This window comes from Caloenas nicobarica, chromosome 6 (assembly GCF_036013445.1).
Source record: "Caloenas nicobarica isolate bCalNic1 chromosome 6, bCalNic1.hap1, whole genome shotgun sequence".
In the NCBI taxonomy this organism is placed as follows: Eukaryota; Metazoa; Chordata; class Aves; order Columbiformes; family Columbidae; genus Caloenas; species Caloenas nicobarica.
This window is the reverse complement of record NC_088250.1, coordinates 26421602-26543497: the sequence shown is the minus strand read 5'-3', so window position 1 is coordinate 26543497 and position 121896 is coordinate 26421602. Positions and strand designations below refer to the sequence as shown.

The following is a 121896-nucleotide window of genomic DNA, read 5'->3' as shown; positions in this document are numbered from 1 at the left end:
AGGTTGGCTCCCGTCTCTGCCACACCGAGGTGGGTTTTCCAGTGAATTCCCAGCAGTGGGGGATCTGCGAGGTGTCCTGAGAAAGACTCTGCCTTTCTGGGAGAATGAGGCAAAAGAGCGGATAGCATGGTGCCCTGTGGGTCATGCTGAGCTTGCTATCAAACCTCTCCCGGTGCTTACCGCTAGTGTTGATATTGTTGATGTGTAGAGCTTGTCTAGAGCTGACATTTTCCCACAGACCGTGATTTAAACCTCATGCGAGCTCAGGTGCGGGCTGCTTGTGGTGTGTGTGTATGCAGGAATCCCGGCTGGCTCCCATGCAGCTCCATGCCCTGACCTGTCCCACGAAATTAAGAGATGTAGAAGCTAGGAGATCTTTTGTGTTTATGCTGTGCTGGGTAGGGCTAGTCCACAAAAGCCATTGGGCTGGGGATTATTTCCACAGTGGCTAAGCGGCTGGAAGAGTTTGAAAGCTGAACATCTTCCCATAGTGCCAGCCATGCCCGTCTCCTCTCTGTGGGGCAGGGCAGTCGTGCTTCAACAGAAGAATGGCAGCACCCTCCTGACATCTACCTCTTGCTCTTCCAGGCATGTTAACAGCACTACAAAGCAGTGTTGATCTCCTTCAGGAAGACAGACACCCAAATCTTGAGAACTTGAGCTAGAAAAAGCTTGTTTTGTTGAAACATTGGACAATGCAGAGAGATACAAGTAACAAGGGGAAGATGTTTTGTTTTGTTTTTTTAACTCACCCTCCACCACTTTCTATACCTATTGCAGTTTCTGTCTCTGCCACATCTTACATGTTCAGCTTTCCCTTACCCCCTCCCCTGCAGTTCCCAGTGCATCCAGCCCTGCAGAAATGCAGCACTGGCCTGTCAAAGATCTGCCTTGAGCCCAGGTGCTCTGCATGTCGGGCTGCGCTCGCCGAGATCCTGGCACCCGGCAGAGGGCAAGCGAGCCGAGAGAGAGCGACCCTGTCCCTGCGGGCCCTCCTGCGCTGCTCACGCCAGAGCAGCACATCCAGCAAATCGCTCAGGAGCGATCCTTTGGGATTATTTTGGGCTCTCAGCAGACAAGTTCACATTGTCCAACCCCTTCTTCCCCCTCTTCACCTGGGTGCATCTTGCCATTTCCCTGGGCCAGTAACACCGTATTCTTTGCTACATTGGTGTCCTGATTGGTATCTTGTATTCAAAAGTTTTAGTTATTTTCCAGTCTTACTAACGTGGCCAGATACAAGAAGTATTTTTTTTGGTCTGCTTTTTGTTTCCAGTGTCTGTTTTCCTGCTGTTTTGGAAGACATCTTCCTCTTCTTCTTGGTCTACTTTGGAGCACAAGCACTTAAGCCTTGAAAGCTGATTCCCTGGAAGAGGTGCTATTTCCTCAGCCTGCCTGCTGCAAACAAGGAGCGTTTCTGCCCAAGGTGTGCACAAACGTTGCTCACATGGTGCTTGCTGCTTCTTTACAGCTAGAGTGCATTCATACATTCACAGTATCACCTTTACTGTTCCACTGGCAGGTATACAGTCCTACATGCCACAGGACAGGAGAATTTTCTTAATTGAGTTCCCTTCTTTCTGGAGATGTGCACTGTTCACCCTTAGACCTGGCTGAGGCTTAAGATTTAAGATTTAATCAGCTAATTCAAAAAAAAAAAAGCAAGTTTGAAGTGAAGCAGACATTTCTGTCTTTTTTGAGGGGATTCTCTCTTTTTGTTCTCAGGAAAAATTAGTGTGTGTGCATCATCAAAGTGATTTAAATTGTGGTTCAACTCTCAAAAGACACTGCATAAAAACAGCACTAGTTGTGCGCTTGCTTCCTTTCAAAGGTCAGAATTGGACTGTACTTGCTGCAGTCTGGGAAAGTAAAAAATGCTGAAGGAAATAATGTACTCATTTGCCTTTGAATGCCCATAGTGCACAGGCTCCTGGTTCTCTTAGGCTTCTCTGAAAAATCCCAGCAATGAAGGTAAGTAGGCTTTACTCCATCTTACAGCTGTTCTGGTAGATAAAAAAAGCGAGTAACTGGTTTATTGCCTAAGATAAGGGCTGTGTTTGCTCTCGACTGCTCCCTATACTCCCCCTACAGCCACACCACCAGTGCCTGCAGGACAGAGTGACCCATGGGAGAGGTGGATGCTGGAGGAGAAGGATGGATCCAGCACAGAGCATGCAAGTGGATTAGCAGGTTCAGGCTGGGTGCATATCCCCAAAGCCAGGGTGTTGCATAGGGTTTGGGGAGGTAGATTTGCACCCTTCGTTTTAGAGCTGGTGGGTGAGGGGGCAGAACCTGCATTTGCAGAAGGCTCGTTAGAAAACATCTCTTTGTGGTAGGATGGGTTTCATCTGTAGTCTGCGAGAAACAATAAACAGGAATCCCCATAATGACATTTTTATAGAGCTGCTTTGAAGAGTGGGGCTGCACTTAAAATCCAAATTTAGTTTATTTGAGTGGGAGTGTCCTCAGCTTTAACATCTACTTACTTTCAAAGTGATGTGGTAGAGCTTGGCGCATGCAGGTCTGATGTCCAGGCAAACCCACGATCTGGATCCCTCCTGTTATCTTTCTAAAAGCTCTCTGCCCTTTCATTAAGCTACATTGCTGCTCATGCTTTGAGACCTTAGCTGTAGGGTTTTTTGTCAAAGGTTAATTAGCAAGCTGTGCTCTGCAGCAGAGATGACTTCATTTCAAGGTTTAAGTAGCTTTGTGCAACAGGCCAGTAAAATATCCTTGGAAATAGACACAGAGCTATAAAGGTAAAATCATGCTTTACTGCTGATACACCAGCATCTTTAATAAAAGGTCTGGTTAATAATTGGCATGCGATGATAGAAATTGATGAGGAGAGGCTGTGGGCTGAGCTTGTTCAACCTGGAGAAGACATGGCAAGAGCTAATTGCTGTATTTGGCTCTCCAAATATAGGATTCAGAGAGGATGGATCAAGTCTGTTCTCAGAGGGGCACCACAAAAGGGCAAGAAGCAAAAGGCACAAGTTGCTGCAAGGGAAGTTCTGTCTTGACCAAAAAAAAAAAAAAAAGAATTCATAGGGAGAGTGGTTTAGCCTGTGGGATATTCATCCCAAGAGGTATTCAAAACTGGATGGGGACAAACCCTGAGCAACTTTTTCCAGCTCCGAACGGGACCTCTGGAGGTCTCTAGCCCAACCCTCTGCTTTGCATAGCATTGGTTGGCTTGTGGTGTGGGGCCCCAGGAGGTACTGGTTTGTGGGGCCACCAGGGGACGTTTTCTTGGGGTGGAAGGAATATGCAGCCTTGGGCAGTGGTGGCCTATCCTTGTTACTTTCATAATGCGTTTTCTTTGGCAGGGTGTTTGTGTCAGCAAGGAAGGGGAGAGCTTGTTAGTCCAGCTCCTTCTGTGTTACAGGCATCAGTGAGGGGCAAGCCAGAAACAGGCAGTGATGCTCAGGAGGAAAGTTCCAGAAGAGGTATTGCTTCTGGGCTGCATGTCATGTCACTGCTTGTGTTCACAGGCTGGTATGTAAGGAAGAAATGCAGAAACTCACTGCTGTGGGAGTGCAAGGAGAAATCCACTGCAACCTCTCCTGCAAGGAGAAGCCTGCTCGCCAGGCTGCCTGGCTGTCTCAGCAGTGGCACAGGGGGGCTCACCACATTACCCTGGAGACAGATCATCCAGATCACGTCCTCCCACACCTTCCTCAACACAGGTAGCATGCTTTAAACCATATGATTAAATATTCTGAGTTGAGGCCCTGTGTTTTTCTGCTGTACCGTTATTGGCCAAATGGCTGTGATTGTCAACGGAGACGTTCATCTGTAGCCACTTTTATACAGGGTTGGTTCCTCAGTGTTTCTCCTCTGCTGTTGTGGAGGAGGGCAAGGGGCTGTGTCTGCAGGCAGAAAGGCAGAGCTGGTGTTGCCCCAGGATGCCCTATGAGGTGGAACAGAGCTTGTCTGAGGCCGGGGGAGATGTGGGGTGAGGACCTGTTTCTGCAAGATCCTCTGTCCCCTCAGCTCTTGGGTCTATCTCCCTCTCTTTGGCCACATCTCCAGAAATGAGTCAGACTCAAGAGAGGTGCAGACACAGGACCAGAGGAATGGGACTGGGGAAGTTATTGTTTTAGGGGTTGGTAGGGGTCAAAGGCAGCACAGCCCTGTGTGCTCCCTAGTCCTGGAGTAGCTCCTGTTCCTAAGCAGCCAGGAGATTGCAGAGGCCTGGGGTTTCCTTTGTGTTGGGGTAAATATTGATGCACCTTCAAATACTTCTCTTGTCCTAACAGAGCTCTGTGGTCTGAGTTAAGATCTGAATGGTCTCTCTTGTCCCCTGCCAACACAAGACTGTTCCCTGTATTTTTTTCCAGTACTTGTTTTATTTGTCCCATGAGACAAATAAAGTTACTTCCTCTAGGAGGCTTTGACACAGGCAGCTAGAGACCGGCAGCTGGAGTCTGTTCTTGATGTGTAGTCGCACCACACTTTCCTTCATCCTGTTCCATCCAAGCACTTTCCATGGACTCATGTAAGCAATCCCTGCTCCTCCTGGGGCTGCAGCCCCTTTCCACTCCATTCCTGCATGCGATGTTGTTACTCAAAGCAGTATCACAGTGTGGTGCCTCAGAAAGTGCTGTTTTCTCTCCTGAGTAGGTTCTCCAAAGCTGTTATTACTTTTCCAACAGCAAATACAAAGCAAGTGGAAATGTTGGCTGATGCTGCTAATAAAATTCTTAAGCATCTACGTGTGCTTTGAAATGCTTTCATCCCACTGCCCTGCTCAAGGGGTACCAGATACTGAGAGAAAGCCTGTCAATGTAAAGGTCAAAGGTTTAGATTCTCATATTTGTCAGAGGGATCCTACCTGGTTCCTATTCTCAGTGTGTCACTGGGCTGGGAGGCTGCTTCAGCCCTCTCCAAGGAGCTGGACCCTCTAGCATCTGGGCTTGCTGAAACAAAGGAATTTTCAGTTTAACTTTTATCTGGGAATCTAAATCCCCATGGAAACGAAGGAGCATATCAGGAGCCTCAGTAGGTGTAAGCAAAGTGGTGGCTTTCATGCCCAGGCTTGAGAGCTTGTGGCAGTGCTCCTGCCACTGAAGGGAAACTATGGGTGAGTGTCCCAGAGAGGGAAGGTCTTGGCCAGGGGAGCAGGTCCTCGACTAAGAAGCTAGGGCTGTTGGCCACCAAACCAAGAGAGTATTAATCCCTGCTCTTGACAGGTTAGGGCTGGGACTCTGTGAGGTCTGAGAAGGTGCTGAATTTTTAGGGTCTTTGCAAAGAGGTCACCTTCTGCTCATATCCTGAAGACTGCAACTGGGAAACTGTAATACAGAAGCTGTGGATAGTACCAGGTCCTTTAGTCACCCAAGGCCCACTTCAAACAGAGATTTGTTTAAAGTACAAATATCTCTGCAAAGATCCGCTGCTACCTTGGATTGAAATGAAGGCTCTTCCTTCTCTTTCCTCAGCTACATCTCCTTTGTCCTCGCTGGGTCCTCTTCCAAGAGCAATTAACCCCGGTACCTGCTGAAGTCAAGGACATTCTCCACACAAATCCTCTCTGGTCTTGTTTTATCATCCCTATAAGCTGTCACTGTGCCTGGCTGGCCTAGGTCAATATTTAACACTTTTTGCGCCACTTCCTCCAGGTCAGCTGCTTGGTTTCAAACTGCTTTGTACACTTGAGACTAATGAAGGCATTTTTGAGGGCTGCTTAGGGATGAGTGAGGAGTTTGGCTACTGTGATGTCCAAATCCACAAGTCTCTGCTATGTATGGCAACTGCAGACCAGACAAATTGGTGGAACCGTGCCTCCTTTCCCTGCACCCTGACCAGAGAGCATCAGTGCCTGGGAGGTGGGCAGGCATGTGAAGCACCTGGCCCTTGAGCCCGAAAACCACCACTGCTTCATGCCTTCCAGCTAATGGGTGGTTTTAGCACTGCTAATCTCTAATCAGTGCTGCAGAAACCTAAACAAAGCAGCCTGGACTCCACTCCAAAGCATTTGCAATTACTGGATCAGGCTCATAGATAATGTATTTAGGGCTGCTCTAAAAACATCTCAGATAGGGTAAATGTAAAGAAAGCGGCCTATAATTGGCCCTTCTGTTGACATCTGAACTCTGGCCAGGATGATGCACCTGGGGAAAACAATTTGAGGATGCAGAGAGGGGTCTGGGGTGTCAGGCAGGTTCAGACCTACCTCTGCCTGTGGGGCAGCAGAACTGAGGGAGGGGATCGGGGCCACAGGACCTCGGGGGTTCCTGAGCCACTCGCACTGGAGCTGGCCAAGCTCCAGAGAGCAAGTGCTGAGGGAAGCATGACGTGTTTGGGTGGGGGGAGAAGAACAGGAGGCTGAGGTGTAACTGCAGGGCAAATAAAAGGCAGTCACTGTGAGGAGCGAAGGCTGGAGGGCAGGGACAGGCAGCGGCTGTGCTGGGGAGAGCCTGCAGCAACCCAGAGCTGCAGCTCTGCCCCTGCCTCCTGCGGGAGCACAGCGAGTGCTCGGAGTCTGCCGATTCCTCCCTGTGTGAAAACCCGAGCTTTATTTCAGAGAACTGTTCCCACTTCCACATTCAACCCTTTCTGCTGACCAAGCCTGGTGGATGGGCAAAATCTGATCTTGCACCACTTGAAACTTTGCTCCCTCCTGCCTGCCCTGGCAGCACAGGTAAGGTTTGCCCTAAGCCCCTGGGCACCTAGCCCTGAGGAGGAAGAAGAGGTGATGCTGGCATAGCGTCAACAGAAACAACAACTTACTTCTGGGCCATTCTTTTATTTCCTTGAAAGCTTGCTATTTTTGGTGTGATTGCCTTGGGGAGCAGCTGGCACTGTGGGCAGGCTGGATCAAGAGGGTCTCACAGTGCCTCCCTCCCTGCTGTGCCCTGCTCAGCTCACTCCTGCCACCCCCATTCAGTGGGCAAAGCTGCTGAATTGGGGTGTCTGAAGGCAGGTGAAGTTTCACTCTCACTTCTCCTGTGGCCAGGGAGTAAGGCAGCGTGGGGCTGGAGTTTTGGGGACCTACTGTCCTAGGGGGTGTGTGTAGTGAGGGGACAGGGAGCCATTTCCCAAATGTCAGCATAGGGAAAGGGAGCTGGGTTTGTGTATGAGGTGGGATTTCCCCCCAAGCTCCAGCAGCGTGCTTGATCTGCTGCTGAGGGGAAAAACTTGCTGGCCACAAGGACAGGGCATCGCCCGAGACCATGAACGCACACATGTCTTGTGAAGAGACTTGGCATCTCCATAATTTGGTTTTAAGGCTATTTTGTTGCTTTTAAAGGGAAACTGGCATCCCTCTTACAGAGGACAGGGCTCAGGGCAGAGCTCCTTCTGCTCCCCTAACTGACTCACCCTGACCTTGGGCACGTCCCCCTGCCACCCCCAGGGGGACGGATGGGGGTGAGGGAGGGCAGACCCCTTGCTGTCCCACCCCGATGCACTTTGCTGTGAGTTGGTGATGATTCCCAGGTCTCAGAAACTTTGCAAACCTTTACTATGGCCAAAGTTTGCCAAATCTGCAGTGAGAAAGCAGGATGCTGCCCACCAAATGCTCACATCAGGCCCAGCACGCATCCTCGTAGCCTTCCTCCTTGCAGCCTTCCCTTCCTCGTCACCTGCCCCTCACCATCCCAGCTTTGGGACACAGTAGGCTTTCTCCAGCACTCATCATAAAACACTTGGTGTCAGTCTATTGAAAAGGAGGCCTTTAAAAGTAAGATGGTTGTTTTATTCTTCTCCCCCCCTCCCCCCCTTTTTTTTCTTTCCCCCACCTCCCTATTACCCACTGAGCTAAAAATGACGGAAAGAAAAACGCAGGAGGACACGTTGTTTTCTCTCCCTCACACCCAGAGCTGTAAAATACTTCTTAATCATTGGGAGCAAGAGGATCTCTGTGCTGGGCCTCCACTTTTTGTTTGCGAGTTTATTTTTCCTAATTCATCCTTGACAAAGGACAGAGCCATAAAAGAATCAAGCAGCACGTCTGTGGGAAAAAACTGCCCTGAAAAGGGTCAGAGCAATACTGTAGCATTTCCAAACAATTCCAAGAGCTAAAGCCTCTGTGAGATGCAGCTTCAGCTATAACTTGCCTTTCTAGGAACAAGCCTACATCTGTTTGGCAATGCCATATTTTGTAGGGTAAAATAAACCCTTGAGAACAAACAGACCAGCTTATCCAGAGGGGTAAATGCTTGGGAACAGAGCTCACTTGTTAATCCTAAAACTGTCAGCAAAGACCCACTGGAGAAATTATGGCTGGCCACGGGCACTCAAGCTGTTTTCCCTTTGACTCCCCGCCTCCCCCCATCCCCACAACAGCTGTAAAATCTTCTTTATTGTTCTGCTGGAGTTGGAGAGCAGACCGAGGGTTGCAGCAGCCAGGGCAGGGGGAACATCTGATCCTTTGTATCTGCACCGGCGTTATTGCTTCGGTGGCAGACAAAGAAATGACGGCGATAAAAGAAGAACTGCCCGAGCACCTACTAAAGAGGCATATGCACAGGAAATCCTGGCTTGTTCCCACATCTGAGCTGCGTACGTTTCTTTCCCTCCAGGATCATTATGTTTAATGTCCTCTTGCAATTCAGGCAGCTAAGCCGACAGAGCCCCTTCCCTCCCCCTCTTCTCTCCCTTCTCTCATCAGGTTTCGAACCCTCCCTGTGGAAAAATGATTTGTGCACAAGCAGCCTACACAATGGTGCTCATAAGGAATTTGCCCCTGCCAGGAGTTATTAATGGCACCTCAGTAAATGCCCCCAGCAAAATGGGCCACTGCAAGCATTAAGTGCGTGTTGAAAAATCGGGTTTAAATCGTCCCTTGGGGAATGACCTATTGGCCACCTAAAAAATGCAGGATTGGTTTGCTGTATAATTAAGTTCAGGCCATCTCTTGTGCTTACACACGCAAAAACCCAGATGTCAGCTTGGTACGAGACAAAGTGCTGGGCTGCTTTTAAAGCACCATCAGAAGACAGACCATGGGGGCATAACATTTGCCACTGGAAGAAAAACTACTTTGAATACTTAGAATATTTAACTGACTGCAACAGATAATTAGCCAAACCCTCTTACGCCTCCAAATATAGATTCATTAGTCATATGAAAATATCTCATTGGAACCAAATGTGAGTCATTAGTGAAGTCAACGGCAGATCATAAAAAAGGTACCAAGAGCCTCCTTCCCTCCATCTCCGAGAAGCTGTGAGTGTGCAGTGAAAATAATTTGCTCCATTTTCTATTGAACATCTGCTGGCAAATCTGTTTTAAAGGGAGGCTTTTAAGGGGCTGCTTGTGTGCAGAGCTGTGCATCCCGTTTTTCCCACTCTGTGATTTGTGGGAGTAACAAATGCAAAGTCTGTGCTGGGCTTTTTTCTGCATGTATTTTTTTTGGTCTTCTTGAGGGGACTTTCTTAAGTCACTCAGGCTAAAATTCTGTAATACAAAAAAGGATTTTATAACGTGAAGTGGAATAAAAATACCTTCGTTATTTGCTCCTAATTTCAGGGGCACATTTTGTTGGCTTGGAGTTTTGGAGTCACCTACACTCAGAGCAATGAGTGCTGCAAGCAGCAGTGAGTGCTGCTCCCAAAAGGACCCTAAAACTAGCTAGATTCCTCCAGGAGTGAAATAAGGATGGGTAAAATCACCGCCCAGCTTGAGCAAGGTGCAAACAAACAATGGTAAATGGTAAAGCAAATGGGCAGCTCTTCCACTATGAGGTATCTGCAGCATGAGAGGCAGCCAGAGAAAGTGACTATGCTTGATTAAACCCCTGTAAAACCCAAGTTATTGCCTGGGAAGACACAGGAACCAAGATGGGACCACGTGCTTGGTGGGATTTCACAGATCATGCTGAACACTGCAGACCATCATCCCACCTTATGCTCATTGATCCCACAAACATATTGTTGTATAACTCCAGGGCCATGAATAATCATGAGCTTAAAGTTGTGCTGCATGAGATATCAACAGCAGCATTTTGCATTTTTCTTCATTTGAAAAAAAAAATTAAACGCAAACCAAAACAACAAAAAACTACAGCAGCAAATGATATAGTGCCCCAAAGCTGATATTCCTGTGGGTGAGGGAACTTAGACTGCCTCAGTGCTTGACTTTAACCATACAATCCTACGACGATACTAATCAAGTTTTCCAGCTTCATTAGCTTGGTTACATTCCCTTGGCTTTGTTGTTTTTATTTTTTATTAGTGAAAAAAAAATCACCTCTGTGTACAAGTACCCCTTGTGCTTAAAATCCTCTGTGTAGCCTGTGACAGTCAGGCAGCGGGGAGGGGAGTGTGATTTCACATGAAAACCCCAAAGCCCAGAGACCTCTGCCTCTGCACCCCAGGTTCTACCCTGGCTTTCGGGCACCCTCGCGAGGCAGTGCCGCAGGAGAGGCACTGAGCCTGCTGCACATGGCTTCAGTCTGGGGGTGTAAATGCCCTGTGGGGAACCAGGCTGGAGATGCGGGCAGCCCTATGGGCATGAAGGCCTGCATCTCCAAGGGGGCTCACCTGACCTCAGGGTCCCGTTCCCATGGAGGCAGGGTGGTCCCAGGCCCAGCGTTTGGTGGGGGGCTGGATGGTGGGACTGTCCCTGAGCCCAGGTTTTGCCTGCTCATCCCCATGGTGGGACATGACCTGGAACCTCTGGGGCAGCTGGGTAAGGGTGGGTGGGGGTTTCTTGGCTCTCTATGGGGCTGTGGAGATCACCCAGTGTGGAGATCACTTCCAGCACTGGGTGTCCCTGTGGGGCAGGACCCTAACCTTCCTGTGGGGCAGCATCTCCATCCTTCCCTGTATTAGGTGCCTCTGTGGGGCAGGCCCCAATTCCCCCTGCGGGGCAGACCTCGCTTCCCTCTGGGTTTGGCCCCACTTCCCCGAGCGGGGCAGCCCCTGACTCCCATTGCGGCAGGCTCTCACTCCGTGTTGGTCAGACCACCCATCTCCCCTTTGGGCCATCCCCAACCTCCTCCGGGGCAGCCTCTGACCCCCTCGGGGGCTGAACCCCTCTTCCCTTTGGGGCAGCCCCACCTCCCCCCTCCGGGGCAGCCCCGACCACAACGGGGGGGCGGGCGTGGGGGCGGCTCTAGGACCCGGCGGCGCCGCGGCGCGCCCGGCCCCGCTCCGCGCCGCGCCGCGCCGTGCCGTGCCGCGCCGCTCGGCTCCGCTCCTCTCCGCACCGCGCCGCGCCGCCGGGGGGCCGAGCGGCGTGTCCACCTGCCGGCCCCGCCGCCCGTCAGTCCCGCCATGGCGCTCGGCGGGGTCGGTCGCGGCGGCGCGGCGCGGGCCGCCTTGCCGCGGCTGCTGGTGGCGGCGGCGGCGGCGGCGCTGGCGCTGGCGGGGCCGGCGCTGCCCGAGGTGCTGTTCCGCTGCCCTCCGTGCACGGCGGAGCGCCTGGCCGCCTGCCCCCCGGCCGCCCGCCCGCCCTGCCCCGAGCTGGTGCGGGAGCCGGGCTGCGGCTGCTGCCCGGTGTGCGCCCGCCTGGAGGCCGAGGCGTGCGGAGTCTACACGCCGCGCTGCGCCGCCGGCTTGCGCTGCTACCCCGACCCCGGCGCCGAGCTGCCCCTCCAAGCCCTGGTGCAGGGGCAGGGCACCTGTGCCCGCCGCCGCGACACGGCCGAGTACGGCGCCAGCGCCGAGCGCCCGGCAGGTGAGCAGCGCCCGGCACCGCGCACCCCGCGCAGCCGGCACCGTGGACCGCGGGTCGGGCACGGCGCACGGAGAGCCGCGCACCGAGGACGGGGCACCGAGCGCCCTGCGCTGCATGCTAGAGACCGGGCGCCGCGCACCGGGACCGGGCGTCTGCTACCAGGTGCTGGGGACGGGGCACTGTGCGCCGGACGTCGGATGCTGGGGACAGTGCATTGTGCGCTGCGCACCGGGCACTACGGACCCGAGCGCCGGACACGGGATACCGGGCACCGGGCGGGCTCGGAGGGCAGTGGCGGGGCAGCGGGGCACCGGCACGTCCAGGGGACAAAGGGATCCTAGAGGGTGTCCTAAAGTGGATTCTCCCGGGGCAGAGGGACCCCTCGGGAGGGCAGGGAAGGGGGATCTCTGCGGGAGAGAGTGCAGCGAAGGACAAATGGGGCAGAAAGGAGTGGCGAGGGGAGGAAGGAGAGGATTGCATCCCTGGGAGTATGGGGAAAAAGGAGTATGTGAAGGTGCTGCTGTCCCCGGGGGTAAAGTATGAGCTCTCCTTGGCATGGGGCAGGAACCCCAAGGGTGGGGTCTAGCGTGGGGGCGTGGGGGGGGATGTGGGGACTGCCTTCCGGAGTCAGGGTGGAGGTTGGGATCCTCTAGAGAAGAGAACCCATGGGGGCAGATAAGGGTGAAGTTTGGGGAGATACAGCTGAGGAGAAGTCCTTCGAGGAGCAGAAGGAGGTGGAAGTGCAGGTTTGGGTTTGGTGGGGGAGTAAAAGCACCCTGGAGGGTGATGGCTGCCCCAAAGATATGAGAGAGGCCTTGTGGGAGGACCATGTACTGCCTGGGAAGGTGGGAAGGGGGGTGACTGGCGGGCTGCGGGGGGCCCTGCTATGTGGAGACCCCCTTCCCTACAGCCGCTTTCCCAGCAGAGCCCATCTTGGAGCTGGGGTAGCAGCTACTGTGGGGGTCCTGGCCCCCTCTGACTCCCCCTGGCTCAGGGACTGGTTGCCAGGGAAAAAGGAGCGTCCCCCAAGGGCACAGCCACGAGTACAGGGACGCCAACAGGCTCCTGACCTGTTGCTGCGATTGCTGTGGGAGGCTCCTGGGGATGCCGATACAGCAGAGCTTGGTTTTAATAATGCCTGCTGTCCTTTGTGATCAGCTGCAAGCTCTTTCCTTTCCGTGGGATGTTGAAAATTTCCATATCGAGTCTGGGAGTAGAAACCAGCATTTTCTCCTTTGAAATTGCCCCTCCTTGACTTATGCCTCCTTGCTGGTTTTGCCCCCCTGTCTGTGACTGGGGCTCTGACCCTGTTTGCCTAACTAGTTCAGCAGCACGACTTAGAATTCCCTCCCTTTCCTCTTGCTGAGGCTTTATTTAAAAGTGCTCCTGACCTGGGCTGTACCTCTCAGCTTTGCTCCCCCCAAGGATGGGCATGCAGCCAGGTACCTGCCCACGCTGCTCTAGGTACCGGCACACGCTGCTCCGGGTACTGGAAGATGCTGCTCCAGGTACCAGCAGATGCTGCTGCAGGTACCAGTGGACATTGCTCTGCTCAGGGGGAGAGATGGAGAGAGGGGGGCGAAGAAGAACAGGCAGCAGGGAAAACTTTTGCACCTTGCAGGCTGCTGCTTCCCTGTAGCCAGGCTGTGACTCCTGCGGTCCCTGCTCCTGTCCCCCCTCTTTTGCCCAGCTGTGAAAGGCTGTAGAGAGCCGGGAGTCTGGAGAACACGTTGATGTGAAATCTTGCGTGACTACAGAATATGAGTGTCAAGGGAGTGAGTTTTACACTCTCCAGAAGAAGCCAAGGGCATTTAGATTTAAGGAATCTGGTGCTGACTTCCAGGCTTATGCTTTTACAAGAAGCTGGGGGGGCAGGGGGGAGACTATTGCAGTGATGGGTTAAGCAGTGATTTTCTGAGTTAATGCTGAAATTTTTTTGCTTTTATGAACTTTATTTCAGAATTTTTATGTTACTTCACTGGGTTATTTTGCTTGATTTTATGATCCTTATTCCTTTACAATGCATGTGATTTACTTGACTCTATCTCTGTGTAATACAAACACACATATATAGCACAGTTTAAGAACACTTCATGTGGTGCTCTGTAATGTCCATAGGGGGTGAATAATAAAATAACTGGCACATCCTTAACCAGCGTTATGTGAAACATGCAGCTGGAATATTCACAGTCAAGCATATCTTGGCAGAGGAGCTTGGACATCCAGAAAAGGGTTTGCTCTCTTCAGATTACAAAACTTTTAACAGGTTGTTGTAGCCATTAGGAAAAACAAACAAACAAAGAAAACAAAACAAAAAACCCCAAACAAACAAAAAAACCCCACCAAAACCAGCCCAAACAAAAAGCAAAACAAACCTACAACCAAAAACAAGACGTGAATTTGCCAGCTTCATTTGATACTCCTCTGCTCAGACTCACATCCTTGCTTCCCTTTGCAGCATGCCTGCAAAACATATACGAGGGTTTGCTTTTCTTTTAAAGCAGTGACAAGGAAAGCAGTCTGGCACTCGAAGAGCAGGGATTGGAATTCCCTTTCAAATGCTGATGTCAAGCTAGTTTCATGAGTACCCTGAGAGCAGGTTTTTGCCTGCAAAAGGCAGGTGTTGAGGCCTTTTTTTTTTTTTTTTAAGTGCTTAAAGGTATTTGCCCTTTTTCCCCATTCCAGTATGAAAAGGCTCCTTTGGCTGATTCAGGGCTGGAATGCAGAGCTTGTGCTATTCCTAAATTAAGAGGCTGGCAAGTTTTTTTGTCCCTGATGAGAGGCAGAAGGATTGCCCAAATGAAACAAGGAATAAAACTCTGCAAATTCTCCTGCTGTGGCTCCAGCATTGTTTAGTCTTCTACTTAGGTCTGTAAAGCCAATCCTGAAATGGTTGTAGGCGGAAAGTAACATAAACCACCACGTAGCTAGGAAGCAAGGGATGTTGCTCATTGCACAAGAGGCTTTGGGTATTTTGAAGATGTTGGGAATGTTGGAACAAAACAGCAGCAGTCTGTGGAAATCAGGCTGAGAACTTCTGCCCCCCCAGGGGGGCGAGTGCACGAACTCCCACCAATGGTGGGAGCGAGACGAAGGTTCAGCACCTCCAGGGATCAGGGCCTCTGAAATAGTTTCAGTGCCACTGGACCACACTCTTTTACAGTTTATTTCAGGTCATTGCATAATAAACTTTACGTACTGCTGACTGGAACCGCCTGAACTGGGGACAGAAGGTTGTTATTGTGTGTGTGAAGCTCGCACAGAGTTCATGCCAGCCTGGAGTGTGTTTATTCTCTCAGCACCTCAGCGACATCGGCACGCTGTTTTGCAGATGGACTAAATGATGTGCCTGAGGTCCACTGGGACACACAGAGCAGCAAGGTCTGTCTGTACATCATGTTAGCAGTTTGTGTCCTGGCAGATAATGTCCCACTCCCTGATAGCCATCTTCTCATCAAGCAGATCTGGGGTGGCCCAGGATCAAATGAGTCCTGGAGATGCAATGTACTTTGAGAGGCATTTCAGGTACCATTGGGGTCTCGTAACCTCTCCAAGTCTCAGCTGGAGGGTGGAGATGCTGCCTTCTGCTTTGGCCATCATGAGCTGCAATCAGGGGCTTGTATGGTCTTGTCCAGCTCTCAGCGCACCATCCCTCTCCCTTCCTTCTGCTGGGTTTAGCTGTCATCTTGTGTCAAGAGTAGGCTGGTTCAGGAGCTAATCCATCAGAAAGCTAGCCCCAGGAAACAAGGCAGTGGTTTTCTGTCAGACCAAGGTGCAGCAGGGTGACAGTGCTGCTCCAAGGTGGGAACCTGTGCTAGGAGGTGGAGCAGGGCAAATCTGAGTGATGCCAGCAACGGTCCTAAACTGTCTTGCCTGAGGTATGAGAATAGCTGAAGAACATTTATTTACTCCTAATGGAGAGAAGGTCCTAGGAATGAAACTTGTTTCACTCTGAAAAAATGCTTTTGAGCCATTGTTCAAAGCTGAACAGTTAAGGGATTTTTTTTTTCCCCTTTTGCCAGTGCAATTCAGTGGGGTTTGTAGTATTGTTTTATTTTGTAGTGGGGTATTTGCACTAATGCAGTGGGATGTGCCTCTGAACCCATTCCTAAATATTGAGTTCTGCTTTGGAAACTTGCTTTTTTCTTAAAACAAATGTGTTTTTTTAGTCTGTGCCAGTGCAAGGTAATCTTTCCAAATGGAAAGATAGCTGTGCAAAGAATGTAGCCCCAGGCAAACTTGAACTTGCACGGCTGGGGTTGTCTCATTCACCTAGTCAGTGACTCCACTTCGAACTCCCACCATACGAAAACAGCGTCAAAATAGTTAACTGTTAAAAACGCAGCTCATTTTAGCATCCAACTAAAATCCTTATTTGGGTAGCCCCAAATGCCACACATCCTTCCTTACGGGTCAAATGTCAAAACCTCCATTTCCCCTTGGCAGGCAGCTGCTAAAAGACAAGTTTAATGTATTGCTCCAAACACAGACGACTCTGAGGTTGGAGGTAGCATAATGTAAGTGGAATTTTAACAGCAACTTGAAAACCATGCCAGTAATGCTATTGAGTGCATTTTTCACATCCACTGAATTGCCAGGAAGACTTCTGCTTTTCTCCTGCTTTTATACGGAAACAAAGCATCCATCATGATCTGCATGTGCATGTGTGGATCTGTCCTTCTGCCCGCGCAACTTCTGACCCTGTCAGTCAAGGTGGCCAGATCTAGCATAGCAGTGGAGGTCCTGAAGGCACCGTGTTGCTAAAAAGTGGGTGAGGGGTAGAGGAGAGCCAGGCTGTGAGTGTCCCCTTGTCCTGTGTTAGATTCCTTTAGGGGCAGAAGCCCATCAGCAAGAGGGAGGTTAGTTACGAGTGCTGCAACCAGGTGTTCAGCCTAGGTTATGCAAGCTTGAACATTACTAGACGCCAGAGAAGCTGACTGCAAGAACCAAATCCACAAGGGTGTGTTAATATGTCCACATCCACTACAGCAGCTCTGCCCAGGCTAAACTGAATATCTGCAGAGCTCCTTGCATCAGAAGAAATTATTATAAGTGTAATGCAATTAATAACAGCTCTAAGGATGATACGTGAATGAAAAAAGCCCACAGAGCTCATCTGTCCGTGCTGCCTCTGGGGCTTTGCCAGTAAGTGCACCAGGTGTCCAGGCTCCTTCATGGCAGCTGTGTCTGCTTGAGAACTAACCAGGTCAGTCCCTGAGCTGGCTGTCATCGTTAAGCATTAAGACAATAAATAACACCTTGTGGAGCAGCCTCTTGAAAATAATGCTACCCCCTGCCCCAGTCTCACTTGAGTGATGGTGGTATGAAAATGGTGGTTTAGAGGGAGGGGGAAGCCTGGGAAGATTTCGAGGCTCTAGCCCAAAGGAGAAATGTGTTTTCATGCTATCCCTTGGCAAATGACCTGTTTCCTTCTTGCCCTTTGCAGTTGTTTCCTTTCCCCTGAGTTTCAGGATCATACTCGCTGAGCATGGTATTTGTCAAGGGAACAGCAAGAAGCCCCATCTGTGAGAAAGTCCATGTCGTTTGTTTTATCCACATCCAGGAATTGAGCTGAGGTAAACAATTCAGGAGGCAAAACAGTGAAAACTGGAATGCAAGAGAAGAGGTGTGTTTGTGTATGGCCCTGTACTAGACCTGGCTGCAGTAATTTATCTGCCCGATGAGCAGCTGTCACTGTTACCCACAAACAACGGCTGGATTTGTGAAGACAGGGTTTCATCCTGCTGGTCAACAGCACTCCTGTACCTGCTTTTCCTGGTCATGTGTTCAGCACTGGTGACCTTGGAGAATCAGCAGTTTCCTTGGTGGATTTTTTGCATTTCTGTTTGGATTGGGCAATTCCAGCTTTCTGAGCATGGTCATGGCTGCCTTCCCTGCTGGGGCTCTCTGATTCCCTCAGGGAAGGTCTTTTGGTTTAGGCAAAGAGGAAGGCCAAGGTAAAAGGTAAAGATGATTTCAAAGCCCTTCTGTTACAGGAGGAGGGCTGAGCTTGGTGGTGTACTGAGTTTCCAGGTGTAAGAATTCCTGGTTTCTTTCCTTGACTCAGGGCACAATATGTAACTCCAATCCAGTGGCTGCTTAGCCACTTCCATATCAGAGGGATGCAAACCCATGGTCATTGTGTGCACATCCAGTATTGCTTCCACCCAGCATCACCCCTGGCTCTTCCTTAGGGAGGTGCTGCCTAAATCAGTGCATGTGTGACCACTTTTGAGGGTGTCCTTTAGCAGCACATATTGAATATGTTTGGCTTGGCTTTCCAACGTGTACTTGCTGTTTGCCTTCCAGAAGAAGGAGGTTTGTCCTCTGTGGAAAAGCAAGGCTTTACCAGATGGCATTAGCCTTGTGGAGAAAGCTGTGTTAGTGTCCATGCCTGCCTGAGGGAGCTGTGTTATAGGTGTCCCTTTGCTGTGTGCCATGCAACAACATGCTGCTTCATGGGTGCCAAGTGTGCTATGGGATTTGGAGGATCACCACAGTGCATGATCCTGTTGTGGACTCAGGAGAGAAGGAAAAATCCTTGCTAGGGGTCATAACATGTTGTGTAGATTCTTTTTCGCTGCCTTTCATCCCTGCTGAGCTGATGTCGTGGCAGTCGTGCCCTATTCTCTCCCTGTTCTGCTGCATATCCTCATGGTCCATCATACAGGTCTTGGTCCTTGTCTGGAAACTGGTTAAGCTACTACGAGGAGTTAACCCAACCAAATCTTCACTTTTTGGGAAGAATGAGTTTTCTGCCAGTTTAGCAGATTGCAAATCCTGTCCTATTATTATTTCCACAAAGACAAGCTACCTTCAGCAGATGTGGTCTACCTTGACTTCAGTAAAGCATTTGACACAGTCTCTCACAGCATCCTTGCTGCTAAACTGAGGAAGTGTGGTCTGGACGATCAGGTAGTGAGGTGGACCGTGAACTGGCTGAAGGAAAGAAGGCAGAGAGTCGTGGTCAATGGGGCAGAGTCTGGTTGGAGGCCTGTATCTAGTGGAGTGCCTCAAGGGTCAGCACTGGGACCAGTACTATTCAATATATTCATCAATGACTTGGATGAGGGAATAGAGTGCACTGTCAGCAAGTTTGCTGATGACACCAAACTGGGAGGAGTGGCTGACACGCCAGAGGGCTGTGCTGCCATCCAGTGAGACCTGGACAGGCTGGAGAGTTGGGCGGGGAAAAATTTAATGAAATATAATAAGGGCAAGTGCAGAGTCTTGCATCTGGGCAGGAACAACCCCAGGTTCCAGTATAGGTTGGGGAATGACCTATTAGAGAGCAGTGTAGGGGAAAGGGACCTGGGGGTCCTGGTGGACAGCAGGATGACCATGAGCCAGCACTGTGCCCTTGTGGCCAAGAAGGCCAATGGCATCTCCCGTATGAGGAAAGGCTGAGGGAGCTGGGTCTCTTTAGCTTGGAGGAGACTGAGGGGTGACCTCATTAGTGTTTATAAATATGTAAATGGTGAGCGTCACGAGGATGGAGTGTCACTCTTCTCAGTGACAACCAGTGATAGGACAAGGGGCAATGGGTACAAACTGGAACACAGGAGGTTCCACTTAAATACAAGAAGAAACTTCTTCATAGTGAGGGTGACAGACACTGGAACAGGCTGCCCAGGGGGGTTGTGGAGTCTCCTTCTCTGGAGACATTCAAAACCCGCCTGGACACCTTCCTGTGTAACCTCACCTGGGTGTTCCTGCTCTGGCAGGGGGATTGGACTAGATGATCTTTTGAGGTCCCTTCCAATCCCTAACATTCTGTGATTCTGTGACCGAATCGCCGACTGAAACATCTTTACCCACCTTCAGCAGTCACTGCCAGCAAGCTGGGAGGTGTTTCTCATTCATGAACTGGCCATGTGTGACCTCATTAAACATACGAGTTGACATCTAATTATAAGTGAACGTGATGTGGTGGTTATCCTGTGCAAAGGCTTAAGAGAAGGGGTTAGTGCACAGTTACCGAAGCTTTGCTGCAGCTGAGCATTTGACAGCTCCTTGTAACTGCATTATTGATTGTCTTCTGTTCAGTGTTTTGTCTCTCACATAATTTAGCTAGATACCAGGGGAAAATAAAGTCTCCTGCTGCATCAGCTTATGGTAGAAATAAATTGTTTTAGAATGGAAAGGGTTGGTAATCACGTGCCTTTCTTACGGACTGGAATACTGGGAAACATCAGGTCACTTTTATAAGCCTTTAACTATCCTTTGACATTGCAGCTTTTATTCTGAAGAAAGCTGCACTGTGCCTCTTGGCTGGTAAAGGAACAAGTTCACTGCCTGGTGCTCTCTGTAGTCAAAGATCCCATTAATTCTGCCGGCTGTGAGGAATGATTTCTTGGTATTTCATTCTGGACTGTAATTGAGAGTGACACAAAGCACTGGTGGGAATTGGACCATGTTTAAATCTCTGCTTTTCCTTACAGTTTCTGCAGATAAACCAGCTTAGGTGGGATGAGGGGTTTTCTAATGCTCTGCCCTTGAACTTAATAATGCCTCCAACACCGTACTGGCTGGAGGTGACTTTGGAGAGGAGTTTTTGTGCCTCCTTGCAGCTTGTCCTTGTAGCCAGGTGATGCAGGATACCTACAACAGTGATCTGCTGTTGCAGTCACTTGCATGGAGTTGTCTATGGGAGAGTCCTGTAGTCCAATAACGTAGAGAAAAATCATGAAGCCTTGCTCAGTATTTCTGCTTGAGACCACAGCAAGACTTCCCTGAAGGATCTTGCGTTTCAGACTTCAGCCAGGGTAGCATGTTCACAGCTCTTCTGGCTAGTTGTGGAAGACCAAGTCCATGCTAATGGACTTCTCTTGGCTTGGTGAGGAGGTAGTCTGATAACCCTTGCACATTTTCTTCTTGCTGTTCTCAAACTGGAAAAGGATGGGCACCTGATGCTGCATCCCAGGAGTTCTTGCTGTTCAGTCTGTGGGAAGTGGTGGATGCAGTGAGTTGTTGAAGGCATTTCTGTGGTTTTCAACATCCTCCAAGACCTTTTTGGTACCTCCAAAGATCAGGTGTGTGTCCCTCAGTGTAACCTGTTGCCTGTAGGGTAGGGAGTGCCCTGTAGTTCAGAAGTCCCAAATTTTTCTCTTGAGGGGAGCAGGACAGGTCCTGCCTGACCCCAGTGAAGGCAGACGATCAGAGTCAGTGAAACTGTCCAGAATCTGGCCATTTTTCATCTGTAAAGTTGCTTGGGGGTCATTTTCTGTTTGAATCCAGAAGGTTTTGTTGGTGGCACTCGGTGTGCTGTTCAGCTGTGAGCTGAACTGGGGGGGAGACACAGGGTTTGCGACTGGCACGATGGCAGCCCTCCCACGCAGCTCGTGTGGAAATGCTCGTTTCCTGTGGCTTTCAGCAGGCGAGTGGTTCGTCTCCATCTGGTGCTGTTTCATCCGGCACTTCAAAACCAAGCAGAAAGGGGAGGGGAACTGAGCGTGGGGCTCCATCCTCCCGCGCCGTTGGAGCCCAGAGCTGGTGCAGGGGCTCTGCCCCATAGCCTGGGCAGGGATGTGGAGCTACCAAGACTGTGGATAATCCAAGGTGACTGGCTTGGAGGCTCCTCAGGATGCCTGGTTTGTGTCCTCTGGGTCCTGGCTGCTGGGAGAGCTTGGTATGGAGGTTGTAGGGTCAGGGTGGATGGCCACCATGGTGTTTCTGTTAGCAGTGAGGCTAACTCAAGAACCCCAGGGCTTTCCATGGTTGTTTTTTGTTCTTCCTGGTCATCCTTGCTCACCCTGCAGTGCCCCTGCCAAAGACAAACTCCAGTTACACTGGTGAATTATGTCTTGCTTGCTGGGGACTCTTGTCAGGGGTGCTGCAATCCACTCTCTACATGGTAGCTACTTTGCTCTTCTAAGTTTGCAGCTGAACTAGCATGAGGAAAATACTGAGTGACGACACTATAATTAATCTTACCACTGCTTTCTGAAGGCTGGAAGACTTGCTCCAGGCTCCATCTCAGGCTCTGGCAAGGCACCTCCTAGTCCAGCTGGTCAAGGACAGCACTGTCATGGTGGAACCTTCTCCCTGTCTCCACTATCAGGCTCCAAGAGCATTTCTTTCTCTACCATAGTGCCCACCACTAACCAAGGACCATGAGTTTGATACATCCCTCATATGTAGATGGCATTCTGGCTTCTGAACATCATATGAACCAAATTGACGTAATGGCAGGGAAGTCACTGCAGCACCATTTTGATCTGACTGTGGTGTGAATGGACAGGTAAATCATCTGCCATGATGGAAACTGGGTTGAGGAGGCCTAAAGCATTGGGTATCCATGGAAGGGGAGCTTTTCCTTTGGCCACGGTGAACAGTGCTTTTCCGTGGCTTGTGCAGAGGTGGTTTTGGGAGGATTCTGTTTAGACTGTTAAAAATCCAGGTTGTTATAGGTAGTCCATTACACAGGACATTTGAGGCAAATCTGGATTTCTAGTGGTGTTCAGGGAATATGACCATTCCTGGGACTGGATACTGAGGCAGCACCAGAGGTACTATTTAGAGGCTAACCCTCTAACCTATCACTGAATTTAAAGAGAAATCCGGAACTGGGGGAGAAAAACGAGACTATGGCAAAACAGTGCCTTCTTACACAATAGGTCGGCTCCCTGTGGGTATTCTGACTCATTTTGTTGTTGTTGATTTTAGTGACTAAAGTAAGTTTATTCCATGCTTCTTTTCCCTGCCAGGCCCCACAGACACTGTAACCCCCAGCTCGAAGGGAGTGAGACAGATTCCATTAATTCTTTTGCATTATTGAGGGATTTTGGTTGATGAGATTTTTGCCTGGAATTTGTCTGTGGAGGAGCGCGGCTTCCCACTGCCTGCAGATGGGACCTGAAAAGCTCAGCCTCCTAGCTGGGTGGTGGGAATACAACTTCTGACATCTCCAGGACAAATTTGGTACCCTGCTCCCTTCAGAGCACCTGTCACTGAGAGCATGGTCAAGGCTGGGCAGGTGGAAACAGTTGGTCTGCAGAGCTTTGAATAATGCTGAACTGCCTGGTTTGGGCTGATTTTGGAGATCTAGACCTCTGTGCACATGACTGGGGCATGCTTGGTCTGGTGGCACTGGGAGAAATTTGGCATGGAGCCCTCTGAGGCAACTGTCTTGTTTAGTAAAACTTGGGCTGTGGGTGTTGGTGTGAGGAAATAACAACATCCACTTTGGTTTCTGCAGTCTCTGTCCCGGGGGCCGGCTGGGTGTTGCAGGAGGCCACAGGAATCCTGCTCGTGACCACAGCCAGATTAATGTCCATTCCGGCAGCTTTTCAAGAGTGAGGAATTTGGCCACTTTCACAACAATGGCTAGAAATTCCACATGAATTAATTAGTTTTATTATGGGACGTGTCCTTCCTGTTCCTCCAGGGCTCCCTGAAACACTGAACTCATTACGTGAAGAAATGAAAATAGTCCTAAAAATAAGAAATGGCATCCCAAGCCTTTGTGAGGAAGCTCGCGGAGTATACCGACATCCTCCACCAGATGTGCTTCCCAAGCTGTGGCTTTTGGCCAGATGAGATCTAAACTCAAGTTTAGATCAGTTGCAGCCATTAAAACGCCCCAGCCTGTTCCACAAGGGTGTCTTCTCTCAGCCTCTTGGACCCTGTTCAGCTTAAGCCATTCATCTGGGCTTCTTAATTACTCCCACAGTTTCAGTTTGATGCTGTGTTCAGATCTGACTCTTGGATGTTGCACAGTGGAGGCTGCATTCAGCCTTCCGTGTCCATGGGATGGCTTTCCATAGCCCTTGTCCTGCCTTGCAAGGACACCATTTGCTTCTGTGGTAGTAAAGTGCTTGGAAATACTCTTGGGAAAGGGTGCTCTCCATTTGAATTTTGGTCAAGGGCATGCCATAAAAATGTCAGCATGGGACTTTGGAAAGGTCGACTTGAGAGCAGTCAGAATAAGGTTAGATTGAGTAAATATTTTGGGAGCCCAGAGCTGATAACTTTCCCTTGCTTACATTTGTGGGGAGTCGGCCTGTAGAAATTTACTGCCTCTCACGTGGCTTTTTAAACAAAGGTTGTCCATGGACTCAGTGTACTTCTATTTTAATCCCATTTTAGAAGCGCTGATGTTGTCTTGAGCTTCATGTGCTGCTAAGGGGCAACTGTGCGAAAGACACGCTGTTTGCCAGTTATTCTGGTGTTTGCTTTAAGATTACTTCAGATACTTGTGTTTGGAAAGGGGGTTCTCTGTTTGAGTCTAAGCCATACTTTCTGCTCAGCCTCACCTTTGTGGAGCAAAGCTTGACTTGTTTGCTTTTTTTCCCCCTCTTGTTTTGGATGAAGTGAGTTCGACATGACAAAACTGACCAGGGAGGTGGGAAATTTCCTGCAGGTCCCACTGAACAGAATGTGGTTCGGCTGGTGCTCAGCCCTCCTGGGAAATGTGACCCTCACGCTACAGGAGAATAAGGCCAGCTAAGCTGACAAAGGGCCGAAACACTATTTTTTCTGCATTAACAAAATATGCCTAATAGAAAAGAGTATAAAATGATAATGCAGACATAGATTTTTTCTAAAGTCAGATAGTTGGAAAGCTTCTGTCTTTCTAGTAATGTTTGTTATTGATTTCAGTCATTGCTTTCTTCCAATTTTCTGTTTATTCTGTCCTTTTATCAGGCTGGTTTCAAGGATTTGTTACGTTAACCCCTGGCCATTAGGCTGGTCCAGCACATGCTGAAACCACCCTTTGCAAATTCAGACCATGCTGAAAATGCTTGGGCAGTGCAGATACAACCAGGCAGGAGACCAGCCTGGCCAAAGTTCCGTCAAGCCCATAATCCTGCCTTAGATGGTAACCAGTGGTACACAGATCGGGAATTTATGAAAGGAGTATGCAGTTAGCCTTGCAAGGTAGGAACAGTGCTATGGAAACCCATTATGCTGCTGATGCTGCTCAGGTCATGATGTCAGGGATTTCCAAAGCATAGCCCAGTCTGCCAGCTGCTCACAGAGGTACCTTTGTCATTGCGTGAGCTGCCCTCCTGACTTCTAGCAGTGGGGCTTTAAGCACTGGGGGTGGCAAGCACACCATTGTCTGCGTACATCTCTGCAGTGTCTTGAGGCTTCGGGATAGGAAGATCGCCATGTACGAGGCTGATTTGGGGTTGCTCTTAACAAATACAGTTTGCCACCTGTTCCCGTCTACTACCGCCTCATGCGTCTGGGAGCAGCAGCCCTGGCGAGAAGGAAGATCCCATCACTCGGGCTGTGCTCAGTGGAAGCACAACCCTGCCCCCAGGTCTGTTTTTCCCCTGAGTTACATGCTAAGAGAGTTCAGCCTCTGGGTGGTGGTTGTCAGCAGTGTCCTGTTCCTTGGAACTGATGTGCCTGAGCACAGCTGAAATGTCCCAGCTGACCTAAAAACCTGCTTATGATTGAAATGTAGCGGCCCCCTATAAATATTTAACTGAGTCTGTGTTTGTGGGGTTTTTTTCTTTCTTTTTTTTTTTTCCCCCCCCCATTTCTTCTCTTTTATTGTCTCTGCCTATGTAGATAAGGTAGTCAGCTGAATGTATATCCCCTTCATGGCATCCTGTGATGAAGCTGCAATTTTGGCACTTAAATTATGCATCTTACTTGTCCCCTGTCATCAGTACCCCTGTTCAAGGTTGACATTGAGCTCAGTGTCACGCGTGTGAACGCTCCTGTGGGTGTCTTTACAACTCACTGTGGATGGCCCACTGCCATGAAAATTACATCCCGAGAAACTCTTGCTGAGTCTGCAGTACGGTTTTGCAGTTCTTCTCGTGAAGTGGTGGACTCCCATCAGATTTAGGAAACCTTTTTAATGGGGAGAGTTCCCAATATTTTGTCTGTGAAAGAGCTGTGAATGGGTGGGACTTCAGGCTGTGTGGCAGAAAGTGTCTGCAAAGCAAGACTGCTATTAGTGCGGTAACATGATGAAGAAGGTACCCCTGTGAGTGGCTGGCAGACAAGGCTGTGCTTTGGAAACCCCTGAAATTGCAGGCTGAGTGGTGCCAGCAGCGTGTCCTGAGCAGGGCTGACTGCCTGATGCTGATACCTGGGGCTTGCTGTGAAAGGTGTGCAGTCTGCCCTGCACTGGAGTAACCCTGAGCCTGATTGCTCTCTTCTCTCTCCAACCGTGGAAGCATGCACGGTGCCTGGAGGACATGGAGTCACAGCCTGGCAGGGACTGGGACATGGCAGACCAGGTACTGTCACCATGATGGAGCTGGGGGGTTTGGCTAGGGCTGCTAGCTTCATGGCAGGAGCAATGCCATGAGGTAGGGTCACTCACCACTGCAGCTCAATGAGGAGCAAATGCAATTTCCCCATCGTAACGGTGGTGAACAGCTGCATTTTGGAGCCAGAGGCATGGCGTTTGTTCCCCTCTGAACCCGGCCTCGCGCAGCATGGTGCTGGTGCAGTGCAGTGCCATCGTGTCCTGGCTTGCGTGGCATGGGGAGAACTGGGCTTTGGTGGCGTCAGCTGGTGAGTCAGACCCTGAGCAGTCTTAGGCCAGGCTTACAAGCTTGCTCTTTTTCCAGCTAGAAACATGCATCTGTTTTAAGGCAGCCAGGGCACAGAGTAGGCAAGACTGAACCTCCTTGAAAGCTTCATAGCTCCCCAAGGAGCTGGCTCAGGGACAGGGTTTAGACACCAAAATTTGGGCAAACACATGTTGCAGTGCTGCCTGGAGACTCCTGTCCAGGGTCTTTCCTGTAGAGAGACATACCCGGGAAACAGAAATAGCAAGCAACTAAACGTCATGGTTACATTCCTGCCATCTGAAAAGAACTCCCTATTTTCTTTTGGCTGTGAAAATTAACTTCTCTTTTCTCCTCCTGGAGCGGGCGAGCTGGCTCCCGGCAGCCGTGCCCTCGTGGCGGATGCGCAGGACAGTCCAGGTCAGGCTGAAAGGAAAACTCTCCTACTGGGGGCTTTTCACTGTTGTGTTCCTTTCTAAAGAAAATGTGTAGGACTTTTTGTGAAGGCCAAGATGCAGGTCCGTAGCTGGAATAGGGTAAGACTGGCCTCATTTGGGAGCTTGTCTGAGTTTTGAGCTGTTCACTTCCCTCCTGCATCCCCTGAGCTGCATGGGGTGGGGGCTGGCATCCGGCTTTTTGTTAGCCTTGTAATTAATCTCATCCCTCCCCAACTGTACATCTCCCGCCCTCAGGGACAGACTGGCCATGGGCACCTGTGTTTGGCCTCTATTTGGCACCATGGAAAGCCCCACCTGGAAGTTGAGGAAACTGAGGCAGGTACCACTGGGTGTACTGTTCTTGGGGATACTTATCCTTTGGTCCTGGAAGACTCAGTGATGGGATTGTAATCTCAGGAGAGCAAGTTTCTTAAACTGGACAGCTTGCTACTTGCTCCAGTGATGAACATTACAGAAACCATGATGGTGCCATGTGTCACCTAGGTTGAAGATGCCAGGCTAAGGAAAACACTGAAAAGGGCCCAATGCAAAATCCCCCGGGATTTTTTGGAGTTTATGTTAATATTCTTTCCAATAGCAGAAGCCTGGACTTTTGTGGGATGAGAGCCCAATGGATAAGGAATGATCCAGCAGCTGCTGAATCCAGGAGAAGTCAATAGGTTGATCTTCATTTGCAGAAGGCTTTTGGGACTCTGGGATTTCCTTGGTGCTGAGAAGAAAACACGTACCATTATACCCATGCTGACCACATGCATTCAGGCCATAGTGTCCATCCCAGTCCCTCTTACCTTCTTCCTTTGCTGCTGTTTTTTTTCCCTAGAGCCCAGTACATTTTTACCATTTCATTTTTTTGATCAGCAGGTTAATTTTCTTCCTGCTATAAAGTGCTGTGCTCTCTCTCTTCCTCTTGTTTTCTCTTGCTGCATTTCTGCCAGCCTCACCTTCTCTCCCCATGCCCGCTCTCAGATTTACTTTGCGTATTTTCAGCAAGGTTCCAGCAGGCTCATTTGGACCTGTCTGGCTTGACGAAGACCTGCTGAAACCTGCCATTGCAGCGGAGAGGGCAACCGTCAGGGGTATCCCGCCGGGGTGGGAGGGTCAGGCGTAGGGCTCTGCGTGAGCATGTCTGGGAGCTGTGGAGGTGACATGCTCTGGGCTTGGGGTATGATGAAGTCCACATGTTGGTTCCTGCTTGGGGCTGATCATTTTGGTTTGGCTGCCAGACCATTAAAAAAAAAAAAAAAGGCAAAATCTATAAGGTTTTATTCAGGTAACTCTGAAATACTGGCATTTTCTTCTTGGAGGCACAAAGCAATCTCAAAACAAGCTTGCAAAGGGAGAGCAGCAAAAAAAGTTTACCATTTGACATGTTTGGGGAAGAGCCTGGAAGAGCGTAGTGATGCTGTTTGGCTTGGTGAACCTTCTGAGCAGCAGCTGCAACAGCCCCAGGATCTCTAGCTCAGCAGGTGTGGAAGAGTTTAGTCCTAAATGGCCGGGCTCTTGCTGGGTTGTGTTTTCATTGCCCATTGCTGAAATTTTGCCATAAATGTACCTCCTTGGTGGAACTACTCGTATGCAGGCTCACCTCCACCCAACTGGCCCCAGTGCTGACCACAGTCTTCTATTTCTTTTCCTCCTAAAAGGGCCAAAAAGAAACCTTGGGTTTGACCATAAGCAGATCATTTTAACTTGGTTGCTGTTATTGGTGTGATCAAACACAAACAAAACCAAAACCTGGAACATTTTCTGTATGTCCAGTTTTATTTCCTTTTATCCAGGTCATCAGCCAAACCAAAAGGCCCCAAACAGACCCCAGGTGTTCGCTCTGTCCTGTTTTTCATGCAAACCCACAGTTGCTTTATAAAAACGTGTGCAAGAATTTGAACTACTTTGGGGTTTTCCTGCTCACTCTCTTTCTCATGGGCATTTGGAGAGAGCTTCTCTTTTCTGTTGCAGCTGTGCTGAGATGTTTTAGTCCTGGCACTCTCCCTCTAGGATGGGGCAAGGAGAAGGCCATCAAGACGTTACGGAGAGTGTAGTGTGACTGTGAACCCAAGTGGCCCTAGGAGGTGTTGGAGCAAAGCCCTACAAAGATGTTTTCCTGAGGGACTCATTGACCCTCTGGACGGGGTAAATGTCTGCATCTGTAGCCACCCCTTTTCGCCCCTCCTGCAAACTGAACGGGGCTTTCCTGGAAGCCCATCCCAAAGCTGGGGCTGGTGGCTTGCTGTCACGTGGAGCAGTGCAAATCCAGGGTCTGGACTGTGCTTGGACTGGTGCTCATCCAGTTTCAGAGGGCAGGAGGGCAACTCCAGAAGGGAAGTTTTCCCAGGTTTCAGCAAGTCAAGTGCCCATCAGGGCATGTGGGCTGAGAAGGCAGCGGACCTTCATCTTTTAGCTCTTCTTTTCCGGTTACCTGAGGCACTGTCTCCTCAGCATGCAAATTCCTCTCTGCTTTGCATTGCTCGTAATTCAAACCGGTGCAAATTGCTTTCCTTCACCGCTGATATCTGTTTTCTGACTTAGCGTTTCTGCTGTTGTTGAGTTTTGGCCTTCACCCTTTGGGGGCTGGCGCCCACTGAACCCAGCTGAGAATGTGGCCCTTTGTGCTGGAGCTGTTTGTGGGAGCCGGGGAGCTTTGCCTTCCCCGCTGCGAGCCTTTTTGGCCGGCGAACGTGTGTCCTTTTCTGGTGGGGAGGGATTTAGGGGTGAGGGGGAGGTGAGAGCGCTTCTTGTGCTGGAAGAAAAATGATGAATGACTCTCTTGTGCTTCTGAACAAAACCAGGAAATCGAGGGGGGGGAAAAAAAGCAAAAAAGGAGGAAATGAGAAACAGTAAAGAGGCCTCCCCCACCTTCATATAAGCAATCACTCCACAGCATCTGGAGCCCAGTAAAAGGGCCGTTCCCAGGAGACCTCGCACTCACCAGCCACACAGATCTGCTTTATTGCAAAGGAGCCTGGGGCTTGCACCCCCACCTCCCCTGTGCTGGCACCCAAAACCAGCATAACTAGGGCAGACCAAAGCTCGGTTTCTGTGGCCATCGGTACCAGAGGTGCATGTGTCCAGCTTGGCCGGCGGGCCACGGTCTGGATCCAGCCCGAGGACATGGTTGCCTTGCTGTTGAACCAACCGGAGCACCCGACACGGTGTTTTGCTGGCACACTGCCTTGCAGCGTCACATTACAGCCGTGCAGATGATGTGATACTCTATCTGGTGTGAAATCTGCTGGAGCAGAGTCACCCTTCCTGCCCTCTCCCCCAAACTGTTTTGGATGCATTAGATACAGCAGGGATGAGTGCAGAGCAGGTCACTGGGCATTGTGGTTTGTGTCTGATTTTAAGCATCCTCAGAATGGAGTTAGCATCTCGAGAAACCCTGACGTAAGTTATTTAGTTAAAATGATGCAGCAATACACAACTCTGGTAGGTCTGGAGGTGATGGCACTCCAGCACGAGCCATGGCTTATGAGGTCTCCGTGCAGAGAGTGGTCCAGCAAAGCTCTGCTGAGGCTTGTTCTCACATAGCCACATCCACCTCTATCGCTGTGAGGTGTTCAAAGCAGACTATAGCTTGGTGGCTCAGTCTGAAGGAGCTCCTTCACTGTTAAAAACTGTATCTGGTAGAGACCTTAACAAGCCCAGCACTTCCTTGGTGTAACCTCACTGGTGTTACTGGTTTACTTATTGTGGAAGGGGCTTGTCAGCTATGGGAAAACTGTTCCTGAATGTTGCTTTAAAACCATAATATAGGTTTCAAAAGTAGAAACACTGTGAGGGGAGCAACTTTCACTCACTTTTAGCTGGAGTTGAATGTAGTTTAAGCAGCTGAGCATCCTCATCATCCTGGCCCAAACACCAGCTGCTAATTTGGTTCTAGCTTTTATCCCTCTGCTGTCTCCATCAAGTCCCACCTGAGTTTAAATGTTAGGTGGGGACAAGCAGGGAGCCTGGCTGTTTCTCCTTCTCAGGCTGAGGCTGCAGAGGAGCTCTTCTTTGCCTGCATGTAGATCTGTTAGGTGTGGTCTGACAGCTGTCGTCCTTTGTGGTGAGGATGATGACATGGCATTTGGGTCCTGCTTGGGGATTTTCAGTATTCAGGGCTCTGTAGGAGAATTGTTAGTAACAGTATTAACACAGATACTGTGGACCCTCTATCCTGCTTTTATTTCTTGTATTCAGAGAGTATATTTTCAACCAGACTTTAGTCTGGTGCTTCTGTGAGCCCATTCTCACTCTTGTGAATCTGGAGGGTATGATGCATCTCTGAAGGGTACATTTGCTGTCCTGTGTGAGCATAAGGAGAGAAAGTTTCCTCTCATGAAAAGGTCAGTCTAAATCAGCACCTTGGATATTTGCAGTTGCTTTGAAGTTCCCACTAATCACCTTGTGAGCAGAAGGGGATCCTCATCCTGTTTCACAAATGCAGTGTCCTCAATATGTAACTCTGCTTGGTATGTTCCCAAAGGACCTTCCTCTTGAGGGGCTGGGGACAGGGATGGCTGGACTTGTGGAAGGGGTTGTGAGTGTTCACGTGGAGGAAAAACAGAAACACCCTAGTTGCAGAGGAGGTACAGACACCCTGCTGTTGTGGAGGAAGGCAAGGAATAAAATTAGGTTGTATCCTTGCAAAGTGGTATCTTTGGTTTTTCCCTAATTAGTCAATGGTGGTGTTGGAGGCAATGCCAGGGGTTTGGGCTGTTCAGCTGGGCTCAAGAGGAAAAGCAACATTGCTCTTGAGTTGAGAGCAGCTCCCAGGGTTGTTCAGTCTCTAGAGGGAAGTGCCAAGAGGGACAGTATTGTAAAAAGTCTCAGGTCTTCTTTCCACAACCCATAGGCTAGTGCCAGCAGTGCCCATAGGAGCCTGGTGAGGAGCGTCTGGTCCTTAAAGGAGGGCAGCTTATGATTTCCCCCATGCCTCCTTTCGGGTTTATACCAGCGATGCTTTTAAAGCAGGGTCCTTGGGTGGCCATGGAGGGGGATGTGCTGAGTCAGCAGTCGCTGCTGTTGGATCAGTCCCTGGGCAGGGATGTGAAGTTTTGGGGAAGCTCTGGAGCATCACAGCCTCCTCTGCTGGCCACCCCTGTGTAGGTGGGACCTTTCACTCTTATTTGCGCTGGCACAAACGGGCAGTATTTGAGCCTGGTGAGTTTACTTTCTTTGGAAGTGACTTGATCGGAAACCCTGGATGATGGCTGTATTTTGGTCCCAAGCCCTTCAAACTAGCTGGGTCTACTCAAAGGGAGAGAAATCTCTGGGCTCGTCTTCCTTGGGAAGAGCTCCTGAGGGAAGTCTGACTCCTCTGTGGTTTACATAACACCATGCTGAGGTGTCTGTGTGTCCTGACGTTTTACTAATTTGCCAGGGATGATTTTTTGGGGTTATTTTTAACAGATGCATTGTGCAACTAATGGGCTTTTTATTGGTGGCAAACAAGCTGAGCCAGGCAGGAATGCTGCTGAGGCTGGGTGGGCAGACTTATCTCTCAGTGCTGTAGAAATAACTTGTTCAGTTTTTGCCTTTAAAGAAAAAAAGAGAGAGAAAACCCATGTCTCTCCTGCAGCTTGATGTTACTACTCCCCTGTGGAAGCGGCGGCAGAATGGCTGAGGTGCACGCACTGTATCTCATGGCCTGATTTTTGGGTCTAAAGCTACTCTCTTGCTGGGAGGTAATGGCTTTGCCCAGTGTAGCTGGGCTGGGCAAGGCCCATCCTGCCCTGGTACGAACAGCTGCTCCCTGCAAAGCTGTGGGCTAAATGCAGGGAGCTGGTGGGTCTCGATGAAGGCTGTGGAAACTCTGGTGTTTCTTATCATGCTTCTTGCTTGATAAGCTCAAAACTGGCTGTGGACGCATAGCACTACAAAACGCTTTCATGACCCTTCTGGGATGTGAGCAAGGTCGTATCAGAAACCTGTACAATTGAGGGAAATGTGGGTACCGCTGCAAAGCGTGTGGCAGCTGCCTCGAGCGTGCTGGGGGTGCTCGGTGTGTGAGCCCCGACCCATCACCGTGGGGCTGAGCTTGGGGCGCTGGCGCTTGCACCAAACTGGGAGCTGCCCTGGGCTAAGCCCGTCCCTGCAGAGTGTGTGCCACCACCGTCCAGCCTACACTCAAGTGAAAAGTATCACACTTCAGCGGCCAAGAAAAGAGTGCTGACCTATTTTGGACACTTATTTATATTCAAGTTGCTTCTCTCTGTCTCTGTGAAAAAGTTTTCGTGACTCCAATACTTTTTAAAAGGTTTTCCCCCTCCCATAGCTTTTGTTTTTAGGAGGATATAATCTTAGACTAACATCTGCATTTTCCAGTATTCAGAATAAATGTCTTATTATCTTTTCTTTTTGTTTTCTTGCTGAAAGAACACTTTTACAGAGCAAAGCCTGCTCGGTAATACAGAGAAGCCTTTGGTTGTATTGTCTCAATTTTTACAGGTCCTCTCTTTACTTAAAGTCTTTGCTACAATCCACAGCATTCAGACCAAAAGAGGAAAAAAAGTTGAAAATATGTCACTGCTGTCTCTGAGATGAGCCACAATGAAAAGTCATCTCATGTAGAGTCACAAAAATTATGCAAAGCTGTTGTTTTTAGTTTCTGGGTTTTTGTCACTTACTGACTGTCTATCGCTCTGCTGAAATCTTGATCTTCTCCTGGGAGGTCTTAGCGGTGAAAATGTGGGGTGGTGGTCGTGTTTTGTTGTTGTTTTTGTTTCGTTTGTTTTTTGTTTTTTTGGGAGGAGGTGTTTGTCAGCTAGCTATTCTCTTAAGTTTATGTGCTGCCGTTCAGAGTTAACTTCTGATGTCTTTTAGATGGAAACGGTAGTGTCTATGACAAAACTGTATCATTGGAATAATAATGAAATTTGAACTGGTCTCTCAGTGCTGCTGTGTGCATTGACATTAGATGGATACTTGTTACCCAGCATATTTTAGGACTTTCATGTATTACTGTGAACAGTAGGAATGTAAGTTAGACACTTAACCACCTGGAAAAACAAAGGCAAATGCTGAGGGTATGGTATCCATGTGAATGAGTGACTGTTTTTATAGTCCATTGTATTCCATGATTTTTCTTACTTTAATGTAGGAGCTTGATGCAGTGACATGGCAGTTGTAAACAACATCTGTCCTGAGCACAAGGAATGTCCCTGGAGCTGACATTAACTGCCCCTGGCTGGCAACTTTAGCAGAGCTGGGGATGGAGAGCACTTTGGGGAACACATATCCTATGCATCATATATCAGGTCTGAAGCCTCAATTTTCCTGTACTGGAAGAACATGAAGAGATTTTTTTAAAATTTTTTTTTCTTTTTCCTTGAGTCCCTTAGAATTCAGTCCCTTGTACTTTTGCTTAGTTGTCTTCACGGCACTGTTGGTGGTGGTGTTGTGTACACATGTGTTGGCTCCACACTTTACACACCAGAATGTCATCAGGGAAATCTTTAGATAAAGTTGCTGGGGAAAACTTTTAGTTTCTGGGTTGTCGGTTTCTTGGAGAGGTTTGGATCCAAATCTGAGCATTGGGTGTTCTTCTTTCCCTGTATGGCTGCCACCATATTTGTCTCTAAGTAGGAAGACTGATGAAATTACAGTGCACCTCTGTTAATGTGCATGTATGGCAGTTCCCTTAAGTTTCATATTAGTGTGGTTTTTTAAGGTGGTGGGTTTTTTTTGTTTGTTTGTGTGTTGTTGTTGGTTTTTGTTTTTTTTTTTTTTTGTTTTTTGGTGGTTTTGTTTTTTTTTTTTTTTTCCTGTAGTGAGTAATCATGTTCATACATCTAGAGGGCTGAGGAAAGAGCAGTGCACAGCAATTGCTAGATCTGCATTTCAAAATTCCCCATGGAAGACTGTCTAATTAGATTTAATGAGCTGGCTGGTGAGCATGCACATGTGTGTGTGCTTTCACCACCTCTCTCTAGCTAACAGGATCAGAAGTGCTCATATGTGAGTACGTGGGAGAGATGTTTTTGCACTTGCAGAGTGCAGGATTGAAGCAGGCTTTTACCTGCGTTTCTCATGTCTGTGCTGTAATAAGAGATTTCCATCGTGGAGGTGGAGCCTTTGGTAATGCAGGTGGTAAATTGGAAGTGAGGCTTGCTGTGGTTTCAGCTGCTTAGGTGAGGAGGGATGTGAGCAGAGAATCTTTGATAGCTGATATTCCACTCTCCATAATACACTCCCAAGAGCTGTCGGTGTGGGGGGTAGCAGAGATACAGTAGGTCACGGGACCTGTGCCACTGAGCTACCAGAGGTCTTAAGGTTTCCCACCCCTCCATTGCTGGTGACAGCCCTGAGTTGTGTAATCTGGTGTTTTTGCAGGGGTCACAGCTATGGGTCAGTGCTCTGTTTCCAGGAAGGACCAGTCTGGGTAGAGAGCTGTGCTGAGAGGGTGGCCATTTTAATGAGGGATTTCTCTTTGTGTTTTTGCTTTTTTTTATTAATTAACCTTTGTTTTCTGTCAAGAAAGCTGTCCTCAGGCACAACTTAGTGAGGCAAACATGCTTGGACAAAGGGAGCATTAAGCTTGCACAGAGGGAGGGGAGAGGGTTACACCTCTAATTACTTTGTGTGCATGTAAATTTTTTTTTTTTTTTTTTTTTTTTTTCTCCTCTGGTGACTGATGGATCTTGAAAGGACTTGCCGGGGTTGCTGTGTGACTCACCAGGGCAGAGCGTGTTCTGGGCTGAAGCTGCGGGCTGTCTGGGCCCCGGTGACGAGGGCAGGCGATGCCCTTGTGCTGGTGTTGCTCACGCCTGAGTCAGCGCTTGTGCAGCACGGCTGCTCCCGAGCTGGGGGCCAGGCTGTGGGTTTCGCTGCTCGTGCCCCGGCCGAGCTGAGCGGGAGGATGGGGAGGTTTGGTTCTGCCATGTGAGCGCTGTCTTGAGTGGGGTGGTTTGGGAGCACCTGGAATGGCATCTTCTGGTAGCAGTGTACTTTTGTGGGTGCTCAGAGCCATCCTGAGCAGGTGATCTGAAGCACGGAGCTGCAAAACTGCATCTGCCAACCAAGGGGCAAGAGAAGGAGACTGTCCCGAACCTCTTTCCATGCATCTCTACCCCTAAATAAGGACACAAGCAGGGAAAAAGGGATCGGTGCTCTCACACAGCAGACTCCAAACCACCCAACCTACCATCTTGTCCCTTTCTCTGGTCTTCATGCCTGGCCCTGAAGCTCATGATAGACACGCAGGCTCTTCTGAACAAAGTGGGACCTGGGTTTGGCCAGGAGGCAGTTAGGGCTCATGATGTTCATGTGGGAAGCAAGAAGAGGGAGGAAGGGAAACTGGGGTGGAGGTGGAAAATGGTGAATAAGCTGGTGTTCAGGGAAGAGCAAGAGAAGCTGGGGCTGCCCAGGAGAGGGAAGAAGGAACTTGTGGAGTGGGCTGCAGTCCTGGCCCTGAAGCCAGTGGGTTAGGAGGGGTTGGCAGGGAGTTGGGGATCTGGTTTTAGGCATATGTGTAAAATATGATGTGGAGTTCAAGGTGGGGAGCTCCAAAGCCAGTGGGCTTGGCTCCTAAACATGCCACTGGAGGGAATGCATTTTAGCCTGTTTTCTGTAAAGGTTTTCCCTTTCCCACTAGTTTTTGGATCCATTGACCAACTCCCTGCAGGTGGCATGGTGCAGAGGACTGACTGATGATTTCCTTCCTGAAAGTTTGGTGAAAATCACTGGCCAGGTAGAGGAGGAAGGGCCCTGCTAATACCTGCTTGGAGAAGAAGGCAGTAATGTGGGTGCAACTACTCTATTAGACATCAGGGCATCTACGTGGGTGCTAGTGCCCAAGATGCACTCATGGGTAGCACTGCTGCTGAGGTGGCTCGCTCTCCCTTTGGGTAAACAATGCACTTTCTGCATCAAAATCAGAAAATCATTTAGGTTGAAAAAGATCCTTAAGACCACTGAGTTCAACCATAAACCTAACACTGCAAAGTCCACCACGTCCCTAAATGCCACATCTACATGTCTTTTAAATACCTCTAGGGATTTAAATACCTCTAGGGATCCTGCAATTTGAGGCTGTTTCCTCTTGTCCTATCACTTGTTTGGAGAAGAGACCAACCCCCACCTCACTACAACCTCCTTTCAGGTAGTTGTAGAGAGGGATAAGATCTCCTCTCAGTTCAGGAATGGCTTCCACCTCCTTCTTCCACCTCCCAGTTTCCTGTTCTCACCAGGTGAAATACTTCAGACACCCTCTCCTGGTCTTTTGGGGACTGCTGCCTTTGAGGAAGGGTCATTTCAGCTGTCGCTGAGAGGATACTGTCAGCCCCAGGGGTTTGGAGTGGCTGTTGGTCCTGCAGGGTATGGACACCCTCCTGTGCATCTCAGTTGGCCCTGGTAGGAGACAGGATGCAGGGCAAAAATGGGCCTTTGGTCTGGGTCCGTTTGGCTACTTTTAGGGTTGTCTTGGAATATAGTGAGACCAGTATGTCTTGGGGGCAACGTGGCCAGAAAAGATTCTTGCAGAGTTAAATTTTGCATATGGAAAAAGCCTAACCCTGCCATGGCAGCTGGGAAATGCAGGGGATGGGGCCCTTCCTTGTGCTAGGTGGTTCCAGGTTTGTGTCCTATAGCTTGAGAGATTGGGCTTTCCCACTTCATGGCATGCCACTCAAAAACTTGAGTAGATCTTAACTGTTGGGACCTTTTTTTCCCCCTGCTTTTCCAGCCTTCTCTTCTTCATTTCACCAATTCCTCTTTCCTGCTGGGAGGTGATCCCATGCTTTAATGAAGCTCAGTGTTTCCAAGAAAATACTAGTCAGTGGATTTCCCCCCGGCCCCCTCCTATGAATATCTCTTACATTGGGTTCATTAATGAAAAATTGTCTCTAGCAAAAGGGAATGAGCATGTTTGCCATTTCAAGCAAATTTCTAGTCTAGCGGGGGTGGGGAAATCTGTTTCCAGTGTTGCCTGTTTGGTTCCCTCAGGTCTTCTCTGCTGATGGAAGATCAATTGCATCTTACAGCTTGCAACATGGTTATAAACTCTTTCTTTAAAAACAAACAAACCCATGCCCACACCCTCTCAACTGTCTGGGGGTTCTTTCATTAAGTGGAGCTGAGGGACTGCAGCAAAATACCTCTTTTGCAGGAATCCCTTTTGGCTTGAAAGGAATTATTCATGTAGTTATGCAATCCATGTTGAATTTTAAATTTGTCAGAGTTTTCCCCTGCCCCCTACCTTCTGTCCACCAGCCCAACTTGGCTCCTGTGGAGTTTCTTCATCGACTGACAGGCTTAGAGTCCTAATGTGTAAGTGCAGTCCTGGTCCTGCAACCCTCCGTGCTCCGAGATCTTTGCTTGCAGCAAGTGGCTGTGGTGCAGAATGTGAGTCTAGAATCTCTCCCAGTTTAAGGTTACCCCTGCCAGGAGGGAAAACCATCATTTTTCATCACAGATTCTTTTCTGAGAGGCTGCGGTTGCCTGGTGTCTCGGCTTCCCTCCCTGCATCCATGTGGGAAAGCTCCTAGTGTTTCCAAGCAGTTTTATTCCTCGCAGGAAGAAATCTCAGAAGCAGAGGACTGTGTGATCCTCTGCAGCCATAACATGAACATGGTCCCAGCACAAAGGTATTGGGAAAAGCTCAGGAGCCTTTACTTCAGTAATATTGGCTCAGATGAGTGGTGGCTGAGCTCAGTGTTTTATTTTGCTCGAACAATTTCAGTTGTGGGATGGAGTTGTTCACTGCTTATCCTGATGTAGGAGAGCTCTGCATTTGCAATAGGTACCTGAGCTGCTGCTGGCTCCTGTTAAATCTCAAATAGGAGCCTACCTGTGCTATGCATCAGTTTAAAATCATAGTTTGGCACAGATTATTGCTTCATTAGTTCTGTGTAAAAAACAACCCTCCCCTTTCAGGGAACCTGTGAGGGGTTTGAGTGTGTGTAGGCATGAGCAGTTCTGTTTAATGTATTTATCAATGATCTGGATAAGGGGATGGAGTGCACCCTTGATCTTGCCGCAGGACACAATGGTTGCAGAGTATCTGCAATGGGAATATGGGGAGGGGGTTGTCTGGGGAAAATGGTGAATGTGGCTCCTGACCGCCTTCACTCCCACGTGTTTCCCCCCGGAAGAGAGGGGTCTGAGCTGTGGGGTGGCCTCGTGCAGAAGGAGCCGTGTGGTGGGTGATGCCTGGGCAGCACCAACACACGCGTTGGCTCTGAGTCATGTCTATGGGATGTGGGCTGGAGCTGAACTGCTGTGAGATGGGGTAACGTGGAGTATTTTTTTCATTTTACTCCTTCCATTCAATACTTTGCAAAGATCAGTGGAAGGGGCTACAGATAACAAAGCTAGCTGTTGCTATTCACAAAAGTATTTTATTTCAACTCCCTAGAAGCTCCAGCAGAAAATATATTAATAATAACAGTTAACTTGCTGTTCTCATTCCCAGGGTGTTTATGCCTTAGAGATTCACCGAAATGGTGGAATAGGAAGATCTAAGGAAGGGTGTACATCTCCTGGGGCTGTGGTCAGGAGTCTGAAGAGCTCTTTAAAACAAATATGGAACAAAGCCAAGAAACCCTTCCCTAAAGACCACTTCTGCTGCTCTCCCTTGGTGCAGCACAGGCCTTGAACCTGACACCCCCATCTTTCCCCGTGCTTATTTCTGTTTCTAATTTCTCTTGCTGAAACAAGTGTTAAAATCCCAGCTGGTAAGCAGCAGGCCTGGGCTGTGTTTCAACCCCCCTGCCCCCCGTTTCCCAGGGGCTGTCGACGTGCCCGTGCTTGCATCCTTTGTGCTGCGTCCGCCATCCTGACGCAGCTTTTGCCCTTCTCTCTCATTTTTGAAGGGTTCTGGCTGGGGATGTGATGTGTGGTGCAGTTTTTCAGGGGTATGTCAGCCTCGACAATGTTCCTTGAAAACTCTCCCAACCTGAGGAGAGCAGAAAACTTGTGAGAATATTTGAATTGCTGACTAGTTTGGTGGCCTCTTGGGTGATGTGGCACAGGGGCAAATACTGCTCCTTACAGACACTGGAGTTGAGAGGTCTCTCACCTGCGGGTGGTCCTCCTGATTTCCTCAGTTGTGGTGTGGTCAGCCCAGCCAGCTAGCAGGGTCCTCCTGACCTGCTGTATTTTGTTTGGGTCATAAAGTTTCTTTAAATGAATTCAGACTTAATTCCTCATGCTCGATCCAGCCTTGTCCCTGGGTTTCCTCCACATGGGATGCGCTGAAGTCACAGACATGTGGGAACACCTCCAGGCCTGGATGGTGTTTGGGGTAAAATGTCCCAGTCCTTCAGGTGGGGCTTCCCATCTTTGGCCTTTCCCTGGTGTGCTGCCGGCTGGCATCGTGCATGCGGGGACCACATCTGTTTGCTGCAGCAGCTGGGGACAGGCGGTGAGCAAGCCTTGCTGCAGGCTTTGCGAGGTGAGCAACTGGCTTTCTGCTTCCCCTGCGGGCTGCTCCACAACACGTCTGTCCCCGCTTGTTCCTGCCGCCGCCTGAGCCCCAGGGATGGGGAGGGCGGGTGGGATCCCCGGTGCTGCTCCAGGGCCTGACGCCGAAGTTCTCAGCATCTTCACTTAGCACAGGCGAGTGCATGCATGTGTTTTGTGAGGCTGGGTTCACTGTGCCAATTCTTTGCCTCTCCCCCACCCCTTAAAATTCCCAAATCATATGGTTTTGAGCCCTGCCGTGTACATGCATGCTTCATGCAGAGTGCTCTAAGCTCTCATTACAGTCAGAGTACAGATCCTTCCCCCTTAACATCTCTGCAGTGTGCCATGACATATTAACTCTGTTGGGAGGGTATCTGGGTGACAAAGTGCAAACATCATCCTTGTTTAGCTCTTGCACTCAGTAAAGACTTGCCTTTCTTGTTTTAAAGCAATGTACTGGCTGTCCCATTTTGAACCTGGGTTTCTTCCAGATGAGCCTTGTGTGTGTGGGCACGTGTGGATTATCTTTGTCTCTATGGCTACCCTGAAAACTTTTGAACCAGAAAATTCACTGGAGGGATTGTGCTCTAAGATACTCGTTTTCTATAGCTTTTACGAAAATCGTTGCTGGGTGGTGGGACTGTGTCTTGTCCATGTCTCCTGATGGGTTGTAGCAGAAACTCAGCCGGTATTAGAGACTGGAGAACCAACAACCAACTCTCAAGCAGAATCTCAGGAAAAAAGCTACATTAAAAAACCCCTTTAAAAATCAAGCTTTGTTAGTTCTATCACTCCAGTGTATTAACATTAATTAGGTCATTTTACTAATTACCTGTTCATCTTTATGTAAGGGGCAATTGATAGCTTGCTGATGGATCCCAGCTGGAAATTGTAGAGCACGAGAAACAGACCTTGAGAGTCATGTGTGGGCAAGAGAGGGCTGATTATCACCTCCAAAAGCTCTTGTTTTCTAGGGTTTTAAATCATTTTGGCAATCCCTAAGGTCACATGTGGAATGGAGAAGTGTGCTCTCTGATGAGGGTAAAACGTGCTTTTTAAGAGAGAATTAGTGCATGTAAGCTATTCACGGATGCGTGCTTGCTAAGAGCTGTTGTCAACATTTCCAGAAGATAGCAAGTAACAGCAGTTACAAATATCATCATCGTTATTATGTTTTGGCTTATTTCAGGCACCTTCCCAGTTGGGGATTTGAAGATGTTTCTAATTAGTCAGCATTTCTGGCACTGGGAGATGGATTGCTGAGACTCCTGTTGCAGTGATGTCTGTCTTCTGGGCCTCTCTAGAGCTTATCACGGGGTGAGCATCGTCTTCTGCTCCCCTCATGAAGGTCACATGCTCTGTGATGAGCGTGAGGAGCTAAAGCAGGGGACTGGAAGGGGAACCTCATGAACCACCTTGTACTATCACTTTTCCTGTGGGTGTTAGGTCTCTTAGAAGGGAGATGTTAATTACGGACTCATTGGCTTGTCTTGCACCATCAGATGGATGTGCCAGGACCTTTTCCTTTCTCTGCCTTGATTCTGGGTGCTTCCATGGTAGGCTGAACTTTGGGGATGGATAAAGCTCAGGAAGGAAAGATTTGATGGTAAGCAAACATATAGTCTCTTGTCAGTCTTTCTAGACTGATCGTGAGAGTCAGGTCCTATGAGTGACTTCTCAGCCCGTTTTAAACATAAGTGGTGATGTTCCCCATGTTTCAGTTGTTCCATTGCATGGCTGGTGTAATAATCTTTGAAGCTGTTTAAGCTATTTGTTATTAGTTCTGTGAAAACTGGCAGAGATTAGACCATTTTAATACTTCGAATTTGACGTCAGAGGACTGCGTGGAAAGCATTCATCCATGCTGGTCCCTTGGACAGCTGGTCTCCTTGGTTCTGCTCCCTGGAGCACCCACCAGTTTATTGTCATTTTGGGCAGAAGAGATGCTGAAACTGGCCTCTTTCTTTCCCAACCTGGGCGTATTCTGGTAGAATTCTGGCCATTTTAAGGCAATTGTTCTTTTGTGGCTTGTCAAACCTTTTTTTTTTTTTTTTCCTATTCTCTGCATTTTCCTGAGAACTGCTTCTGCCTCTGCTGATGGCAGGTTGACGTCTGTCAGACCTTCCTGGTTCCTTCCCCAGCTCCCTGAGCCAAATTCCCTTTCTCCAAGTGTTTCTTGATCATGCAGCACAGCACAACACTCCAGTTCAGAGTAAGCTGCTACAGAAGCTGCTGTAGTCCTTAGAGGTTCATCTAGGTGGGAATCCTCATTATGGAATGGGTTTGAACTAGTGCTTATTTGGCATCAGAGCAGAAGGAAGGACAGGGTCACAACTAATGTTGCTCTCAGAAGAGGAGCAGCGAAGTCTTGGTCTGAGATGTGGAAACATGAAGGGGAAACAAAAAGAGAGAAGAGTGTCCCTCCCTTAAAAAGCTGTTGTTCCTCAAAGCAGGGAGTGAAATAACATTAGATATAATTGTTGTGGCATAAGTGGTGGAGACAAGACAACAGAAACCATGGAGTTAGCTGCCTCTGGACATCTGTATGTGAATGAACACCTGTCTCAGGAAGAAATTCATTTGCCCTGGGAAGAAATTAATCTGGATGGGAACTGGTTAGGGCAGGCTTACTTCAGCACAAGGTTGCATCACGCAGCCTTTTTTCCCTCCCCTTAGGCCATCTGGGGATTTCCTGGACGATCTTGTTCATGCTGCTTTCTCTGTGTGCTTGAGATATCTCTAGTAGGTGCTTGTGAACAGCTGTGGTGGAAGAGCAGAGAGCTGGCCTAGCTCATTAAGGGAAAATAGGTTCAGAGCTACTGAAGTGATTTGGGGGCATTAATCAGTGGAAGATAAGGGTTGTTTGGTGGTGGTTTGTTTTTGGTTTTTTTTGTTGTTTGTTTGGTTTTTTTTCAGCAGCCTACTGAAGGCCCAATGGAATCTGGTGGGATAGGAAAATGGCTGCTGGATTCACGGAAGTGATGAAATAAGATTCTCCACTGCCATTGGCAAGAGTCCTTTGCCCTGCTGTGTTGACAGCCAGGTGCTGTCATCCTCTTGTTATTTCATTTTGTGGAAGAGACGATGACCAGCTGGGGAGAGAGGGGAACATGGGAGACCAGGCTGCCATCTTATACTGCTGTATTGTTCCTTTCTCTTTGCCTTGTCCTCCTTCAAAACCCATGGCCATCGAGACCATACAATGGAAAGCAGGCAAGAGCATTCTTTATGGTGAGAGGAACAGCCAGTCTGGACTTGCACAAGTCAAATTGCCTGACTCTGGAGGTATGCTGTCCATTGTGTGTGGGGAAAATAAAAAACCCAAAGGCTGGAGTCCAGAGCCTGGGACTGTATGCCCAGCTTTACCACTGATGCCCACATGATCTTGAGCAGATGACCCTCAGTTGCTCCAGCTTCCATGTTTGCTGTGTGTAAGCATTGCAATGATGCAGTGGTGAGTTTTGGAGAACTTAAAAACCTTGATGCATTCAGTCAGAGTGAAGGATCTGGCCTGGAGGACTTCCCCATGATGTGGCTGGTTACTGCAGCCTTTGAGTCAGCCAGGCACCAGGAGGTTCAGCAGGAGCAGGTGGATTTGAGGAAGCTCAGCTTCAGGACCTGAACCTGAAGATCCATATTAGTTAATCTAGTTATGAAGCAATGAGATTAGGGGTGCTCAGCTCTTCTCTTAAAGCCTGACTGTTTCTCTTTGAATAAGTCTTTAAGAGACAAGATTATCTCTAAATGGGTTTGTTCAGCAAATTGTGTGCTGGGACTTTGTCCTGAAGGGACCTCTGGTCAACACGTTCATCTTAAGTGATAACAATAGCATGTAGCTCAATAGCAAAGTGGCTCAGGTGTAGAATTAGATTTATCACTTCTAGCAGGCAGTCTGACCTTGGCCTCCAAGGTCTTATGGTTCTTTCAGGACCAAACCTTGGTCCATCTAAAGATGTTCACTGACTGGGAGCAACTTTCTCCCCCTTAATAAATAGCTCATTACTGCCTGACTTTTCTCAAGGGCAAGTTGGAAAATACTGTTGCCTCTTACGTGCCTAGGCTCATGTGTGTTTTGGCACGTACACCTCTTTGATAGGAAAAATGACTGCGTTGAGAAAATGCAAATTACTTCTGCAAAATTGCTGATTCCTGTTTTATGGGAGAAAAAAAAAAACAACAACGAGACACACCCAAATCTTTCCTGAAAGCCCTGAGTTTGAAGAGTGTCCAACCTCAGCCACACTAGGTAATGACAGTGCCTGGTGCCAAGCAAGAATAGGAGTTTTTCAGCAGGTAACAAGGTGGTATGTTTAGGTGGATTGTGCTTGGTGCCGTGGGGAAACAGCTGTGTTTTCCCCACCCTGCTGGGTGGTTTGGGGTGGGAGCCAGGTCAGGGTAAGCATCCAGAGACAGCTGTCTTTCCTGGGTTTCTACATGGGGTCAGCTTTGCTTCATCTGCATAGCCCGAGATAAAAAGCAAGTCAGGTGCACAGTTCAGGGTTAATGCCTGGAGTTGTCTCAGTTGCATGAGGTTTTTTTTGTGAAGAGGCAATCTTTAGAGTGGGGCAGCTGAGGTAATTAGCACAGTCCTTTTCCTCTCAAATTTCAATGAACAGCTCAAGCCTTTACAGGGCTGAAGAGAGAAAGAAACTTGACTTTTTTTTTTTTTTTCCCCTTTTCACCTTAACCTGTATGAGCAGATATAATAGTGTGCCAAAATAAAGTGGGATTATTTATGTGGCACTAAAACCGCAGTCAGTGTCAGAGCAAGGGACTTGCACCTAAATATCTATTCAATGTGGCTATATGGCTGTCCTTGCCATAGTTACAAGGACTTCTTTCTATCTGTTGGCTTGATGCTAACAGTCATGCTGTCAAGGATGGGATTTTTATGATCCCGTTTTTATAGATGTGTGCTGCTGGATAGAGTGATAAAATTACTTCCTCAAGGTCTCTTAAGGAGGGGGAAGCAGGGTAGGAGGGCTTGAATCCAATTCTCTTGAATCCCTGTTCATGAACTTGGCCCTGAGACTGTTTATGGGACCTTCCTGGTGTCAGATTGACTTCCCTGAAGTCAGCTATATTGCACCAGAGTAAACTGACTTAAACAGATTATGACAAGGGCCACATTAGCTGCTTTTAGTGTCTTAGTATTGTGAAACGCAGTACACAAAAATTGGAGAGAGAGCAGGAACAAAGAGTCCTGAAACAGAGCTCTTTGGCCTCACAATCAGTAACAGAATGGACAGTGGGACTTTCTTAGTCTACCAGAATCCACTCTTGTTTCAGTCTAATTCATCCTCTTTCATTTGCATTTCCCCTTTTTTTGGATAACATTGATTTTGATGAAGAAACGTGCCAGAGCCTGTAACTTCCGTGGCAAGTCCATTCACAGTCCCTCATGTTGAGACAACACTCCTGGCTCCATCTCAGACCAAATATGAGGACACCAGTAGCAAAGACTTAAATGATTTTCAGTGAAGGGTTTTTGTGGTGGTGTTTTTGTTTGGTGGTGTGTTGCTTTCTTTAATAGTATCCTCAGAAAGTAGGAGGGTCTGGGTGGCTGTGGTCAGAAGTCAAGGGCCCCGGAGTTGATGACAGCACGAGCACTAACATGTAGACTATATGGACTGGTAGTGGTGTTGTCTGAGCTGTCATAGTCTAAAGACATAGGCAAGGCAAGATTTGTGGGGAAGGGTAACCTGTCGTTTTAGGCTGTGGTGGCCAGGCTTTTGGGTACACAAGTTGAAGTCTGGAACAGAGACAGCAATCTTCAAAGCTACATTCAGTTTGAGAGCAAATACTCAGAGCTTAGTGAGGGAGGTCGATCAGGCAGGTTGTTGGAGAGAGAGGTAACTCATACCTGCATATGAGAGGGGTGTTAGCAAAAAAACCCCAAACAAAACTACCTTCTATGAGAAAGAGAGAGAATTTACCATCAGTTGAACGTAGGATTAGCTGGAAGAAGGCAGGACAGAACTACAGCAAGCAATAAAGCCAATCTCCCTGTTGAAACCAGGATTTCTAATATCTAGCAGAGTTATAAATGCTTGTTTTCAAGTTTGCCTTTTGAAGGTGTTTTATGGGTCTCTTTTGAAGAGAGGCTGCCCACACAGAGATGTACCTTTCCGTAGCGTCAGTAGCTGAGTTGTGGGACTACTTTCCAGAGGATGCTGTGGACAGTCAAAATTTCTGAGTGCTCATGGAGAGACTGGGGAAGTTAATGGGGGTTAAAATCCCCTCAACAATCTTCTATTGTAGGGAGTGAGGCTATGTGGACCTGTGGCCTGAGCTGGTACAGTTGTTCCTGTGATGGGCTGGTTGTTTTGAGAGACATCCTGGTGATATGACCCCTTGAAGGTATTTACAAAATACCTTAGGAGACTGCAGTTCTTTTAAGTATCTTGGGAAATAGCCATGGAAGGATAGATAGAGCTGTGGACTGAAATGAGGGGTGGCAGAGGTTGTGTGGATAGATGTCTCTGTAATGTTATTAGAAAGGTAAATGTTACCAAAATAATATTGCTGTGGGAACTTAGGAATGTATCTTAATATCTAGGAATACACATTGGCAAACACATTGTATTAACAAGGTAAAAGATAGATATTCCTGGATGTGATAGCCTAGATTTTTCCATTAAATAGTAACAGCACCAGCAAATGGAGGTGCTATTTTAGGTTTTGTTTTGGTAACTAGTGTTGATGTTACAGGAGGGCCTGGTTGTACAGAGGAATCTTGGACTTAGTGCTCATAAAATGGATTCCTTTTAAATTAAATGGAAGCCTAAACAAAAGTAGGTCTGGAACTAGGATACTTGTCTTTGAAAGGGCAAACTTTGAAAAATGAAAAAATCTGGTGGATGAAGTCATCTGGGCAGAGAAGCATGAGAACTTGGATGCAGAGGATGTAGAGCCTCTTTCTAATTCAGAGGTGAAGAAACTCTCTGGATCAGGGATCCCAAGCAAAGGAGGAAAACATGACAGGAAAGGGCTCCAGGCCGAAGCTGGTAAATAGCCTCCTTAAAAAGGATAGTTGGGATTAAACAGACAGTCTGTAAGGAATGGAAAAAAGACTAATCGGCAGAAAAGCAATGTCTTAGAGGTCAGGAGGGGTAGGGATAAAATGAGAATTGCCAAAAGTCAAGCTGCGTTAGGCCTGGCAAAGGAAACCAAAACAAATAGCAACAGGTTTCTCAGCTATATAAATAAAAAGAGACTTGAAGCTGCTGTGCAATGAGGACCAACTGGAGATTAAGGATGATCTAGGTATGGCTCCAGTATTAACCGAATTTGCTTCAATGTTCAGTACAGTTGGAGGGGATGAGGACATGGAAACCTTGAAAACTGAGGGGAAAAAACAAAGTAAAATAATTAAATTGATCGAAATTGGTCTGAGACCAGAGGTTAGGAGCACTGGCCCCACTTTCTGAGGGGACCAGGACAAAAAAAAAAAAAAAAAAGGACTGTGTCAAGTATAAAGATTTTTAGGTCATGGTGGTAAACAGCAGACAAAGTATTTCAGATCGCCAAAGGCAGGGGAGTGATTCAAACAAATACACACCCATTAATCCAACCTCAGCTATGGATGACACTGGCAGATCTGGAGGACAGAGCAATAAAGACTTGAAGGTAAATGCCAAGCGGATGAAGCAAAGGTGATTCATGCCAGGCTGAGCTCATACTTTTGTCTGATACATGCCACTTTTCTGAAAAATCAGTTATCTAGTCTGTGTGATCTCCCATGGAGCAGTAGATACAAATGCATGTGAGAAATACTCCCTAAAACAGGGACCAGGGGAGTCAGTTTGAGAAGTGGCGAGGGAGCAGTGGGATTTGTGTGGGGATGGTAGGATGTGGCTGCAGAGGACCCCAGGGATAAGAAGTGAGGTTTGAAATGATGGCTCTGGTGGAAACCTTAGGTGTTGAACACTTGTGATTGTGCTGATTTAGGTTCATTGTCATGGATGGAGAAAGCTCACAAAAAGTCTTTAGGATAAGTGATGTGGAGGGGTGACAGGTTCAGGAATTGGGGTAAAACTGAATAGCACAGAGTGCTGGGATGGGCAGTGAAAAACCAGGCTGGAGACTCTGATGAATGGGACTTTTGCTAGCAAAATCTGTCAGTGGACAACTAAGACCTGTATATTTTCATCGATCCCAGGCTGAGGGTGGATAGCCTCTCGGGTCCTGCTTTGCAAAAACCACCCAGGCTCACCCAGTATCCAGAGAGAAGCATCCCACATGGGGAGGGAAGCGTTAACGCCTTCGAAAGCAGCTGGTGAGCCCTTGGCTGCAGTCATGAGCTTAAAAAAAAGTCTGTGGGCAGGCACAGGTGCAGGGACCAGCTCCAGGGGAGCCGGAGCCATGGGGAGGGCTTGGCAGGGGAGGACTTGGCTGCTCCCTTGAGATACAGGAGGGAAACAAAGACGGGGAGGAGAAAGAGTGCCGTGAGCTAAAGAGTGTTGGCATGAGAACAGCATGCCATAACTCAGCCCTAATAATATCCCATACAGAAAACACGGCATCTGCTGGCTGGAGCACTGTCCTTCTAGGACATCTTCTCCAGGTGAAAACCTTGAGGGCAGGGCAGATGCTTTGCTGTTCCCAAGGAGAGTGGTGCGATGTGGCTGATGGCAAGTGCCACATCCAGTGGCTCAGGAGGCCCTTGCACTGATGCCAAGGAAGATTCTTTTTTTTCCTTAAACAAGATTTATTTTCATTTTTAAACATGTTTTAGTTCTGTTCGTGGGACCAGCAGGTTTTGTCAGGGCACAGGGAAATATAGGGCCAACCTTGCCATACTAATGTTCCTTCAGCTTGGCAAGAAAGATGTTTTCTCGTGGGAGAGTGCTTGTTAAGGATCAATATTTATCCACCAAATTAAAAATAAAATGGTGCTCTCAGAATTTGGGATCTGGTTCAAAGTGCAGCTGGATCTAGGCTAAAGCAGTATTTCTCTTTCACAAGAAGTTACTGAATTTTCAAAGGGAATGGAGATGTAGAGATTTTTTTGCTTTGTTAATACTGTTTTATAGGTGTAGGACCCCAGTCTGCCTCTCTGTTTTCATTTTTTAAATAGATTTTAATTGTAGCAAGCCAAGCAGCATGACATACTCTGACCTAAAGCAAGTTTCCTTGTATTCATTTATTTACTGAGACTTTATTGCTCAGCATTTCAGGGTAACAGAAGTGTCCTATGTGTTTGTTTTCTATAGACTCTAGAGTTTGCCCTGCAGCCAAGCCAAATTACTCCAGCTTTGGGGGGAACTGAAATGAGGAAATCTGTACTTTGTGACATTAGACTTTCATTGAAAGGGGATACAGGGAATGGAGAAATGGCAAGTGCTCAGAAAGTGAATATTTGCAACAGGGAAATGGAGGAAAACTGTAAAACAAAGCCCTCGTAGAATGCCAGTAACTAGATAATGGGACAAAGTTAGGAAGCCCTTGAAGGAGAATCAGTTGCTCAGGAAGGGGTATCAGGTACTTTGTTGGAGGCCAACAGCCCTGACAGAAACAGGGAAAAGGATAGCTGGCATCTCTGATGCTTCAATTGCAAATGAAACAAAAGTTGGCAGGAGAGAAACTGAGAAGTGTCCCATGCCTTTAAGGTCTCCAGAAGGCTCTTCCACAGCTTACCGTGGTCCTTTGTAGCTTTCTGTAGAGCTATTTATTCCTGTGACGCAGTGAGGGTCAGATTTTAGGCATCTGCTTCTCCCCACCACCAAGTTCCCCCAGTGTGGCTGTGCTGTCTTTGGGGCAAAGGAGCAAGATGCACTTGAGACTATTTATGGCTCATTCTACAGTTTCATTCTGGGAACATCCCAGGGAGGCTGATGGCTGTTTTGGTGCCAAATATTCATCAGCCTTCTGCCATTTTCAGTTAATTTGTCTGGATGACTTCTCCAATGACTTCTCAAATTTTCCACCACCTGATGCTCTATTAAGAGTTTGTTCCTTTGTCTGTCTCTGGGGCTGTTTCCTTGTATTGACGCTGTCTTGTTTCCCGTCTGATTTAAGGATTAATGCTAATCTCAGCAGTCATGGCAACCGATCAAGGCCACTTTTGTAAGGAATCATAATCTGGAGACCTTCATCCCATGTTCACCAGCTCCACAGTAGTAGGTCTGATCTGAGCGCTGTCCTTTTCTTTGGTGGAGGTGCTCAGTTTAGGGTTCAGCCCATGCAATGTCAGGTCTTCTCCTACGTGCGTCTGTCTCAGGCTTTTGGGTTCATTTTTCACAGCTTTAAGGCCAGAATGGGAGTTGTCCCATCCTTGAGCCTGACTCTTGGTCCAGTTCACACCACAGATTTTTGCTGTGTGAATTGCTGTTTGACTAAAATATCACAAAAGACATTCAATTTTGACTTTAAAAATCATTCACAACAGCAGATGCCATAGCAACCCTTTTGTAAACTCTGCCAGTGGCTAATTAGTTGGGTCAACCATGTCCGTCTCATCTTGTAGAGTCTTAATCTCAGTAACAGTTGACTATTTGCAAATGTTATTAATTCCTTTCTGATCTTCATATACTTAACTACATGTGAAGTCAAATTTTCCCTGGTTGTTCTTTTTTCTTTTTAATATACTATCTGACCAATTTATCCTGCATTCTTCTGTGGTACTCCATTACAGTTGTATTTTAGGAATTAATAAGAAGCTTGTGGGGAATTTTCTCTGCAGGTTTTATTCACTTTTGCTTTTCATTATTGATTAGCAGTTTCCATTCTCCTCTTCTCTTACTCTTCCTTAATAATGAATATTTTTGCTGCCCCATCAATTTACATAGTATTCTGCAGACATCAAAATAAGCAAGGTCTTTCTATGGTCTTTCCATGCATGTCCCATGCTGCTGTGGCGGGGGGTTGCCAGTGGGAGCAGAGATGATGCAGCTTTGCTGGAGAGGACCCGAATACTGGAGGTGCTGGGTGCATTTTGCTCCTTTGGAGTCCCTAGGAATGGAAGGCCTTCCAACTTCTCCTTCAAAGAGAGGAGAGGACATCCCCACTGGCAATATTTCATGCAGAGAGAGTGGAAGTACTCTGGTAATTTGCTTGGCTTGTCTAGAAGAGGTGGATTATGCAGTCTGGTCTGTGTATGGAAACAGCAATTGCAGTTAAAAACCCACTGACCTTTTGTTCTCTGTGTGTTGGGCTATTGCATGATGAGACACACTGATGCACTTTGTAGGGCTCGCTCAGCCCCACTGCCTGGGGTTCCTCCTCTGCTGGGGCAGAGGACCCAGCCTGCTGCCAGTGACATGGGACCGGCCAACTCTGCTGTCTTGGCTGCTGTCACAAATCCAGTCTTTGAATGCTCTCTCCCTGTAGAATTTGCATTACCACTCCTGTGAGGTGTTAAATGCCACCAAGAGCTCTTCACTGCTGACTACAAACCCTTCCCTCCAGGGTCACCTGCTTGCTGTACATCTGGGCACACTTCCTAAGTGATGTAGGAGGGAGGTGTAGTAAAATGTGTCTATAACTCAGCTATTGCAGCTTTAGGGTTTTCTCTGGTCTGGAAGAACTTGATGATGAACAGATCTGTGGCTGTGCAGGGACAACCCAGTGAAGCCAGTAAAAATTAGATCAGCCCAAGGATTTTCTTACCCTTGTATTCAAAAGGAAGAGTCAAATGCAAACGTGATGATTGCAAGCGCACGTGGCTGTCCATCTTGAGGCCTGTTCAGTGAAAATTAGGTTTATCTGTTTGCCAAGAGCAACACACTTTCTTCCCTTTAACCCTCAGCAAATTTTCCAGCTTTAGCCTGGCGGACACATCACTGTTTATTTACCAAGGCAAAGCACGGTGAGGCCAAGGGAGCAGTGTGAGAGGGGTCCTGGTTGGGCTTTATGAAAGGTGGGGACGGGGCAAGGCAGAAAACAACTAGGAAAAAGCAAGTGTTTGGTGCAACACTTTAGAGTGGGACATGTAATGTTCAGTGGTAAATAGCTGGCTAATCAATGCCAGATCATCTGTTGGATGTCCTCTAATTACTTCAGCCTGTGCCAGACACTGATATCCTTGAAACCTGAAAAATCCCATTAGAAGGTGTTTTCATTGGGGCCCAGCCAACATGCTTCGCGGGCTTTTGAGAAAGAGCAGCCCGTGACGAGAGCGAGTGCCGATGGGCTGAGGCCATCGGGGCAGTGACGGGGTGGCACTGAAAGGGTCTGTCTCCGTGTTGGGGTGCCATGCGCAGCTTGTCGGGAGCTTGCAGTGAATCCCTCACTCTGGGGTGTCATCTTGGCTCTCCAGTTAGGCAGCAGTAAGAGCTGCTGCTGCTGCTGTTTTCCATGTGCTTTGGCTTTGCTCCTGTGCCTTCGGCTTGTGCCAAGGCCTTCTGTGTTTGTGAAAAGGCTGGGCATTTTTCTTTGTCTTTAAATAAGAGGTGTCCTGGCTCACAGCCGCTTGGGAGGGCTGTGGTTGATTTTGGTAGTGTGTGTGGCACACAGCAGGTGCATGTTGCTTTCTGAAGGTCACCCCTTAATTAAGGGGTCTTCAAAACCTGTCTCAACAGAGCATGAAGACCTGCACTTTGGTGTTTAGGTCTTTCTGCTGATTTGTTCCTGTGGGCTGAGATGGAGAGCTATGAAACTGTGAATAGGGGGAGGAATGAGAACACTATTTTTTAGTTTCATTTGGCATCCTGTTAAAAGAAGTAGCACATCTGGAGGAGCAGGACACAGAATTAAACCACGAAAGTCACTGCTGTAGGAATCTAGAAATGTCCTTGATATAAATGGCTTCTAAAAGGAAGTACAGAAATTCATAGAGGGATGGCTGGCTATGAAATGGGAAGATCCATGTGCAGCCTCTGGCTTGGGAAGTCCCTGTGCCATTGGTTTCCAGAAGCAGAGGGAAAAGATCAGTCCTTACACTCCTCCTAGCATCTGCTGCTGATCACAGCTGTAGCCGCTGGTGGATCGCGGAGATTCAGCTCGGTGCTGGAAGAGCACAGTGGTGCCTTGGCAGGGAGATGTGAAGAAGAGTCATGTGCTGGGGCCTCAAACAAGCTGTGTGCAGCTGGACGGGTCTGCTCTGCTCCTCCCTCAACCTCTGCATAGATCAGCCTCTCTGTCATGGTCAGCTTGTGTTCTGGACTCGTGACTGGTTTGGTTTCTGCACAAGGAACCACCCCAGCGTGCTCCCTTTCTCACTGGCGAGCATCTCTGCAGATGCCCTCCACTCCTCCCTCTCCGTGGCTCCCAGTTGAAGGGGGTTTAGCGTGGGTTGCACATAAGCCATACTCGGCTCACGGGGCACATGGACTCTGAGCGGAGGACACACAGTCAGAGGCTCTGGTTGCAGGTTTTGCTTTTTATGTGCTGCAGTATCTAAATTCTCTGCCTTCCTCAGCTTCAGAAGACGGGGTGTCCTTATGAGGATTATTTGGGTTGGTCTTCCCATGGGTAGAGCCCAGCTGGATTCAGTTGGAAAGCCTAAAGAGGGATTTTTTGATAGGAATAATGTCTCTCCTTTGTGCATATGAGCCTTGCTGGAGGAAGGGAAGAGGACAGGGAGAAGTTTAGAAACTGAGAGTTGCTTAGTGCCTTCCTCCCGAGGAATCCACAAGAGCTTGTCTTGTTAAAGCTGGGACTGTTTTCCTCTCCAGTGAAACAAGACTGCCTGAGTAACTCTCAAACCCACAGCAACACCTACTAATGGTTTGGGCTAGGAACTGCAGAGCCTAATTACATTTTTGACTGTCTTTCACTTCACTATTCAGATGTTTCTTCTCCTGGACTTGAAGTCTTGTTGGACTGGGGCAGGAAGGACCAGGGGAGCTCATTTGGCTGCTGGTAGTATGCCTTGCTTTTTGCTTGCTTCAGGGGTGGCTTTTGTGTTTAGACATCTGAGAAAAGATACTAGGCAGCGGGGATAAAAGATGGTTGGACTCAGCTCTGCAGCATGAAATCAAACTGGAACACAGCATTAGGAAGGCTGACAGTGCTTTGAATATCTTACTCTCACAGGAAGGAGGACAGGCAGGACATCGATGCCTGCTTCCATTGGAAGAGCTGAAAGCCCGAGCTTACAAGATGTGATGCTGGCCGAACAGGACTCCCTTGTGGGCGGGGAGCAGGAGAACAAGTAGCTGATGGTCAGGGCAGCACATTAGGGGAGATAGATGGTGGGTGGGGGCTAGGAACATACCAGACAAGGCGTGAAAATAAGTGGTGTCACTGAGCAGCTTGCCTCTGAGTGTCCAAAATGGATTATGGGGATTGCTGCATCACTTTTCATCTAGCCGCGTACCCTGAAGCTGCAGTAGTCCTGGTTTGAGCAGGTTGTCCTGCTTTTAGTAGGTTTGAGGCCCCTGGGCTGTGTGTGGGGCTGTATATCCTGTGTTAGCATAATGCATCTGCTGTGCATTTGGTGAAAGCCGCGCTGCCCGCTGAGCAGTCCCAGCCTCAGTCTGCAGTGAGAGAAATACTGTCTGGGGCACTGCTTTTAAAGCCAGGCTTTGGTACCTACCTGTTACAGATCATAGCCTGAAAGCTGAGGAAAGATGCTGGGCATCCCTGGGAGGATGCTGCAGCCCAGAATGGTGTCCTGACTCCTTCCCACAGGAGGGACCGGTCCTGTTCTCCCAATGGCTGGGAAGCACTTGGGGTGGCTTAGTGGGAAAACAGCCAGCTTTGCAGCCAGTACTCCTCTTAATTCCCAGCTACTGCGTGCCCTGCTTCTCCTTTTCACAGAGAAACACAAGCATCTCCCAGAGTAGGAGCTGGCAAAGGGACTTGCGGGTAACCTTTTCTCTGTCTGGGGGCATGAAGGACCTTTGCGCTTCCTGGAAGGCATTTCAAGCTCCCCATGCATCGGATCCAGGCTTCCTGAGCTGAGCTTTTCTGTTGTTCAGGCCACCTGGAAGGATGTGCCAGAGGAGGCTCGCAGCGTGATTGTTTCTGAGCGGTAGCTGGCACTAGCGCAGCCTGTGCTGGGTGGATGGAGGGGGATGTGGGGGCTGTGTTTTGATTCTGCTTTTCCTGTTTGTTGTAACTTGGCAGAGGCAAAGTTTCAGAGACTGCAGGGGCAGTAAGATACTTTTTCTTTTCTTTCTTTTCTCCCCGGTATGTACTGCAACACCTTCTGCCAGTAACTCAGATTTTAAATATATATATATATATATATTTTTTTTTTTTTTTTTTTTTTTTTTTTCTCCTGAGGTGACAGAGGGAGAGTGGGTTGAGGCTCTGCAGCTTTGGAGCACATAAACCAGAATACTTAGGATGGGGTTCATTGTCTAGAGGGGACACTTTCCTAAAAGCAGCCCCCAGTGTGTAAGAAACTGTCAGAGGGGCTTTTGTTCCTGTGTCAGGTGGGCTTTCAGTGGAAAAAAACTTTAAAAGGAAGAAGGAGGAAAAAAAAAAATCAGACAAAACCCTCTCCCCAAGGCCTGTTCAGCAAATGGAGATAAAGCAGCACTAAAGTCAAGTGCTCAATTAAGCCAGATGTATGTGCTTTAAAGCACTAACAGATGTTGCAACAGTGGCTCTAATGAAGTGGAGTTTTACTGACCAAATGTGATGGAGGTGGGTGCATGTGCCCTTTGCCTCCTGAGGGGAGTGGTGCAGCAGCACTTTTGTTCTGGGGGCTGGTGAAAGCCCTTGGAGGGTACGTGGGTGTTTGGGGCAGATGTTTCCCACTGTCCTCTTGGCTCCCGCCCCCTCGCCTTTGGGACGGCTGCGGTTATGGTGCTTTTCAGTTGCTGTGGTCTGCCTGAGAGCAGTGAGGGTGGGTTAATTATAGCACTCCAGGGCAATTTATCTAATGACAGCCTCCCATATTAGTGCTCCCAGGAGGCTGCGGTGGCTCCCTTGATGTGCTTCTTCCCCAAACCCTATGCCTGGGGAGTTGTATGCCCTCAAATGACTGCCACATTTTGTTTTGCAAATTTAGGGGTTCAAAAATGGAGCAGAAAGCTGTGAGAGGCTTTCGGCTCTGAGAAGATGGATAAAGGCCAGGTAAAACCTGTTGTTCATATGTTGTACAACACCTGCAATGTACAGGGTGAGTGATACCTGCCGCATAGCAGCCATCTGAGTTTTGGCTGGAGAGGCTTACCCGGACCATGCTTAAACCTTGTGCAGGGTATGTGGAGAGGGATTTAAGCCATGTGCCACAAGCTAGCTGAAGCTGTCCACTGTTCTGGGATAAACTCCATGTGAATGCTCATCTCTCTTGAAGCCAGGGGATTCCCTGGCATTTTCTTGCAGAAGCTCGTTTTTTTAAACTATTTGGCTTTGTTAACACAGGCATGGATGGTTTGCTCTAAACTGAGGACCACCCCACCACCATATACCAGCAGTTCCCCACTTTAAAGGGCTCTTTGCCACTAGCCTGGGTATCTTCCGAGCCTTTACGTGTTAGCCAGGTCCTCCCACTGAGAAAGGGATGCTGTGTAGATCAGGTGCACAGCAAACACACCAGGGCATGGGTGCTGAGTGAGCTGTACATGAAATGGTTTCTGGAGCTGTTTGAGTGAGTGGAGAGCTGACCGTTGCATATCTGAGCTTTCCTTCCAGTGATTTAACTAGTTTATCACATCCGTCTCCATCACCATGTTTTGTGGTGGTCTGTTATTTAAGCTTTGCAATGCCTCCCTCCGTGGGAATGCAGCCGACTGATCTTCCCCTTTCTTTTCTTCCTTCCTCTACCACAGTTTTATGACTCTCTCTTCCTGTCTTCTGCTCAGCGGGAGTCTGCATACTCCTGAGGTTGGAGCTTGGGCAACTTCATGGGTGGGCCAAAATACAGAGTCCTTTGGAAACAAAGTGAGAGCCAGCCCTTTTCTTTATAAAGACAAGAGACCAAAGCAAGGACACAGCAGGGAGAAGCAGCAGGCTGCCTTGCGCTGCTTCCCTCCCACCTGCGTGGGAGGAAACTTCCCCTTCCAAAGGCCAAATGACATTGGTCTGGCCAATGCAGTAGGCTCTGGAGGTTGGAAGTCACTGAAGGACCATAAAGGTAACTTGCATTACTTGCATGTGCATGGCTCTTGTGTGCCATGAACAGTTATTACAGATCAGCTGATCTGCAGTAAATTGCTGCCTACTAGTAGCCAGCCTATGAACCTGAGCTCTTCATGGCGTTACTGCATGTATGCATGTGTCATTCAGCAGTGGGACAAATCTGCAAGTCTTAATTTTGGCAAAACTCCTGTTTATTTCAATAGCAGTGTTGTATCAATAAAAACTCCATGCCTAAAGAGTGACAGTTGCCTTATTTCAGTGAATGCAGATAGTAAGATAAATAGTAAACATGCATGATAAATATACATGCAAGGCCAGGTTCAGTCCCTTCTCACAGTGTACTCTGACATGTGGATTCAAATTCAGCTCTTCCTTGACCTGAGAGAAGGATAAAATGAGGGTTAAAGAAATCCAGCAAGATGACTGCAAAACTGCCCCAAGAGCAGATGAACAAAGTGTTTTGACATAACCTGAAACAACTGCAGTATTGTTTAGCTTGAACATCAAATGAGAAGAAAACCACTATCTGTGAGTGGCTTAAATGTGGGATATAGCAACTCGGTAATAGCTCCTATGAGGAGGGAAGGGACAGTGTCTGAGTGCTGGAGGCAGCTGAGAGATGCTGGTGGGCAGTAGACTCACAACTAAATTACAGCAGATGTTGCCTCTTTCCACCTACAATTCAGTGCTCTGGTTTTATTTGGAGGCACTTGTGCTTTGTACTTGGGGAATGCGTGTTCCTGGAGAAAGATCAGACACAGGGTTGGCTTTGAGGGCTGGTGCTCGACCAGGGGACTGCATGGGGACAGTAGGTCCAGCAGACCCCGAGGTGACACTGGTAGTAATTGCTGTAGGGTTCTGGCAAGGTTTCTGAGGAGAAGGTAGGAAGGAATTACCATAATAATAGAATATTTCAAAAAAGGCAGACTTTGAGGAAATGCACAGTGAGATTTGGGTGGGTGATGAGGGGAACCCTGGACTGAACTGCCGTCTGGAAAATCAACTGTGGAAAAGTGAGATGTTATTTGAAAACTAGTAATACAAATGACTGAAGTTCATTTGAATTGCATGCGATAGTTTTGATAACCGGAGAAGCAGAAGTGGCTGAGAAGGGAGTGGAGCAATACTGGAGATAGGTGAGAAATGGCTCTTGCATGTAGGGTGGGGCGCTGCTCTGACCTTTCGGAGTTTTAAGCCTTTTTTTGCTTTACCTGTAGTTTATTTTTCTTCCTGATTTTGAAGCTTTTCTACCTTTCTGCAGGGCAGGTGGTCACACTTCTGGCCTCTCTGCACACACGGTTCCCAGATGTGCAGAAATACTCTGCTGTAGGCTCTTCTGGTCATGCCCTGTCCAGAGCCACTGCCCCATCAACCATTGATCTCAGTGGGGGTTATGATCCAGCACCAAAGAGCACAGTTGGACTTCCAGAGCCACAGGACATCTTTCTAGTGAGCTAAACCATCATTAAGGAGCCAGAACAGACAGAGGGTGTTGCCAGAAACAACGCCTAGACTATCTCCCGTAGCTTCTCATATGATAAAGACCACAAAATATCCCTCAGCCACCTCTCCTTGTAACACGATGTCTTGTATTTGGCTAAAACATCCTACTGAAGAGATGCGTTGCATAGGTTTGACGGCCCTGATGAGCAGATGTGAACACTTCTTCCAGTAGCACATCTCTTCTTGGTGCAGGTTCAAATTGATTTTTGACAGTTTATCTCCAGGTAACTTGGTGTTTGCTTGTCACTGCCTGCACCTAGAAAGGTAATAATCTTAAAACAGGAGAAGAGTCTGAACAGGTCCTGTATATTATACTTTTTCCAGAAATGTTTGAGGGAGGCAGAAATTTAAGTGTGAATTCGGAGGAGAGTTTCTTGTTTGTGATTGCATGTCCATCAGATCACCAGTCCTTCATCAGCGCTTTCTGGCGGGCTGCAGGGTGTTACACCTGGGAATCAGTCCTGTTAAGATTCACAGCTCCTGAAACTCTGCCAGTGTCTGGCTCTCCCACAGGAAAGAGAGGTGCAGCATCCCAGTGCCAGAGATCATCTAGATAATAATTAACATGCAGGCATCCTCATGGAGGCTGTGGTAAGGAGAGCTCTTCTGTGCTTGCATAGTCTGGACTGTGGGTTGCAAAAGCCCTGTTGGGCTTGGACTGGGGGTCAGGGATGAAGTCGTGTTTCCTAAAACAAACTGAGGAAATAAAGGTAATTCAAACATAGCAGTAAAACCTGAAGGAAATGAATGAAGTGGTTTTGTGGTCTAGTTTCATTCTGGAAATACATGGGAACTGAGAATTTAGGAGCCGAGCCTGTACTAGAAGTCGGCGCAGGCTTTTTGGGGTGGCTGGGGCACTGGAGACCATATGGATGCCTGTGAGTGACTAGGGAAGGAGAGCACAGACTTGGCTTGGTGAGGTTAATGGCTCATTTCGTTCAGGCAGAAGCCCCTAATGACTAAGTAGCAGCTACTCTGGGGATTTTACAGATGGGGTCAAGGTCAAATCGGGAAGCTGCAGTGCAATTAATTTAAGCTTGAAAGTGTTTTCAAGTTAATTCATTTGGTTCTGCTGGGAGGGCTTCAGCTTTGTGGAGGGCTAATCGGAGAAGTGTGTTGAAAGGGCTGAGATACGGTTCACTAACAAGGGGGAATGCTTTTATGGTGGCAGGGAGCTCACAGACCTCACTCAGCAAAAACCTTCGAAACATGTAAAGGGCTTTCCCCTGAGAAAACTGCCTTCACGTGTGTTGCAGCTAAGCGCATGCTCAAAACCACTGTCATCAGCCACAAGATGAGACCCTCTGGCTCCTCAGCTTTTAGGTGAGTCTGGAGAGTCTCTGGTGGAGGTGAGTGTCGGGATGCTCAGCAGCCCCAGGCTCAGGGGAAGAAACGGGTGAAAGAGAAGCAGGATCGCAAGTGGAAGTTGGGTAGATGAGAAGACTTAAAAGTTTTTCCCTGAATTTTTGAGGGACCTGAACAGTGTTTTCCCTTATTGTTCTTGGCCCGTAGTGAATGGCTGGCACGGGAGGGAACAGGATGTTGCAAACACCATTTGAAGGCTCAGTGTTGGAGCAAACCTCCCCAGTGGTGGTTTGTGCTCTGCTGGGTCCACACAGAGGGGGCTGGTGATATGCTACATGGCCCATCAGTTGAATCATTTGGAAAGAAAGCTAACAAAACAAACCCTGCTATTTTATCTCTCTTCAGGCTGCTATACATTTCCATGAAATGGTGGAAACTTACTATTTTTGAGAATTGTGTCCTTGTTTGAGATGTAGTTGGCATTTGCTGATGTGTTTGTAGATATATTGGGAGGTGGAGGGGGAGGAGGACTAATAGGGAGACAGGCAATCATGCAAACACATGCACATGCAGAAACACATAGAGACAGGCTGTGTTATTGCACAAGTCCTATATCCTTGGGAAACCAGTCTACAAACATGATTTAAAAAAAAAAGAAAAGGCAAAACTCTTTGAAGTAAAGCCCAGGGAAGGGGACATCTTGGTCCTCCTTCTCTCATCTGACATCAGCTCCCTTTCAGTATCGCTTCTGTGCTTGCTCCAGGCTGCCAGAGGAGTCGGTGTGCCGTGGAGCACAGGTGCACTATAGAGGACTGTGCAGTGGGTAGAGAATTTTTCTCTGACTCTGGACCTGGGTGGATGAAGGAGGGAAAGTTGCCCCCTCCAGCCGCGAGGAATGGGCAGACAAGAGAGTGAAGCAGGCTGCTGAAAGCTGCACTGCACTGAGTCAGTGTCCCTGGTGCTTTGGAGGAGCACAAAGCATTTCCTGTGGGACATCCAAGCCAAAGGAAGGCACTGGGTGCCCCTTGGATCACCCCTTTGTGCCAGCTGCTCAGGGCAGGGAGAGGAGCTTGCTAAGCAACCCCTGGCCAGAACATGCTGTTCCCTGCCTAGTCCTGCCCTCTCTGCTGGTAGAGATGGGCTGAAAAGATCTTATGGCAAAAATAAAGGGTGTTTGCAGAGCCTCAGGGCTCTCAGCCCCAGGGGATTTCAGAGTTCTTTGTGGACATCTTATCACAGAGGTGAGACAAGCTCTTGGAGACTGGTGCAGGAATTTTTTGGCTGTGGTGTGCGATTGCCTCGCTGTTACTGAGCAAGTTGGCATGATGAAATAACCCTGGGGAGTGCAGGCAGGCAGAGGATCCCAGGAACCCGCCCTGAGGAGCTCCTTGGCAGATGGGGAGATGCTCCAAGGTGATCTCCTTCTCTGTGTCTCATGGGAGCCTGTGATCCTGAGAGATTTGGGAGACCAGCCTTCCTGCCGGCCCTCCCAAAAGCTAGGTGGCATGGACACCCCCGGGCTGCCCAGGAATGCTGGTTTTGTCTTCTGCCACCAAATTAAGTGCTTAAGCATCCATATGTCACCCGGGCAGAGCTGGATGAGGCTGAGCAGAACAGGCTGCTGGCTGGGGAGAGGGGACTAGGAGGAGGTATGAAGGGGTCCCTGTAGTTGAATCCAGAAAGGAATCATGTGTGACTCCTCCCGAGTTAGTCCTGTCAATGGGATTAAACCCAGTCTAGATGCAACCTTTGGCTTCTGAACTGCTGATTGTCAGGAGAACAGCTAGAGAGGGACTGCTCTGTGATTGTGTCCTTTCTTCTGCTCCTCCCCTGAGCATCCATGGGTGGCCTTTGTGGGAGATGTCCTGCAGCAGAGAAGCTGCTTCTCTGCTTTTCATCCCATTTGCATCCCTTCTCCTCCCATTGCCTCCTCTCCTACACAGCCCATTGCTAGTGCTCCCGCTATAGTGTTTCACAGAAGACTGAAACTTGAGCAGCTTCTGGAGAAACTCCTGTGCTTCTGGACAGCTACATCCAGCCTGGCTTGATTACGCCTGGGGCAGACCATGTCTTGATGTCTCTGTGTTTCCCCTCCACTGATGTATGCTGTGTTGTGGCTCAGTACTTTGCAGTTTGGCAGTGGCAGTCAGGAAACCCTGGGTCTTTTTTTTGAGGTAGGGTGGGCTGGAGGGCCTGGGGAGGACTTTGTTCTTGGCAGCCCATGCAAGGAAATTGCAACGCCAGTATAATCTCTGCTGGCAAATGTTTTCTGAGGTGTCCGAGTTCCAGGTCAACAACACCCACCTCCCAGCTGTTGCACAGGAACCTTTGCCCAGGGCTCTCCTAGAAATACTTTGCAGACTGATGAGGCAGAGGTCACTGGGGCTGCGGTTGGGGTTTGTCTGCTCCTTCCTCACCTTCCTGCAAGTAATTCTCTGGCCATGGCTGTTGTGCATGTTAAAGGTCAGGTTTAAAGGCCCTGTCTGCTCTCAAGCTGTGAAGGACAAGTGCTGGGGTTCCTGGCAGCCTGGGACAGGCATCTCTGCCCCTTAGTGTAGAAAGTGGCAAGCAAAACCCAGAACAGGCACTTAAATTATCCTGAAATGGTAGAACTAGTGGCTACAAGAGACTAAAAGTGTTGGAGGGGGAAAAAAATAAAGCTAGATGGGACAGAGAACACTTCTCAGGGTGAAAAATCACTCTCCGGATGCCACATTCCTGCAGCCCCGAATGCTGTTGCTGCTGTGCACAGTGCGGTGCCGGGGCAGGAACACAGGCTCCTTGGTTCGCTCATCGATTCCCTGCCTGACTTGGGGCAATGCTCTCAAATTTTTCCATGCCTTTGTTTCTTACTATGTGCAACCCAGGATGAACACCTCTTTCTCCAGGGTAATTAACGAACTGCAAAGTGCTTTGTTTTCAGAGGGAAAGTGCTGGCCCATGGAGGCTGTGATTGCTGCAGGAGGGAGGTGTGAGCTGGAACCTGTGTGCAGTGGGGCTCCAGGCACGTTGTTGAAGGCCATTTCTGTGGGCCTGGGACCTTAATCAACACTTTAACGCTATGTAAACACCCAGGGCAGATAAGCAAGTACATGTGAAACCATGCGGGCACGCTGTCGTGGAAGGAAAGCAAGTGCAGAGAGCAAGAGAGCAAGTGCTGGAGAGGGTGGCTGCGGTCCTTGGCATGGTGTGTGCTCCCCGTGATACAGCCTGGCCCTCTCGTGCTAAGTGAGTGCTACTGGCTCGATCCTGTCCCACAGCCCAGATATGCTTTGGGGCTCTTCAGAGGGATAAAGATGTATTTTTAACTTCAGGCAGCTGCCTTGTTTTTGTGTGTGTATGGTGCTTTTTTCTTCTTGTAGCTCTGGAAGTGGCAGGTTGTTTTTAAGCCCCTCTGTTTCTCAGCCATATTGATGGAGGTGCCTGGAGGTCTTAAACCAGATTCCCCAAAATTTCAGCACCAGAAACTGGTAGCCACTTTTAAACATGTTGGCGAGACTGTGCAGCTCCCTACAGGCATTAGCTGATGGACATTTGAACATGCTTTCACCTCAGCCAAGTCCTTGCCCCATTGAAGCCAATGGGAATTTTCCTTGAAAAAGGCCATAAAGAAATCATTTTCTTGGCATAGAGAGAGGTGTTTCATGAGCTTCTCATCAGCGTTCAGGAGAACTTCAGCTATCTGCTTTGATTCTTGCTACACTTGTCCCACTCTGCACAAAGTGCGCTACCTTTTGATCCAAAATAGCACAGGAGAAGTTTTCCACATGCCATAGGAAAATGGAGGAACTATAAAACTTAACTGTTTTGGAGTTTGGCACCACTCTGTTCACAGATATATTTAGCGTGAATTGAAATTGGTCAGCAAAAGGGCGTTTTCCAGGATGACAAATGGATTAGGGTTGTATATCTGAGGCAATTGCATACCTGCCCATCCCATGCCAGTGGGGTTGGTGGGTGACTTAGTTGGTTCATGGATAGTCATGAGCAAGCACGCACAATGTGCTTTTTTTGGGCAGTTTTTAAAAGCATTATCTGGCTGAAAAAAGCATTGTTTGGCTCTTGGCATGCTCTGTGTTCTCCCAGCCCCGAGGCTTGATGTCTCCACTCTTGTTGTTGCTACCCAGCCCATTTGCTCTTTGAAATGTGGTTCGTCACACCTGACGCTCGGCTTCCTGCCGTGTGTGCAGCTCATCCGTGAAGGTAACACCAGTGCTTTGCACGTGGCGCCAACCTCTTCTGTCCCATCTCCCTTCACCAGTGTTTGAGGTCTCCCTGCAAGCCCCAGGTGAGGAGAGCTCCTCCCAAGAGCAGCACTGGATTTGGGACAGAGAAAAGCTGGGATGGGGCTTCAGCATCAGCCCCAGGTGGGTCAGTCCAGCTTGGCAGCAGGGCAAAGATATGGCTCACTGTGGCTGGCTTGGCCTTGGAGAGCTTGCAGCTGATAGCAGCTTAGACCTTCCTGTGGTAGTGTCTGGGGAGCCAAGAACAATCTCTCCTGTCCCTGGGTGTGTTCATGCACATGGGCTTGCACACTCTGCTCCCATCTGTGGTTTTCTTTGGGCCGACATTTGTTAGCATTGGAAAGTGAGAAAACTGAGCAAAAATATTATCAGAAGCAGGTTTTGTGAATGAATCAGCAGACAAGAGGCTTACCAGCTCGCCTTCATTTACTAGCACAGTGCTTATTTGGGCAGATGTCTATATATTTTAGTTGGAGGCAGGAAGGAGTGAGAATTGTTGGGAGAAGGCACCGCTTCCAGTTTGCTGCTTTTCTATCAGTTTGTACCATCAATTTTTCTGAATGAAGCAGTGGACTGCAGTGTGTCTGAGATGCTGCCCTGCTGCACTCCAGTTCTTTTGCTGTTGTTGACAGCTTGGTGGACACCAAAGAGAGGAGCACAAAAGATGCTGGAAAGCTAAAACCCTCCTAAGCAGCTCATTGGGTGTCAGAACCTGGCCAGCCTTGCCCGTCTCTTGCATGGTGCTTTTTCATTTGATCCTGTCTGAAGAGCAGCCTCATGGCCTTCTCTCTTCTCACTATGTGTTTCTAATTAACGGGGAGACTGGCGTATAAACAGAAGATTCCTGCTCAAAACATTCCTTGTCCGGCTGCTAGGATGACAGCCAGATGGCAAACACCAGGCAACAGCCCAGACTTAGAGCTTGCCCATCTGGCTATCAAACCCAGTCCCAGTTCTCATCTGGAACCAGTACTGAGGAAAGCCATGGACTTCGCCAAATTGGTTTTGCCCATGTTTGCTTTTCACTTGCTACCTAAGCAGCTAAAAACCTGCAGACCAAACACATTTAGTATTTCTGGGAAGTGGGATGATCCCAGTATTGGGAGATCTGAGGCCAAAATGGTGAGGAAGTTCAAAAGGACACTGGACAAATCCATTGAGGGATGGGTCTGTCAGTGGCTTTTAAATCCTGTGCATCAAACATAGTCTCCAGCCATGAAAGTGCTTTTACTGCTGGTCTGCAGCACAGATTAGGAGTGGTCCTTCTGATATGTGTCCCCAAGCAGCTGCTGATGGTCTCTTGGGGATGGCATGCTCGGCTGACGTGGCTCTTTGATCCAGCCCACATGGGCCATTCTGCCATCAGTCTGCAGGCAGCTGCATATTTGCCGAGTAAGTTCAGACAAAACTTCTCTTGCAGTGAGCTGTGTGAGCCTGGGGTTGTAACACCTGAAAAGAGCTTGGAAAGCTGTGGCAGAGATAAAACACTTATTATGATTTTTCAGTCTCTGTCATGACAGTAGAGCTATGCCCTGACAAAACATCACGATGCAGCTTCTGAAAAAAAAAAAAAGTTAGAATATGTAAATGCTCTGTGTGCTTGGTCTTCCACAAAGCACGAGAGATCCAGAAATTGAGCATTGTTACACAAGCTAAAGCCTTGCTTGCCCTCTGTCATGTACGGTTTGATGTGATTTCTTCTGTATAAGTGCCTGAGTTCTATAGTGCTGGAAATATGAAATTAGAGGTGCCAGAGAGAATGTTGGTGGGAGGCTGAGTGCTAAGGTTCCTCCTTTGCATATGCTAAAAGACACTTTGTGTTTGTCATCACTGTAGGACCAGAATGGCCTGGTCTGTCACTGGTGTAGGACCCGTGGAGCTGCTGAAGAGCTCTTATATACAGAGATATATAGAGAGATGTACTTAGCCTGGGTTATTGTGGTAAGAGGTGATGTGCATGCGTGGGTTGACTCATAATTTGGACTCAAAGGACCTCTAGAGGTCTTGGTCCAAGCCTCCGCTTAAAGTAGGGCCAGCTTCAATGTTAGATCCAGCTACAGTGTTAGACATGCTTGCTCAGCCAGATCAGACCAGGCACCAAGGAGGGGTCAGCTGTCACCTTCTGGGCTCCTGGAGAAGGCAGGAGGAATTGAGATCTGTCTTTGCCACCACAAAGTTCAAAGGGACTGGTGTCTGCAGCACGGTGACCATAGTGTGGAAAAAGTGCAGTGTTTATCCCCAGATTTCCGCTAACTGATTTTGAAATTGCTGAATTTGCCAGGGGTTGTGCAGCTTGTAGCAGTGGCAGAGTTGGGTCCAGGACATGTGAGGCTGTCCCATGGTCAGCAGAAATGGCAAAATGCAGGAGTAGGTGGAAGCTAAATGAGTAATGCACTGTATGACAAATGATGTGAAAGATCATACGGCAAGGATGATCACTGAAATGACAGGATCTCTGAGGGAAATTAGGTGGCTATAAAACAGAGGAGAGGTATTTTTGAAAGCAGGCCTGAGAATTTATTTTAGCACCTTAATATTGAGTAAGTATTCCTGGAGATACTCTGGAGGATGATAGATGAGCTTAAGGTATTGTTACTAATCACTGTGGTTTTGAGTTTTGGAGTTGAAGTACACTTGGCATCCCCAACCCAACTGGACTTCTGATGGGAAAATTACATTCTTCGGGAAGTAATTTAGAAGGTCAAAGAAAAACCAGAAAGAACCTCTCCAGCAGCTATTTCCCCTGCTCTCTAAACTGTCTTTTTAGTGTGGTAATAACTCCAGAATGAAAGGATCTATTCTCACCTTCCAGATGAAAGGACTAATGCAATTTAAATTTTTTTTCGTGCAACGATTTTATGGCTTGGTAACCAGCCACACTTGAAAGCAATCCAGGATGAGATGAACACGTGAGAGAGTGCTTGGCTGAGCTTGACCCTTTCCTTGTCTGCCCGGTCTCGTGCAGATAATGGCGATGACCGGTCCGAGAGCATCCTTACCGAGAACCATGTGGATGGCACCCCAGGGATCCTGAGTGGAGCTGGTGGGAGGAAGCCCATGAAGACGGGCATGAAGGAGCTGGCGGTGATGAGGGAGAAGGTGAATGAGCAGCAGCGGCAGATGGGCAAAGTCAGCAAGGCCCATCACAACCACGAGGACTCGAAGAAGTCGCGGCTGTCGACGGGCAGGGTGAGAGGGCAGGGACTGTGGGGGGCTCATGGCAGCTGCAGGCTTGCTGGGGAAACGCTGAGTGCAAAAGCTTCAGTGACATTTGCAACAAACTGTCTTGAAAAGAAAAAAAGAGAAAGAAAAAGAGGGGAAGGGGTGGAGGAAAAAAAAAGGAAAAGCAAACGTTTATTTTGGCCTGAAGCTCTGGCTGAACACACCATCTGATGAACTTTGATGTGCTGGCAAGGAGGCGTTATTTTCATTGCAGCTTCACCTCCTGACAGCAGAGCTGGAGCAGGGGGGGTCCCGCTGGCTCAACACCCACCTCTGCAGGGGTGTGAGCTGCCCTTTACTCGAGGACTGGCTTTCTCACACCCTTTTTCCCTAAGCAAGTGCCAGGGATGGCCCAGCGGGATTTGGGGGGTGGGAGAGTGCCTGTTGCAAGGCAGTCCCGGTGCATATTAGGGGGGTCCCAGAGCTCCCGAAGATGGGCTGTGGGGCTGTCATGTAGCAGGGAGAGTGCCCAGAGTCCTCCCTGTCCCTTTCTTCCCTGTCTCACTGCCCTCCAGTCCTTGGCTGTGGTTTCCCTCTAGTGGGCAGCTTGATCAAAGCAACTAGATGGGACAGGGATGAAAAGCCACCACAGAAGGTCCGTAATACTTACCTCTGTAAACATATGAGGTATTTATATCTGGGGAGTGCAGGGACAGAAAAGAGCTTTAAAAGAGAAGCTTCAGCCCTTCCAAGGAACAGGCACAGTAGAGGTTCAAAACAGTGCAGGCACCATCAACTTAGGGAGCTCCAACACTGCTGCTGCTCCTTTGGGGAAAAAAACAACCAACCAACCAAGCACAGCAGCTCCAAAAGCAGAGACGCAGAGAGGTGTGGACTCACTCTGGCTTACATCAGGTGTAATTCAGCCAGGCTGCCTTGGCTGGGAGCCCTGGCTTGGAGCTGCTGTGGAGCAAGAGGGTACCTCCAGAGGCTGGCTTTGCTGGGTGCTCTCATTCCTGGGGCTTCCCTTCTACTCCCATGGGGTCTCACATGCTTTGAGTTGCAGTTCTGAGCCAAAACAGCATCACAGGTGTGGGATCTGGGCTATGCTCATGGAAACCCTCCTGATCTGTCTGAACTAGTTGTGCTTCACATCACTTGTCACCACCAGTGGGACCCAAGGGAGCATCTCTGAGGCTTCTCCTCCTCTGTGCCTCCAGGGCCTGTGACCTGGTGTCATGTTGGCTCCTGGCCATGTGAGGCACGTGGCACATGGGAGAGATGTGCATGTCTCCCTGTGTGGATGTCCACACAACGGCATGTGTGGACATGCAGCACTCTGATTTTGGGTTCCTGCAGGTGAAGTCTGTAGCAGGACCCAGTAGCAACAGGCAAACCTGTGTCAGGAGGAGGTACACATGGGTGTTCATCCCTCCTGGTGTGTCTGTTGTCTAAAGTGTTGACACTGAATGGTGCTGTTGCCCTGATTATTTTTTTGGTTTTGTTTTCTACTTTCTGGGGTCTTTTCAGACCCCTTGTCAGCAGGAGCTGGATCAGGTCCTGGAGCGTATCTCAACTATGCGGCTGCCAGATGAGCGAGGTCCACTGGAGCACCTCTACTCCCTCCACATCCCCAACTGTGACAAGCATGGCTTGTACAATCTCAAACAGGTAAGTGAGGATACCCAGAGCCCCAGGGCTGGCTGCACACCCAGCAGGAGCCCTTGGCTTAACATGTGTCCCCTCGTGTGCAGCCATGGGTTCACATGCAGCTCAAGGCTGGGCTGATGTCACTTTAGTAACACCTAGGTGCATCTGAAGCCACAGGCCAGCAAGTGGAGACAAGACCCACATCTGTGCTTGCCTGTGGGGAGTCCAGAAATGGAGTATTTGTTTAGTTCAGAGCCTCTTCTTCCCCACAAGAGGTGCTTATCTGTCCATGTCTGCTCTCATGTGCTTTGAGCCAAGTCTTGTTCTGGCTGGGCCCTGCTGCAGGGGAAAAGCAGAGAGGGGCTGAATGCTGGCCAGTGCTGCAGATGAAGCAGAAAGCACTTCTTCTGGGGTCAGGAAGGTTTCTAGCACACTTTACCGGTTTTTCTCCACGAATTGAGACTGGTTCCAAAGCTCCAGGAAGGATTCCTTCCAGGCGAGGTGGTGTTTGGGGTGCAGCATCCATCTGAAAGTATTTACAGGGCCCAAAAGGACTCAAATGACTTAATGTGTGTCTGAATTTTGACTTCTTGGCTTCATTCATGCAAAACCAGCAGGTGTCAGCAGCTGAGGCATGGGAAAAAGAAGTCAGGAAAAACCTCTTGGGCAGCAAAACACCAGCTTGTCCAGGGTTGACTGGCAGCCACATGTGAATAGTACCTGGATATGAGCAATCCTTACAGCTATGTGTAACTGAGAATTTGAAGGGGACCTCGGAAAACCTGCTGTTTTCATGGTTAAGCCTTTTTCTTGGGGCTACTTCTACCTCTTGATCAAGAGCATTTAAAAAAAGGCATTAAAAAAAGTAGGATGCTCTGAGATAATCTCTCTCCCTCCATTCCCTCTTCTGTGTTCTGTCTGGACCCTCATCCTGTGCCTCCCCCTGAAGAGCCCCACGGGCTGGCTGGATCTGCCAGCAGGAGCACGCTTGGAAGGGGTGCATGGAGCAGAGCAGGCAAATTCCCCATAAGGAGATGAGCTGTGTCTGGGGAATGGGCCTGGGCAATGCAGCGATGCATCGTGTGCTACAAAAGAAAATACAGTCTCTGCTGCTCCTTGTGCCTGAGAAACAAGTCTGCCTGCATTGAAGAGTGCAGATAGGTCACACAGTGGTCACTGCTGGAGAAAATAGAGGGGACAGAAGTCACTTTCTCTTCTCCCCCCAAGCCTGCCCTGGTTAAGAGCAAACAAGGCAAATGTGAAGTGATACCCATTTCTCTCCTCACCGGGTTCCAGGGGCTGAGCATCAGCTACTTTTCATTTGTTGGAAAGCAGATGCCAGCAAAAGCATTCCTAGTTGCTCCCACCTCCTGTGGGCCAGCACTTGGGTGGGGGGGTGCCTAGATGCACTCTCCTGCTGGGAAAGCTTTTTATTCCTATCTTTTTATGGTTTTTATTCCCATGAGCAAGGCTGCATTTTGACTTCAGTCCAGCTGCAGAAAGTGGCTTGAATTCAGCTTTACAGAGTGCATGCAGAGCCTGACCTGGAGTAACCTCTATGTCTCCCACTGTGCCCTATTCAGAGATGTACCTGCTGGGGATGAGGGAATGAGCATCAGGTTTTTGAAGCCGTTGTCTGCAGCCCTACCAGGGCAAGAGGTGAATGATAAGCTTCCCTCTAACCAGACCAGGCTGGGGGGCGCAGAGTCCAAGTCCAGATGCACATGCGTCCCTACCTCTGTTCTGGGACAGAGTGAAACCCTGTTTAGAAACATGTTTGTGTCTGGCTGTGAAGGCTTTGCTCTCATGTTTCAGTTTGTTTAGCCCAATTTGCAGATGAGAAGAAGCTTGCACAGCTCCTCTGTCAGTCTGTCCCACCCCTCTTCCCCCAGGGATTTTTGACTCCATGGATGCTGCCATCCACAGTTGACAGAGTGTGATGTATCTCAAGGGCAGTTGTCCTCATGGTTGATTAAAATTGTCTTCTTGGCCCCTTGGGGAAGGGGTCCAGCCCTCAGCCTGGACTACTGGGGCAGCACAGACCCTGGGGTATCTGAGTGCAGCATGCATGAATCTTGTCTAAATTCAAGCTAGTGCCACATTGCTGGAGCAACCCCAGCTCTGCCTGTGGTTGAGCTTTAGGCTGGTGGGGTTGGGAAGGGGGTTGTTTTGTCCCCCTGTTTCCTCAACTGATGCCTGCCCTGTCCCTCTCTGATGTAGTGCAAGATGTCGGTGAACGGGCAGCGGGGCGAGTGCTGGTGTGTGGACCCCATCCACGGGAAGGTGATCCAGGGCGCACCCACCATCCGCGGGGACCCCGAGTGCCACCTCTTCTACACAGCCCACGAGCAGGAGGACCGGGGAGCATATGCCCTACGGAGCCAGTAGATGGACATGATCCTGCTTCCTGGAGGCAGTTCACCATGGCCCCGGTGCTGGATTTTACGTGGGTTTCAGCGTGTCTCTTTAGGCTCTGGAAGAGACTGGGGTTGTGTCCTGTGTGCTGCCCTCCTTCTACTGCTGCCTGGCTCCTGGGGAGGGGAGGGACAATGGGAGGGGAAGGGCGGTGGGGGGGTTGCAAGGAGAAGGGACTGCTTTCGTATAGCCTTTCACCCAACATAAGCCAGAGAACCGGTCTTTTTTTGCTCCTCGCCCTGTGGCCCTGCCCTCCCTGCTGCTTTGTGGCATCTTCCCGCACCCTCCAGCACAGAGCGTTGTGTGCTTCCCGATACCTCCCAGGGGACAAAACCCCTTGCCATGGGTGGGAGGGGGCCAAAAAGCAAAGGAAAACAAAACACCTTTCCCCCCCTCTTTCCTTCCTTTCCCCAAGACCAAAGACTGTAAATACTGTGTCTCCTGCCTCTTCTGTCCTGCCGGTCCCCTGTGCCCCAGCCCACCCATCAGTCCTGGTGTGGGATGCAGTCTGGGAGGGGGGAAGAGAGGGAAGGAGGAAAGCCCCCAGCTAGAACATGCATCGCCCAATGAGTCATCATCAAGGGAAAGGGTTAAGGATGACGCAGCCCAAGCCTTCAAATACCCCTGGGTGCTGCCATTCCCCGTGCTGGGGCACAGCCAGGCCTACAGGGACCCGGCTCCAGTCGCTGGTCCAGGAGGATGGGGCCTCTGGGTGATGGTGAAGCTAAATGCGTGGTTTTCCAAGGGGTTTGAAGGGCTATTGCCAAGAATTCCTTAGAATCAGCTTATGCAGAGGGAGCTAAAGTGAACTTGTTGGGGCTGCTTGGAAGGATGCCTGTGTAGATTTAGGACAAGCCAGGGAGTGTCTGTCTCTCTTTCTTTCTTTCTCTCTCATGCATTCTTTTTTTCTAGATAGGAAAAAACCCCATCTAAAACCTGCACTCCCAAGCAGCTGCCTTTGTCCCTCCATTTTTGCTTGGGACTGGAGTGAGCATCTGCTATTCAGCACACGCTTTTTCTTCTTCCTTTTTTTTTTTTTTTTTGGTAACTTACAGTGTATATCTTGCTTTGTAAAGGGCCTGACACACACATCTGTGTAGATTAAATCCAAGGAATTCCAGGCGCTCTGAGAGGTCTTGTGCTGGACATGCTGCTCAGAGGAGAGATGTTTCTTTGCTGTTATTTCACCTGTTGATTTCTTTCTGTACAGAACACAATGATGGTGAGAATAAGTAACTTCCCTGTTGCCTAAGCAAGGAGATTTTTTTAAATTTTCTTCCTTTCTTGTTTGTTTGTTTGCTTTCCTTTTTTAATATGGATGCCATTTTCAGATCAATTGTGAAAATCCTCTCCTTGCAGAAAAAGTCTCAGGCTTTCCTTGAATGAAATCGGGGGTGGGGGCGGGGAGGGGGAATAAAGCATCTCCTAATTTCTGGTAAAAGGTTCTGAGTAGCAAACAGCCTCCAGATTCCAGGTCCCTCTGGGGGGTATGGTTGAACAGGGTGGTGGAAGGAGAAAGGACTTCGAACTGGATAAGGAAAAGCAAAAAGCCCAATAGGCTCTGGCAAAAGGGGAGAGCTGGAGTTTTTTGCTTTTTCCTCCCTTCTTGGCCCCACATTTGAGATCCCAAGTGCAAAGGGCACAGGTGGTCTCTGCAAATTAAGCCCCTCATGATTTTTCAAGGATTTGGATGTCGCAGTGGAGGAGACAGGGCAAGGAGCCCCTTTGGAAAGTTTGGCGCGGGGGTGTGTGCACATGGATGTGTATGTGTATGAGAGGGAGGGAGAGCATGTGAGAAATGAAACACACCTGCATGCAAAGCCAAGTAACTGTAAAAATGCTACCTGTTTTCTGTTAACATCTGAGGGTGTTCTGCTTTTTCATGTAAACCTTTGCACATGCTGGCTCACATCTGCAGTTTTTACTTTTTGTTTTGTTTAGGAATCAGGAAGTTTTGTGTTTTTCTTTTTCTCTTTTGGAAAAGCTGAGCTGCATAAAGTTGGAATAAATTAAATGGGATGCCAGAAAACTGTCATCTTCCCCCTCCCCACTCCTCTCTATTCACAGGACATGTTTCCTGATGCATCACATGTAAAATTCGGCCTGTTCAGCTTTTGTCCTGGGGTCATTTAAACAGCGGGTACTGGTCCCAGTTGGATGTGTGTGGAGGAACTGGTTTCTCTGGTCTGTTGGCCTGCTGCATTCCTGCTCCACACATGGTACCTTGTGAATCTGCAAAATGCAACAGTGGTCTCCAGTCCTTTTGAGTTGGCATCTGGCTGGCACATGTATGGAGACCATCTCCCTCTGTGACAGCAGCTATGCTGGGTGGAGAGAAGGGCAATGTGAATGCCCTGTCTGGTATGATGCTCATGGAGCTCCCTGAGCTGAGGAGAGGCTGCATGAGGGTGGTGCTTTCCTGCTGCTTGTGTAGGGGAGCAGCTTTGCAAGGAAAGGTCTCTCCTCCCCAGTGCAGGGACCTCAGGAACCTTGGCAGATGCTTGGGCAAAAGCGAAGGGAGGTCTGCGCTTTCCAGCTTCCCAACCTTGGAATTTCAGGGGCTTCTTGAGTTGACAAGTGCATCTAACCATGCTGTTTATTAGCTGGCAGATGATTCATGTTCTCCATGAATCATAAGGGCTTCTTTAAGTATCTTGCTGTAGTTTTGGCTCAGGAGATGCTGTGTGTGGGGGTTATGCCAGTAGCAATGTGGGGCACAAAGATGCTCCAAACCAGGTGCTGCCCAGGGAGGGCTGGGGGTGGCAGAGGGGCCTGAGCGCAGAGCCCAGCCATGCCTGGGACCATGCTCTGCTTCAAGGGCTGGAGGTGGCCTTTGCACCTGAGTCAAGAACCTGAAGGGGGCAGGAGCTCTCAGCCCAGCAAAGAGGGCTTGCAGCCAGCCAGGCTCCTTGCAGAGAGACAGGGACACAGCTGTAAGGCAAGGGGAGCAAAGGGCTTCTGGCTGGGTTTCACCAGGGCTGCAAAACAGCCTTGAAGGCTCTTTGTGTGTGTGTGTGATGGGTTTCACTGCTTGGAGCCTAGCACTGGGGTTTCTTCTGGGCTGCCTTTGGTAATTACTCTGGGTAATCAGGTGTGCGGTCAGGCCTTGGGACCTGGCCAGCAGCACATGAGGTACTACTAGTCGAAACCCCAGCAGCTCTGGTGTACAGACACAAAACTGTGCTGCCAAACTACATTTGTAGTATAGCATAAAGATTATACGGAAGTATAACATAAATAATATTTAATATAAATAATTCGTATAAGGCTATATGGTTGTATCTATGTATAGCTGTATCATGTGGGTAGGAGTATGATTTGCTAGTCCACTAGGTGGGAGCGGGGGGCGGGGAAGAGCACGAAGTTTCTGGGTGGAAAAGCCCCTTTTCAGTGCCTGTGTGGCCGGCAGCAGCAGCGGCAGCGCCCCCTGCTGGCGGCGCCGTGCGGCTCCTGCTCCGTGGGGTGCCGGGGGAGCGGGGTGCAGACCCCTCTACATCGCTGGCTTGGGGCAGCAGGTTTGGCCCCAGCTGTGCTTTGGGGTGACAAAGCCACCAGGGACCGGGTGGCTGTGCCAACCCCGAGTGGTGTAAATAGGATGGGGGCTGCGTGTTACCACATCCCTGGCAACCCACGGTCCCCAGTGGGGGCCAAAGGGGACGATTTTGCCTCCCACCCTGCTCCGGGCACATGGGGTGATGGTGGCAGCCGGGCAAATGGGAGGTGTACGGGCACAGGAGGAGGGAGATGAGGAGGTGAGTGAGGGGATGAAGGGTGATGGCTGCGCGGGCAGAGGGAGGGGTCAGATCCAGCACTGGGGAGGACACGGGGCAGTGGGAAGGGCCACCAAGGGCTACCAAGAGGTGTCTGAGGACCATAGTCTGGCTGGGCTGCCACAGGGATGGTCCTGCCCACTGGGGCTCTGGGGCAAATCTTCCCAGATTGAGCCTGGAGATGTATGGGGGTCAAACATCATGTCAGATCCCAAACTGTGGCTGTGATAGCAGCTGTGTGCTCAGCATCACCAGCAGTCAGGCCCTCTCCCCCTATAACCCAGCCGAATGCAGGTACTGTGCCCCACTGCTGCATCTGTGCAAATAAACCGATTTAAGAAAAAAAAAATAGGGCAGGTCTGCTTTAAGGATGCTCTAAACTCAAACTTACAATTTTACCACTGACTTAACACATTGCTCCGGTATCAAAAGCTCTCCTAAACCATTGCCACCATGCTACCCTGTGCCCTGTACCTCCCTGAGCACCCCTATGGCGCTGGCTGAGCCCCCTGGGGCACAGGGCAGCTGCCTGAGGGATGCTCGAGGCCAGATTAGTGCACTGGCGGGCCCTGGCATGCAGATGCTCCACGAGGGTCAGGCACAAGCTAACTGAATGCATAACTTTATTAAATAAATGCTTTGTCATGAGAAAAGACAAAGATCAAAGAGTAACATAAATTATAAGTTGAATAAATAGTATACAGCAATCTTCACTTTTTTTAATAAAACGTGAGATTTTTTTTTTTTAAGTACAAAACGCTAAACAGAGCATTAAGCTCTTCTTCCATTGTCAGTTTTTCACAAACTGCTTTTTTTTTTTTCCCACCAGTAAGATTATGAGTATTTCTTGTTTACTGGAAAAACAAAACAAAACAACAACAGAACCAAAACAAAATGAAACAACAGAGCTACCGTATGTATGTAAAGCTATAAACAGCTACCGTAAAATGTGTAGTGAGTATTGCTTAAAGATAAAAACCAGGCAGGAAACTCGGAATCTGGTGTGTTTTAACAACTGCGTTACAATGGTGGGTAACGTGCGTGGTGACATCTGTCCCAGTGGCAGTGGGGGGGCTGGTGGGGCTGGGGAGAGGGGCATAGTAGGCAGGGCTCCTAGCCAGGGCCAGGACAGCACTCTGGAAGCGAGGTGAACTGTCGGTCCTTAAATATACAATGCTCCGTTTGGGAAAAAAAAAAATCATTATCATCAACAAACCCCTAAAAAATAAGTTTTCATGGAGAAGGGGGGCAAAAAGAGAAGGGGGAAGAGAGAGCACAGAAATAGTGCAAAATGCTCTTGTACTAGTGGTTTTCAAAGTCCACTGCAGTACAGACAAGGGGTAGCCCAGCCACCGAGCGCCGATCCCTGGGGAGATGTGGTGGAAGGGCTGTCCTGACCCCCGCGCCATTCTTGTCCTCTCCTCCCCAGCCAGCATCCTGGGTATGGGAGTGGGCTTGGTGCAAACACGCCAGAGACACCCCAAACCTCACACCTCCCTCTGATGCATGAATCACCAGCATCTCCCCATATGCCTCAGCCCTCTCTGCCCTCCCCATCTCCCAAATCTGCCTCTTTTGGTTTTCTCACCCCAAATGCAAAGGCATGTTGCTGGGTGCTGAGAATGGGAGCACCTCGTCAATGCCACCCCAGGGGGTGGCCAACCCCTCCTGCAGCTGCTCTTGCCCCCAGCCCAACCCCGGTCCTAAATATTAATGCAGCCTGTGAACAGCCTCGTCCGCCGGGGATCCTCAAAGGAGCTGGTGGCCGAGGGGTTGCTCGGTGCCCCATCCCAGGATCCGAAGGGGCTCAGGAGGGCAAGGGTGGCACAGCCCCCTTCTTGCATTCTCCTTCCCCCAGGCTGGTGGGGACAGGACAGGTGGTGCCATCCCAGTGCTAGATGTGCAGAGAGGAGGGAGGCTGCACAGAATGGATTTTGGTGCTCTGAGCCTCTCAGGGCCATGGCTGAGACAGGCTTCGTAGGGGGAGGTCAGGGAGGCACCCTGTGTCCCCTTCCCAGTGTCACTGCGGTGGCCACATCATGAGACCACCACTGGGCCCCCAGCTGGGCTGCATCCCCCATGAGCTGACCCTCACCCTGCAAAAGCATCAGGCCTGAAAAGACAAGGTCTGCAGGGAGCTGCTGTCCCTCTGCCCACTCCCATCTCACCCTGGTGGCATGTCTTCTTTCTCTGCAGCCAAAGGCTTTCAAGTTTTGGGAAAAAAATCAAACAACAACAAACAAACAAACAAGAAAGCAAGAAAGAGTGAGAGAGAGGGAGAGAAGGGTCCTGGGAAAGGTGGTACTGGCCTTTAACAGTCAGGAAGATTTTTGCATGGGGGATCAATGAGCAGAGGAGATGGGAGGGTGGTGACAATGGTGACCTGTGGCCCTCGGGGTTAGCACAGGCTCCTCCTTTTCCTCCACCTGCCTTCTTTACCCCATTCTTCTCCCCAGCTTCACCACACCATTATCCCCCCACGCTGGTCCAACCAACCCTGCAGAACCCACAGGGGTCCCTCCCTTGGCCCCAGCACCTGCAGTGCTCCCCCCCAGCAACGCAGGGGTCATCCCACTCCTGCAGGTTTTTGGGGTGACAGATCTGCATTTGGTGGTGCCCCCTTTGTTTTGGCAAGGACAGAGGCCTCACCCAAACAAGCCCCACTGGGTCTCGACCAAGTCCATCAGAAAAACTCACCCCCACCTTAACTCCGGGGGAAATAACTGGGGGGCATCCAGTCCTGCCCTCAACTGGGGCAAATGTCCTGCTGGGCAGGGCCCATGGGGTGCTCAGAGGATTGATGCCATGCTGTGAGAGGCTAAGAGGGTGCCCAATCCACGATGGAGAGGAGCCTCCGCTGGAGCCCCTTGATGTCAAATTCCCCTTGTCTCATCCCTGCTGGCAAGGACCCGGTGGTGCTGCAGACCCTCTTTCCTCCCTGGCCAGCTCCAGCATGCTCAAAGGGGCTTTGGGGTTGCAGAAACCTCCTTCCTGAGATTGGCCATGTCCTTTGGATGGTGCTAGCTGCTATCTCCAGCCGCGGTGGTGGGGTGTGGTCCCCAGTGGGCACATGTTCACCCACTGGGACCACAGTGCCCAGACCCCACAGGTCGCTTTCCTTCCTTTCCATTGCTGCAGCATCTCCTCTGAGCACTAACATCCTGGAGATCCTTGTCATGGGGAAATGAGAGGCAACAGTCCCAAAATTGAATGTAAAAATTAAAAACAACAAAAAAAAGTCAGGAAGGCAGCTGCGGGCTGTCCCAGCACACCTTAGTCAGTGGATCTCCATGGCTTGGTGGCTGCTGTCACTCAACGAGGAGCTGGATCCCAGGCTAAAGGCGAGGGCTCATCGCAAGATCTTACTGCAGGGTGGTGGGAATCAGCTGTGGCAACATATGCAGTATCCTCAGTGTGAAAGGATGGAGATTGGCATTTTCCTACCCACAGGGAAGGCTATAAACCAGCCTTAACAAAAATCCAAGACAAAACCAAGTGTAGTTTGTTTTTTCCCCTACAGCAAACTACATTTTTGGCTGTGAAAAAAAATAAAATAAAAATCTCCATAGTTTTCTTCCTCATGGTGGCATAGCATGGTGAAGAGTTTTGGCCCCAATCCCCCTGGCCCCACGTAGGGATGCTTCAGTCTGGACAGTGATGGAGTATCTGTAGGGTCAGCTTGGATGGAGCCCTTGGTGTTGGTGGGGCCCTGATCCCGCAGACACTGACGCTCCTCTGTAACTCTGCTCCTGTGCTTAGTCCGGGAGGTTATTATTCTTTTTTGGAAGCTGGCAGCATCTCTCCCCCTGCTTACAGTTAAGCCCTCCAGATTGCAGTTTTTGAAGTGAAGTTTTGCAAGGAAGAAAAGCCACATCCATGCACACATGTGCTTGCATGCATGCACAAATGATTCCACAACTGGATGGACAACAGTCAGAGTTCCGCTTGTCCAAAAAATATTTCTGACCTCCCATTTGAGAGGAACTGGACGGAGAAGGCTATCTTTCCTTTTTGGAGGATTTCTTTTTGAAGTCCACAAATATTTTGGGGGGAAGCATTCATGCTGTTGCAGGAGCTGTGTCTCCCCCCCCGGCTCACCTCCAGACATGAAGCCAGCAGCCCCATGCCTCCTCCTGACATGTTGAAATCTGCCTGGATCCAGGGCGGTCGTTTGAGACTGAAGTCAAATCAAATTGACTCGAGTAAGTCCCAGCAATGTGGGATGTAGACTCTGGAGGACTGGAGTGAGGAGGGGGAAGGCTGGTAGCCAGCAAGGTTTTCTCTTGAGACTCTTTAGAAAATGACTAGCTAACCCAAAAAAATTTTTAAAAAATTGACCCGCCTGAAATCCATACTGGAAAATCACCAACTCTGAGAGCTTTGGAGTGGCCTCTTCTCGCGGCAGGGGGGCACAGGTTGCGTTGGGGAGAGGTGCAGGATGGCGTGGGGCGGCCGCGGCTGCCTTGTCTCTGGCTCTGTCCTTTCCTTGCTGAGTCTTTGTTGTCAAGAGGCTGCTGTAGATTCCGAGTCCTCAGTTTCTTCAGGGTTTGTTTCTCTTTTTTGTCTCTTTCTTTTCTTTTCTCTTTTCTTTTCTTTGCTTTTCTTCTGCTTTTCCTTTCTTTATTTCTTTCTTTCCCTTTCTCTTTTTTCTATTTCCTTCCGTTCTCTTTTTTCTTTTCCTTCTTTTCTCTTTTTTCTTTTCCTTTCTTTTTTTTCTTCTTACATGAGATGAAAGGAATCGGAGTCCCGGGGCGCGGGGAGGTGCAGAGGGGAGGGTGGGAAGGAGCTTGGGTAGGTGGTGATGGGGCAGAGGGAGGGGATGCGACTTCACTCCACGTTGCTGCTGTCAAACGCGTGGCACTGCAGGTCTCCGCTCAGGTAGTCAGTCCCCGGCAGCTTCATGCCGTATTTGTCCACGCACCAACACAACCCACGCTTCCGGCCTCGGGAGGGTTTGCACTGGGGAGACACCCAAGGGCAGAGATCAGGAGATGGCCACCAGCTGCCACGGGGCTCCCTCGCACTGGGAACCAGGATCAGACCTGCGCTTTGCCTCTTTCACCCCTGCGATGCAATCCCCTGGGTAGGACCTAGCTCTGGTTCTCTGCTTTCCGCACATCTCCATCCCTGCTGCTACCCCAGCCCAGGGCTCTCTGACCTTTCCTCACCAGTTCCTTCAGGACGCTCGCCTCAGGCTGATAGCGCCTGAGCCATCAGCAAGGGCCACCCACCACCTGGAGATGCTGACAGCAAGCTCCCCACCAGCCCACCAGATGAAAAAAACCTCCATCCTTTCCAAGTGGGGCAGCAGCAGGGAAAAGCCTCCCTGAGTGAGGAGCATCCCTCTGCGGGGCTCTTACCTGCTTCCTCTTGTAGAAGCCCTTTCGGTCACAGTTGGGGAGGTGGACAGCGCGGGGGACCATCCGCTGGCTGCTCTTGAGCTCCTGCAGGGATGCCTCCATGTGCCTGCGGCAGGGGCCCTGCAAGCGGGGAGAAGATGGAGTGTGAGAAGGGGAGCACCCTGCAGCAAGCCTCCAGCTGCGAGTGCCCCCACCTTCCCTGTCCGCCCCCACCAGCACCCGCTCCCCATCCAGCAAAGCCCTCCTGCAGCCCCCTGCCCACGGGAGCCCTGCCAAGGGCAGGAGAAGGCACCCACCAGCTCAAACTCTTGCCGGAGCTCAGGGATGACAACGCGGGGGTGCGCCGTGTTCTCGGCCATGCCCACGAACTTGGCCAGAGTCAGCTTCTTCCGGCGGTCCTTCTTCAGGGCCTCAGCCTTGAGCTCGGAGAGGCGCCCATGCTTGGGCCGGTAGGCCTTGGGCGGGTAGGTCTCCTCTGTCATCTCTGACGTGGTTGGCTCCTCATGCTCTCGGGACTCCCGTTCTGGAAGAGGTATGAAATTGTCAGGTCTCCATGAGCTGATCAGGGCTTGCTTTTGCACAGAAAGCCTCCTGCCCCACCCCAGAGAACATCTTTGCACCAGCCAGGATGGGAACAAATGACCCAAGAAATCCCTTTCCCAGCTTCTGCCTACAGTCCTGGCTTTATCTCACTGTGTGGGACTTGGCATGGCTTTTGTGTGACCCCTGAGCTCAGGACAGGAAGGTGTCTGAGGGCAAGGAGGAGTTGGGATGGGTCCCTACATACAAAGTCACCATCGTTTGCCGTGTGGCAGTGGAGAAGGACTGGTGGAAGGGTTATCCCACACCCAGAAAGGACCAGACGACACAGAAAGTGTGGCAGAGAAGTCCCTCTTTAGCCATGATGAGAGGATTAAGCGACAAATTCATACCCTACCCCACCTTGCAGATGCATAAGCAAAAGCCAGAAATGCTCGAAGATGAAACATCTCCAAAGTCAAGGTCAATCCCACAGCAAAGCCACCATGCAGCTTGGCAGACACTTTGGCAGCAATACCAAAGATACAGATGACAAGTGTTGGGATCTCCAGGGTCCTCAGCCTGCAGCCCCATTGGACCCAATCAGCCCCCGTTTGCTGGTACACACTGAGCAAAGCCTGAGGTAATGCTGCTGAGTGGTGCAGCCTGACCGTAGCTGCCACCGAAGGTACAGACAGCAAGGGAGGAGCGCGTTTCAGCTCTGCCCAAGGCAGTCACCTTCCTATAGATCCCCCACATCGCCCCAGTGTGACCTGCGCCAGCGGGGTGCAGTCAGGAGCCCTGTGCGGTTATATATAGGCGCGAGCTGGTGACAGTCTAAACTTAGATGACTTGTGACATTTAGTACAGCCACCAGAGTGAAAAAGGGTTATTTCTGGACTAAATTTGAATAAAGTTTAAAGCTCCTGAGGCTCCTGGTCTCCTAGTCCCTGGTTCTCGGCAGCCCTGCGCTGAAGCCAGATTTGTGCTTGGGCTGGCGAGCAGGTACAAGGGAATGCACCATGGCAGGAGGAAAAACATCGGAGTGGCTGAAATCCCTCCCTGAACATTGTGTTCTGCGACTTTGATGCCAGTGAACCCAGCTCATCCCCTGTGCAACCCTACGGTGAAAATAGTGGGGCATCAATTTTGCCCCTCTTTGGAAGACTGTTGTAGGGACAAAAGAAAAAGGCTCAGGATGAAAATAAAAGTGGATAAACTCTCCCCCAACAAGACAAACAAGAACCTCCCTGCAGGCTGGCAGCTCCCTGGAGCTCAGATGCAGCCCCAGTCGGGAGGAGGATGGTTCTGCCCCACCAGGCTGCTCAGGGGTGCCTGGGGGATGCCCAGCAAGGGGGGACGGATGGACGGACACACTGCTCAATGGCAGATGGCAACACCAGCCTGCCACACACACACCCAGAGGGGTGGCCTTGGAGGTGGCCAAGGGTACAGGCTGATTGCTGGGGCCCCAAGCCTGCCACAGCTGCCAGTCTCCCCTCCCTCCTTGCCAAGGCAGATCTGTCCTCTCCTGGCAGAACTGGAAAGTTTTTCATGGCCACTTATGTATTAAAGCAGCCTCTTTTTTTTTCTCTTTTCACAAGAACAGAGCTGGGTCAGCATCCCAGATTCAGCACACTCCTAACTGCCCACAGCAACATCAATGATGTAAAATATCTCCAGGACTCACACACATCCCGACGGAAGGATCCTGTTGCCATTTTACCTCACAATGCCTATATGTTTGGGGTTTTTTTCTTGCTGCAGGACTCAAAGGCCTCCACAGGTTGGGGGTCCTCTATTATAAAGGGATGATGGACAAAGGATAGGGAAGAAATTGATTAAATTGGGAATGACATTGTCTCCCCAGGAAATGACACCATGCAAGATGCAGTAGAAAAGCATCCTTTGCCACAAAGATGTTGTGGCAATCTGAGGTCCGAAAGCAGACTGGAGACACCCACAGTGACTAAGGCCTTTCACAGCAACGAAACACGCTGTGATCTGTCCCGGGAATCCCCTCTGGCACTGACTGCCAGGGCTAGACAAGGCAGAGCCAGGGCATCTCCCTGGGCTGCCCTGTGGTAATTAAGGGGAGGGAAGGATTCGCAACAGTGCAGGCAACCCTAGAATAACATAAGATGAGCACAGTTCATTACCTCTGCAACAACAAATTTGAGAGGCACAGCTACATCACAAACCTAAAATAACAAAACAAATGGGACAAGACAGTGAGGATTCGGTCAGAAAAACAGCACAAGGTGTCCAGTCCCCTGGACTTGTGGTGCAATGGGTGTTTGCACCAGCTCAGTCTGCTCACATGTCAGCAGCTTCAGCCTCTGCAAACACTATTTCTCTGCTTCCAGCCAGCTGCCACCCAGCCAGAGCGGGCTGGGAGCTGGGGACACATGTGGAGCCCTGCTGGCCAGGGGAGATGGGAGCCACAGGAACCCAGTGCCCTGCAGAGGGAGCTTGAGGGCTGGCGTGCAAGGAAAGCTGCACGGCTCCCAACACAAGTCCAGCCCTTCTTGCAAGGCTGAAAAAGCTCCTGGAACTGACTCCCTTACCCTCCCTCACACACACGGGTCCCTGTTCAAGTAGCGATACGACAAGGGATGGCTGTGGTGCGGCTTCTCAGTCTGACACTCAGCAGCAGTGTCCAGTTTGGGTCTTTATTTCCCAGTGATAAGCCCATGGATGTCTTGGAGGGATCCCTTTCCTCCACCCTCTGATAACTGTTAGCCCGATTTCCACCAGCAACAAGGCTGAAGCAGTCCCTGCTCATAAACCCGACTATCTGTTCCCTAACTTGATACTAACAAGTCTATTTTGACAAACTGAAGAGCAAAGGTCTCTGACACACCAACTCCAGAGAAGCTCTCGGCAGCTGGTGAGGGACTTTCCTGGTGTCAAAGGAAAAGGTGTCCTGGGAAAGCCAGAGTTGGGTCAGGCAGCACCCATGCAGAACTTCCCCCTCTCCACCTCCTGGCTGGCTCATCCACATCGACCTGCAACCACCCAGTGCAGCCCGGACCAGACACCCACATCAGCATCTCCAGAGCCCCTGCACCTGCCTGCCCAGCCTCACACATCAGTTCATTCATTAACCTCAATCTGCCACCCTGGGCTGGCCTGTGGCAGGCAGCATTGGCACAGCTGCACATCTGTTCCCGAGGAGACACTGGCAGGAGCAACGCCCAGTTTCCCCGAATGAGCCCTAATTGTGCCTGCCTGAGACTCGGGAAGGAGGCTGGAATTCCTCCTTCCTCGCTGTCAGGATCTGGCCCACTGCACAGCCCCTTGCTGCCCACTCCCCTCTGCCTTGCTGACCTGGTGGTTGGGTTTCAGGCTGGCGGCTGTTTGCACAGGCAGAGCACACGACATCTCTGAAATTCAGCTATGGGCACAAGGCACAGGCAGGAAGGACCCACTCACTGTGTCCCCAGATGGGGGACAGTGGGAAGCAGAAGGTGGGTGGTTCTCACATCTCCATCCTTTCTCCCCACTCCTCAGGACAACCTCTCTCAGTGGAGGTCCCAGGCTCGCTGGCCACACAGAAGAATGACGTTGCTGGGCAAATTGAGAATGCCTCGCTAGCCTGGAGGTGAGACCTGGGCTGTAACCAAATCAACAGGACTTTGAACCCTACAGCCAAGGCAGGAGACTGAACTCAACTCAGAGCTAACCTATGGCTTTGTGTCTGGCCCTGGTGCCACAGTGGCCATGGAGGATCCGGGGAAAATGCGGAGAGCATCTGAAGATGCTTCTGACACAGGTGAAGCTGGAAGGACTGTGCTGTTGATGTTCTAATTCATGCATGACCCTTGGGAGGCAGCAAATACCCAAAGCAGAGTGTGGGTTGTTCTCAGGGCTGAGGGCTAAGTGCCCTCTCCCCACTCCAGGCTGGCCAGAGCGAGCTCCAGAGCAAGAGCCATTTCCAACCCTTTCACCCTGCCCCTACAAAAGGGCCCTGGGAGTAACAAAATACCAGGCACGGTTTCTGGGAAGCTGCAAATTGCTCCTGTCTGTCTGCCTGCTGTCCTTGACAGACATCACCCAGAGCAGCCCACGCACCTTCCTGCACCTGGGCCAAACCCCGGCCTGGGTGTTCTGTGCTCCAGACATTTTGGACGTGTGAGGTCCCCACTGAGTGGGGGTGCGTGTTCACGGGTGGGTGTGGGGCATGTGGGAACACCACCTTCCTGCCTGCTGACATTACAGCATGGAGCAGGAAGCTTTTGCCAAATGGCTAGGAGGCTTGAATTTTCATAACACATTTTCATCGGTTTCTGGCAGGAAAGTAGGAAAAGTATCTATTGACCACTGCTGCTAATGATCCATGCTCCTTACATCCACAACCCACCGCTAGAGGACTTGCTGTCCTGTTCAACGCCCCCACTCAAAGCCACACACACCTAAGAAGGACAAGCACAACCATAGCACAAACTTGCTAAACAGCCCTCTTGATTATGATGATTATTATTATTTACAGCATGAGCACTAACATAATACACTACTTAAGCAGGGGATGTCAGATAAACCTATAGCATAGGAAAGACAACAAATGTCACTGGTGGAAGCCTTGAGAAGTTGCCAGTTGTTCCTCCGCCCCCAAACTGGGCCACCTCTGTTAAGAGGTGCTCATTTCAAAATGGAAATTAAGGCTTGCGTTACCCAGGGCTTAAACATTGCCGGTTATAGAGTGTCTCCCACTGAACAGCTCAGTGCAACAGCGCACAATGTCTCTGCTCCCCACCGGAGGAGTATTTACCCCCAGCAGGAAATGCCACCTCCCAGTATGCCCATGAAGGGAATATCCTCAGCTGCAGGACTTCACTCCATCCTGCTTTTCCAATGGGATACTTGTGATTTTGGGCCTTGGTGGCAGTGGTCTTTGGAGAACGCAAGTTTCTGCTTAGAACGCTGCTTACAACAACGTGGTGTTTCCCAAACCTAGCTGGGTGATCTCTGGCACCTTGGCTTTCTTTCCAGAAGGAGAGACAACATCTTGGGATAAGACACCTTGGCAGTTGATGCTGGCAACAGAGAAGGGAAAAAAATGTACAGGAGAGGCTGGGGGAGAGAGAGAGTGATTTTTCTGAAGTTCCCATTGATCGGGACCCTGGCGCGCTAATCAGAGCCAGATTCGGACACTCCCTGAGCGTCACTCATAACAACAGCTCCCTGGCACGAACAGCTTGCAGACTCCTATCTATGGTAGCTCCACTATCTGCCCAGCCCCACGCCGGCTTCTTATGTCTTCCTGCTGGACTTTACACACACACGCAGGCAGAGGCAATGATTGCTGAAATCAATGTTTGTCTTCTTCCCTGTACCTGCCAGAGGGAGGGGATCCTCCCACTTCTCCTTCCTCCCCCATCCTTTCTGGTACTGGTTCTTGCTGGGCAACACAAAGCAGCTTCCCGGGGCTCCCTGTAGCTGGGAGAGGAGGAATATTGGTGCTGTCTCTGAAAACAGCTTTTGCACTAATGCAAATTGCATTAGAGATGTACCTATTTTTCTTCAGATTGGGTCTTGCACAAGAAGTCTGTGCTCAGGTCACTGGCTGGTAAAAACCCCCATCGTGTGTTTCCCACAGCTGCCCTCTCCACTTGCCAGTACTCCAGAGGGGACATGCCTGACCTATGCCAAAACCTCCCAGGATGGACAAGCAACTTCCTCTCCAGCCTGGACTTGCACCTGTGACCATGACAGGAAAATAATAATCCCTCCCTCCTGGTCAGCACACAGGGACAGCTGCTGTGTTTGCATTCCTGAAGTGCAGGCAGGGAAGGCACAACGCAGGCAGGGAAGGCACAACGCAGGCAGGGAAGGGATGCAGAACAAGGAGGGTCATCTCATCTCGCGCCCTTTGGCAGCTGGAGAGCACAACTGAGCAAAAGCATTCCTGAGCTCCCCAGAGGCCACCAGGATCAGCCCAGACAGAAGGGAGCTTTCAGCGCCCTAACGAAAAACAGCTCATTTATGTTCCCATCGCAAGCACAATCCCCCAACACAGCGGTGAACGACCCCAGCCCCTTGTCACAGCCCCACGGGAATGGGCAGCAGAGCCGGCTTAGGCGCGATGCCCGGGGCTGGGGTCACTGCTCCGGACCACCGCCCCGGTGAAGTCAGGCGGTGATCTCAGGCGGCCGCCCAGCCCGAGGCCGTCTGGCACCCACCAGAGGAGGAGCAGCCAGGTCTGGGGATGCAGGCTCTGGCCGGTCCCTGCGCTAGCCCAGGGCGTTGGCCGCCGTGGAGCCAGCTGCAATGTGCCTTGGACTTTCGACGAACTTTTGTGCTTTGGTGGGGACTGGGCGGCAGGCCAGCACGGCTGCTCTGGTGGGGCTGGTGAGGGAACACGCTGGTGATGCTCACTGGCAGTGAAAGACTGGGAGGAGACACCACACACCGAGAAGGACAGAAAAACAGCAACCCTGCTTGGAAGGGACAACCTCTGCTGACTGCCACCCCACCAAGTCTCAGCAATGCGCGACAGGCATTTACAACAGATCTATGTCAAAAAACACCCATCTGCTAACACAGAGGTGTTCAAGCCTTGCTGGGTGGCTTAACTCCATGTCTAAGTCACTGCAGAGATGCTGCACCCTCCAAATTGTGATCAGCCACATCATTCAGCTTGAATGCTGATTGTAGGGTGGAACGACATATCTCTGGAGGCTCCAGTGTATCCTCCTGTGACTCCAATGGTCTTGCTTAGGCCTCCAAAGGTCTGAAGTCAAAAAAGATAAATCCCACCACCTCTTCAGTACTGGTTCCCTTGAAGCTTGTGAGACACCTCTCACGGGTGGCAGTGCCAAACTCGTTTACAAACGCAGGAGCACTGGTAAGAAAACCCAGACCCTATTTCCTTTACTGGGAATTAGGTACCTCAACAGCTGCCAAAGGCAGCAAGTCACCTCTGTGATTTGCAGAGTGTGAAAGGAAGCCTTTAGCAGTGAAAGCATTGTGAAGCACCCACAAAAACACCAACTCTACCATGCCCAGTCCCCTACCAAAACCATATGATCAGAGTCCAAATAGTCTACAGACAAAAAGCGACACAAGCTTTTGGAAGGGAGCTCTGGGGTATGCCAGTACCTTAAATCCTTGTGAGAGCATGGCGAAAGTTGCTGGGACCTCACTCTCTTGTCCCACAGAGACACCTTGTAAGAGAAGGATATGGATCAGCGGGATCAAGATCAGAGATGGAAAAGCAGCCAAAGGGCTGCAAAGACTCAAACCTAGGTTAAGACTTATTTCCATTTTATTAAGCCAAGGCCCAGTAGGATGCTTGAGAACAGCTCAGGAATACCTGAGGAGCCTCAGAAAGTGGGCATGGATGGCAGAGAGATGTACTATATGTGGCCTTACTTTTTAAAGTTACTGCTTGGGCTTTACTGAACTAGCCTGGAAGATCAGCTCTTTCTCAGGAGATTAGTGTCTCCTCAGCAGAAACCTGTAGATGCAGATTCTGCTGCATCAGCCATGGCTCGCCTGCAGAGCGTGAATATCAGGTGCTCAGGCTGCCCCCAGGTTCATGTAGGATTCATGGGAAAGGGAGATCATCATCCTGATGACCTCGGTGTCCTCATACAGAGCTGGATGGGGGAGAAATGCAGCTCAGCATGTGGGAAAGGAGCTCTCAAGGGAACTAGGTCATGTTTTGGTCTGCTCTGAAAGCGTAGGACCTATCTGTAGGAACAGATCTCTGGGTCAGCACCACTTCTCCGCAGTGCCAGCAAGTGCCACGGAGGTGGGAGAGGTGCGGCTATGAGAACTTGAACTGTAAGGAAGGATCTGCATTGCTGTGTGCCAGATGGTACTTTCCTGAGCTGCCCTTCCTTGCTGCAGCCACAAAATAAAACTCACTGGGAATACCTCTCTAGAGCAAGGAGAAAAGCAGGTTTAGAGGTGGGGAGCTCCATGACATAAGCTCCTTCCCTACACATCACCAGCTGTTATTTCAGCAAGCTCCCAGCATCTGTCCTGAGCTACAAGAGCCAAACTGGAGCATGAGCTGGAAGGTTGAGCTGGCTCTGGTGTGGGAGGTACAAGCAAGGACTGGGGCTCACTGTTGTCTTTGACCTGTCTCTTTCCTTCCAGAGAGCTCCTACATCTAGCTATGATCAGTTCTCAACAGAGGCTTGGGAGGTAGCAATGCATATATAGGACACATCAAGTTCAGGTGAATGTCTGGGCATGTGGTGGACAGGCAGGGTGGCCAGAGTCTTGGGGTTCCCAGCAACAACCATTGAAGTGTAAGAGGGAACCCAAAATATCTTACCAGTAAGAGCCGGGAAACTTTCCAGAGCTTCTCCCTCTGGTAAGATGATGAACAAACATCCATCCATTTCAATTAAATGATGCTGATGTGCACCATCTTGCAAAACTGCCAGCACTGTTTCTAGATAGCTGCTTGTATCAGCCCAACAGCTCCTGAACAAAGTTATCTTCTAGGGAACTGAACTGGCAAGTGGAGGGGAAGGAAGTATTCCAGGATTAGATTTACATCAAGAAGCTCCTGTTGCTGATGCACTGATGATAGGAAGATAAAACATATTTCCTTCACATCATCTGGAGACTGCAGATGTTCCCCATTCCATATGCTGAAACTGCAGAAGAAGCCGAGAGCTGAATTGAAGAATTACCCAGAGAAATTTAAATAAATCTCTTTCAGTATCATAGTGAGCAAGGCACACTTTTCTTTCCTGGAAAGTATGAAATCATTCAGTATTTCTTAGTCTTGCATCTTTTCCAACAAATCCACCCTAGTGGCAGATACCATCGGTTGTAATAAAGGCGTCAAAAACCCCACCAGGCTGCCAAGGAACCACGAGCAGAAAAGAGCAAAGAAGGAAGGCTCAGGGAAGAAGACTGTATGATAGTCTCTGCCTGACAGGAAAGGTGAAGAAAATCTGAACTAGCTCCTGACAAGCATCCTTGAACTGTTTACCAGCAGTTTCTCTGTGGGGCTTATCTGTGGCAAAAAGAGAGGAAACCCCTTCCTAGAAAACAAACATGTTTTCACATCTTCTGCATGAAAACAAAAAGGTGTGAATCGGTCATCTGGCTACCAGGTGGGAAGAGATCACCTGAAAAAAAACTTGTTGTATCCTCAGGAATGAAAGAAGTGTGATGAGTTGCCAGAGAACCATAATATCTTGAATCAACTATCATTATTGTATGAGAAAGAAGGGGACAAGGAGGACTTTTTCAGATGCAGGTAGCTCAACAGAAGTGATGGAGGAAATATCACATGGTCAGAAGTGACGGAGGAAGAGCAGGTAGCTTTGCCCTCTTGGACTATGTGGAGCCTGTCTCCAAAACTCAGCTGAAGGTGAGTTCCAATACACACAAGATGTCACGAAACCTGTACTTGAAAGCAGGACGCTGCCAGGACACTGATACTATTTGATCACTGAAATCTGAATGTGACAAACTGTAGTAGAGAGAGGTGCTAAGAAGGCCTTAGAAACAGAATGGTAACCAGTAAGAGTTTTGCTGGAGGCCATGAAAAGCTGAGATATCACTGGATATTGAAGCATTCTACCCTGAGAACAATGTACAATTAAGGGGAAAACTCTGTACTAAAGGAGCTGATCCTGAGAAGAGGATGACCTACCAAAGATGTAGCCACTACAGTTTATGCCTAGCCTCCTGGAACTGACACTGGGAGAGGTTGCTCCCACTGGAGCCTGGTGGTCTCTGTCACAAGATCCATCCCCACTTACATTATTGAGCCAGCCTCAACAGCAGCCTGCAACTGGAAGAGCCCAGAAAACCAAACCCTTTGCTTGCCCAAAAGAGAGGTGAAGGCACATCAGGTGGAGCCTGGAGATGCACCTGTGTTAGGTGCTGGACAAGAACTTGCCCAACATCACAAATATTTCAGGAGTGCAACTGTGATTGCAACCTCCAGCCTAGCCTGGATTAATTTCTAGGCCTTCAGCCTGACTTTCATAGCTCTGCCTTAAACCAGATGGAAAAGATCTGTAAGATCATCCATTGCTCATCTCTGTGTCAGCATCAGATAACACATTGTTACATGTACCAACCAACCTGACTTTCACGAGCTCCAAGTGATAAGGTTTCCACCTCTGCCCTCAGGACTCCTTTCCACTTTCTCAATGACTCCTTCTCTCAGAAAGCCTTTACCTCATGTAGCCCTGGCGATTCTTTAATCTCTTAGTCCACCTAAGTAGTATGACAAAAAAGTACCAGAAGTTTGATGTTCACAATATTGATAAGCAGAAACTTGCCCAAGCTTTACCCTAACCGATTACTCTTGCCTCCAATAGCCATTTCGCTCCCTGTACTGCATCTCTGTATACACCAAACAATTCCCCTTGGTACAACATGATGCAAAGATGCTTTTCAATTAAAAAAAAAAAAAAAAAAATATATATATATATAATGGGTCCATGGATGGAGCAAGAACAAGAAAGACAACTGACCACCTTTTGCCACGAGTCCAGAACCTTTCTGGTGCCACATCTGTGGCACTTCACTGTTTCTCGTGCAACCTCAAGCCACCTCTGTTATTATAAAATGAAATAACTGAACATGGAAATGGTTATGAAATGATATGGTAAAATCTCACCCATTTCTGCTACTTCTTCAGGAAAGCAGGAGTGCCAAATGAAAGCAAAGTGATGGCCACAGCTGCATGTATGTCTTCATAGACAAACATATGGTGTGGCAGCACCATAATTGACTGCTAGACAGGTGTAAGACATGGAGTCCCTTCCTAATAAAACTTTTTTCTTTTTCAGTGTCTCCTTTAAATTAAAAAGTGAAAGCCAGGTTCCATAGTTGTTAAGTGGCTTATTTAATTACTAGATTTTCACCATTAGTCAAATGAATAACATCTGATTTCTTAAGCATGAATAATAAATGGGTCTCTTGATTTAATTGTCTTCAGAGCATGAATCCCATCTGAATTTGGAAAAAGAAAATATTTCTACTGGCTTTCTACAAAAAAAAAAAAAAATTATGGCCATTGGCTAACTTTGCCCCCAAATTGCCTTTAAGATACATTCCCTCTCTTGTTTAGCTAGGGGATCATTTCCTTAAGTATCTGTCAGGATTACCTTCTTGCCCTTAAATAGCAATCAGACCAGTTATCTCCATCAACACAACAATTACCTCCATCAGTGACACAGCTGTGTCTTTCCAACAAGCAAACGAACTCAACTGCAATAACAGCCCTCCAGGCAGGCAGCTGCTAAGAGCTTTCCAGTCCTACTGAAGCCAACAGCATCTTGAGCTTTGGCCTCACAGTCCTTCAAGGATGGAGGTAGCTGGCTCCCATGGAGGGGATTAAGTAGGTGCCTATGATGTTCTGGGCCTAGATGAAAGGTGCTCAGCATCTTGCAGGATCAAGCCCTGCAAGGGCAATAGGGAATGATGTGCCAGTTTGCTGTGGGGGTTTCTGACCTCTCTATTTCCACGTTCTGTGTGAAAGAGGCAGTACCACAGGGGTGGAGGCATGGGGAAAAATGATGGGAATACCAGACAGGTCTGTAGAATGAGAGTAATAAGAAGAGAAAGGCTTTATGCAAACACACATTAAAAAGGGCCCACTGACTCCATAGGCATAAATTTAAGATGCCTCCTCGAGGTTTAGCCTGCTGACCGGAGTGCCTCTGCAGCCAGGGGAGGCTTGGACCTTCCTGCAAGCATATCTTAAAGCACATGTGGTCTCCCAGCCAGAAGCTGGTGGTTAAAAGACATGGACTGATGGGCAGTTAGCACACTTGCCCTGGAAACTCCATAAACAGACAGGAGATCCACCAAAACATGGTGAGAAATGGCTTCCCTGAGAGCAAATTTGCTCACATCAAACCACTGAGAGTTCCGAATTTCTGCAAACACATTACGCTGGCTCCTGCTGGGATTAACTGCGAGCAGTGGATTGACATAAACACTAAGGGGTCCCCTCAGATCAGTAGCACCAAAGAGCCACCTCAAAAACAACATCTTGCTGAGAGTTGCCTTGGCTATACAGCTGAAGGAATAGCAAGTGTCTCGTGGGTGGGCAGTGATGAGCAGATGGGGAATTTCACTCCTTCATCACCAGATGTGACGTGACCCTTCCTGGAGGGGTGGAGGCATCAAGCGTGACCTGTGCCTGGCGATCTCAGAGAGGCAGCCCTGGAGCCTGGGAGTGCTGGCACAGGTGCCACCCCACTCTGTGACCCATAGGCAGCCTTGCATGGTACCCCAGGGGAGATCAAGTGAGGAGGTTCTTTCTAAATGGACCTGGAGAGTCTGGGTCTTAGAGGATCCCAGCATAGGTCTTCTCCTTGCCAGCAGAGCCTCCTCGTGCCTTTGGCTACACCTGTCCTGAGGATAAACAGATAATATCTTTTTAACTGTAAAAAAATCTCCTTACAAATGACTAGGTGGTTATTATGCTGGCTGTCAGTGAGTTCACCCAGGTGAAACTCTTTTGATCATCTTTGACCTTTGCATGTACCATATCTTCAGGTCCTGCTGCTTCCTCCTCCTCAACACTGGAGGTTATTCCAGCTGTCCTCAGCTTACCACATCTCAGCAAATTTTCCATCGGTTCTTCCTTCCCGCTTTCCCAAAGGCCAGTTGTTGCAGCCTGGGTAAAGTGAAGTGCGCAGGGTTCCAGCGCACTTGGTGCCCCTGATGCTGTCTCCTCCACTAGTGCCACCAGGCACCGCTGCCCCCTCACAGGTCCTCCAGCCCTGCATGGGGCAGGAGGCAGACCAGCTGCAAGCCACAACCTATCCACACCTTCACTGGGATACCTGTCAGGGTGTTTAACTAATGTAGACTTAATCTATCCAGAAAACACAACCCACTTTCAAACACAGGGGGTGAGTTCGGATCCACACAGCTGGCTGGGAGGAGTGTCTTGTCTCTATCTCCTTCCTTGCCTCCCCTTGTTTGATATGCTCACCTGCTGCATCTCATGTCTCAGCCCTTGGTGGGAGGATAGGGTAGGCCGGTCAGGAAACCAATATCTGATCTTGATGGCAAAATATCTGTGTGCCAGTCACAAGCAGAACTACGCACCTAAGAGAGGTTTCTGTGTGCTGTCTGGAAACCGTTCTGCCCCCAGAGACAAAAATGTTCCGTGTGTGTATCTGCACACATTAAATGTTTGTGCAGGCGTGTGTGGGTGTGTGAACATGAGTATATGCGCGTGTATGTTCACATGCATATCTTTCCTATGCATATTAATCCCGCTGCTCTGCAGCCCACATTGAGGGGCAGGTGTCTCCCATCAAAATTCTCCATTTATGCCTGACCTTGAATTTGCACTACTAAGGGCTTGATTAAAAAATAGGGAGGATTTGCTGTGCCATGGGTCCTTTAATTTCCCCTGTGACTTAGCACAGGTGAAATGAGTTGCAACTGTTCTTAGCAACTCGCCCCACTGAGCAGAGGAGGATAAGCCCTGGAGGGGCTGAGGTTCTTGCCCTCCTTCCTAGATTGCTCCTGGGCTTTCCAGTTTGGGTAAAGAGAGCTGGGAGCCTCTACTGCTGTAACAGCTCCCACAGCTGCTCCTACATTTGTGACGCCTTTCAATCCAGCATGGGTAAAACTTCCAGCGGACGTTAGGAGGAAGCAGAGCACCACGCTCCGACCAAGGCAGTGCCCGCTCGCTGCTTCTCCTCCTCTCCGTTCTCCCCGGCTGCCCTGACACATGCGTGCCAAGCTACATGACCAACAGAAACCAGGGGCTGTCCTGAAGCTGGCACAAAATGTACCCAAGCTCTCCTACAGCTCTCTCTGAGCCGGACGGGATACCTCACGCCGCAGTCATGCAAATGCTTTCAGTCGCACACGACTGTGCTCATGCCACTGACGTGCCAAAGCTGCGACGGTCACCTGGGCACAGGATGCCGGTGCTTAAATATTGATGGGAGGAGGCATGCAGCCTTCCTGCAACATCCCTCAGGTTTACAGAGGCTCCCATTTCAGGCCAGACCCTGCTCCCCGCTGCAGCGGCACAGGCTCTGGAGGAGCTCCCTTCCTCCACCTGGAGCAGGTCCAGGCTGGCTGCGGTGCAGGAGCTCGGGACCAGCTCTGTCACGCACGCACACACAGAGCCACGTCTTCTCGCCGGTGAACTCTGCTGGCACCTAACAGGAATTTCATTTGGATCAACTACTTAATATTCTCCCTCCTTCCTTAGAAACTAGGCTGCTGAAAAATATTTCCAGCCAAGGCCCCTCCTTTCCTGTTTGAACCACCCCATCCTTCCCTCCCCCATACACACGTACTGCAGAAACCTGGCTCTTTTGCTGGCACCTGATGGATTTCAATTTTTTTTTTTTTTAAAGTATATTGTTATTGTTGTTCAAACTTCAGATCAAAAGAAAAATGGAGATTTTCCTGTTTTGGATCTGAAGCTTTGCAGGCCTGTTGCTACTAGCTTTTGCCTCGACAGCTCAGGAGCTGCTTCGCACAAAGGACCTGCCGCTCAGCACTAGCTGGGTCCCTCCCTGAGCGACACCTGTTTGCAAGCTGGTGCATCCCAAGCACCCTGCTCCCACAACTCACCCTGGACCTTGGCATGGGGCTGCCCACCTGCCCTGCTGTGTCCCCATCGCTTGCACTTGAATCCCCACATCCCTGAATGGGGAGCTGAAGAGTGCAAGAAGGAGAAACAGGGCACAGGGGGTATGTGTCAGGAAGGGATAAAGAACTGCACCGAACACGAGCCGCAGGAAACGTGGGCTCAGCAGCACTCCTCCTCCACCTACTTCCAGCTGACGCAGCAAAGACAATTTTCTTAGGGCTAATTCTGCAACCCCCCCCACCTTTCCCCTCCTGGTTATCGTTGGCTCACGGCTTCGTGAGGAAACTTGCCAAGTCTTGCTCACTTTCTAGAAAGAGAGACGGAATGAGAGGAAAGGGAAATATTTGACAACCTTTGTTTTTCCACGAGCCTTTTTAGGGCAGCAGGCTCCAATCTGTGCCCTCCGCTCCCCGGCGCTTGGCCTGACCTTGCTGGCTCAGCAGGAGGAAGTCTGGCGGGAGCATGGGGGAGAAAAATGGAAAGACATGGTGTATTTCAAAGGAAACCTAAACAAAACAGAGAAAACCCAGAATCCTGCAGCCTGTGCCATAAATGAAGCTCATTCATGGTTTTTTTACCAGGAACAGTCAATTACAGCCGTGATGTTTGGCTTTCGGTAAAGGACAGTCTCTGACTGTTGTGCCAGGAAGGACTACAGGGACTGTCCCGTCAGTACCTACACATCTGTCTACTTAAAACAAGCCTTACCAAAGCTCTTTAATCCCACACTTGCTTTCATTTCCAACCTCTCAGCAAACCAGGAGCATATCCTGCCCAGCAGCTCCGGCTTTTCTCAGTAACGCTGTGCCCAGCTTGCAGATGAGGAAACTGAGGCACAGTACCCAGGAGCATCTTGTCTCCAGGCAAAACATCTGGTCTACAGGAGAGCCAAGCCCGGCCTCCCAGGCCTGGGCTCTCGCAATACTGCCTGTTGCCTCTCCACCTCAACTATAAGGAGGAAAGCATCTGCAATTTTAAACTCAGCCAGCACAAGAGCAGAAATAGATAGAAATACAGTCTGATCTAGTCCTTGCTGCTGTCACATAGTTTATTTTGCAGAGTGCTGATTCTTTCTTAGCAGTTCGCAGCTCAGGGCCAATTTTGGTCATTGACAGATTGGAGGGCCAGGCCAGCTTCCCCAGCACACGGTCCCTGCACTGCTGGCCAAACTGGCAGAGGCCAGAAAGTTCAAGTCAAACTTAATTTCTTTTCTTGCCCTGTTGCTTAGAAACACGCCTATGAAAATATACTTTGTTCTCACACGCTACCAGTCGAATGCCAAGAGAGTTTTTTCCTTCTCCCATCCTCAGGAATTCCTGATTTATTTTTTATTTCTTTTTTTTTTTTTTTTGCAATCGCAAAAATCTCAAGAGGACCCCAGTTCCCCACAGCTTCCTGCAGCAGCCTTTCCAATCCAGGCTTGTCTCTCGGCTGTGAACAAAACCCATCAAAAAGAGCCCCCTGCGGCGCTCAAGGAGTCCAAACTGGAAGTGCAGGTGATGCCAGGGGGTTGGTTTTACAACAAACCTGCAACCTCTTTTCTGTCCCTCACTTTGTTCATTCAACAGGTGCTCGCCATCCCAAGAGAAAGAAAAGCAGTGATATTACAAGGGGATAGGTCAAAGTTGTCATGCAAAGCACCTGCTAAAGGACTGGTTTCCTTGGGAAGAGCAGGGCAGGTGGAACGAAAGGAGATTCATGCTGGGAGTCAAGCACTGAAGGTTTTTTGGGTGCCTTCAGTCTGCATGGGGGACCCTCAGCCCCAACCTCCAAGCTGCCGCCGGGTTTCAGCTGCACAGCTTTACCTTCCCGACCACGCCGCCTGCCCCTGGCCACGCACACACACATACAGAGTAAATAAACACTGGGATGACGCGCTCCGGGACAGTTTGCATAGCTCTGCTGCCAGCGGGTTATTGCCCGGCTTCCTGGGCTCCACGGCAGGAATGCGGCTCCTGGCTTCACCCTCTGCAGGCCCCCTTCCAGCCCTCACCCCTTCCAGCTCCCTGTCACAAAACCAAGCTCAGCTTTGCTGTTTCTGGCTGATTTTAAGGGAGTTTGGACATTTGTTGCCATTTGAGGGAGAGGGGAAGTTACACACACAGGATTTGGTTTTGCTCTGAAGGATGGAGCGTAGCAACACAACCACTACCTGCAAGAAGCAAAGGGGAAAAATAATAAAAGCATCTAGATTTATTAGGTGTTAGAAAGGAGAAACGGATTCCCATTGAGTGGGTACAAGCAGAAGCTTGCTAATGAGCAAAAATTACTTTTTCATGGACCGAAAAAAAGTGAGGGGCTTGTTTCTGGGTTTTATTTGCCAAGTGGTTTCCCAGTCTCCTGGACATGCAGACATCCTCCCTGCCTCCCCTTCATGCCATGGCAGAAATACAGATGTATTTGGAAGAATATAGGGAAAGTGTCCTTGCACATGCTACAGGATCCAGAAATAGGAGTTTAATGTGTGCCAAAGTGAAGGAGAGCTTTCTTTCGTGCTTTTGTCACGTGCAAGGTGCAAACAGTTCAGAAGCTTGGCTTTGCACTGGTGCTACCATGCCAGCCTTCATGTTTGCTTTTAACCTATTCTTTGTGATTATTAGCCACGCCATTATTATTTTCTGTATTTACAGATTCCCTGTCCTTAATACACCTGCTCTCTTCACCTCCCAGGGCTAAACCCCACTGCCCAACAAGGACATCCAGCAGTGGGCAGCCAGGAGGAGAAGGCTGCAACGATCGCGAGGAGAAAGTGGGAGGCTGAGCAATAAAGCCAGGGGTGGCTGAGGACTTTGGGGATGGGGCAGATGGTTGCAAGGAGATGCCTTATCCTCTCCTGTGCCTCAAGCTGCAGAGACTAGCTCGGGCCACAGAGCAAGGTGGAGGATACAGTGAGAGAAAGGGGTCAGGAAGCGTGTGAGGACAGCGATGCAGGAAAGATGTAAGAGATGCAACTGGTGAAGGACTGGGATGCAGCTGTGACTGAGAGGGTGCATTTGGGAGGTGGGGGAAGAAAAAGTTTTACACTGGGGATGGGACGACCCAGAGGTGATGATGGAAGGCGGGATAGGGTAGGCTGTGAGATGATGCAACAGGAGGTTTGGATAGGGCATTGATGGAAAGAAGGATGGGAAAAGCAGCAGAGGGCATGGAAGAACAGCTCAGGGGATGGAAGAATACCCGGAAAGATGGAAAAGCAACTGTGGGGGCTGGAAGAGCAGCCGGAAGGACGGAGAAGTAGCTGGAAAGGTGGAAAAACAGGGGGATGGCAAAGCAGCCAGGGGAAGTGGTGGTGGTGGAGAAGCAGAGGGAAAAGATGGAAAAGCAACTGAGGGCTTGAAAAAGCTGCTGGTGGAGCGGGTGGGGAAGGGAAGGAATGGGGAAATAGCTGGAAAGATGGAAAAGGAGCCCGGGTGCGTGTATGTGTGTGTTTGAGAGAGAAATCAGGCAGAAACATGGAAAAGCAGCCAGAAAGATGGAAAAGCAGCTAGTGGTGGTGGTGGTGGTGGTTGGAAATGAAAGAGCAGCCGGAAAGGCAGAAAAGCACACGGCGGGGGAGGGGGGATGGAAGAGCAGCTGGGGAGGGTGGGTATGGAAAAGCAGGCAGGAAGATGGAAAAGTAGCCGGGAAGGCGGAAAAGCAAGAGAGGGCATTGAAGAGCACCTGGGAAGATGGAAAAGCTGCCGAAAGGATGAGAAAGCTGCCGGGAGGCAGTGAAGAGCAGCCAGTAGGAGGGAGCAGAAAAGCAAGCGGAAAGATAGGGAGCCGGAAAGGCGGAAAAGCAAGCGGAGGGGGATGGAAGAGCACCCGGAAAGAGGGAAAAAGCAGCCAGGAGATGGTGGTGGGGTGGAAAAAGCAGGCGGAAGGATGGAAAAGGCGCCGGCAAGGCGGAAAAGCATCCGGGGAAGATGAAGATGGCAGAAGCGGGGGTCACTCACCGGCCTTGGCTTGCTCGCGGTAGCTCTTCTCGCTGAGGCAGACGGCGGTGCCGTGGAGCAGGGCGTGCAGCGGCTTCTCCTCGCCCTGGCGCGGGAGGCAGCGGAGCCCGCGGGCGCAGCGCTCGGTGTAGACGCCGCAGGGCTGCCCGGCGGGCAGGGCACAGGTGAGGCAGCAGCCGCAGCCCGGCTCCTTCACCAGCTCGCAGCCCAGCGGCGGCGGCGGGCAGAGCGACAGCGCCTTGCTGTCGCAGGGCTCGCACTGCACGAAGGAGCCCAGGCACCGCGACAGCCCCAGGCAGGCGCCCAGCAGCACCAGGAGCCGCAGCAGCATCGCGGCGGGGATGCTGCGGGACGGGGCGCGGGGGGCTGCCGCCGGCGGGGGGCGGGCGGCCCTTGCTTTCCGCTTGCCCCTTCGGGGGGGGAAAAAAAAATTAAAAAGTTTCAAAAAGGCAAAGGGTCGGAAAGCGCAGCCCCTCTTGCAGGTGTCCCGCTCTGGGGTTTATTCTCTGGGTGCGAGACCCCCCTGCTTTTCGTTTGGCGTTGGGAGAGGGGGGCGTCTAGGTTTGCTTTTGTCTTTTTTTTTTTCTTTTCCTTTTTCTCCTTCTTTCAGCTTTTTCTCGCCTCGAAAGGGGGAATTCGCACCGCGATCCGCGGGAGCGCAAAAAGAGAGGGGGAGGGAGGGAGGAGGGAAAGGGAGAAAAGCCTGCAGGGGTTGCACAGCCTACAGGTTGCAGGGGGAGGCGTGGGGGAGCAGGGGGGTTTGGGGAGGTGGGACGGCGATTTCACACACACACGCACGCACACACTCTTCCCAAAGGGCTGGGAGGAGGCAGATCAGGAAGGGAGCAAAGTTCCTTGAAAACCAGTGTCCTGCTATTAATGCATCAAAGTAGTCAGGAGGGGGGGAAAAAAAGGCAGGAGAAGGAAGAGGGGATGCAAAGCTCCCCTTGCCTCTCTCTTCTTCTGCAGGAGGAGAAAAAGTCTCTCCCGACGCAGCGAGCTGCTGGGAAGCTTGGTATGAAGCAAAGTTGTGTTTCGATCGGCTGTGTTCAACCCTCCTGCTTTCCTTTTCCAAGATTTTCAAAGGCAAAAAATGCGGGGTGGGGGGGGAAGCCAAAAAAAAGCAAAAAGAAAAAAGAAAAATTTTCTGCAAAGCTGGAGTGTTTTGTTGCGGAGTCTGCAGAGGAGCGGTAAAAAACAGGGGTAAAGGGGAAAAAAAAAAAAAGGAAAAAAAAAATCCACTTTGTAGATCTCCCAACACTTTTCCCCTGGAGAAGTTTCTAAAGAGACTGAATACTGCAGAACAGGCTGTCTTTTAAATAGACTGCCTCTGGCTGCCTGCCAGCCCCTAGCTGCAATTTGAGATCCCAATGACACCTCAGCTTGACTAGGTGCCAGCAGCGAGGGCCCTATCAGTGCACACTGGAGCTGGTGGGGGTGGGGTGCGCAGCTTCTGACTTCTGGGCTTCAAACCGCGGGCAGTGATCAAGGATAACATTATGAGGAGAGACAAGGGGAGGAGGAGGGGAAGGGGAAGCCGAAGATGGGGAGGGGAGAGATGCGGAGCTGGGGGGGAAGTTCAGATCTTCACGGTTTAAGCAAAAAAAAAAAAAAAAAAGGGAGAAAAGTGGTTGCAGTTGGGTTGCACAGGAGCCTGGGCTGCAGGGATTCTGGAAGGAGAGGGCAGGGTGCTGAGTTTGGGGAGGAAGGGGGAGATGGAGTTAGCAGGGCCTGATCTTGCAAGCTGTAGCCTGTCCTGGTGGGGCAGGGATCCCCATCCACTTCTTGGGCAGCTGGTGGGCTGGGGACCCTCAGAGAGGGGGGAGCCGGTGCACACACCTACCTGCCAGCTCCAAAGGTGAGCACAGCAGGGAGATGGCTGGATCCGTGCCGGGGAGACACTGTCACCTGCCCTGGTCCGGGAAGGAGCCTTTGTGTGTGCAGGGTGCCCAGCTCGCCTCTCCTGCCTCTCTGCCCCTGGGCAAGGGGTAAAAATGCAGCGAGACTTTGCCCAGTGCCAGGGTGCACCCCGGCACCCCCAAACAGCAAGGGTTAACGTAGCTGGACAGTAAACAGGAGGGAGGGCTGGGCTGCTTGTAAGAACTGTGTTAGATTCCTCCTTGGAAAAGTTCGCTGTTGCTTAGGCCATGCCAGAAAACAAGGGGAATTTTGCCATGTGAAGTCCAATTTGCACGTTTTAGCTCATTCTTCTTCTGCCTCTTGCCCTGCACAAAGTGAGGAGGGACAAGAAAAAGAAAAAAAAAAAAAAGAAGCACTTTGCAGTGCTTCTCCTATGTCCTGGACAGCTTGGGGTTTGTTGCCTTTTGTTCCACCGCTGCATTCCTAAGGGTTACAGTTCTCCGGCCCTGGTCCTTTGCACTTGCCTCCCTTCAGTGCCCATTCATTGCTAGGAGCAGGGAAGCTGGAAGCTTGGGGAAGGGAATCTCCAAAATTGCAGTGTGCAGCCCCATGGCCTGCCCAGGCAGCTGTGCACCAGGATGTTACACCTGGAGCAGAAGGGTGAGCTGAACCCAGCCGGGAGGCATGATGGAGCGAAGGGATGGGAGTTCACTCTGGAGGGCAATCACAGGGTTGTGTACCAGGGGAGTGGGAAACTAGAAGGGATCAGGTGAGGTTTATGTGTGATTCAGGTCAACCCCCCTTCCACATATACACACACTCCTCCAAAACCTCATATTCCCCAGATTTCTTTTTAGATCACTCATCTATGCAGCTGCATTGCATGGATTTTGCCACTAGAATGCACCCTTATCTATGGTAAAAGGACGGATGGTTGCTTATGAACATTAACTCCTTCTTCTCCAAAATTTCCACCTTAAGGCTTTTTTGCATCTTTCAGGTGTTCCTTGTTTTACTGCTTTCCTACCCCGTGTGGACTCTGTAGTAGAAATCAACATCCTCCTGTCCTTCCCCTATGCCCTTCAAAAAGGAAAGCCACATTTCTAAGCCTTTTAAAAAAATTAGTTTCTTTCCACCAAGAGGTTTTCCATAGGTTTTATTTAATACTACCTGAACCTATGCTTAGATAACAGTTAACTGCCAAAAACCAGGCACCCTTAAGTTAAAAAAAGCCACCCCGTAGGATTTTATCTGGAAGTGTTTTAAAATAGTTTCTCCAGTTGACAGGACTTTTACAGCATATTAATTGCATCCTGCCGCTGATTTTTATGAGAATCTGCCGCTGGTCCGAATGGATGCTTTGCAGAAAATGGCACTGGGCAGAGAGTGAGCACTGTTCACCCAAAGATCTGGAAGCACTTTGTGAGACAGCTTAGGGCAGGAGAGAATTTACTTTCCTCATTCTCTCCTCCACCCCTTAAGAAACAGTGCGCCCCGTATATTAATATTAAGACAGCGAGAGTATCTAGAGGGGTGGAGGAGAGGTTTCACTCCCACTCCAACCTGTGAGATGCAAAATGGTGAGGCGTGTAGAGAACTGCCTCCATCTAGCCCAGCTGCAAGCCCTGGCATAGGAGGCTTGGGCACGGCTGGATTGCCATGGGGCAGAGATCCCGCGAGGGATCCCTGGAGAAGCTGCTCTAATTTAGGGCTGTCCGGGAACTTTCTTCTGGGCTTTCGGAGCAGGCCAAAATCCAGGTGGTGTGCAGTTGTCTAGTGGCCACCCTTATGTGCTGTGCTGGGACCTTCATCCACAAAACCATGCCTGGAAACTGAGTCATATCCTCAACCAGGAGATGACGAGGTTTTGACTGTGAGATGTACCCCGATGGTGGGTTTTCTTCCACATTATGAAAGTAGCCACAGCCACGGGGATCTTGGGGCTATCAGCTGCATTGAACCACGGAGCCCAGCAGTCAGGATGGAGTTGCAGGTGAATGTCTAGTCCATGCCCCTCACAAGGGCTATCTTTTTGGCATCTTTTGCTGACACTCCAAAAAACCCCCACAACGCAGGGAAAGCAACAGGGCAGTGTTCAGCATGTGGCTGGTCGTGAGCTGTAGGAGAGCCTGCAGCTAACAAAGATCACATTTCTCTTGGCTTGTGCTCTTCCAAGGGAGATCACAATCATGTTTTATGTTTATAAGATATGCTTTTGTATTTTGGGGGAGCAAGCAGAGAGCGTTCAGAGGAAACCGAGGTTTCTATTAGTGTCTTCTAATGTACTTCATTGCTACAGGCTCCATGTGTTACATATGGCTCTGTTGCAAAAAAAAAAGAATTATTTGGAAAGCAGTTACTGTTCTTTACATCTCAGATATGTCACACTTCATTACAATACTCTCTGTAATGTACAAAAGCACTGACTTTCCTGGGTATGATAAAGAGGATGGAACACATGCTTTAATCAGTTTGGGCTAATCTGTGTGTTTTGGAGTCACTTAGAACATCAAACAAGTTCAGGCAATCTAGAGAGATTAAGAGCTGAATCACAGATATGAGAGTGAGATTTTTTTCTTCTCCCTCAAAAACCACTGTCCAGTTTGTGTAAATCTGAAACTCATTAGCAAAAATAATGCTTATACAGGGGAAAGTATTTTTTTTTAATGTGCAAGTATTATAAAACACCAGCAGGTTGTGAAATCAGGTGCCTGAGGCATCATTATGAAAAAAAGCCAATATTTCATCCTTGGAGGGAAGAATGACAAGTGACAAAACTGGAACCGATGAGGCAAAGCTGAGGCAGCAGTGTAGAAACAGAAGATGGGCAACAGCAGGCTGGTGCAGATATTGACACGATATTTCACTTTGCATGGAAACCAAGTTGACTGTCAGAAGTAAAATGTGATTTCTTCCCAAGATATTTGTCCTTCCCTTGGACAGTGCCTTCTTACTCGCTATGATAACCCCAGTAGGTGTTCACAGCTTCGTGCTGGGAGCCCCTTTCCAGCAGGCGGGAGCAGCCCGTCCTGCCGCAGTGGGTGTAGTAGAGCTAGCGAGGGCTAGGTGGCATACTGGATACGTTGGAAAGTCACCTCCAAGGACTTCCACATCCAGAAGGGCTGGGCTGAATGAAATTATCTCTTTGCAAGCAGCTTTCTGTGTCATTAAAAAAACAAAGCAACCGATGCTCCCAGTGAAGACGGCACCAATGTTTTGCTTTCTAACATGCCCCATGGGGGTATCAATTTTAAACCGCATGTAGAAATGGAGTCTCCCCTCACCAGATCAGTGCCTGGATGTTCTGTGGGGCTGTGTTGGCTCTGTTTCACATTATCAAGGCTTGGCTGCCAATATTTCCAGTGGTGACTGGTGACTGGGGTGCCTCCATCTCCCCATGGCCCACCTGAATCAGCTTGCAAGGTGGGGTGTTCGGTGAGGGACAGATCCTGAACATCAGAAGGTCCTCGGAGTCTTTCACAAGGACTGAAGCACGAAGGCTGACTGGATGTTTAAATGACAGAGGCAGAAGTGGCTCGGGACAAATTCCTCTTGCCTGAGCACAGACAAAATTAGTTTTTCTGCTAATGGGGAAAAGACAGAGGTTTCATCATGAGCAGGCAACGGAGATTCCCCTTTGCACCTTCCCGGCCGGAGCAGGGAGCAGAGATCAGAGGCCATTGCATTGCTGGGTGGCTCTGGAAGGACCTGAGAGTGGTCCTGAGTGCCAGACGAGCATCTTGGTGTCCCTCCCGGCACACATGCGTGGCCCAGCATCTAGCAGGTGCTGTGACGCTCCCACTGCCACCACCATGCGTGCCATGGGCTTGGGCCTGCTTTGAGGTCCTGCTTCCCTGGGTCATCGGGCAGGGGCATGCGAGGCCTGGGGAGGAGGCTGGCCCTCTGCAGGGATGCTGGATGACCAGGCATGAGTTGCAAAAGCAGCTTCAGTTTCCCCTGTCTGCACAACAAATGTGATGAGGCTTCTGTATTTCGGAGGGGAGCGGGTGGGTTTAAAGGGCTGTCTTTGAAAGTGGTTGGAGATCTTGTTGAGGTGCTCTGCAAACTGGAAATATCGCTGTGATTTGCTCGCTTTCCACCTCCACCTTCCTCCGCTCCATGCTGCCCACATTCTTTTTTTGTTATTAATTGTTTTAGATTCAGACAATGCCTCTCCTTTGGCCTCAGGCAGACGCACTGGCTGAATCACTAAAACACTTTAACACACATCTGCTGAGGCAGCAAAACCAGTATCTCTCTCTTTTTTTTTTTCTTTCTCTTTCTCTGCCTCTCCAGTATCACAGTCAAAAGGTGACCGAAACACAAAGTAGATCAGGAATTGGCTGAAAAGGGAAAGTGCTCCCAGCTGATGCACAGAAAACACCTGCATCTAATAAAAACAAATGAGAAACATCATCAATAACCAGAAGAAAAAATGGTGTAAATAAAAGGAAGAGTATAAATTCAGATGGTCTCTGGGAAACTTGAACAGATGCCCCAGCCTGCTGTCTTTTGGAGGTATTGTCTAATTATTTACCTTGTAGTGCAATAAAATACAGGGGGTTGCCGTGCCTCTCTGGCATAGACTAAGGAGCTTTAGAAACCTTGCTGTGCAGATGGATGCCATGGTGATGTGTGACTCAGAAATACAATAGATTGTTGCTGTGGTGGGAGAGGGGCATCTCCTAGAATAAGTGGTTGTCCTCAGAAGGATGCTCCTTTGTGCCCTTGTAAGGGTTTTTCTGTTCTTCTGTGAGCATTAGGATAATGATTTAGGGTAGAAAATACACTCAGAGTTGACAGAGAATCCAGAGATCCCTTCTAGGGTGTGCCAGGTGTGATGTGGGGTGCCCTTTGCCTCTGTGATCACGTACCTGCTGCCTGGTCCTGTGAACTGGCAGTAAGCAGTGCTTTACCTGGAGGAGATGACTCCTGACTGTGACCATCATCTCCCTCCAAGCCTGCTGTGCACGTTCATTCCTGAACCTTTGCATAGCGCCTGAGGAGTTGGCGTGAAAATAACCTCTTGGGCCCTACTTGTTTTATTTTTTCTTTTTTCATCTTTCAACCACTCTGGATTCCCTCCTGCTCTGTGTATGAGCCAAGGTGGATTTGGGCTTTTGATCTCTTTTTGCATTGCCACGTGTCTGGAAGTGCTCTTGTTTGAATCAGTATCACCACCAGGAACACACCAAAACCTCTGTCCAAAGGGAAGGGAGGTGTCGTTTTCATGGAGAGCCCCATAGGTGGCTGTCTGGCTGTGCCATTGTCAGGAGTGGGTTTGGATGGCTTTCTAGAGATGAGGAGAGATGACCTTTACAGCCTAACTCTGAAGAGCACTCAGAAACCAGGCTGTCTCTTCTGCTGAGGTGCTGCAGAGGTTCCCAGGGACACTCAAACTACTCTGGGATGTGGGGGTGGGAAGAACTGGCGATTCCCACTTATAGCCCTTTTGACTAGGGAAAACTCTCCTTTCTCTTCCCTTTCACTATCACACCTAGGTTTCTTGCAGAGCTTTCAGCTGGTTGAATGCCTGTGTACAGCCTCCTTCATTAAATACCCACAAATGAACAGAGCAGTTCTGTCATTAAAAGAGCAATTAAGATCTCACCAATCTAATCCAAGCTGGAGCTTAGACCCTCAGCTTCCCAGTTGTGAAAGGAAAATATTCTGTCTCCATCCTGTCCCAGACACATACGCGGATCCTCATCCCTAGAGGTCTGCAGAGCACTGTAAGCTCAGGAATCTGTGTAGCATTTTGGGGTCTTGCTAAGACATGGGGAACAACAGGTTTTGTGATGAGGACATAGGCTCATGCAAGACTGCATGGAGACTGACCCAAACCAGAGAGGCCCTCAAACACTGCTTGGATACATCCTCTTAGCCGCCAGTAACTGGCCTGGATGTGGGCTCATGATTATATCCCTGAAGTAATTCCCTGGACTTCCCCTTACCCCCAACTCTATAATTATTCATAGTTATTTTCTAATGGCTGTCCTGCCACTTGTTTTCTTTCTGGCTTTCTTCTTCTTCCGAGTAATGAAAACACATCAATGGCCTTTCTCCAAGAACAGTTATTAAAGCGATCACCCCTGCTTATCCCCCCTCCCCTCATTTAAAGCCTATCAAGCTCCATTGGATTTGTGGCCAGACTTTGCATCAAATTACTATTTTGGGGTTGCCAAAAAAAGCACAACCAGAAAGTCCGGAGAGGAGGGGGGAAGAAGAAGAGAGAGAGAAAGTTATAATCTTCCTGGATCGCTATTAATTACATTTACAATAATTACACTTTTCTGGACGGATACACTCCTGACAAGCAGGAGGATCAGCTCTTGCAGCAGAACCTGGGTGCTCATTTAGGCCTTTGCTATTCCTCTAGAGCAAGTTATAGAATCATAGATTGTCCTGAGTTGGAAGGGACCCACAAGGATCATCGAGTCCAGCTCCTGTCCATGCACAGGACAACCCCAAAATTCACACCACGTGTCTGAGGGTGTTGTGCAATTGCTTCCTGAATACTGTCAGGCTTGGTGCCATGACTGCCTCCCTGGGGATCCTGTCCCAGTGCTCCACCACCCTCTGGGTGACGAATCTCTTCCTAATGTCCAACCTAAACCTTCCCTGAACACACAGATACTGCTGGGACACCTCCATCCCCAATAGGATGGGAGAACAACGTGTGTGTGCAGGGAGGGTGGATTTCTTCAACCCCTTGATGGAGAGCTTGCTCCCACAAGTGGATCCTGCCTCAGCTTGCCAATTCTCCATCTCCTCTGAGGCTGAATTTCACTGCCATGTTTTGTTAACCCATTCCCCTGACAGTCCAGAGCACAGCAGAGGCTGGGTGCAGGATGAAGGACTGTCTAAAGCTGTTACTCAAGGCAAAGAGGAATTAAGGGATGCCCTCTCTTGGCTGTGGGCTGGGCTGTGCCTTGTTCAGATCTCCCAGGGACATGCCCTTGTGTGGATGGGTTCATTGGATAAGCACAGTGATTCAGAGCAGCTCCTGCAAGTCAGACTGTTCCTGATTTATCCAGAGGGGTATAGCAGTTAGGGAAGACAGCAGAGATGTCAAAAGGCATTTGGGTTTCCTCCAACCAGCCCCTTCTTCTGGTGCCTCTTTCTAAGGCAGTGCTGAGATACCTGACAACTTGCACCATGGCCCAAGTTACTATCTCCTCCTGTTGCCTGTGCTTGACATTTCCTGCTTGAAATGCCCTCTCCTATCCTAAGCTAGAGGTGTGGGGACCCAAATACTCATCAGAAGCAAAACCTCAAAGACATTAAAATAACACATTTTGGCATTGAATCGGTTATCAGCATTTTCAGAGCTATCAAAAGTTTTGGATCCCACATATTCTAACCTGTAATGTGATATATTTTATGCCTTATGCCAAGTGTTCTCCCTAAAACTGCATATCACACAGACCACTCAGTGAAAAGCAGAAACACCCACTTACCAGTGGGGAAACATTTTTATACAACATCCACTTCATCTCTGACCTGTGAATCCTGATCCTCAAGGGTAAGCTAAAATAATACTGACTCTTGAACTAAAATTCATAACTCTCCTGGCTGTGACAAATCACAGCCTCAACAAGAGATGTTTGGTTTATGGCATATTACAGCTTCCCTTACAATTTACCTGTCCCCCAGGATCCTAAAGGCAATAATTATCTGTCTGTCTGTCTATCTAGGACCAACAGCCTTCCTGCCTCCCCTTTTCCAGCATCCTCCTCTGTTCTCCACTTGCTGGCTCCCGTAACATAGACAGGCACCGTCATCCCAGCAGAGAGCCATGGTGGTGTTTGTAAGCCAGGAACAGATCTCCCTGGCACCCCTGACAAATGCCGTGCAGCAGTGGCTCCCCTTGTTGTCCTGCTTGTGCAGTAGTAGCAAAAGTACAGAGAGCAGAAGCTGTAGGGCCCTGCTACCAGTCTGCTACCCTAACTCCCTCACCTCGTCGGTTGGGGAGGCATTTTCACCCTGCAAATGAGACATCCTTTCCCTTGCGCTTTGTTTCCCCTGGGAAGCATCCTGACTCCCGTTTCTGCCCTGCTGGCCCTGCTGGCAAAATGGAAAATCATTCACAGGTGACCCAGCAAGAGTCCTTGCCGCCCTCTGATGAACAACCCTGGGACATACTGGTCTATAGGGCTGAGACTAGCCCATAAAACCTATCATCATTGAATTCAGTATTAAAAGAAAAAAAAAAAGTTGGTATGAAAGCATATGCATTAAAAAGGTAGTTGAAATAAGATCAGATGCAATCCAGGAGGCAGTGAGGAAAAACGGAGTCTGTGCCCAGGACAGAAATAGTGGGGCATTAAACATACAACTGTCTCTTGGGCTCTCAGAGCACACCTCAAAGGCCTGACCTTGGTCCAAACCTTCATTTCCTTTTTTTTTTTTTTTTTTTTTTTGAGGGGTGAAATCTCCACAGCCTCATATGAACCCAGTTTCACAACATGGGGCAGGCATGTAGCTTTCTCTGGACTCTTCCTATTTTCCTTTTGCAGCCATGCCATGGTAGGCTGAGAGAGGGAAAGCAGACCCACTTGTGCCTTGCATTGGTGCTGACTCCTCAGAAAAGCCATCGGGAGGTTGAGCGGAGCACACGGGTCTCTCAGCAGGAGCCAGCACCCTCATGGGTCTGTGCTGGGAAACCGTGACGATTCTCACGCTTTTGCAGCCTGGGGAAATGTAGTGACTCAACACACTCATGCCAGTGGGTGACGATGCATGTAACAGCATCAGGAATCAATTCAGTATTCCCCCCACACGTCAGGCTGACAGGAACTCGCTCAGACTAGAGGCATGCTCCAGCACACATGGCGTCATGTCTTTGAAGGCACTTCTTGCCATGGCCTTGGGAAAACACCAGCCAACTGCGTGCTGCTTGGCAAGAGGAGGGTAATGGGAACAGGGCAAGGAAACAGAGCCCTCCTACAAAGGGAAATTCCAGGAGAGCTTCTCCATAGCTATGGGTCTCGCATTCCACTGGGATCCATGGACCTTTGGTCACCATCCCTCTGTGAGGAGCAAGTCTGGTATAAATGATGCCTTAAGACACTGGGCTTCCTCTAGGGCAGTCAATTTTCACATTTCAGACGGGAGCCTGGGACTGAACCAGTGTGTGCAAAACGGGCAACAGAAGGTTAAGGGCTCAAGAGAAATGTGGACCAACTAGACAAGGTAGACTTAAAGAACATAGTGCCATGAAAAGCAGGCAACTTACAATGGAGTTAGAAAGAGGAGCAGGGACCTCCCTCTCCTGCAGCATAAGAAAGCTGGAGAGCCCTTTCTTGGTGTTGAAATGTCACATGAAGCAGCACAGCATCCTGGCAATGACGCTAATTCTGCTGATATTCATACACCAGAGTGATGGATTCTTCCTCAGGACAAGAACTTCATCTGGGAACAAAAGCCTGTGCACAAATTTACGCCAAAGGAAAAAAATCATGCCTCCCACTTGCTTTCATTTTCATGGCCCATTTGCACTCTTTTTCTGGAGTTTTCAGCAGCCTCTTCAATCTTCCTGCAGAAATCCCTCTGGATGGCCTGATCCAATATAAACTTTACTGAAGCAGCTTTCCCAGGTGACTGGTTTCTGAAGCTATTCTCTCTGCTCTAGCTCTACCTGAAGCACTAGTTGCCAGATTCTTGATTATTTTCTGAGGTCTCCAAGTCTGTGAATAGCACATTGCTTGATTTCCCATTTCTTCCTTGAAGACCTTCTTGTCTGCCTCTTAAAGTCTCATCTTTTCAAAGAATGGGCAAAGTTTTCAGACCTTATACTGTATGTCTCACTGTACACTGCAACCTTCTTAAATCTGAACATATTTCAAGTGCAGTGGTGCAAGATGTTGAGGGGATTACAGTGGGACCTTCATCTCCATCCTTCCACCATTTCGTCCTCAACTTTACCCACACTCCTCCAAATCAACGTAGTAGCCTCTACACTCTACCTACCTATGCTTGCAGACTCCATCCTGCCTCTCTTTATACATCTAAAAGTTGGCTGTCTGGTTGAAGGTAGTTGTTGAGCTCTTTCATGGTTAAAGATAGGTGTGGGGGATCTGAGATGTCCCCAGACTTGAGAGTTTTGGTTGATGTTGAGAAATCCTTGTCCTTTCCAAGGTAACTTGATTGAGTAGAGACTGTTCCACTGCTCGCAGGGCTGATGCCTTCAGTTCTTCCTCCAAAACAGCCTGGCTTTCCTGCCTTGGACTCTGCTGCTTTTCCAGCAGGCTTGGGAGCCCTTTGGCTGATGGTCACTCAGCTTCCAGGAGCAGGCAGGGGCGGATGGCTGCAGTCCCCCTGGTACAGCTGCAGCCTGCACGGGATGCCTTAGGCTCAGTCATGCCTGCGTCCGTTCCAGCTGCTGGACGAGCCAGAAAGGTTGCTCTTTTAGCTGAAAAGGGTAGCTGGAAAGTGGCCTTAGACAAAGTTTGGACTCGGGACTTCTGTTCCTGGAGCTGCCTGGATATGGTTTTAAGCGAGCGTGATGTATGTGCCTGCCGAGCTACCATCCCTAAAAAAAAAAACAAAGGAAGGCCTCTGTTGAGGGAAAAGATTAGTTAAGCGACTACATTTCCGGTACATCAGATGGCTGAAGACACACAGGTTTCTCAGGCATCATACAATGAAACACAGTAGGAAGGGGGAATGCGATTAATGGGAAAAATGCCGCAGTCTGCTCTCAGCCAGAGCAGTCACACCAAGAGCGATGGGACTGCACCAGTGAAGGTATGAGCAGGATTTGGCCTTGAATCTGTTAAATGAGGACATTACCAGTGCACCAGATTACACAGCCTAGTTCTCTGAGACGAACTCTGCTAAAGTAGAAAGGATTTGTTAGGAGGCTGCAAGGTCAGGAAAGCAAGATTATTGGTTTAGCAGCCTTCTGCTGCGCTGGGGACCTCAGGCGATGGCAAGCACAGCTCTGCCCAGTGTTTCACATCTTTCACTTTGTCATTTAAAAACTTGTAAAAAGAACGAGACGTTCTCCTTTCTTTTGCTTTGATATTTGCACAGTTGGAGTCATTCTTACTCTGTGCTTTTTTTTTTTCCTCCTCCTCAGAAAACAAGTGCTTCAATGCCCTTATTTTCTAAATAAACTGAACATGCCCACACAAGTGCACCCACGAATATTAGCAGCCCAGAGCGCATGACCACAACAACGAACCATTTTGTAGTGCAGTGTTCATGAATATCCTGTTCAGACCAGCCGAGCCCTCTGTTCATAAACAGCTCTGTAGTTTCTGTTAACCAGCAGCCCTCCAGTAACGATCCATTCTGTTCAGCCCTATACCCTTCCGTGACCTCCCAATAAAAGACCCCACTATCGCTGCGCAACTTGGCCACAATTAATCAGTGTAGCTCAGGGCTTGCAAATTACTTTACCCTTGCCAGCCATTACTTCGGAGTGACCCTACAATAACAAGCTGAGATCTGCTGCTGGCAAAATAGTCAGCTATTTCTATTTTTTTGCAAATACCTCAAACCAGCTCTTTAAATAATCATAATTTTTTGTTTTAGCCATTTCAGAAATTAAAACTTACGGACAGAACTTTGATTAACATGAGCACAAAGAAACACTAATTTGGTGGAAAAGGCAGAGATCAGTTTTAATAGGTTAATTGTCCAAGCAGGAAAAAGGAACACCCAATGTCAGTCTGGAGTATCCAAGTCCTGAGGCATGGCACAGATCACAGCCGCCCCTCCTTACCCACCTTGAGGAGGATGTCACCCATCTTATGCCTGGGCATGTGTCTTGCCTGTGTGATAGCCCTCCCAAGATCTAGGAGATCCTGTGACAGCTGTGACGAGGAGCGTGCTGGCAGTTAAATAGTGCAGACAGTCACATGCTGGTGCTTGAGCCACTGTCCTCTTTAACTTGCTTGTGCAAGTGCTGCCACAGCCTCTTGTTTGTGCTCCACGCTTTTTCGGGTGGATTTGCTGGTGGCTAATACTGTGGCTGAGTCACCTTTTCCTATAGCGGGTACTTAATTTCCAGTTCTCTCCTTTATCTGGTTGCCAGTTTTCATGAAAACTGTATAAGTGTTACATCTTGGAGGACCCCACAGTGCTGTCAGATGTGGTTAAAATGGACCAGTGGGTTGAAAAGCTATTGCAAAGTCATGGAGACACAGAAATGCCCATACCCTTAAGCATAAATATGACTGAGCACTGTTCAGTCTGCGGTGTCTGGTGTCACAGTATTGTGGTGGCATTTTCACCGTGTCCTTCGTAAGTCTCTGCCAAAGTCACAGTCTGGAATTTGTCCTGTTTCACCTTGTTTTAGCACCTGGGGTTGAAATGAATTTTAAAACCAGAGGTAAGCACAAAGAGCTGGCACACAGTGGGGTCCTGGCTCGATCTCTCCAGAGCCACTGACTCACTCTGTGATCTTCGGCAGGGCTGTTGACCTGCCTGTGCTTTGTGCTACACAGCTGGAAAATGGAGTAAAAAAAAGAAAAAGCAATGGGAACTGCACTCAAAAGAGCAGATGCAAAGATTTTCTAGATAAACAAATCACCCAAGCCCTGCCACTCCAGCCCCCACAGTCCTCCTCTCATCTTTGCACCTGATAGTTCAAGCAACAAGCGGTTTAAAGTGGAAAGTCTGGGGCTGTGTTTTCTTACATGTTCTGGATCCTCCTTTAACTGTGAAAATGTTCAAAGTGAAAACTTGACCTGGCAACAATTTCTGAATGACCTCGCTTTGGCTGTGAAATCCACTTCAGCTTTGCAGGAGCAGATTTTTATAGTCTTCTCTGGTAGAGGAACAAAAAGATTTTTTATTATTATTATTATTTTTCTTCAAGAGGAAACTTTATACAGACTGTGTGTTATGCTTTCTCCCAGCGCTCAAGGTCAAATCAGCAGTTCTCACTGTTCCCCACTCACTTTATATCACCCAAAAAAATAAATCCCTTCCCCGCTCTCTGACTGCAGATACTCCACAGCAGCAGAGAGGACTGACAGAAACCCAAGCAGACAGTGTGACATTTCTGCCATTGTGACCATGCACAGTAAAGCCTCACATTCAGGCAATGTGATCTTGTAGCTTAAAGCTGTGAATTGTAATTGCTTAATGGAAGTGTGACAAATTCTACCTTCTAATTCAAAGAAGTAGGGATTCACAGGAGCCCTGTGCTATCCAGGGCTCCCAGATCCAAGTTCCTTCTACTATAAGCTATGATACTGGAGATAATCACCTCCAGTGCATTAACTTCAGGCTGTAACTCAAAAGTGGCCAAAGACACCACTGGTGAAGATTTGGTAATACCTGCTCTCCAGGTTGCTAGTGAGTGCAGGATCAGAAGCTGTGGCTGAACATCTGGAGATAACTTGAACCTCCTCAAGCACCCTGTGCCAGAAGGCCTCTGCTGAACACTGCAACAACTTGCTGCAGGACATTTTTGCCAGGGTACTGTATGCAGCACCAACCATGTACTGGTTGAGAAAGAGCATTTATGTTTTCTGAAAAGGCTTCACTGTGCATGGCAGTGGTTGTTTGCATGTGCAGGCAATTCGCCTTGCAACTTGGCAAGACCCATAAGTGCACGCAGCTCAGGGCGTTGGGATTTATGTGCCTGCATACTCTTATGAAGTTGAGCCTTAGGTGAAACGTAATTCTGAACGATGTGTTAAAAAAGCAACAGATATGCAATAAGGGCTAATCCTATCCTGAAGAAAGCTTCTCTTTGTCTCTTGGTCTGACCCTTGGAAATGAAAGCCTAATTTCTGACATTGACTTTCCCTGTGGCCATAGAAACGTCTTAGCCTTCAACATCTTAGCCTCATACAGTGGGCATAATAAACATTTTCTTTTCACTGGCCAGCTCATACCTGCATTTCCTAGGCTTGGCCTGGGGAATAGCATGTGCCACGGCCATTTTCAGTAAGGATTGTGGAGGCGGCTACCACAGCATGGAGGAGGGAAGGGAAGGGAATTTGTTTGCAAGCCAAGCTGAGCTGACTTGTGCCAGGCAGAGTCTGGAGTATGATCCGTGATCTCTTAGTTACAAGGATATATATGGCCTGCATTTCCAGAACTGTAAATGAGACATCACATCATCAGGGTTGAGAGAGTAACACTGAGGAAAGGGAGACAGGCCAAGGACATATTGCAGTATTATCTTATTATTCCTTTACACTCTTTTTTTCAATCAGACTGTGTTCCCCATCCAGCATTTTACACATGATTATGAGCTCTTTGTGGGCAGAGACCATCTTTTAGCTGCATTTGTGCAGCCACTGAAACAATGAGGTCATGTCCTTGATGAGGATTTCCACATGCTAGGGATGCTAATGATGCCTAGATGCTCGCAGGAAGGGCAAAAGAGGGCTCCCCTGCTGAGATACTACTTGACAGCAGAGTCTAAGGTCTGTTCGCTTGTATCACTCATTCCAAGTTGGTGGGGGTTTGGTCATGGCCATCTAAGGATGCCTGCATGATATTTTGCAACCAGCCAGTTCATTCCTCTGCCAAAAGTGTTCCCACATTGGGAAACACTCGCCAATAGCCTCACCTGCATAAGAATTGCCCCAGCCACCAGCAGGTTTTGTGCCTACATCTAACTGAAATGTGAGGTCTGGGGAAAGTTGTCAGAAGTATCTTTAAGGTGATTTTTATTAGGTGTTGAATGTCCTAGTTGAGGGTTATTTTCCCTCTTAAAGGCTAATGTAGGAAAGAATCACACCATCAGCTCAGCCCTCCCATGAACTGCTGGCAGACTGTGTCCACGAGGGGAATGGAGGCGGTGGGATGAGCCACATTAGATTGTGGAGTGTGGCCAGATGTGCTGAGGAGTTTGTGAAGCCTGTTGCTTGCTATGGGTTTGACAGATATGAAGGGACTGCTGTAGCTGATCTGCCTGCAGAGCTGGAGCTCCTCACTGTTGCTTTGAAATCTTCTCCTCCTTCTCCCTGCTCCCTTGCTGTGGGAGGCACTGCTCCATTACTGTGACACCGGTGACTTTCGGGGCATTCTCTTTGCTCTCCCCACACTTCCAAGCAAGTTTTTCTTCTGCAACATCTCCAGTGTCCACACTTGCCTTTCTGTCCATCTGGATGACCTGCTGTAGCTTTTCCTTCTGCCCACTGTTCCCCCCATCACTGTGCTCCAGGCTGCCTTAGCCAGAGGGGCTAAGATGGGTTAGGGAGGGAGGAGAGCAGAGCAGGGAGACAGGAGCTGTAGTGGCCTGAAAAGGCCATTCGAAGGCACCCGGAAGGAGTCACTTGTCTGTATGCAACACCCTGGCCCATGCTTTACAGCCACGGGCAGGTAGTGATGGAGAAGTGCCTATAGGGAGGCATAAGCTTCTCTGAGTTGAAGCTTTCCCATGCATCCCCCTCAACAGAGTGGAGCAGAGCAGAAAGGTGCATGGATGTTACGTAGCTCTGAGAAGTGAGTGATAGAAATGGCTCATTATACACTGGCCTGTGGCACATACTGGGCTTCTTCACTCCTGATGCTCAGGGACTTGATAGAGGGGGTGAGCTGGCAGGAGAAACATAGCCATCTCTACTCTAAATCCACTTCCCTACTTGTCCTGGGGACTGGAGACTTGTTGGGTCACATTTGTGCACATCCCATGTAGCCCTGCTGCCTGGTGCAGATAGGGCAAGATCCTTGAAAAGCTACCAGTGTGTTTGACTGCACAGCTATGGACTGTCTGTCAGCCGTGGAAATCAGAGCATTCATGAAGACCTTGTCGACCAGCCCTTCAGTTCTGCCTGGTTACTTCTTACAAAACCCTCTGAAATCAAAGACAAAGAAATCAGGCGGCCCCTGCCCAGAACAAGCTCCAGTGACTAGATAAAAAGGAACAATCCCCAATTAGCAGACGGTGCAGAGCCATCTGTGCTTATACATAATCCGCTGGATGTGGACCACGTAAGGAGAGAGAGCCTGGTGTCAGCTTCTTGTGAAATCTGTGGCAATGGCAGGACAGCAGGATAAACATTTGAGATGCTTATGGCAGAATGAGGGTCACCAGTCCCATGTGGGCAACATCATGTTAGGCAAAGCAGGAAGGGCTGTGGAGAAGGAGACGAACTGGAAATTTAGGAGATGTATTGGTGTGGTCATGATTGTGGCTGGGATATTTGCTCAGCTGAGAATGGGAGAAGCTGTCATATTTGTTACATCAGCGGTGGCAGGATGGGAGAGTGGGGAATGGGAAATCCACTGAAACTATAGAAGGCGGTGACTCTCAGGGTTATATCCAGGAGGGAGCAGGTGGGGGTAATTTCCATCATGAGCAGTCCTGCAGTTCAGTGTTGCTCTTTTCCTTCCCCCAGGGAAAGGAAAACCTGGTTGAAGGGGGCTTTGTCTTCTGTTTTGGACAGATTTAGATACTTCAGCTGCTTTATCTGAACTAGTCTACATTTTGCAGAATCTCCTCCTGTAGCAGGATTTCCACATCACTAATCACTACTTCTTCTTGTTGCGCAGATCTGAACTGGTTTTGCTTTCCCCAGAGGGAGAAAGAAATGCATACTATTATATTAACTAAGAGTTGAGGTTTACACTGCATCCAGCTGTGCCTGGTAGACAACTGTACAGCGTGTTATGTTTCTGTCTTGCACTATCTTTCAGGTTTTGACCCCAGTGGTGCAAAGCAGAGGTCCTCAGCAAACAGCATGCTTAGACAGAGGGACAGAAAGAGAGCAGCAGCCTTGGAAAACGATGCTTTCCTCCATCAAGTGCTGGGTGATTGCATGAGACAACCCCAGATTTTGGTATTTTTTGTTCCCAGTAGTGCCTGGAGTTTCAGCCCATTGCAGCCTTCTGCACTCACACTGGTTTTCGTGCTCCCTCCCAAGTCTTCCTTCCAGCAATCAGATCTCCTGCCTGAGGTTACATTCAGGCCTCAGTGATAATGCCATACTCACATTTTTCAAGGGCTGGATTGAACTGTAGACGTGGCTGAACCTGGGAACAAATGTCCTGGTATGCACAGAAACACTTGTGCTGATTTTTGGTTCACCCACCCCGTGCAGCCGAGGTGCTGGCAGGCAGTCCGTGCTTGGTGCCTGTGGTGCTTTGTGGGACTACAGCAGAGTACGCAACGCTATCGGAGGCTGAGTTCTCTTGCTGAGAGCAGTTTGTGATTAAGGCGCATAAAGTGACCAAAAGTTGTCATCTCTCTTTAGTACGAGATACACAACCAGATGGGAAAAGGTAGTAGCTGCTGACTTTGCCATTTCACTAGGCTGTTTGCAGTCTTCTAGCTGGCTGTCAGCTCTTACGGTCAAGTTGTTCTCCAAGCTGAGACCCAGAATCTGCTGCTTTATCGTAATCCAAACTTGCAGTGAGTAATTAATTTTGTCTTGCTGGAATTTATGTTAATAAAACAATACTTCAACCCATCAGAAGGTCTTGGTGCAAATGGCAGGTGGACCTAGTGCTTGAGACTTGAAGTGCTCCTGGATTTTGGTGGTGCCAAAAGCAGCACATGGTAACACAGGAAGAGGGGAGCTGACGTCTCTCTAGCAAAGACTTGTAAGGAAATGGGCCATAGCTCCTACCAGAGACAATTTCAAACAGATTACTAGCTGTACCGGGGACAACTCGCACCAGACTATCAGTCCTCTTTTCATATCCCATCTGATGACCATTTCTCTATTGGGTTTCTGTGTTGTGCTTAGGCTTGGTGGTTCCCCTAACCATGCAGAGCTGAGTGGTTTAGCAGCATGTGCATGTGGTTTGTAGTTTTTTAAGTTATGAGATTTGTAAGCTATTATAAATAGAAATACCCAGCCAAATCTTGCTGCCTGATGTAGCTATCAGCATCTCTAGATGTGTAGGAGAGGCCATCCTTCCTGTGTGTTTATTTGTAACACGAGAGAATAATAAGGAAGCATAGTAAAGCTTAGTATCACATAATTTACGGAAGAGTGACAGCTAATTTGCATTTTAGCTAACACATCCAACAGCAAAATGCAGTCACTTTCGTATATGCTCCAGGATTCCTACTACATGATCTTAGACACATGGATTTCATGGACAATGAGTTTTGTTGAAGCCCATTATAAATAAGGAAGAAATGTGATGAGCCTCGAAGGAAGTTTTGAATGTTTGTGTGAGAACGTTTGCGTTACAAAAGGCTGCTATGAAAGGTATCACCATGGGAGCTTGGGATTTCTCTGCTGAAAGGTTTGTCTGTCCCTCCTGTGAGGTGGCCAGCTGAACAGGTCCATAATGGATGCTGAGAAGTGGACAGGAGGGTGCTGGCTGAGAAGTAGACTCCTAAAGAAAGGACTGACTCTGGGATAAAGGAACAGGCAATCGGGACAAGAATTGTGCTAATTTTAGTCCAGTGGACCCACTTACAAATCCTCCTCTTGCTGGTGATTTTAAATCCTGCGCGTCAAAAGTAGGGATTTTTAAGTTTGTCTTTCTGTAATATCTAGAGAAGCTGTCATAGTACTGTCTGGTTTGGTTTTTTCTGTTTGTTTTTGTTTTTAGGACCAAAAAAAGCTATCCTAACACTAAGACCTATTCCTGGTTTGTTATCAGCCAAGCATGACAGTGGAAATCTCTGTGTTTTGTTATCTATTTTACTCCCCCACTACAAGGAGCAGCCTGTGATTCGAGTGTGCTACTGCCAGACCAGGGGACTTGGTGCCTCTGGTTGCTGGTAGCCAGCATGACACCCAGCTGTTGCTCATGACAGCTCCTTGGGCTGAGGTTCAGGCTCCAGATCTGGAAAAAAGCCCTGCATCTCAATCCAAAGAGCATCACTTGATTTTCTTCATCACGAGCTAACTCAAAAAAGTGCTCGTAATTCCTCCCTCTGGGCTCTTGTGAGTGCTGGGGTGCAGCAGGGACACAGCCTGCCTTCATTTCCTAGGTCCGAAAACAGAGCACTGCTGAAGGAGGAAAGCGATGTAGACAGATAAGAGGACCAGCATCTCAGCACTGCTGTGCATATAAGCACCGCAGGTGAGCCTGCTACAGGTTTACCCTCAGGCTGGGAATTCAGGTCTGGGCTGCTCTTTCATGATTCCTTCCCCTTCCTTCTCTTTTGCCAGATAATATGGAGCAAAATCAGGACTCACACACCTTGTGCAGAGCTGCAGTGTCTCCTTTCAGCTGCCATTCCTGGGACGGGTTAGTGTTCAGGGTGTCTGTCCTGGCTGGAGGCGGAGGCACACCCTGCTGAAGACATGATATGACCAATAGGCTGCACCTGGGACCATAACTAGTCACACTTGGATGGGTTTCTGCTTTCAGACCAGCCTGCTCCAGCCAGCTACATGCATCCTCCAAGCAATTTTAATGTTCCTGGAAAGTCCTCCCAAAAACAATCACATCATCCAAATCAGCTGAATATGTGGCCCACTGAACAGCTGCCAAAATCAAATCCATGCGCCTTTGAGAGGTGCTAGGGGAATTGCAGAGACCAAAAGGCGTCACGTTAAACTTGGAGAGAGAGACGCGCTGTCTTTGGACAAGCTTCTTGATGAGTCTGCCCTTGGCAGAAGCCGCCAAGCCCATGCGGAGAAGAGCACTGCTCCCCGGTGCGGGCGAGCGCCCTGGGCAGCCCCTCTGCCTGCTTGCTTTTCCTTTTGCCTTCCCTTTCATTACTCAGCTGCTTGGAGAAGTGCTGGCCACTTGAGCCCAGTCTCTCCAGAAGAACTGAAGCTCTGCTGAGACCACCCAGCGGAGGAGCCCCTCTGCTGCTGGGTTTGGTTACCAGAGCTTGTCTCATCCTTATTCTGTTAATATAGTGCCGAGAACAATGGGACCTCAATCCCTGCTTTGAGTCTTAAAATAACAAATAACAGCATCATCAGATGAGGCAATCAGGCCATATTTGGGGAGAATGCACTCTTTCCTTCCAGGAAATGAGCCTGTGGAACAGCTCAGCCCCATTGGCAGCCTGAATGTGAAACCTGTGCAACAATAAATAATGTGTTGAAGACCTTCGTCCCCCTGCTGCTTTCCCTCTGCACTACACCCATCGCATTGCTCTTGACACTCATGAAAAGTTTTTTGAACAACCAAGAATGTCAGTGGCCCTCAAGAATATTTTGGAGGGTATGTCATTCCCGCCTTGTTACAAACAACACAACTAGAGCCAGAGTTTCCCCTAGGTGCTTTACTGAATAGGCTTTTCTTTGCTGGCTCCTGGGAAATGTGCTTGTATGTTGCCATTGAAGTTTTAAAAGAAATGGATGAAAAACATGTGACCCTCTGTCCTTGCAAAGAACTTATCTGATAACGATCTTCTCCCATTGCCGGTTTGTCAGACTTAAAAGCCAAAGGAATGTTAGTAGAGGGGAAAAGGGACGAGATGTCAAATCTCCTGTCTCCCCCAGCCAACCTCCCTTCCCACCTAACATCTGCCAACACTGGGCTGGATGCAGAAAAAATAGAGGCTACGCCTGCCAGATGGCTGATGGTTAATGGCACCATTGTAAAAATTGGCCAGAGCAGCTCAGATAGCAGCCCTGCCACCCACCACAGCAGGGGACAAGGGCTCAGATGGCTGTCATTCATCTCCAGCCATAAAGCCTGATCTTCCTTCCAAGACCCAAAAGACCTTATCCTGCCAGGTGAAAAGCTCTCTGCAGTCTCCTGATTTAACTAGGAATTGTGGGTTGCTTGGCATCTCTCAGGAACCATCATTAATCCTTTTGGGTTTGTTGTTGTGCGATGTCAGG

The 121896-nt window shown here is 49.2% G+C and overlaps 2 protein-coding genes across 2 annotated transcripts; one reads left to right on the top strand and one right to left on the bottom strand.

Annotated features, from left to right (window-relative positions):
* Positions 1 to 11218: 11218 nt before the first annotated feature.
* Positions 11219 to 71328, top strand: IGFBP2 (insulin like growth factor binding protein 2). Its single transcript, XM_065637731.1, has 4 exons — positions 11219 to 11628; positions 66944 to 67167; positions 68671 to 68811; positions 71011 to 71328. Exons 1-4 carry the CDS (start codon positions 11226 to 11228, stop codon positions 71176 to 71178), a joined length of 936 nt encoding a protein of 311 aa, XP_065493803.1. The 5' UTR covers positions 11219 to 11225; the 3' UTR covers positions 71179 to 71328.
* A 4312-nt stretch (positions 71329 to 75640) lies between these two features.
* Positions 75641 to 100625, bottom strand: IGFBP5 (insulin like growth factor binding protein 5). The gene is made up of 4 exons (XM_065637643.1): positions 99353 to 100625; positions 80632 to 80858; positions 80336 to 80455; positions 75641 to 79934 (listed from the first exon to the last, which is right to left on the bottom strand). Exons 1-4 carry the CDS (start codon positions 99681 to 99683, stop codon positions 79803 to 79805), a joined length of 810 nt encoding a protein of 269 aa, XP_065493715.1. The 5' UTR covers positions 99684 to 100625; the 3' UTR covers positions 75641 to 79802.
* Between the last annotated feature and the right edge of the window lie 21271 nt (positions 100626 to 121896).

What these genes read in the sequence shown, in the direction of transcription:
- IGFBP2 (XM_065637731.1), top strand. Translation starts at nt 11,226, where the DNA reads ATGGCGCTCGGCGGGGTCGGTCGCGGCGGCGCGGCGCGGGCCGCCTTG. An exon ending in CGCGGCTGTCGACGGGCAGG is followed by an intron (nt 67,168 to 68,670) that starts GTGAGAGGGCAG and finishes GGGTCTTTTCAG; the next exon opens with ACCCCTTGTCAGCAGGAGCT. An exon ending in GCTTGTACAATCTCAAACAG is followed by an intron (nt 68,812 to 71,010) that starts GTAAGTGAGGAT and finishes TCTCTGATGTAG; the next exon opens with TGCAAGATGTCGGTGAACGG.
- IGFBP5 (XM_065637643.1), bottom strand. Translation starts at nt 99,683, where the DNA reads ATGCTGCTGCGGCTCCTGGTGCTGCTGGGCGCCTGCCTGGGGCTGTCG. An exon ending in CCGCGAGCAAGCCAAGGCCG is followed by an intron (nt 80,859 to 99,352) that starts GTGAGTGACCCC and finishes TACCTCTTCCAG; the next exon opens with AACGGGAGTCCCGAGAGCAT. An exon ending in GCTTCTACAAGAGGAAGCAG is followed by an intron (nt 79,935 to 80,335) that starts GTAAGAGCCCCG and finishes GTGTCTCCCCAG; the next exon opens with TGCAAACCCTCCCGAGGCCG.